Source organism: Aplidium turbinatum, chromosome 3 (assembly GCF_918807975.1).
Source record: "Aplidium turbinatum chromosome 3, kaAplTurb1.1, whole genome shotgun sequence".
Classification (NCBI taxonomy): Eukaryota; Metazoa; Chordata; class Ascidiacea; order Aplousobranchia; family Polyclinidae; genus Aplidium; species Aplidium turbinatum.
In genome coordinates, this window is record NC_137474.1 from 27,193,130 (window position 1) to 27,324,070 (window position 130,941).

At 38.8% G+C, this 130,941-nt stretch overlaps 2 protein-coding genes across 3 annotated transcripts; both read left to right on the forward strand.

Annotated features, from left to right (window-relative positions):
* The first annotated feature begins 15,807 nt into the window (after positions 1-15,807).
* Positions 15,808-72,999, forward strand: LOC145766937 (denticleless protein homolog). 2 transcript variants are annotated; one of them, XM_082578645.1, is made up of 11 exons: positions 15,831-15,895; positions 38,572-38,666; positions 44,475-44,511; positions 47,805-48,101; positions 50,882-51,051; positions 55,035-55,158; positions 61,457-61,667; positions 63,357-63,462; positions 63,993-64,218; positions 64,868-65,038; positions 72,033-72,999. In XM_082578645.1, the coding sequence occupies exons 1-11, from the start codon at positions 15,847-15,849 to the stop codon at positions 72,302-72,304; spliced, it is 1,758 nt and encodes a 585-aa protein (XP_082434771.1). In that variant the 5' UTR covers positions 15,831-15,846; the 3' UTR covers positions 72,305-72,999. The 2 variants fall into 2 exon arrangements, with proteins under 2 accessions (XP_082434772.1, XP_082434771.1); XM_082578646.1 differs by lacking the exons at positions 38,572-38,666; positions 44,475-44,511 and having other exon boundaries at positions 15,808-15,895.
* A 36,563-nt stretch (positions 73,000-109,562) lies between these two features.
* Positions 109,563-128,838, forward strand: LOC145766387 (poly(A)-specific ribonuclease PARN-like). Its single transcript, XM_082578088.1, has 10 exons — positions 109,563-109,780; positions 122,605-122,710; positions 122,968-123,143; positions 124,209-124,395; positions 124,676-124,867; positions 125,045-125,234; positions 125,587-125,737; positions 125,821-125,930; positions 126,284-126,490; positions 126,937-128,838. Exons 1-10 carry the CDS (start codon positions 109,582-109,584, stop codon positions 127,423-127,425), a joined length of 2,007 nt encoding a protein of 668 aa, XP_082434214.1. The 5' UTR covers positions 109,563-109,581; the 3' UTR covers positions 127,426-128,838.
* Positions 128,839-130,941: the final 2,103 nt, after the last annotated feature.

Below are 130,941 nucleotides of genomic sequence, written 5' to 3' on the forward strand. Positions count from 1 at the left end.
AATTATCCATCCTGCCTGATAAGCGCTGCAATGAACATGTAGAGTCAGGGCATCAAGTGTAGGTGGAAGGTCCCTTAATTCAATCGATGATGATGAGACGAACAGCTCATACCGAAGTCGATTCAAGTTGGCCTCTTTTTTGCATATGCAAATGAAACAAAATCAGCAATATCTGACATGCTCTCAGTCAGACATGCTTCTGATGGTAGCCAGCTGAACCTTTTGAAAACTCTTGTGAGTTGTTCCACTTTAGGATATTGCTTTAGCAGTGGCCGAGTGGTTAGCGCGTTGGGCTCGCAGTCGAGAGCCTGCATGTTCGACTCCAGCCACCCGCACTTGCTGTTGTTTCTCTGGGCAAGAAACTTTACGATAATTGCCTCTACCCAGTGATCGATTTCGAGTAATGGGTAGTACCAAATTTAAGTCATAAGTAGAGTAGACAACCGGAAACAGACATTGCCGTCGGCTGCAGCGTGGGTCAGGTGTACGTCGGAAGGCGTACACCGATGCATAGCGCTCAAGTCCGCTTTCTCGCAATGCAGGATAAAGATATAACAAACAAACAAACATATGGAACCAGCTGCGTTTAGAAATTTTGTAAAAGGAGCTTGTTGCATCTCCTCCAGCAATGCATGAAAAAACAATATACCTAAACAGACAGCCTCTCCTAAATGATTGTACGCAGCATTGATGGAGATGGTCTGCCTGTGTTTTCCGAAGCCAAAGTCCACAGTTATTTGGGTGTTGGCATTCCAATCAATAAACTGCTTCATGAAAGCAAGGAGGATGATAATTACTTCTGTATCCACAGTCCGTACACATAGTGTTGACAAACCACTTCGCAACATATCCTTAATGTGGCAAACAATCATGTTATCAGCCTCTTCTAAGGCAAGGTGATCACCATAGCTTGTATCATAATTACCAATAGCCTATTGGCCCAAACACTACTACCGCTAGTGATGCAAAAGTCTTTTTGCCATGACTAATGATGCTCTTTGCTGATGTCAGCAATAAGTTGGTTCAATCTCGTTTTGTTTGCCGAGTTTGTAAGATATGAACCAGAAAAGTTTGGCGGTAGGAGATCCTTTTTTTTCAAACTTACGTTCTGAGTTAGTGTCCGACCCTTGTTGTTAACTTGTAATGCTCTTTATGCTTAAGGCGTGGTAGGCCTATTCATCTACAACCAAGTCAATTCTGTGCTGCTTTTCTCCCATGTTGGCTGTCTCATTTAAGACCATTAATGTAAATTCCTCAAATGTAGAATTTTTTTCCACGGTAGCAGCTTTGGCTCGAATGATGACAGAAAGATCAACCACAAGCCCATCTGCCTTTTCTGGATAAGTGACTGACTTGCTTGTCAAGCAATCAATGATCCTTGATTTTGGGTTGTGATAAGTTATAGTAAGCCATCTTTGGGTGCCAGGCACTCTGGTAACCCTAAAAATACAGACATTAAAAATTGTGCGCATATTACGAAATACTTTCAACTAATTTTCTGGCTAACAATAAAACAAAACTACAGAAAAAGTATAGCCTACATAAAAAATATAAAAGGCCTTCTTTCAAACCTGTAAATTCGAAGCAAAAAACATCCATTGCAAGTTCTTTCCTGTTCCAACAGGCATCACAAAGCTTGTTCATCATTGCAGGGTTAAACATTATTTTGGGTCATTCTATTTGAATTTTCCCAACAGTGCTTGGCAACTTCAAAGCGTTCTTTCTGATTGGTGTTTTTATAACATCATGTCGCTTTAACAAAACGGGTCTTCTTGAAGTTGCTGTACTGTGCCTTTCCCAAGTCAAAGATTTTCTTACAATCAACAGTAACCTCTACTGAAAAAATGGCCGACAAGTTCAGCTTTGTAAACTGTTGTTGACTGCTGAATGGGTTAATGTAGAGCTTTTTGTATATCTTCTTACAGTCCTGCACAAACTGCTCGATAAATGCCGCTGAACATTCTTTGTGTTGCTTGATCATAATATTATTCTTACCATCGACTTTCTCCAGGTAGTGAAGCATCTATGGAAGAGATATCTCGATCTTGCGTAGAAAGTCTAGAATAGATCTTCCTTGTTTACCAGATTGATATATCCTTCTTGGGATGCTTTTACTTGTTTGTTGTTTTGCTCGTGGCGCTGGTCAAACGCTACTTTGGAGAATTGCTGTCCCACAGAATTTACAACAACGTGACCAGCAATAAAGTGTTCAAACAAATGGAATGTGTAACACTTCGATTTATTTTAAGTCTTGTATGAAGACTGACGACCACCTAGCATAATTGATGTGATCCAGTGCAAAAAAATGGAGGTATTAATTCTTCGATTGTGCCTATGAAAAGTGGAAGGTTAGCCTCTCGCAAGGATCTCACGTAGGCTACAGTAGAACTGTTTTTCTGATTTGTAGAATGTTGAACCAATACTTGAACATTGTACTTTCATTACTTTTAGACAACCAATCTTCGAATGATTGTTGTCCGTCTTCGTGTTCTGATAGTTCATAAGCATCCTTTGAAAGTTATTTCAAGCATACTGGCTGTCATTTGCAAAGCGTATCTTGCTTTTTTAATGTGGTTCACATCACATACGGCATTAGCCAATCCGACAGTATGTAGCCTAAAGCAGTCGAGTTGATAATCGTATCAAGACCAGTGCCTTTCAGCAGCTGTCCAACACAGAGTAGAGCAGTATGTTCAATATGCATTATGCAATCCACCTAGGACACAAAAGTAATCGTCTTGGTTTGGACATAACCACTGCATCTGTTTCTTCATTGTGTACAGCGGTTGATCTGAACAGTGAACAACCAACAGCGACCTGGCCTGGATTCAGATATGCTGTATAATCTTTGGCAATGCTCATAATGTGCAGTTGCAAATCCCAGCTATGACTCACATGGTCGATTATTGGAAGAATGCTATTGATTGTTGTGATGTTTGCAGTTTGATCTCTTGCTTTAGTTGTATGGTATGCAACCCATGAAGGAGGAGTACCGGTACTGCAATCTTCTTTTTCCCTTTGCATTGCAGTAATTGCTGACAGCATCCTTCACCTTCAGCAGTCATCTTCTTCACTGTTTTGTTGTTGGAGTACCAGTTGAATGTTCTCTTTAAATGATTCTTTAAAGTCATGCATAGTGTATTGGGGGCGTTGTGCATGTTTAGGCAGATTTGCAAGTGATACATTGAGGAATGTATCAAGCGAACCTGTGTTATTTGACTTCAGTTGGTGTACCTCGTCTGTGGCCATGTCTACATACTTTCTTCTGACCCGCTGTTCACCTTGTTCATTAGCTATGCAATTGAAACTGCATGATTGAAACGGATGTTCCATGCAAGTGATGAGTTGCAGCAGAACTTGAGCTGTTTTGGTCGATGTTGTCATCAACTACCACAGTAAATAGGCTACACCATGTCGTAGGGCAGTTGGCAATACTCTTCCACCTGATCTGTAGTAAAGGTCTTTTACTGTAACTGAGAGTTCTTCAATGAAGCGAAGAGTGCTATAGTAAGATAAGGTTATCCCATGATGGAACAAGGCTTTGCATCAAGTTTTTAGACCTAATAATACAGTACAGCTTGATCGTAAGGTAGCAGTTGATCAAACCAGCCTTGTCCTTTGTGCGTCCACGAGAGAGCTGTGACTGAGTTGCAGGGGTGCGACAGGGACGAGTGAAAGTTTTGGTGTTCTTTACAATCAACCCACAAATAACTTGATAAGGCAAACAAATTTTGTCATATTCTGGCTGCTTCTGACAAATTAGTGTAATCAGGATGGTGAAATGATTGAAATGGTGAAACAACGTTCACAACTGTGGTATAATTACACTTGAAGCAAGTCAGAACCACAAACGTGATAGCTTGTTTATTCTAACACTAATCAGTTTTCATAGCCAATTGGATAGTTTTAACACTGCCTGGTTTGTACCAATATTAGATCATATTATAGGAGACAAACAAAAGATGTAGGCTACCGTACCATAACTCAGAAAAAAACATAACTCAGAAAAAAACAAAAACGGTCATTTTATCCATGCGGTTTCAGTATTTTGGACAACTGTTGTCCATTATCTGGTTCAATGATTGTTTTGGGTTAAAATTGATGCTTCCATACGGTTTTTCAGGCCAAATTACCCCCAAACAAGTACTCATATGCCATTTAAAAAAAAAACAAAAAAACAATTTTTATACATGCGCTCTAGCCATCACTACCCCCCAAACGGGAGCGGCATTTTGAGGACCTTCCACCCCCGAAATTTTCGTGCTCCAGACAGATTGAATCTGATGTGTCTAAGGAGCTTGAAATGCATAGGCTATGAAAAATGTCTACCCAAATTTGCACAAAGCAGCCCTAAAACGTGCATAACTGACCAGACTCACCCCCAGGAAATGCAAAGTTGTTAAAGAGTCCTTAAAGATTAGGCTACTATGCTAAATGGATATAGCCTAACGATTTTCTGATAAAATCTCCGGTTTGAAACAAGTGAAGTCGTTCCCGTTAAATGATATTGAGTTAGAAGATTTTGAGGATCTGAAGAGAGGCATCGAAAGAGCTTCACTGCGTTCCACAGATGAGGATCTACCGTTCGTTGTGGAATGCGATGTGTCAGAGGTCGCAGTCACAGCAACTTTAAATCAGGCCGGGCGACCTGTAGCGTTTATGTCTAGTTCAGGGGTGGGGAACCTTTTTAGTATTGCGGGCCACATAAAATGAGAAATAACACAGGCCCCCACTAAAAATTTCTAAATTTTGTCCAATCTTTCTGGAACATTCTGCCTTCATCACCAATTTTTCTTTTCTTTCCAGAAGCCATTATATACAACGTAAAATTTTGCTAATTTAAGAAGTAGGCTACTCTGCAAAACACTTTTCACGAATGACATAACTGACCGAGACCGATTGACAATAACTGGTCACATTGTGACGTACACATTGTTGTTACAAATGGCCTTTTATGATGGATTAACTAGTTATAGAAGGCCATTCGCAATATACCGAGAATGCAAAGCCTACTCTTTTTTGAGCTGTTGTTTCAATATATTTTAGGTAAAGAAATTTTGAAGCGGGCCAAATGGAACAGTCACGCGCGCTGTTACCGTCAATCGTTTCCCAAATCAAACGTCACATAATTAAAACCGTTAAGGTCTAAAGTTACTTAACCTGGCGTCTTACGTCATGGAATTTTGCTAAAAAATGAGCAGAGATTGCACAATCTTTTGTAACACCTGTAAAACATTGGCATTGCACAATCCTTTTCAACACCTGTGGGAATTGCTTCACAATGCTTATCACTGTTACGTCACAGAAGCTGGTTACGTGCATTTGAAATATCGCAATCAATTCTCTCATTTTAGAATTGTCTTTAGGAAGGTTGGTCGAATATTAAAACAGTTTTGCTTGTTTTAATATTCGACCAACCTTTCTAACGACAATTACCAACTAGACGAAATTTCCGTCTTTTATTCTAGTAATCTGTATTGTGGTGACAAGTTTTAGTGCGTACGTGTTGCTCCTCCTTTTCGACAGCCTGTGGCTATTTTTTCTTGAAATACAATTCGTGAAAAGACGTTTTCAGAAGAGCATTTTTTCGGTGTTATCGCATACAGACGAAAAGATTCGGGAATTTTATGTTAGCCTACAACTTTCCCACGAAGACACTATGGTTTTCCGCTGCGACCACGGGCTGCATTCAGCCCGCGGGCCACAGGTTCCCCACCCCTGGTCTAGATCATCCCAAGGAGGTGAACTACATTATCCGGCTTTGAAGGAGGACTATGTTCATTCCGACAACGCCAAGTGTTTTACACCTGGGAGCGTCAAGGATTATCTGTTGAAGCGGGGATTTGCTTCTAGCAAATCATCGCCGTATCACCCGACCGGAAATTCACAAGTCGAACTCTACATTATTCATAATATGATAATTCTATTCTCAGTTATGTGCTTTATTTTCATTAACTCTTTGTGTTTTTAGATGCTTCACTTCTAAGTTAATTAAAGCTTTCAATAAAGTAAAGTTTCATCACAAGCATCACTCAATTTTCGGTCACGAACAAACAATTTTCAAGATTTGTATAGACACTTGCCATGAAGATCGGCCATGGTGCGTTATCAAGAGAGCTAATAGTCGTGAAGGGAACACATCTTGATGCGTTTAGCTCATAGCAAAGAAGAGCAAGTACCCCACAAAGACATCCTACCACCAATTTTAAGCGCAACGCACCAGGCCTTGCACGACTCACAAAATAGTTACAACTTGACGACACGAAACAATGACAAAAAGAAATAAAACAAACAAGCAAAAACAACATCATCATTCATCATCCCCATATTGCGAAAATCCAATTAGGCCTATAGGCCTACCCAGGGAAGTTATGTCTTGGTTTGGTTTTGAATCTTTATTCTCGGACTAGCAAAGCCTTGATAGATTATTCCTGGTAGTTTCGCATACTTGTAGAGGCTTTTGAGGCAAGGCCGGTTACCGAGATTGACAGAGTGAAGTTTCCGATTGTTGAAGTGTTGTTGCCGGGGAATTATTCCACCCATTAGGTGTCGCTGAATGGAGAGCAGTCCTTAGAATGCGTTGCTCAAGTGCACACCCCGAGAGTTGAACCCAGGGGCTCTATCCACTTTTAGAATTCGGGGGAGGGGGGTGATTTTTTGTTTTTTTCTCGACCTTTGCTATGTTGATGTGTATTGTTTTTGATATGATGGTCAGAAATAAAAACAACTGAGGTGAACTAAGTGTGGGCTAAAATCGTCACAGTCATTCCAACAACAACTTTCAACTCGTTTTAGTAATTCCAACCACTCCAATGAGTGGGGAGGTGATCACCCCCCTCACCTCCCACCCTCAGATAGAGCCCATGGTTGAACCAACGCTGCTTGAGCTTCTTCGTCCACGAAGTGACGCGCTAACCAACTGAGCTATTAGAAAGCCAGTAGGAGTAGGCTATTTACAATTTACTATTTTGCGAATAAACCACACACATTGGCCTATCATTGCAGGGCAATGAAATATCAGTATGTTTGGTGTATAGGTTCATAGGCATGTGAAAGGTTCATAGGCTATTCTTCACAATGGTAAAAAGAAAGTGATATGCATTTGAGTCTAACATAGGCTACTAAAACTAGTAAAAACGCAATCACAACATTTTTATGGAGTCTATTGAAGTTGTGAAAGGGGTGTTGAAAATGAACAACAATGAATTGAACATGAACAAACATGCAACAGCAAAAAAGCATTGAAAGCGAGAAGAAAGTAGGTCTAGTTAGAAAATTGTTTTTCTTGCTCTATAACCGTAATCATTTATTTATTTCAGGATAATTTTAGTGATGTACGCGCATACAAAAATATTGACGCCGTCAGCGTAAACGCAAACGTTTGAAAAAACATACGTCGTATGCGTCAACGTAACTTGTAAAAAAAAGTTGGCGGCGTCAGCGCATACACTAGCGTAAACTCATTTTGTTTGCTAGGTGCCAAACATTCACACGGTATAAACCACTCGAAACAAACAAGTTTTATTTTGAATTTCCACGAAAAAACACAAGCATCTGAAAGTGTTCATCTGACATTTTGTTGCGTTTTGGTTTCAATATGTCTTTGCCCATTGAAAACATTCTTTCAACTTATTCAAAATTTGGAAAGTTTGATAAAAAAAAAAGGCAAACAACAACTAAGGCATTAAAAAGTATGCGTTGACGCTATGCGCTAAAAAATCGCGAAAACTTTACGGCGTAGCCTCAAGCGACAACTATCCAAAAAAATGTGGCCGCAAGCGTTAGCGCAAACAAAAAGTCTACGCCGCAAGTCTACGGCGTAGAACTTGCGGCGTATACGTACATCTCTGGATAATTTTAACTTAGGCCTATAATCGGATGACCATTGGAAACGTATGAATATCATCACGTGCCGTCTCCGATCTGAAGATTGGCTGTCATTTCTTTCCACGTGTCACGTTCTTCCGCTGCTCTTTTTGCTTCTTTGATGCTGGACAAGTCAGCCCACTGTTTTACATCTTCTCTCCAAGTTCGTCTCATTTTATATGAATATTCTCCTTAAAAATGTTGTGATTACGTTTTTACTAACTTTAGTATGATAAACTCAAATACACATTATTTTTTTACCATTGGAAAAAGTATTTTAAAACCTTTTATATGACACTTTACACGAAACACTCCAGATATAGCCTTTTTTTTATAACCGGTCAAAATTGCGTCATGAATGAGTGATTACAGGAACGTAGACTTAGAAATTTCGTTTTCCTAATTGCCACGCAGGGCTCCCGAGAGAAATCAGGACTGGTCGGGAAACAATACGTAAAATGAGCCCCAGAAATTTTTTTTCAGCAAAAATAAAAGCAACGAATTTGTATCATGCGTTGAATCAAATGCTGTAAGCTGAACTTGGTCTACGTTCCTCAGTGTGAAATTGAATTCCTTTTAACTTTAGATTTTAACAACATATCAATATGAAAAAAAATTCTTTCAATATGAAAATCGACAAAAATCACGAGACTACACAAGCAGCAAAATTGCTGAAGTTGTTCACTATTTTGTCTAGAAAAGATTGTAGAGTCGTATGGTTGGCACATCTCACAGGCTCCCAGCTAGAAATTTCACGTGTATTACACGTAGATTCTACGTACCTTGGGTCGTGTATTATACGTTAATTTTCACGTATAATACACGCATATGTGTAGACACTATTTCACGTGCATTACACGTATATTTGGTGGTGGATTTTACGTGTTTTACGCCCGCATTACACCTAATTTCCTCGTATCTGACAACACTAATACACGTGTTTTCCACGTATATTTGGTGGTGGATTTTACGTGTTGTACACCCGCATTACACCTAATTTCCTCGTATCTGACACGTAGATTCTACGTACCTTGGGTCGTGTATTATACGTTAATTTTCACGTATAGCCTAATACACGCATATGTGTAGACACTATTTCACGTGCATTACACGTATATTTGGTGGTGGATTTTACGTGTTTTACGCCCGCATTACACCTAATTTCCTCGTATCTGACAACACTAATACACGTGTTTTCCACGTATATTTGGTGGTGGATTTTACGTGTTGTACACCCGCATTACACCTAATTTCCTCGTATCTGACACGTAGATTCTATGTACCTTGGGTCGTGTATTATACGTTAATTTTCACGTATAATACACGCATATGTGTCGACACTATTTCACGTGTATTACACGTATATCTGGTGGTGGATTTTACGTGTTTTTACACCCACATTCTACCTAATTTCCGCGTACCGTATCTGAAATCAACAATTTAACACATTTGTATTTATTTAACACATTTGTATAACACATATTGTTATAAGAGGCTACTGTCCAATTGTGACCCTTCTAGCACTCATTCGGAGAGTTAACGCTTGTTTTGAACTTTATTTGGAATTAGAGAAGAAAAAGAGCAATAGCAGTGGTGGGAATCGAACCCGCGTCAATGAAAGCCAACCAGCTGACAAAACCCTTAAACCAACCAGCTGACAAAAAATCCATCACTTAATTTGCTTTCTATCATCTTCTTTTCGCCATTTTTACGTCACTTAAACCGGAGCTTATGATTGGTTGGCGGTTTTATTCTAGTCATTTTTAGTGGCAGAATTTCGACTTGTTAAAGTGGCTACGGTACCAAACCTTAGTAAGTAATTGTTTAATATCAGTAAGCGAGACCACTTAAATTTACACTAAGAACTATCGTTAAAAGATCACATTAATTTGCGACTAAAAAATGTCATGAAGTTTCCTTTTTACATAACGTAATAAAAACGTGTAAAGACACCTACAAAAACACATAATCTAACTTATATCCTAAAAAATGCGGAGGAGCGTGATTGACACCAATCCACTTGAGTGGAGAATTCTTTCTGTTTATACCGTCCTTGGGAGGTAGTTTTACCTAACACAGATTAAAAATTGCCCAAATGAACGAAAGAACTTCAACACGTTTAATATACGTGGAAAACACGTGTTACTTTTCAACAGATGGAAACGTGCAATACACGTGGAAACAACATATAATCAAAATACAAAAAATTCCGGTAAAACATCCTTCTGCTCGGGTAAACATTTTTTCTCTTTTGTATGCCCTCTTCTGGGTGTGATTTTACCTAATATACCTTAAAAATTAGTCAAATAATCATAGGATTTTGAACACGTGTAATATACGTGGAAAACACGTGTTATTTTTGCAAGAGTAATATTCAAAAAATAATCCCTGATAAAACTTCTAGAATCATATTTACACACTAGTCATACTAAATGATAGCTAAAATATGTCTCTAAAAAAATGTTTTTTAAACAAGTGAGTTTGTGTTGGTGTACACAAACTCCTTAATAACACCTGAATTCTACCTAAGATACCATACTACCTAAAATCAACCAAAAATCAACGTGTAATATACGTAGCTTTCTAGCTGGGCTACGCCTACACGGTGCCTTTGGCACATTCAACCAGTCTTTAAAAATGTCGTCACATATAGGCTACTGTCATATATCAACATCTACACATAGCCTACTGCGCCATATCCGACACTGGGTGACTGGGCAATCCTTGACCAGGTGATCGACGTCCTGAATGATGGATTCGCAGTGTGGGCATGCATGACTGCTGAAAGTACCTGCCTATGTAGTGTTTGGGCAATGCGAGCTTGTTTGCTGATGATTCTGTTATCCACTTTTGTCTGTTTGTTGAGTGGAATCTTGGAAGAGCCTTGTTGGGTTGGTCATGACGTCGTCTCCTCTTCTTGACAAGTCTGCGTACCAGCAGCGGCGTAGCAGCCAGCACTTGGCGGTTCTGGCTCTGCGCAAGGAGCGGAAGGCTGCAAGGGGGCGGCAAAATGAGGCTGCACAAAGCACACAGCACGAAAAATGAAGTAATGCAAAGATAAATAAAAAGTAAGAAAATGATTTACAAAGAGACAGCTAGCACACCTTAAACAATTTAAGGATAGAACAACAGCTACTGTAAAAAGCTCGAGTTGCTGCTACATCACGCAAATGTTGGATAGCTGTAGCCTGTAGCCAACTCCGTCTGTTGTTCAATAATCAATTCTTAGTAACATTTATTAAGTCATAAACCTGTTGTTATAATCACGATTCATTTTCTCTATCTCAGCATTTTCTCTATCTCATCAGATATTATCGCTGATTTTGCTTCGGCGAAAGCTCGAAAAGTTCAATTTTGAGGCGGCTATTGATCTTTTATTTGCCTAATAGCCTACATTTGTTGTCCATTTTTTGTCTTTTATTTTTGGCCTCAACGCTGAGACAATGAGGCTTCTTTCTCAAGCAATATAGAACTTCTGAGACGCGGCACATTATTTGTAATTATTTTTATTGAAAAGATTGTTTGAATATGAAACTATTTCAAAATTTGCTGCAGTCTACTTAGGGCAGCATTTTCAAGGAAAGCCAGGGGCGGCAGTATATTGTAGCGATCCATTATTTCATCATATAAGTTTTCCTGCCTTTTACTAAAGTTTCTGTAATTTTCCATGCAACTGCTCCCAAAGAAAATAGAAAAAAGGGCGGACACAATAAAATGGTTTGTTCGTCCTTTGACGAGAGCTCTATCAAATCGGACTAGCTCACATCAAACCAGCTCAGTTAGACCAGTTCAGCTCTCAGAAAAACATTAAATTGATTGTTTAATTAAAATGTAATAACTCGTGATAATGTTTCACTATCCTGTAATTTCATTATTCTGGGGGAGACTCAGGTAAGTAGGCCCAACAGGCAAGTTGGCCCACTCTAAATATTTTTTTAACTACAATAGTTATTGTTACGTATCGTACGCATACTGAGAAAGTGCTGTTGAAACTACCTTATCACCAGGTTGGGAGGCTCTAGCAAGCAGTATAAACATGTGAGCACGATATTTGTATGAAAAATTAAGATTTTTAAAAATTTTGGATTTTAGAATTTTTTAGATGTCGAGTGAGTTTTTTCTTACTATGTAAGAAAGGTTATTATATAGTGAGTGCAGCTCTAGAGTGGGTATTAAGGCTCATATTGACGGTGAAACCGTTGTTAGAAGCTCAATAGTTTGACATAACTTTTAATTTTTACAATATGGTTGCCATGCAGGGAAGTTGGCCCATTTCGTGGGTGGGTACGTTGGCCACCATGGCCAACTTGCCTTTATGAGGTATTATATAGAATGATAATAATTGACTAATTAATACGATGACTTATTTTTGCAAGATTGAAGTAGCCTATCATCAAGTATCCAAAGTAAGTAAATCGCGGTTTTACATCGGCTTTAAACGATCAATAGCAATAATACACTTCCTAACATCGTTTTTATGCCACGAATTGCGACAACTTATTGCTAACCCATATGGTAATAATACAATAATGGTAAGTAATCAAAAAACACAATCGCGGAAATGTGTATCAACCACTTCTCAAGCGATAGTCTAAAACGTACCTCGTTTCGGAGATACATTAAAAAATGTTCCGATATTGGTACCCATGCAAAAATGGGGTTTGTAGCCTATTGCAAACAAGGTCCTACCTATCAGTATCGTTAAGGTGACCAGATCGTTAGGAATAAAGGCATGCCGTTCCAACTACATGATGTTTGATACAACCTTTGTTATTTTCGAAAGCTTATTTGGTGTAGGCTACTCATGTAAAAAAAGTTTAATAAGGTAAAATACAGCTTTATAGCCTAATAGTAGATTATATTATAAACGATACATGAATGCATACCATGTATGTATGCCTCTATAAAACCAAGGAATAATTAGAAAGAAAATAAAATTGGAGAGAAAGATAACTTTTCCACTGTTTAATATACCGTAGAAGGCGTAGATGGACATGTTGCCCACGTGGCCAACTTACCTTCCATGGTGGGCCAAATTACCCGCACAGGAAGGCAAGATGGTCCATTTTATTTTTTTCGGAAAACTTGAAAAATTATATACCTAAGAATGTTTGTTTGATGCAAGAATATGTCCACTTCTAGAGTGATAAATTCTCTACTCTTCAATAGCATTTGCTTTAACATATGTTTTGTTATTAGCTCACAAATTCAATTTTTCATTTTGCTGGGCCAACTTACCCGAGTCTCCCCCTACTGTTTAAATTCAAATTGTGTTATAGACCTACAACATTATATGAACACCTTCTGATAACTTAAAATTATAATTCGAATAACAATAATTGTGTGGAAATTATTTCATGGAGTCAGATAGCCAAACTAGATAAATTAGATAGATAGAAATGTCATCAGGCAGTCAGACAGCCTTCATCTTAATTCAACTTATAAACAAACCATTCTTATACGTTAAATATAACCTAAATAAAATATTACCACAATATGCTCTTACGCCACTGCGTACCAGTAGGCAGTAGCCTATTTGTTCCAATCATGATGTGAATCGAACTTATTGTAGCTGGTAATTTTAGTAAGTTATAGCCCAAGTGGAGAAAAAATTATAAGCACACAATTCTGGCAATGAAAATAGCTCAACAAAGCATTCAATCCATTCCGGACCTTTTGCAATGCAAAGTTGCGTGTCACTGAGTCAAGTAATAAAGATTTTGCAACATCTGATTTAATGCACATCATGCATAGGCCTACGCTGTTCAATCGGTTTTGAGCGTGGTGAATCGAAAACAATTCTTTACAAATTTCTGCGCCGTAAAACTAGGTTTTCAATCTTTATCCTTGGACTGATAAAGCCTTGAATAGGATATTTCTTGTAGTTTCAAAACACTCAGAAATGTACGTATACGCCGTAAATTCTACGCCGTAGACTTTTTGTTTACACTACCGGCCACATTTTTTTGGATAGTTTGCGCTTGAGGCTACGCCGTAAAGTTGTCGCGGTTTATTAGCGCATAGCGTCAACGCATACTTTTTATTGTCTTTTTTTCGCTACAACACGCCAATACCTTCCAGCGCTGCAGTTGAAAGAATGTTTTCAATGGGCAAAGACATATTGAAACCAAAACGCAGCAACATGTCAGATGAACACTTTCAGATGCTTGTGTTTCTTCGTGGAAATTCAAAATAAAATTTGTTTGTTTCGAGTGGTTTATACCGTGTGAATGTTTGGCACCTAGCAAACAAAATGAGTTTACGCTAGTGTATGCGCTGACGCCGCCAACTTTTTTTTACAAGTTACATTGACGCATACGGCGTATGGTTTTTTGAACGTTTGCGTTTACGCTGACGGCGTCAATATTTTTTATATTTGAATTAGGTCCCCCCTAAGTGGAAAAAATGTGATTTTGTGTTTATTTTTTTCCTTTTGGCCTTTAAAGTTTCTGCAAAATGCTGTGCAGTAGCCTACTGGACTGATGCTACTGTAGACGTAGAGATGGTTTTTCGCGCCGTAGGCTTGAAAAAATTTTTTGCACGGGGGCTCCCCGATCTAAAAGTGCCCCGGGCCCCCCATTAGCTAAATCCGGCCCTGGTTTAAGGGCGCACTCAGAGTCGGACTAGCGCCGCTTGATCTTGAAGCTTCTTCGTTCACGAAGTCACACGTGCTAACCAACTGAGCTATCGGAGCGGACATTAGCCTATCCATTGAAATCTAGCTATCCATTAAACAGTTCTTTATCACTGTATGAATAGGTTAGTCGAGTGAATATTGTTTGGAACTGTAATCAACAAAATGCAGGGAAGCATAGATTTGAAACTGTTCAAGTAGGCTGCTTGGATGAGAAAACTTTCTTAAGAATTTCCTATCTGGCAGGGTACAATTGAAAATGACACAAGCTCAGCCGAGAGTCGATCATTCAATTACTGCAAAAATCATACAGTAGGCTATGACGTCTGGACAATACTATGAACTCCAAACAGATTTACGCAATACGCATTGATATCCATAAGCAGACAATAGGCAAAAAGGGTTTACTTCCCTTAAATTGAATCTTGCTTGAACAGTTTTAATCTTTCCAGACGGGTTGGATCAAAATGGCTGGCCAGCGCAGTTTTTGAAGTCAAGGTTCAGTTGGTCAAGCAAAAATAGTGGGCTACGCGCTTAGCCAAACGCAGCGGCAGCAGCACCAGTTTTCAAGTTTAAATAATAGAAACCCTTTGATGGTGCAGAAAGCAGTAGGCTTTACAGCATCAAACTTTACGTCATGAAGCAGTTTAACATCGCCTACCTTAAAACGAGAATGATTTGTTCTTGATGAGAAACATTTGAAGTAGCATCTACCATGATCGAAAAATGCTTGGAACTGCCTATTTCATTCAAAAATTTGTTTATTTTTTAAGTTGGTAGCTTACACTATTGTTTTAGTGGCAAAAATGGACCCCCATCAACCGTGAAAAAAACGAAAAACTACTCGTTTTTCCTTTACAATATTATGCTAGGGGGGAAATTTGCCCGACTTTCCCCCCTCTGGGAGACCCTGACACCGGCACTGGTTTAGGTATCCCTGACGATGACCTAACCTAGCCTAGACGACCTAGCATGATGATGACCTAGCCTAGACGATTTCACAAAGAATGACCCCAATATAGTGATCACAACTACACAAGACGTAAAGAAGGTTACGCTTGATCGGCTCGCGCGAAATCCCAGCTGACTGATTGGCGCGATAAATCAATTCATCAAAAATCGCTGGCTGACGTTTTCCCTTCTTTCACTGCTAGTTCCTTTGTCCTAAATTAGGATTAGGACTCCTACTCCAGTTTCAGTCTACTGGGCCTAGGCTATTGTACGTTAGTTTACAGCCCATTATAACTTACGGTGGTGAGATATTATTATTTCCATACTTAATAAGCTTCAACTCATAATAATTCTGTTTTTTCTTGCTGCAGTGGTTTGTATTTGATACGTCAATCATGAAAGTGTTTCATCGACAAATTCACGGAAACTTTGGAACAAGGAATGGTGAGTTAGTGATATTTTCAATTGTAGTCTATCCTACTTTGAATTATGATTGCTGTTTCACAATTTTATGACCTCTAATAAGTACGGTATATGCTGCAAAAAGTTTCAGCAGTTTGTAGGTATGGAATAGCTGTACGGTATCGTATGTATTGTATAGTGCTAGGCTATAGATAGAATGTAGGTAAATGTCTCTTCAAAAATTCAATCTGGTAAATACACCCATAAAATCTTCCCTTGGAAAAAACACTCTGCTGATTATTCCCAGAAAAAATCACTCTAGTATAGTCAGTGAGTCAATTTGCAACCATTTTTTTCAAGGGCCTTTGAAAATCATATTTGTTATTGCTATTAGTGCTCTTTTTATTATTAGAAAGATATTTGTATACCATACTCTTAAGTGTGTAATAACTGGGTAATATTGCTGGGATGCAACCTAATTCATACCATGAACAATTCGTACCGTCAGTTCGTACCTTGAAAAGATCGAGAGAAAAAAAAAGCTGAAGTCGCTGATTGGAGTTTCAGCAAGCAAACAAAAACTCTTAGGATCATTACCGGAAATATTAAAATGTTTGTGGAAATTCCGATCAACCCTAACCCTTTTAAAATGTTTGCGGAAACTGCGAGTGCGATCAGCGACTTTGGCAAACTCTTAGAATCATTACCGGAAATTTAAAAATGTTTGCGGAAACTGCAGAAAAACGGAAACTGCGATCAGCAACTTCGGCTTTGTTATATTTTTTCTCTCAATCTTTTCAGTTTGTTTGTTTGCGGAAACTCCGATCAGAACCTAACCTTATCTAACCCTAACCCTTTTAAAATGTTTGCGGAAACTGCGATCAGCGACTTTGGCAAACTCTTAGGATCAATACCGGAAATTTTAAAATGTTTGCGGAAACTGCAGAAAAACGGAAACTCCGTTTCAATTTGTTTGCGGAAACTGCGATCAGCGACTTCGGCTTTGTGCTATTTTTTCTCTCGATCTTTTCAGGGGGGGAATTTTAAAATGTTTGCGGAAACTGCAATCAGCGACTTCGGCTTTTTTAATTTTTTCTCTCGATCTTTTCAAGGTACGAACTGATGGTACAAATTGTTCATGGTTTGAGTTAGGTTGCACCCATATTGCTGTGTTTATTAAAATTACAATAGCACATTTTGGGATTGCTGTTTCCATATTTTAATGCGTCGCAACACCACTGTCATTCTGACAATAATTCTGCATAATCCGCCTGATAAAACAATCTGTTAAAAATGCGTGGTAACCAGTGACGTTCGGTGGCTTAAACCGTTGGGAAAGCAACTTGGAAATATTCTGCAGCAAGGTAGTATGGCACGAAAAGCGTAACCGTCAGGCGAAGCCCAAAAGCGTGTTACTTTCAGCGGGGGATCTGGGGGTCCTCCCCCAGAAATTTTTGAAAAACACTTCCAATATGGTGTGCTCTGAGAGCATTTCCAAAACAAATCAAAAATAAAAATCTGTCAAATTGTGCTTCGCCTATGTCATGATTAGAGATGTAAAAAAACGTTTTTTTTTTGTTTTAAAAAAAAAACAAGCTCGTTTTTTTTGTTTTTTATCGTTTTTTTTGTTTTTTATTCGTTTTTTTTTTACTTATTTTGACATTAAATGTCTCAATATGCAGCAATTAGGGTAAACTCATTGCAATAGCGTCTCTTTCAACAAAGAAACAGTCTCATAACTTGTATAACTTACTTTAAATCAGACTATATGTCTGGTATAGGCCTATTTTTTCATTGCAATTTTGTAGGTCCCAAGTCTCAACACACAAGCCATAAAGATTTCTCACTGTCTCAAATAGTAGTAACAGTGTCCTATGGTTGGCACATCTCATGTATTGTCTGTAATTTGGTCGAGCCAGTTGTTAAATGCAGTACCACACTCGTTAACAGTTTTGAAGCCACCTGGGATTTTGGTTAATGGGCATGTTAGGACCAGGTGGTCAGTGACAGTGTCCTGTTATTCTACTTAACACAAGCACTTTTGACCAGCACTCCACACCTTTTCCAGTACAACGTCAAGAGGTTGTTCCAGTTGATGTGCATTTGGTGCAAACTTGATGAAAATCACACAAGCGGTTCTCGAGTTATAAGTGAAATAACCTTAGCCACTAGGTGGCTTCATGGATAAGGAGCAATAGAAAAATGGCAATATCTCAAGAACCGCTCAACATATTTGGATAATTTTTAGCTCTACCCCATGTTTTCTGGGTGGGCTATCTGTTTATGAACATTAAAACAAGTTTTGGCGACTACTTTTTCAGATAAAAAGAAATTAACCTTTTGTCGTTACGCACCAATAAAACCATGATGCGTAACTTAAAAAAATTTTTTTTTTAATCGGGTAGAGGAAAGATTGATGAAAAGTTTGGCAAAAGCAGTGCAGTGCTAAAGCCCCAACTTTTAGCCCAAATTACATTTAAATGTAGTGAAAGATGGAAACATTTTGATGTTTTTTATTTTCCCTGAAGAGGTTCAATACTCCTTTGTGATGTCATAGTCATGTTTGTTTTTCCATAATCACACCATTGTGCTGTCATAGACATTTTTAAAAGAAGTATGGTTGCACTTATCCATCCAAATTGAACTACTGTAGTTTTCAGGACTTTGAGACTTTAGAACTTTTCTGTTTTGCCAAACTTTTCATCAATCTTTCCTCTACCCAATAATAAAAAAAAAATTAAAGTTACGTATCATGGTTTTATTGGTGCGTAACGACAAGAGGTCAATTCTTACTCCTTTTTACTCCAGTGTAGTTTCCAAATAAACTAAGTTTTCATCTTTGATGTTTGTTTTGTATCTTTATCCTGCATTGCGGTAGCCTAATATGGGTAAAACTTTATTCTTGTCAGGAAAAGTATTATGAAGCATTTATTCACTATGTGAACACTGAGCAGTGTTGAAAAACTCCACTTTAAAGGGAAATTTTCTTCATTCTTGGTTGGTAGTTACTAGCAATAATTAACATTGGTGGTGGGCATTTGAAACGAACATTAACCTAAACCTTTTTTGACAAATGCACTTACTTTTGATAGCTAAAAATATCAGTGATAAGATCTCTTGCATTATGATCAAACACAAATGATCTGCAAGAAGCATCAATGACAAAGTGTCTAAGACCTTACATCACACGAAAAGAATACTTCTGTTTCAACATTTATAAAGCATATTCATCGTTGTTAAGCTATCAGTTTAAAAACATGTTTAAACAAGCTATTGGCAATAGCTTGCATTAGTGAATTACCACAAACAAGGTAATGTGTGTTCTGAATACTGTCATCTTGTTTTTGCCAAAATTCCGTCAACCCATTGCAGGCCTCGAAATTCCGGCGGTCATGGCGGATATGACCTCCGGAATGACCTCGAATGTCTGCCGAAGCCGACTCATTGGTCGGTCATAAATGACCGCCGCAAAGTTCTTGACAAAAATAGAGCTAATGCAGCAAAAATATATTTTAAATTTGAATTGTTACAATTGTTTGTTTAACGCGAACAAATACGGAGCTGAAACAATTAATAGTACAGGCAATTGCTTTAAAGATCACATTAGAGTGGCGTGGTTAACGAGCTGATGGCAAAAGTAGCCATTTTTACATCATTTCAACGCCTTGCAATGTTGCCTTGAAATAAAGTTGTCTGAACTTTTCGGCAGGATATGTATTCTAATTTTGACAATGAGGATTATTACGTTACATTGATCGTTTGTTAAAAAGAAACGTCACAGAGAAGCAAGTCTCAGCTGGGTTCCGCACGTGCTCAGGCAAATGTGGCGACCTTATTCACGCTGATACTGATAGAAATAGAATTTCTGCACAGAAGGGAGGGTGTTAGACTAACACTATTGTGTTAATTAGTTAACACTAACACTATTGAGGGCCATCCCTGTTGAGGGCTAACACTATTGAGTCACTAATGCGCATTTGTCTGGACGGTCCTGAGCTGGAGATTTACAACCCCGCGCCGGCAGTAATCGCTTGGCACAACGATTCTATAACGCAAAAACCACGGAATAAGTGATCGTAGTTGCTTTTGTAATGAGGAAATTTGGATTGTTGTTTTCAATTGTGTTTACTGCGTCATTACACGACTGTCATTAACGCACTGCTTTATTTGCAAGCAATCTGCCCCAGTATACTTCAGGGTCGGTTAATTAAGCCATCAACTATTGCAGAGTTATTCTGTTGTAGAAAATCTTCTACAAACACGACTACACAATACTGTAGTGTAATTTTGTGCAAAATCTACGTATGCAAAAAAATGTCCGGCTGAGATATTAAATGTCCGCTGAAAGGGCCAGTCCGGTAGGACATGCTTGACCGCCGGAAAAAAGTACAAATTTCGAGGCCTGCCATTGAGTGTGTACAAGAATAACCAGTAGGCCTACCGGTATACTAACATCGTAGGCTACCTTCCATAAAGGGCACTTCCATAAAAGGAAAAAGAAATTAACTCATCTACATTATGTCATGTATCAAATTGCATTAATTCAATGTTTGTCAGGTCTACTGCCACAAACATGCCTGAGAATGAAAAAGAAAGTGAAACAACGTAGGCTAAGGGCTATGCAAAAAACATATGCTGCTGCCAAGCACACACACTTAGGTTAGGTATTTCAGCACACCAATAAACCAATTTTACTAGTTTAATGTTTTTCAAGAGCACTATAATGAAACTAAGCTGCAAATTGTAAAAAATTTGCAACTTTTCCAAAAAAATATGAAAAAAAACCAAAAACACTTGTTTTTTTTGGCCCAATTTTTTTTTGAAAAGAATCACGTTTTTTTTTTAAAAAAAAACGGTTCGTTTTTTTGCATTTACAACTCTAGTCGTGATCATACGTCCATTTAATATTTAGAAGTCATAAACAATCTTAATTTTAACGTTGCAAGACCAAAATCCAGTGTTAGACATGGAATAATAGTTGTCTAAATATTTGATTCGTCATGAATGTTCATTCTCAGATATTCAGTTAGGCCTACACTACAAAAACTAACACTTAGGCCTAAACAATTTGTACAAAAAGCTGGATAAGTTTGCCTCCTGCGTATAGAAGCTTAACGAACAACGTTCATTGGCGAAGAAATGTTATATCAACGCTGTAAAAAGGGCAAAGGCATGACTAATTGACTATGAAAGCTACTAGGCTGAAGTACATGGCGAGGAGACATCAAAAAACAGAAACAATCTTTTCGGCATTATGATGATGTGATGTGTACCGTGATGAGAGACCATTCTGACGAGTTAGTCTAGCGAATGTACGCATTGACGTCACTGGGAAAGCAAGTCTCACCTGGTCTCACCATAACACATCTGATTGGCTAAGCAGCTGGTGACGTTTTGCAAAACGAGTGAGGATTGGATAAAACAAAGGCGTTTTTTGACATTTTTGAACCTTGGGAAAGCAACTTTGATAGTTGCTTCCCTGGGGGTCTGCTACTATTCGGCTAGTCCGATTGGGCTGATCCGATTCGGCTAGTCCGATTCGGCTATTACCCTTTTCGGCTACAGCCCGATTCGGCTAGTCCGATTCGGCTATTACCCTTTTCGGCTACAGCCCGATTCGGCTAGTCCGATTTGGCTGATCCGATTGAAATCATCGAAGCTTCAGATGAGTGGGGTTTAGACCTAACCATTGAGATCTTAAAACTAAAAAGCGAATTAAATTTATTTTTGAACTATCAATGTTTGCTCAGATAAAATTGACATGTATCCTGCGTCGCCTTCTGCATGCAAACTTAGAATATATTAGAATCCTCAACTATTACAAAATTCTAAATCCAACGACGCCTTCTGTTTATTTGCAGTAGAGAATTTTGTATTTTATTCCACAATAGTTGATCTCAAAGCTTTGGGTGAGTGGAGTTTAGACCTAACCACTGAGATCATAAATCATATTTATGACACCGGTTACATCCCTAGTGATATGGTACGTTCCATATTCATAACTTTACCAAAGAAAACCGAAGCAACAGAATGCTCACTCCACAGAACAATTAGCCTTGTGAATAACGTAACAAACAGCTTACTCCGAATCATGTTGATGAGATTGAGACCAAAACTACAATCGGAAATTTCAACAGCACAGTTTTTATTTGTTCCAGACAAAGGGACCACAAAAGGAATTTTTACATTAAAAATGATAACAGAAAATGTATGTCCGGTTCTTCTGTTTATTTAGAGAATTTTGTATTTTAATTCGACAATATGGTATCTTTTGCATTCTTGCATTTTATCCAGTGTTTACCTTTGAGTGCCTTCCCAGACGGCAAAATCCGTCATTTTTACATTCATTCAACGTCTGCAGACGTTGAATCAATGTAAAAATGACGAGTTTTGATGTCTGGGTTCGTTCAAAATATGTGTTTTACATGAAAACAACAGTTTTCATGATTACCAATAGAAGTTAATGAGATAAAGTCTCAGCGAAAACGTGTCAACGAAAAAAAGACAGTTGCCAAATAGCGTTTGCCATAAAAGATAAAGTTAAAACCTAAGTGGCAGTTTAGAGTAAACCTGGGTTTCGGCGTTACATGACCTGAAATGCCTTTGGTTAGTTCCTTCGTTAGACTCTCAGTTGATGTTACTTGATCATGGCAGAGGAATCGATTAGTAGGCAGCGCAAAGGTGAGGTTTTTCTACATGATGGCTACATGTTTCAACTAGCTCAATATAGTCCAGACGGGCTTAAGAAATACTGGTGTTGTTCCCGACGTGATGAGAAATGCAAGGCTCGCATCCACACTTGTGGCAACAAATCAGGTAATAATGTGTGTTATGATGACTATATTTTGATCATTTGAGAAAATGTGCCAAGAAATGTCAAGTACTTAAATTGTAATAATCGCAACCATTGTTCACCTGCATTGACGTTGGACCTGGGAATGCACCACGGACTGGCCTACCCTAATAATTACAACTGCTTTGATAGTGACTTTGTGCTATTACTTATTACTAGGGCCATTTTTTTTACCTAAAAAATTGAAAAATATGACTTTATTTTTTGAAATATATGATAACATATGACTTTGTTTTAAAGCATCGAATTTATGCTAATCTCTAATTAATAACTCGGATGTAAGTTTTTACATGTATTTTGAACAATAACACACTCGAACAACTAACAAAACACTTCTATTTTGCTTGAAAATCACTACAAAAATTCAAATGTCTAATGCATCCACTGGCGCCGACTTACGGGGTTACGGGGTGGCCAGCCACGCCACCCCATAGGGGCCCATAACCTCTATGGCATGATGGCAGCCACCCCGTTTAGGTTACATTACTTACTGCAAATAAATGTAATTTGAACGGACGTTTAAATCTTTTTTTGATCATTGGTTTTCGCTTCAAGTCAAGTAAAGCAAGAGGTGAACCAATACAGTATTGCGAAGAAAATGATTGTTTTTGTCACAAGCATGATACTCGCGTAACATCAAGCAAGCTACGTGAAGACTACGCAACACGTGGCTACGATTTTTTCCTTATTGTTGTTGCAATCGTTTTATTTGTTACTTTTCATAAGCTATTGTTACATTTGTTAGGTTTACAATAGGATTTATTAATCAATAAAATACGATCTTTCCATTGCCTCTCCCAAAAATCTTTTTTTTAAAATTTTAAACTGCTCAATATCGCTATAAATTATGACAGCTATAAAATACTCGGAAATAAAATTATCTCGATGATTGATAGCTCCACCCCCTAAATGAATATCTATTTTCAAATTTAAAAAATGCAATTTTGGAATGGTTAGTAAAAATCAAACAAAAACATGCAGTTTGAAAGTTTATAGGTTGCCATATTGTGCTATCTGCCACCCCGTGCAAAAATAAAAGTCGGTGCCTATGTGTAGGCCTACCTACTAAACCAGCTACTTAATAGTAAGAGTCAAAGCTCTGTACTCGAAAAGTACCCTTGACTCTTGAGGTCTCAGCACTGGTTGACTTAGTCGCCGTTAATAAGCTGAACTATCGTAAGTCCAAATTTTTCAAAATTGCGTTTTTGATTGATTTGATATCTTTATAAACTACAGTTTATTTTGTTAAAGCATCGTAAGTCCATCTGCTTTAGTTTTGATGATACAGAACGATGAACTATCGTAAATTGAAGTTACGATAGTTTTGCAAAAAAATAAAATAATAAAATGGGACTTACGATACTCTGCTCTGAAAGTAATTTTACACGTTTCACGTTAACACTCCCTTTTCTTTTAGTTAATTTTTCTTTCAATCGTTTTTTGTATGTTGATATTTAAGGCTTACTTATATTTCTTTCTATTTCGCATCACAATTTTGCTGTTTTATTGTAACTATATTTCGACAATTTTTCATTGTTAAATTATCGTATGTCCATACTCATTTTTCTAACGTTCAATTTTGCAAAAAAGAATTATCTTTTTTTTCAACAACAAAGCTCCATGAAAAACAATGTATAGTTTTCATGTTTTTCCGTTAGAGAACTTTTAGAAAGATTAAACAATGTACAGCAAACACAGCGTGAACTTTAAAATTCAATTTTCTCAAAACTGCATTTTGGAGTTAGGACGGTTCAGCTTATTAGCGACGTAGTGGCCTACTGCGAGTGTTTATAATGTTCAGAGACTGGATTGTGTGTTGCAAAATAATGTGTCAAGATGATGTCACAATGCAAATTAACATCAAACAGCAAGCGCTAATACTAGGCTACAGTTACAGAAGGTAATAAAAATGTTGCTTCCAATGCTTCGTGAGACTCAGTGTGAGAACTCTCATTGTCTCCCTTATAGACAAATTATATATCAAATTTCAATGTCTACAGCAGCTGTTTGAACTGCATTTACAAAGTTACTCCGGCTCAATCTTTGTATTTTAAAGTAAAAATGAAGTCATATTTTATGATCTAAAACAGAAAATTATAACTTTTTATGACTTTATAACTTCTTAAATAGACACCGTAGAAACGTCGTTGTTTCACTGTTATCGGTTTGACAACTTTCTGCATTACCAAAAAAATATAACTTTAATGACTTTTACTGGCCCTACTTATTTCACAGGTAGTGAACACTGGTAAGAATCAGCATCGATCAAGCTCAAACTTTCAGGAATGTCGTTTTATGATTATTCGCAAGAAAGAAAGTTTGTAGCAATGAAATCGGAGAAAAAGTTCGTTTCGACCCACCCTACTTGTTATGTACTGTATTGATTGTATTGACTTGTTAAACTAGGGATTGGAATTTTGTAATACTGTAGTTGAGGATTCGAATATATTCTCAGTTTGCATACAGACGGTGGCGCAGGATACATGTCAAGTTTATGTGAGCAACATTTTAATTTAATAGTCCAAAAATAAATTCAATTCGCTTTTTATGTTTCGCTAAATTTCAATTCAATTTATTTTTCTTTGTCGGAATGCAAAAGAAACGATTGATGATGATTATGTGTCTCATCTGATACAGACGTTGGCGATCATGGTCTTCCAAACTTCTCTGTCATTTGCCATTCGTATAAAATCCTTCGTTTTGACTGTTGTGTTTGTGGCCCATTGATTCAATCTGTTTAAATAAGTTAATCTTTGACGACCACTGCTTCTTTTTCCCATCCCAAATTTTTCCAAATCTCCATGTCTGTGAATATGACCTACAAATTGCATCTGGCGCCTTCTAACTGTTCTTATTATCATATCGTTACTTATTGTCCAGCATTCACATCCGTAGGTTAGAATTAATTCTACATATGCTTTCAAAAGTTTAATTTTGGTCTTTGTTGTCATGTTGCGATTCCTGAAGACTGTGCTCATTTTACTGAAAGTATCCTTTGCCATAGGCGCCGACTTTTATTTTTGCACGGGGTGGCGGTAGCACAATATGGCAACCTAAAAACTATCAAACTGCATGTTTTTGTTTGATTTTTACTAAGCGTGTTTCGTAGATGCAATTGTCTTTTCACACCTGATTTGTAGCTCGACAATTTACAAAGCAACTTTAAAACAAAGCACAGGAGGTATGTCGTGAATTTTATTGTTACGTTGCTGGTCTGACACTTAACATTTGGCAAAAGTATTTTTGCGAACAGCAGCTCTGTCAATCCAACTGCTAATCAACTGGTCAAGTTGTAACCGTGAAGCTTCAGCTTGATAAACATTTAAAATTAGGACGTGGTTCAATCGCTGTTGCGTCATGGTAGATCGCAAGTAGGTTTTTATGTGCCTGAGTGCACTAAATGATCACTCCGTCTCGCAGGTGGTGGAAGGCAACGATAAGTATATTTTCACAACGCAGACCACGTTTGGAAGCATTAATGAAATTGTTTCATTGCTTGCAAATAGATCAAGCAGTTGCGACATAGTTGAAACAAAAATCTGTTTGCTGTTGAAAACTTTCCAGCTGTTGCAATTCCAGACGCAGAAGCGTTGGGTTTATGTCTTCTTTATTTTCTATGATGTAATAAGCAACTCCTATGTCAGACCAATAAATTCTCGCCTCAGACTTTTACAGGACGACTTTTCGTAATTTTTTCTATGATGTAACCAGGGCTGCGATTTTTTCTTTCTTGTCGAACGACCAAAAATTCTGCGTTTGTTTGTCGAATAGTGGTATGACGTCACAAGAGTTAGATTATAAGCGTTCGATTATAAGCGATCGCCCAGTACGTTCATCGCATCGATCAGCGATTTTGTAATGGCGAGATGGTTTGCCTTTGAAGCGAATGCTTGATTCGTAGTCGCCGTTTGCTTAACGCCAGCCATTTTTTTATGATTTAAATTTTTCTGTGTTAAAAACTCTTAGGGAAGAATGGATATACAGCACTGCAAGTTACAGAAATCAGCCGAAGATGTTAGATGTATTTACCGTAGTTCGTCTCGTAACTCGTTGGAGAGCGTTCCAGCTTCAGACCTAGATCTATCGATTGTTGGTGGTACTTCAACATGAGATTGAGAGGTCGTTGCAACTTCCTGATCGCTTCCCGATGAGCTTGAACATCTAGTGAAGACGTGCTATCGCCAGGGCCTGACCTTATATTTGCAGATGGAAGCTCACCGACCGAACTTGAACTGCTTGTTGGTTGTGCTTGGGCAAACTCAGAAACGTTATCACTGTCTCGTCGAGAAGCATGCTTTTGCTTACCACTATTAAATTAAACATGTTCAAAATTGAGAATGCTTTGCGACGTTAGGCTACTAAACGCTATTAGCCGGAAGTTTACCTGAATGATAAGTTCCAAAGTGACATGGCAATGCTTCTCTCGATAGCTCCTTCGAACAGATCCCGCACTTCACTCGCTGTTTGCTGAACCTTAACCGCTTCTCGGTAAGACCGACCGAAGCTTTTGCCATCCGTGTTGTCGGAGGATTCTATCGTTTTTTAGTCATTACCGGATACTGACTAACTGAAGATTATCCTATCTGTAGTTGGTCAAAGCTATGCTTACAACTTGCCTATTACCTTGCCTTGTCCAATAAATGTCCACTCCCAGTGACTACCTCTACCTACTATTCTTCTAAAAGCGAACTCTTATATATAGCGACCTTTCTTATCTCTGTTTCTGATTCTGAACATCTGGTCGGAAACTAGGCTATTTTCTTGATATAAAAAACTTGCGTAATAAGTAGGCTTTATTGCGTTCTTTTATTATGTGCTTCTGCGATTATTTTCTCGTGTATCAATCACCTGCTTTAAGTTATATAACGGCAAGGAAATCTTAAATTTGTTTTCGTCATCATGCACTGGCTACATAAATCCATCATTGTTAAATCTTTCAAAGGATGGCATCTCGCCTGGTGCGAGACAAATTTCCTGCAAATGTCCAGACTTCCCAGCCAGCAAACTTGTTGATACATGTCATGCATTGTGATTCAACATCTGCAGACGTTGAATCAATGTAAAAACGACAGGTTTTGCTAGCTGGGTTGTGTGCTTTTGTGAATGTGCAACATCGCCCATTACGTAATCACAGAAACTCTTTTAGTGGAAGGAAGTCGACTTCCAGCCGTGTTTATCTGTCTACTATTTTTTATTCACATTGCAAAACATTTCAGCAATCTTGGAACAACAAATGCATAAGTCAGACATAAATACACACTTGCAAACACGTTGACAACTAAAAGTAGCCTACTTCGGTTATTTTATCTATAAAAGAAACCCGTTGTGTCGAATAGCACGAAACGTGTGTGGCGAAATGTTTGATGGCAGGCGTTAGAACTTCGATCAAAGCATTTTCCCGCAGTGTTCAAAATGTTCTGGAAGAGAACTCCTTTCCATAAAAATAGCGGCTTTTTTATTTGTATTTCTGAACATCTGGTCGGAAACTAGGCTGTTTTCTACATGTGAAAAACTTTCATAGCAAGTATCCAACAGTCATTTTACCAGAGCAATATTGTTAATTGGCTCAAACGCGAAATACGAACTGGCATAAACGTAGCCTAGGTTATTTCATCTATAAAAGAAACCCGTTGTGTCGAATAGCACGAAGCGTGTGTTGCGAAATGTTGGAACTTCGATCAAAGCATTCTCCCGCAGTGTTCAAAATGGCGGCGCTGACGCCTTGGGAGTTTCGCGTGTGAAGCGTCGCTTTTAGACCTTGCTTTGAAGTAGGCTACCTGGCGCAAGAAAGTTTACGTAAGTCAGCACTTTTATAATTGCATCACGTGATGCCCCCCCCCCCCCCCCGATTGTTCCTCGACCTGACGATGTTTAGTCCTCTCTCAGTTTTTTTTTTATTTTTATTTTCCTTTTTTTTTTTGTTTTTTTTCCATAAGGTACGGCGTTTGTCGAATAGTGATGGCGCGTGTCGAGTGACCTCGTCACCGAAAACGGCAAAAATCGCAGCCCTGGATGTAACAAGCAACTCCTACAGTATGTCAGACCAATAAATTCCCGCCTCACAGTTTGTCATGCATTGACACGCAATATTATTGCATGAAGTAGATAACAAAGTAGAAATTAAAGCATGAAGTAGATGACAGTACACTCCAATTGAAATCGGAAAATAATTCAAAATGCAAAATCTTGAGTAATTGAAAAAGGTTGCTTTCATTATTGGGAATTGGCAGGGGGTGTAGCTTTCCTCGAATATAATCATATAAACGTGTAAATTTGCAGAACGTTAAAACTGCTACTTTACTAAGTGCACTATTTAAATAAAACTCAAAAAGTTTCGAAAATTGCATTTTTTTAATGAAATTTTAAAATAGATATTCATTTAGGGAGTGGAGCTATCAATCATCCAGATAAGTTTATTTCCAAGTATTTTATAGCTGTCATGATTTATAGCGATATTATGAGCAGTTTAAAAATTTTCAAAAAAGATTTTTGAGGGAGGCAATGGAAAGATCGTATTTTATTGATTAATAAATCCCATTGTAAACCTAACGTAACAATTACTTATGACAAGTAACAAATAAAACGATCGCAACAACAACAAGGAAAAAACTTGTAGCCACGTGTTGTGTAATCTTCACGTAGCTTGCTTGATGTTTCGCTAGTATCATGCTTGTGACAAAACAATCATTTTCTTTGCAATACTGTATTGGTTCACCTCTTGCTTCACGTTGACTTGAAGCGAAAACCAATGATCAAAAAAAGATTTAAACTTCCGTTCAAATCACATTTATTTGCAGTAAGTAATGTAACTTAAACAGGGTGGCTGCCACCCCGCCATAGCGGTTACGGGGTGGCGTGGCCACCCCGTAAGTCGGCGCCAGTGTCCTTTGCTATAGCGATTCTCTTTTTAATTTTAGTGTCACTTTGCCATTGCAAGTTATAGTGTACCCAAGATATTTCAATTTATCAACTTGTTTCACACCATTGAGTGCAACACACTATTGAGTGTATGGTTGCAATTTGGATAAGTTTTCTTTTTTGATACGGTCATACATTCTGTTTTTAAATTTAACTCTAAACCCATTGGTGTACTGTTATTGACAGCACAATTTATTAAGTCCTGTAGATCGTTTGCAGATTCTGCTATCAGGACTGTATCATCATTCATCAGCGTATCTCAAGCTTGTTACATTTTGTACCCCAATCTTAACTCCATTCATATGTTCGATGTCTCTCAAAATCATCTCACTGTAAGCGTTGATAAGATCTGGAGATCGGACACATGTCTCTGTTATCATTTTTAATGTAAAAATTCCTTTTGTGGTCCCTTTGTCTGGAACAAATAAAAACTGTGCTGTTGAAATTTCCGATTGTAGTTTCCCAATCTCATCATCATGATTATTTTGGAGTAAGCTGTTTGTTACGTAATCCACAAGGCTAATTGTTCTGTGGAGTGAGCATTCTGTTGCTCCGATTTTGTTTGGTAAAGCTATGAATATGGAACGTACCATATCACTAGGGATGTAACCGGTGTCATAAATATGATTTATGATCTCAGTGGTTAGGTCTAAACCCCACTCATCTAAAGCTTCGAGATCAAAATACAAAATTCAGAATTTTGTAATAGTTGAGGATTCTAATGTATTCTAAGTTTGCATGCAGACGGCGACACATGATACATGTCAATTTCATCTGAGCAAACAGTAATAGTTCAAAAATAAATTTAATTCGCTTTTTAGTTTTAAGATCTCAATGGTTAGGTCAAAACCCCACTCATCTAAAGCATCGATAATTTCAACTATAAAAGAAATTTAATAATTCAATCATTTTTCGCTAAATTTGTCGGAATGCAAAAGAAACGATGTTGGATTACCGAAGGATTATCGTTGGATTTTCAAAAAATTGCCGAATAGGGAACTAACCGCTAAAGACTGTAGCCCAATAGAGAACTAGCCAAATCGGATCAGCCAAATCGGACTAGCCGAATCGGGCTGTAGCCGAAAAGGGTAATAGCCGAATCGGACTAGCCGAATCGGATCAGCCCAATCGGACTAGCCGAAACGGGCCATTTCGTTCCATGGAGCCTCAGTGGTTGTTTCTGACAGGAGCGTTTGCGTTAATTGGCATTTATAGGCAAAACATGCGGTTTGGTGAGGACTTAGAAACGAGTAATTCTAGTCACAAATACAGTAATTTTCAAGTTAAAATAGACGTGATAAAAATAATAAGAAGTTAAACCTAGAATTCAGTCATTATATTTTGCATAGTTTTCGCTCAGGTAAGCACTGCTTTCTTTGCTTTCCCTCACCGATCGTCACTGGTGGTAACTAATGAGTAATGTGATGACAGCAACAAAATGTGGACCCTGATAGAAACACTTCTCATTGCCATATTTATTTTAATACCACTTCTTTCGTGTTGTCGCTATATCGTAAAGTGGGGTGAGATTGTCCTTAGGGGTAAGCTTGGTCCAGTTTTTTAAAACGTAAATAACTTAAAGGTTAATGAAGATTTCCAGAAAGCCCTTGAATTTGCGATACTTGGCAGCAAAAAGTACCAAGGCCAAACCGGACGTCACCGTACCAACTTATTACAGCTGCTGAGATCTGACATCAGAAAAGCTGGCCTGGGGTCCCTGCTCAGCAAATCACATCTCCATTAGGGTGTACCAAAAAAAATAAAGTTCTTTGGATTTTTTAGCCTATTTGCTAAAACTTGCATTTGGGGTCATAATCAACTTTACAACAAAAAATTTTCAATTTCAAAGACGTCTTACGCCGGTATTCTGCGTTTCTGTGACAACGCGCCCAAAAATTCATATTTTGCTCATATATTCAGATCCGTAAGTGCTAGAGACTTCATTCTTGATGCTATAGATGCAGAATGCCCACTTTCCTATCACCATTCAATACATTTATATAGCCTAAAGTCTTTACTTTTTGAGTTTTTTGCTAAAAACTGATTTTTGCCCTGTTGTCATAGGAATTTATCCAAAAATAATCTTAAAAAACATGAAATTCAACAAAAAATTCATGCTAAATGTGCATATTTATACTGGTACACCAGTATTAGGGTGGCTCTTAAAATTGAGTTTTTGAATTTTGCTTGGGACACCCTTTCAAGTGGTGAGGTTGTCAGAAAAAATAACTCTTGCAAATTTTTTTTAAATTTGAAGTTGATTTAGAGGTGGCCCTCCCCCCCTAAAGTTCTGTGCCCTCCCTCAAAATACCAAATCTGCATATCTCGAAAACCACTTCAGCTAGAGATACAGTTTTTGTGTTAAAAGATGCAGAAAACATGGTTTTCTATCTGCTTTCTGAACATTGAATGCATCTACCTTGAGTAGAAAAGCAGTTATTTAGAAAAAACGCATTTGACCAAATCTTGATTTTACAACCTTTTTTGTGACCACGAAACCGTCTACAAAATTTCGTTTTTTTGTCTTAATTTTTGCACCTTAGAGGGAACACTGGTAACGATATTCATTTCAAAATGTAATTCTGGTCAGTACTGGAAGAAGCGATATTATCGACAATATTTTACATATTGCCTTGCGTATCGTGACAGGATGTCTGCGACCTACACCATCGGACAATTTCCCTGTCCTTGCAGGCAACCAACCAACTGAGTTTCGTCGCGAAGAAGCCATCCTGTCTCTTTCTCGCCGCACTACGAACCCCAACCACTTGCTCCACTCAAGTCTCTATGAGTCTATGAGCGAGCAATCGAGCATCCTCGGCAACTGAAATCGAGACAACCATTTGTATGTGACGCACAACTCCTGATGAAAACCGCTGAAGACCAATCCATCAGCGCGACTACCTGGGAGGACAACAAATGGAGCTCAGAGTGGAAGAAGAACTCCTCAAGACTCTAAAGTTGTATCTCCGACACCAGCCCCCATCCAACCGGAATGCATAATTTGCCAAGGAAGGCCTGGGTGCGGCTCAACCGCCTGCGTACTGGGCTAGCCTACAGGAGTCAGACTATTCCGCTCCAACATGCACAAATGGGGGATGGCTCCATCCGCAATCTGTGAGTGTGGCAAAGAGGAACAAACCACAGACCACACCATCTGTAACTGCGCCAAATGGGGTGCGTGGTCTGCTTGAACTGGATGACGAATCAATGGATAAATGGACGAATCAAAGGATTGCTGCTCGACACTTGCTCAAGCATCTAAACCGCATCGCCACTGCCCAAGAGTGGTAAAAGACAGAGCCCTTGACCCCTGGAGTAACAAAGAAGGTTTAAACGAAGAAGAATCGACAATATTGTTCTTGTTGGAATTTGGTAACAGTTTCCTGTGTTCAGTAACAACTTGCAAAAGAAACTGAAGTTGTGGCTCATCTTCAGTTAAGATTTTGTTAAAATCCTGGATTAGACTTAGAGCAACTCCTCTCTCTGCTCTGTCATTCACTACTGAAAGTCCCTTCGCCATGTGTAAAGCTTGAATAAATGCACCATCTTCAGTCCAATGAGCAAGATCCTTTGAAAGTATAATTATTGCTTCATCTTCACCCAACAGCTGAAGAAGCCATTTTGAATTAGAGGTGTAATACTGTTCTAGACCCTTATTGCTAAGAAACGCATCTACTTTGATGCTTGGTCTCCTTGGTGGACGTTCTCCTGTTTCATCTAACATGGTTGCCACCATTAGCTTTTTACTTTCCACAGACAATCAAGAGTCAAACAAGGCTAGTCCAACCATTTCTTCGGACAGATACCATGAATGCAAATCAAGCTTTTTGCATAAATCGCCTTCGCCATCCAACAAGTGCGATGCATAGCACCTGAAGCTGGAAAGCGGATTCCACGCTCAGGAGTTTCTCCAAGGAATATGATAAAAAACGGTTATTTTAGCTATGCATGAATGCATAAAAGTTAAAGAATACTTATTTCGTTTATTGCTTTACCAGTTTTACAGGTTAGTTTATGAACTTTGTTAATTGAATAGGTTGGGCCACAATACTTGTTTAGCACTGTTTTGTGCTAGAATACCGAAAACAGGTTTTTTCTAAATAACTGCTTTTCTACTCAAGATAGACGCAATCACTGTTCAGAAAGCAGATAGGAAATCATGCTTTCTGCATCTTTTGACACAAAAACCGTATCTCTAGCTCAAGCAGTTTTTGAGATATGCAGGTTTTGTATTTTGGAGGAGGGCGCAAAACTTTAGGGGGGGAGGGCCACCTCTAAATCAATTTGAAATTCAAAAATTTTTTACAGGTGTTATTTTTTCTTACAACCTCACCTTTTAAAAGGGTGTCCCACACAAAATTCAATTTTTTTTCATTTTTTGCCAAATAAGAGCCACCCTAACCAGTATGTATGATAGTTTAAATCCAGCTGCTTTGCTAACTGCTTTTCATTTGTTTTTGAGACAATAATGCAATTTGAGGGGTATAATTAGCACAGTACAAACCGGCATAAGCCAGTTATATTATAAAGCAAGAAATACAAACTGTTAAACAAGAATGTTTGTCTTGTTGCAGACAAATATCAAATTAGCCATAGCTAGGCCATTTACACAACTTGTGTTTTCAATAGGTTCAGACTTAAACAATAAAGAACCAGAAAATTGTACATGTACATATAATTAGAACCGAAATGGGTAGTCAAATTAAGAGAAACAGTGAAAAACTCTCAAAAATGCTCAACATTTGCGATACAATCTACTGTACAATGGGATGGATGGCCAACTTTTGCATCCTAGACAGCACACTCAAACAAAAACGCAACACATGTTGTTTTGCAATGCCTCATTGAAGATGAAGAGATCCTCTTGTCTCTAAGTGATGTTAAAAATAGTGACTCTGAATGTACTGCGACAATTCAACAATTACAAAAATATTGTGTTGATATATCCCAAATTGTTGGTTTAGTGTTTGATACCACTTCTGTGAACACTGGTTGTAACAAAGGTATTGTGGTTCGTCTTGAAGAATATTTTAGACGAAACCTCCTTCTATTTGCTTGCCGGCACCACATCATTGAGTTAGCATGTGGTGCTGCATGCAAAACTGTTTATGGACTGGAGAGACATCCTCTTCAGAAGACAGCACATTTAATGCTTTGAAGGAACTCTGGTCATCACTGAACCTTAATTATTACGATATTTGAGACAACAGTGCTTGGCCACGATGGACTAAGACCAGATGTGCTGACTGCTGATGTTTTGTTACCTGGCTCTAAGGATTCAAACAAATTCCGTAAGGATTATAGAGAACTTCTTGTGCTTTCTGTTGTGTTTCTCGGAGGAGCATTACCAAAAAAGGAGAACTTTGCATTTAAAGCTCCAGGAGTCCAGGTGCCACCAGTTATGCTGGGTCTGCTACTATTCGGTGAGTCCGATTCGGTGAGTTCCTAACCTCTAACCCAAACCCTAAAACGGCAATGATAATTAGGCTACGGTACCCAATAATTAAAAAAAAAAATTGAAAAAATCCCCCGTTAAGGGATCAGACTCGCCGAATCGGACTCACCGAATCGAACTCACCAAAACGGGCCATTCCGAGTTATGCTAGATGGATGGCAAAGCTTCTCTACACTTTTAAAATTGCTTTATTTCGATCGCAGTTGAAAGCAAAAAGTGTTTTCAATGAAGAAGTCCTGAATAAGGTGTATTCTTTGGCAACTTTTCTTTCTCTATATAATGTAAAAAGCTGGTTAGAGTGCACTATTGCATGCGATGTCACACTGAATGACTTACTGCTGTACAAGCAGCTGAGTAAAGATTAGTGAAGAATGGTGCATCTCATCTCCCTGCCCAATTGAGTCACATTGCTGAGGAAAACTTGAAGAAGCTAGACTGCCATCTCTGGTATCTAACTGAACGCTTGGTGGTGATGAGCTTGTTTGGCGAAAAAGTAACTACAACGGAAAACTCTACTTTGAGTAAATCCTTTTAAAATGCAAAAAAAACAACAACAACCACACGTCAGCATAAACCAGATAACTGAACAGCAAATGCCCAAAAACATCAGCAAGGACACGCAGCTGCGAGATTTATTTGGCTCAGAATCATGGATTCTTCTGGACACAATCAGAATAGACTCTTCTCAGCCATCCAAGGAAATGGGCAGAAGACAGCAATTTCTTGAAAGATGAAGAAATGGTTCACAATATTTGTGTTGTTAATGATTCATGTGAAAGAGCATTAGGTTTGTTGACAAAATTCCACAGCAACCTCATCACCACATCAAGCAAGAGAAACAGTTTTTATACCAAATAGTCCGACAGTTTTCGAAAGAACAAGCTATTACAGCAACATCATCCGAAAAATTCACCAAACGCAATATGATCAAATACTTTGCTTAGCTTCTAACACAAAGAGCCTTTTGAAGACTGTTATAATGCTATATAGTAGTCTTATAGACTGTGTTATTCAGATTGGACTCCAGTGTTAAGTTGTAGATTATTCTGCATTGTTGCTGTTACTTTTAACTATTTTTTAGACAAGTTAATTGCTTCCAGTTTTCTTTTCAAAACATTTTAGTTGGGATGTAAGAAAAACTAATGTCTCATATGGTATTATCCTATACCATACATTGAATAGTCCATTATTTTGTGTACAGTATTGTGATGTTCTGCCACAAGCTTGAACTGCTAGCATGTAACTAGCTTACTGCAACATATCAGTGCTTAAACAACATAATTATACATCACATGCTAGAGTAATGAGTATGAAATAATGTAGTTTGGTATATGCGACATTGATTCGTAAATGTAATTGTAATGGTATCACTTACTCAGTAAATAACTGATTGGGTGATGTATGTTCATTGGCCAATTCTTTTCTTTGATTTATAATAATCACTGCCTGTCAGCTGTATACCAGAAACAGGTGTAAAATTACATATCAGCGTAAATATTCATATTTCCATGAATTTTTTGTTGAATTTCATGTTTTTTAAGATTTTTTATGGATAAATCCCTATTACAACAGGGCAAAAATGAGTTTTTAGCAAAAATCTCAAAAAGTGAAGACTTTAGGCTATATAAATGTATTGAATGGTGATAGGAAAGTGGGCATTCTGCATCCATAGCACCAAGAATGAAGTCTCTAGCACTTACGGATCTGAATATGACCAAAATATGAATTTTTGGCCTCGTTGTCACGGAAACGCAGAATACTGGCGTCAGACATCTTTGAAATTGAAAAATTTTTGTTGTAAAGTTAATTGTGACCCTAAATGCAAGTTTTAGCAAATAGGCTAAAAAATCCAAAGAACTTTATTTTTTTTTGTACACCCTACGGTGATCTCCATTGATTGCAAAACATCGCAAAGAACAAAACAGAATGGAGATCCTATCAACCTTGTTGAAAGACTGATCGAAGCCAGCGGCTGTCAAACGATTTGGCTACACTGGCGTCGGAGACAGTTACAGTAATAATGAAGATTTCTAATTAGGCAGTGGCTATTTGACCGGCTCCGGTCTCTTAATCTCAAACACTATTTGACCGGTCATGACGTATTCTTTTTTCTTTTTCTCTTTCAAAGCAAAAGATGAGAGGAGAACAAAAAAGGGCCTATATAAGTTCTAAATTCGACAATTTTATTCAACTGAGTCCATGGGGCATGCGATCTTTCCCGGGCTGGTGTTCGCGAGTGAATGAGTTCGATACTACTCCACAGCGCTTTTTTTTTTTAAACTAAATTTTGATCCAAAGTGAACTCAATCGTTAGGCTGCTGCATTTTTGTGGTCAATTTTTAATTCGAGTAGCTTTTTTATGTCTTTTCAAATATAAGTAATAAAGTTAGATTATTTTTAATTTTCTGGAATTTGAGAATTTCTCTGGGTAATTTTCAGTTCGTCATAAGAGGGTGTGACCATGTTTGCCGAATAACGCATTTCATTTTTGCTCTCAACAAGGGTGTCCGACAAATTGTTCGTAAGCAATTGTTCGTAAGCAATTGTTCGTAAAACAATTGTTTGTAAAATTAATTCTTCGTAAAACAATTCTTCCTAAAGCATTTTTTCGTGCATGCAGTTAAAATTTGATGTAGGCTATACGAAGAAATGCTTTACGAAGAATTGTTTTACGGATTTCATTTTACGAAAACCAGCTTACGAACAATTGTTTTACGAACGGTTGCTTACGAACAATTTGCCTATAACCCTCAACAAGTTAATTTGGTGGCTGTAAAAAGTTACAATACTTCTTTAAAAAAATGGTTTAAAGGACATTTTTAATTTTGGCCAAAAAAATGTAGCTAAATGACATTCTTCACACCTGAAATTGATGAGACATGTGAAGGAAACCAAGAGTGCTCAACTGCTTATTCTGACCAAAAAATTCACTTTTAGAGGCATTGCAATTTTTTTTACAACAGTGCAAAGGTCAAAACTGACCCAATCTCACCCCGTTTCACGGTACAATGCATCACGACACCCATCCGTTAGCCACTGCTTGGTGTCATTGTAAATGGAGACTAGACCTTTTATACCATGAGGTAGTTTGTACAGCGGACAATCTTTTATTATGTGGGTTGTCGTCTGCATTTCACCAAACTCACGTCTCACAGATGTATAAAATATTTATACCGCTTGAAAGTCAGGATGCCATTTTTTATTTTGTTTTTATGAAAACAAAATGTTTCTAAAAACAAAATTTCAAAACCAAAAGACAAGTCGCATAGTTGGTATAATACTTACACATATGACAAGATATAACTTACACAAGTTGTCATAATATTATTGATAAATAAACTGTAATTTTTTTTCTGTCAAATTATTTTCAATTGCATTATATTTGTGAAGTGAACATGTACGTTGATGGTCACAAATTAGCACATGGACCATAATTATCCCCTGAAAGAAATCCTTTTCAAGCTAATCTTTTATAATTGGTCAATTCAGATGCCTTGTTGTTCAAATCATCAATCAAAAATCGTTTGGTTCAAAATTTTTGCTGTCGAAAGGAAGAAAAACTGTACTTTTTGGATAGTCTTGGTGTGAGTACTTGATTGCAAGGATACCTTTATTTTATGTTAAATAATTAGAAAGACAATTTTTCTGCATATACCTGGTGTACAACTAGGGATGGGCATTTTCGAATAGTTGTGGATTCGAATCTATTCTAGATTAGTTATTTCGATGTCAGAATGTAAAGTCCAATTCGGCATAATTTCACCAAAGAATATAATATATAAATCATAAATCAAAGCCAAATCAAGTCAAGGTTTAGTTTAGGGCACAAATGATGCCCATTAATGTGAAATAATTGCTGTGTTGTGTTTATATCTTTCCAAATCTTTTTCTGTTAAACTTTGTGTCAATAGTGGTTAGCTATGCAGTGGCAACAAATAATGTTTAGACCCACACAATAGTAACTGTTCCATTGTTCCAATACTCCAGTGATGAACAATGTGACATCCACTAACAATATTTTATTTTGCTCTCATTGATACAATATAGTGATTCAAAGGAAGTGAAACCAACCAACAGACAACGGTTTTCATATTAATTTACTGTCTGCAAATATTGAAGTAAAGTAAAAAGGTGGGTTTTGCTATCTGGAGTGTCACACACAAGAAAAATGCAGATTAACTTTGGTGTTGCAGTGTTAGTGAACCAAATGATTATTGCACCAATGACTGTCCCAGTCATGTGGACCAGACAGATCCAATGCTATATGTTACATCACGCTAATTGTTAACTTGTTAACGCTAATTGTTAAGAAACTAAATTAACAGTAGCCCTTTATGTTATTTAGCGAAAAGTGAATCTTGGCTAATGTTTCTCCCAAGAGTTCTGATTCAACGTTTTTAGAACCCAATGTAGTTTTCATCTGAAGCCTATTTAAGCCCAATATTGCTAAATAAAACTTTGTACCGTCCTTGCAAAGTTTAACAGTTTAGCATTATAAATTTTCTTAATGTTGCCTTACGTTTGTATATCCATTAGCGTCTTGGAAATACAAAAGCCAAGCACCGAAATTGTCAATTTCACATGACATTTCTTTGTGGAGACCGCAAATGTCATGCATAGGCAATAAGCATTCAAAAGTAAATTTCATTTCCCTGTTTACATTTCGCTTAGCTTTTTAAATCTAATTGGAGAAGCACCGCAAACACACACAGTAGGGCGTGAGTTCAGTAGGGACTATGTGGATTGTTTAAAGGTGTTTGGTGAAATCTCCAGCTATATGGGGGACTACTAATCAACAATTTTTAAAACTCGCTAAAACCGGAAAAAATGCACCCTGGAAAACTGACTCCGGTTCATGTACTTTCTGAGTATCCAGAAAAAAATCAGTGAGTTAGAAAGATTTGTAATATGGCAGAGAGTCCCATGTTAAAATTTGATGAGCTTACTCCAACTTCAACTAAAAATATTATGGGTGGCCAAAGTAAGGACCTCAACTTCAGACGAAATACCCTAACTTTAGCCGCCACTTAATCCATATTCGTATGGTTCAGTGATGGTATACCAAGGTTTTATTTATACTTTCTTGACATTTCAGATACCTATATTACCTGCAAGTACCATAACTAAAATGTCTAATAAAAGAAAATATGCAGCATTTGATGATGGGTCTCAAGCGAATGTGCCATACCATACAATGATAGGGTCCCAGTGTTTGAAATTAAATCTGAAATGCTGTCGATGTGGTGATTAGGTCTTCCCATTTATTGATTTTAAGTACATACACGAACTGTTGACTAATTTTCTGTCTGTTGTTCATTGGTTTTCAGTACATTTACAAACTGATTCATTTTCTGTGTTGCTGCTGTAAACTTTAAATAAAAAAAAAATTTTACCCCCCCCTCCCTCACGCCCCCCTTAATTATATGCAAAACACAGCTAAAGTGTCAGTAGAAATCATGTTTCATGTTTTTTAAAACTTTCCTGATGGCTAAAGTTAAAGATAGCAGTCATAAATGACTAATGAAAGCAGTTTAATTTATGCGGCTAAAGTTAGGATTTCATTCCTAACTTTAGCCACACAAGGCTTTTTAAAAAAAAAGGCACCTGGAAAACTGTAATCAGTCTTAAAATACCACGATTGTGAAGAATAAACCAGTCTCATGTTTTTAGCATAGAATTTTTGTTTATGCAAGGACTATTGTTGAAATAATTGATAAAGCAGTAAAAAAAATGGCTAAAGTTAGGGCGTTTTACGGTACTTTTTAATTTAAATTGAAAAAATGCTTGGTTTTTTTGCAATACTGGCGTGGTCAAGCAGCTATATGATCGGCTTGGTCGCAAAGTTTCGGTCTTTTCTAGCTGACGTCAATTTCTTCGGCGAATATCTCCGTGTGATGAAGCCTATCTGCCAGGCTTTAGACATTCTCCAGGGCGAGTCCAAGGCATATTACGGAGTCTTGCTTCCAACCATCACAATTTGCGGGAAGAAGTTGACCGAGATCAGTGATCTTGTGACATGTGAGGAGTTAAAAGTGAAAGTCCTTGAAGGGGTGAAGAAACGATTCAACAAGTGCTTCAACAACATGAAATGCGTTGTGGCATCATGTCTTCATCCCTCCTTCAAGACGTCGTAGCTACAATTTCTGCACTACGTTGCCACAAATGATGCTGACGCACTGCGAGAAAAAGTCAAGACAGATGTAATTCGACTGTTGCGGGAGACATCAAGCCAGGTTGATACCGAAAAGAGTGACACCAACACCAGTCATGACTCCGAGGATGTATTTTTTGGAGTGTTTGCGCCATCCCGTGAAACGTCTGTGCAGAAGGAAGCAACAATTGTGGACGCCTTTTTTTCGGACAAGAGCAAGTCCTTGAGCTTTTCGAATACCGAGTTAAAACATCTGTTCATTAAATACAACACCCCCATTCCTTCCAGTGCTGCGGTGGAGAGACTTTTCTCTGTTGGAAAAGATGTGCTTAAAGGGCGGGGAAACCCAAATTCACTTTTTGCGAGTTTTTTGTTTCAGCGTGATGTCATTGTGTACAACATGCGTTTTAGCAAAAAAAAAAATCTAAATTTTGTTTCCCCCGTCTCGCTAAGGCTGCTTTTGTTTGATACCCGTTTGCGAGGTCTCGCGCGCATCAAGCTGTGATTCTGTTCGCTGTGACGTCACAAGGTACATATAGTTGTGGCCAAAACTTTAAGACCAGACTTGATTTATGACGATTTTTGCATTACTTCAAAATACTGCATCATATATTGTTTCAGTTGCATCATCTTTATGCATCATCTTATATCTGATGTAGTATTTTGAAGTAATGCAAAAATCGTCATAAATCAAGTCTGGTCTTAAACTTTTGGCCACAACTATATGTACCTTGTGACGTCACAGCGAACAGAATCACAGCTTGATGCGCAACGAGACCTCGCAAACGGGTATCAAACAAAAGCGGCCCTAGCGAGACGAGGGCAACAAAATTTGGATTTTTTTATTGCTAAAACGCATGTTGTACACAATGACATCACGCTGAAACAAAAAACTCGCAAAAGTTAATTTGGGTTTCCCCGCCCTTTAAGCCAAAGTGGGCAAGACTGAGTGATTCTCATTCAGTGTTGTACGTTGACGACGTCAACTTTTTGTTGACGCTGAGGCTAGCGCCGTCAGTTCATTTTTTAGTTGACGGAAGATATAGCGCCGTCAACTATTTTGCCGATTTTAAGCGTCAAGCGCTATGCGTCATTTTTTGTTTTCATGGAAAATCTCGCTTCACAATGAGAGTTTCACAATGTATTCTGGCCAGTGCGACTCATCCGAATTACCCGCTTTCGCGTTGGTTAGAATGGCTACCTGGAATACAAGCGGAAAAAGTTCGCCAAATGGTGATCACTCATATCGTGAGCTGTATCGAGAACGAGGGATCAGAGAGAGAAAGCGAAAAATTAATGAATGCCATCGCGGAGGTTAAAGATACTTTATTTCAAGAGCTTTATGCCCCTGAAAAGAGCGATGTTGGTGCAGTGGATCTCGTTAAAAGATTTATATATTATGCTAAGCCATCACAGCACGCTTGAAACAGTGATCCCTTTCCGAGCAAACGTTTTCAAGACTTGTTTTTGAAATACAACACACCGATACCATTCAGCGCTGCTGTGGAATGCATGTTTTCACTTGGAAAGGACATTATGCGTCCCAAACGCAGCAGATTGTCAGACAAAGGTTTTGAAATGCTTGTGTTTCTATAAGGAAATTGCTGAATTTACGTTGCTGCTGATGATACACGCTTTCGCCCCCATGGCCAAAAAAATAGTTAAGCGCCTATGAGCTTCAACATTAAGTTTCGCTGAGAAACGTTGTCGTGTTTTATCTGAGAAAACTTTCTTCAACGTTCATCAGTGAAACTCAACCTTGCAACACCCGAATTGTCTATATATTTTTTCGGACATTTTGACCAAATTGTCTATATTTTTTTCGGACATTTTGCTAAAAAATCGGTCAATGACCGATAAATGACCGAAAAAAAAACCCAGATGACGATCGACGCTAAAACTGGTGTGTCCGCCGTGAAACTTAATTTGTCCGTCGAGATAGCTGCTCAGACCGGACACGTTTGTCCGCCGTCAACAAAAACGAAGTTCGAGGCCTGTGTTTGGGATTAGAATTGAATCAAATCCACTATTCTAAATTGCTCATTTCTATGTACACGTACAACTTAGTTGATCAGATTGCATTAGATGTTTCAAGAAGCTCGAAATTTCTTAATAATTAAACTGCTGCTTCATATCTTTCTAAGTTTACTTCAGTCTCATATCTAACTGCAAGTCATGACTTTAACCATATAAGCAAATTGTAAGTTTGAAATGTAATTGGTAAATATTTATTCATGTATACATAACTTATAAATAAATGTGGGGTTCATTTTAATTTTTGCTACAACAATCCATGTGGCTAGCCCAAGAAGCTGTTATTCTTGTACGCTGCTAATTTCATAGTTTGTTAATCAATATTTGTATTACGTAACCTACCTTATTTTTGTGAGATATCTTTCCATAGTTGGAAACTACTTGCAGTTTGTTAAAATTGATTTCTGAAACGATTCAATAGCCTTTCCTGTTGGAAGTATCAGCTGGTTCATGAAATGTTATGAAGCTCGGTACTCAAACATCATTGTAAATTACCTTGTGTGACAAAAATTATGACCTTGATTAATATTATATATATTGTTAGTTTTGAATCATTTCAACTGAATTATGGCCCTGTGTACAACTGTACACAATACTTTAGAGATTGACGTCATTGTGATGTCACTGATGATAGGCTGATCATAGAATTGCTGATGGTAAGGGGATGCATAATCGATTAATCGCTGAATAGACTTGAAAGAATGTGTTTGTAATAACAAAATAAGTTTGATGACAAGTTTTGTGACAAAAAGGCAGTTACCATCAAAGCATTGTATTTGGAGCCCCATAGCTTTGCATTTTCAAAAGGAGCTGGAGCTGTATGTAAAATTCAGGTAGAGCTGGAGCCAATTGTTCGACCGACAGCTCCAGCTCTAATTCATTTTATGAGATGCTATTACTATTAACTGATTTCACATTTAACAGAAACACATCACAAAATTGATAATAATTCTTGGCTAGTATTTTTAGTTGTTGTACGTCTGCTATTTCATGACTTTAAATTTGTGGTGATTACTGATCGAGGTGGACTATTAAAGAAGTATATTATTTGAGAAAATACGGTGCTACAGCAGTGGTATGAAAGAGTTCCGGAGCTATATTCTGACAGAAGAGAGCTCCTGAGCTGGAGCATTTTTATTTTTATGCTGGCTCCAAAGCCCTGGTTTTAGCATGGCATATTACTATTGGTATGTTTGATTTCCTTCAGGTTGACATTCCACCATACGTTTGCCAGTTTTGTACAGGTATGTAACGAAATGCACCAAAGTTATTAACATTGCCTTATTGGTATCGTCTGGGTTTTTTTTTTTTCGCTGAGACTTTTCGGTCATTTGTCCGAAATAACCTGAAAACATTCGGTCATTTTTGGTCATATATATAGTCAATTGACTAAAACAATGAAAACTATTAATACTACAAAAAGTGCTCAATGCTAAGCAAAAAAGCAAAGCAGAGCGAATTAAATCAATAGTAATAACTATATGCAGGCCTCGAAACTACTTTTTCTTTCCGGCGGCCAAACGTGTCCGACTGAAGCAAGCTATTCGGCGGCCAATCAAAAGCACATGGCGGCCATCGGAACTTCGACACGCATCAACATACAGTCTTCAAAATTAACACATTTTTACTTTGGCAGAAACGTTGCCTAGGCCAAACGACAAAAATTGAAATTGCCTCGGCAATTGCTGTGAACGTTTGTTACGAGATAATTGTACCAAAACGAGAAGCGAAAAATATACTAGAGTAGTCTATCATGACCGCACTGTTTGATTTGTTGTGATGTAATAATACCAAAAGTAGCGATAAAGCGAGCAACAAGATACGCACGTCGCACGCTGTTACAGTAATTCATGTTAAATAACTCACGGGGAAAAAGTAAGTTAATTTTGGGTTGATTTCAACGTTCGAGTCAGCACAAATCGATTTAATTTTCCGGCGGGTTATATTGCGTAACAACAATGCCCAATAAGAAATTTACATTTGTTTTACATTAATTCGACATCTAGCGACGTTGAATTATCATAAAATAGCGTTAATTGTTCAACCAGGTACCGGTAACAAATTAATAGCTCCCTGCGAGAAGATTGCCTCGATTTACGTATACAGTACTATACACTAACATAATTTCGGCCCAATTACGATACTGCAAACAAAACAAAGTCTGTAATTTTTCTCGGAACTTCATGACGGAAAAATGCGGCCGACGGAAGGGCGAGACCCGGCGGACAAACTGTCGGTTTTTGTACATTATGATGGCCGCCTTCATTTTCGAGGCCTGATATTTGATTTAGTCAATTGACTATATATTTTTTTCGGACATTTTGACTGAATTGACTATATTTTTTTCGGACATTTCGCTAAAAAATCGGTCAATGACCGATAAATGACCGAAAAAAAAAACCCAGGGTACCGTACATACTCTCATTTTAATTACCATATCATGAACAGATAATGACCTACAACTGATGCATATTTCCAATGTTTGAACAGCAGACGATAGTTATTTCTACACATTACTTTATTTTCACATTCATAAGCTAAAAATGCACATTTTATTTTGAATGTAGGACTTTTTGTAAGGTCTATTGTGCTTATGAAGTGACCATAAAGGTACACAACTTAATGTTGCAGTCCAAATAACGCAAACAAGAATGACCCAATCATTTGGCTTAGCCGCAAGACCTGAATGCGCAATACATGAATGACGTGAGACTTGGTTATTTCTAGGCCAACCATTCTGGACATACGACAAAACTAGTTCTAAGACCGGATCGTGAAGCGTTTTTGTTTTAAGCTCGAAGTTCAGGGCAAACCGTCCATAGTTTCTTTTATAGAATGCGAAACCTCTGCATTCCCTCACTTCGAGTTAGCCAAACTTTTCTGTTTGCTAAGATGTCTCTGCAGACGTGACCAACTGACCATTGAGATTTAAAGCAACAAGTGAATTAGTGGCACCTTCATTTATATTTTGTTAAATGCAAAAAACAATTTATATCAGAGCTTACAAAACTGGGGGTTGCGACCCCCCAAGGGGTTGCATAATGAACTTCAGGGGTTGCAGAGAGTATACCAATTTGCACAAGGTACTGCACAAGAATTTAAAAAAGTCGGACTGAAGGAGGAAGATGCAAGGGACAGGGTGAAATGGAGAAAAGGGATTAAAACAATTGCTGCGCGGAAACAATCGGCCACCCCCACTAGTGGGGAACAAACCGACGATGGATTATGATGATGATGACTGCATATTAACACTTCTGTTTGAGATGCTGTGACAATTATTAACTTTATTAGTCGCGCACAATTATTTAACTTTTATGAGTCGCGCACTCAATAGGCTGCCTGTATTTTTGAAAATTTGTGAGCTGAAATGGAATCGGAGTTAAAAACTTTTTTACTGCATCGTGAAGTGAGGTGGCTTTCAAAAGTCAAAGCTTTAAAATGGCTAGCCAATTAACGTTGATTTTTCCAACAGAATAAAATTCAGTCTTGGTCCACCATCTAGCATTTGAAATTATGTCAAATGTCACTTTTGCTTGAAAAACTAAACGAATTTAATTTGTCCATCCTAGGAGAAAAAACATTAATATTTTGCATTGAAGTCTAAAATTGATACGTTCATCAAAAAATTGAACATCTGAAAACCAAAATGATATATGTGAAATGTTCTCACTTCGCCTAAGGTACGTCTTGAGACCAGCTTTAACTAACATTGGGCCATGGGTGGACTTGCTTTGTAGCAGAAGGCAGTCACACACACACATTGATAAATGTGTTTGCTTTTTTGTTTTGTTTCCAGTAGGCTACCCATACTGTTGTGAGGGTCAGAAATAAATAAAAACAAACTGAACTGAGTGCCGGTAATTTGTTATGGGTTTTCGTTTGATCTAAGCTTTTCAATAAATATCACATGGATATTTCGCACTGTTCATCATTTTAATCGTAAGGGGTCGCAAAAAATTTTTGGAGATTGAAAGGGGTCGCGAGCAAAAAAGTTTGGGAAGCTCTGATTTCTATGATTCTGTTTGTGTAAAAAATGAACATTGAAATTGCTGCCGTGATAAATGAAAGTACTACGGTACCGTATTAAAAAAATTAGTAACAAATAACCAAGTATTGCGTTATTCGTGTCTTGTGGCCTCTGGATCATGTCATTAATGCTCACATCATTCGAACTACAGAATAAAGTTGTGTATCCAGTGACCATCATGATTTGTCATTGTATACTCAAAGACACATAGTTTTAAGTAGAACATTTAGTGCTGTCACTGAAACCACAAGGTGGCATTATGTTTTCATACGTATATGTTAGTTTGACCAATCTAGACCACTCCAATGATCATACGCACTGTAAATGATATTGTATACTTGTTTAGTGTTCACCCAGGAAACATGTTAACACCATATGAAAAGTGCCTTTTAAAAACAGTGATGTTTGTCTTTGTTGGTGTATACATCACCCTACAAGGCCTACATCGGTGATAGAAGTGATTGCAATAATGCTGAAGTAGATTGAATGAGCCCATTCGTAACTGTGCAGCATCTGGATGGAAGGACATGTGCTTGGTGGCAGACGAGGATGGATACATCTCAATCATCGACACAAGTTGTCAAGGAAGAATATGTGAGAGTGCAATAAGCGTAAAACAAAAGTGGCAGTGCCATAAAAATGCAATTTTTGATGTCGCTTGGGTACCCAGAGGCACAATATTTGCCACCGCATCAGGAGACACATCTGCGGTTTTGTGGGATGCTGTTTCACCGAGGAAGCAGTTAAACGTGTTTCGAGGACACAGCTGCAGTCTCAAGTCTATTTGCATTTCAAAACACAATCCAAGTAAGTTCCCGTTCAGATTTGCCACCATATCTCTGGTATTGCACAGAGTGGCCCAGCAAAGTGTGGACTAAATTTCATATTAAATTTAAACACATTTCACGACTACTAAATTGTATTTATTACAGATTTATAGTATAATCATTAGGGTGATTCATAAATTGAATTTTTTTTTAATTCAATGGGGCACCCTCTTGTATCGTGTCAATACCTGAAAAAATAATCCTGTTAAATTTTTAGAGCAATCGAAAGCATTTTTAAGGTTGCTACCGACTTTGAAAGCTGCACATAATACACAAATGGGTCATTCCATATCAACTCAACATCAACGGGGTGTGCAAGCTCGACCGTCTTAGATTTTCTTGAAATTCACACTAAAGTTTCATATTGATGTATAATGAACAAAAAAAAAATTTTCAGCTCATCATCTCAAGACGTTTAGAAATTACAGCCCTTCATAGTCACCAAGGTCCCTCAAAATGGGTTCGCATGTACATTTTCCTCCATGTTTGGGTCTTCATAACTTTTAATCTAAAGCATTTACAAAGCTGAAATTTGGTATTCTGAGTAAGAAGCAGTCCTAGTTTTCATATCTACCACCAAAATTGCTAATTTTAAATTAGTTTTAGATATAGAACCTTTCAAAAATTGAAATTTTTTGCATTTGAAAAAAATTTATCAATTTTTGATGTCCGCTATCTCCCAAACCAATAGTCACAAAACTCCATTTCGCGTATCATTAATCTATACTAGTTGGTAATTAACCCCCATGAGACTGACACTAAACAAATGTGAAATTATTGAAGTTTGGAGGGTATAAAGATGGTTCGGGAGATAGCGGACATCAAAAATTGATAAAAAAATTTCAAATGTAAAAAATTTCAATTTTTGAAAAGTTCTGTATCTAAAACTAATTTGAAATTAGCAATTTTGGTGGTAGATATGAAAACTAGGGCTGCTTCTTAATCAGAATACCAAATTTCAGCTTTGTAAATGCTTTAGATTAAAAGTTATGAAGACCCAAACATGGAGGAAAATGTACATGCGAACCCATTTTGAGGGACCTTGGTGACTTTGAAGGGCTTTAAGGTCTAAACGTCTTGAGATAATGAGCTGAAATTTTTTTTTTTGTTCATTATACACCAATATGAAACTTTACTGTGAATTTCAAGAAAATCTAAGACGGTCGAGCTTGCACACCCCGTTGACGTTGAGTTGATATGGAATGACCCATTTGTGTATTATATGCAGCTTTCAAAGTCGGTAGCAACCTTAAAAATGCTTTCGATTGCTCTAAAAATTTGACAGGATTATTTTTTCAGGTATTGACACGATACAAGAGGGTGCCCCATTGAATTAAAAAAATTTTCAATTTATGAATCACCCTAATAATCATCCTAGATTACTAATATATATCTTATGTATGATTTGGAAAATTAAAGTTACACCCATGGTGAAGATCTTAAGAAGATTTAAATGAAATCATAAAAACGCACTCTCATAAGGGGCTATCACCTGCTAAGTTTTGAAAGGGATTCTGCGTTGTTCTGGTGTATACAAGGCAGTAAAAAGATTCAGAGAGACTAGTAGCTGCTTACCAAAGGTCAGAAGCTCCCCAGAGAGGTCCGTAAGAACCAAAATTGCAATGGAATCCGGGAATGAACACCAGAAAACTTGCTGAAGAGGCACATTTTAACTGTTTAACTATCCAGAGGATGTTGACTGTTGGTAAGGGATCTTAAGGTCAAGCCCTGCAAAATTATCAAACAGCAACTTCTTTCTGATGCCACAAAGAAGAAGAGGTTTAAAAGATCGAAGATTCTTTTGAATAATCTTCTTGATGGCACGCAGCCACAAGTTCCCTGGATTGAGAACAAATTATTCACCGTTCAAGCTATACAAAACAAACCGGCTAGGTTTCGTCCACACTCCACAGGTCTCAGAACCCTTTTGATTTTCATTGAGCCTGGTGTCAAAGTCAATCAACATGTTTATCTGAAAGTGTTAAAGGATGAAGTTGTTCCTTGGGTGAGGTAAGTCACTGGAAATGAATGAATTGCACTTTAACAGGATGAAGCAACCTATCCCACAGCCAGATTGGTCCAGGATTGGTGCAAAGACAATTTCATGTAGTTTTGGCCCAAAGAACTATGGCCTTCATCTTCTCTTGATTTAAATCCAATGGACTTTGCCTTTGGGATATGGTTTATCTGGGAGCAGAAGTCCTGTGCTGTATCCCACTCTAGTGTTGAGGTTCTGGAGCAAAAACTCACTAAATCTTGGGCAGAAATTGCCGTTACAACTGGGCATGCCACATGTGCCCTGATCAGGTGATCCCTCGTTTTTGCCAGGTAATCAAGAAGAAAGGTGGATATGTTGAATAATTCTTGGATGTTATTAAAAACAATAAGTCATTTCTTTTTTATTTGATATATGAGTTGTTTTTATTGGCCTTCATATAACTGAAAAAACCTAATTTTTATTTAGCTATGCTTCGCTGGGCCACCCTGTCTAATAGATTTAGCAGAATGACTTGTAGATCAGCACAACATTTTTATGTGAGTTGTTGTATCTGTTTCGTAGGGTTTTTAACTCTTGAAAATAGGGGACAAATATTATGTCAGATTCAAAAGTTAGCTACTGATTCTGCTCATAGTGCTCAACCGAGATTCCTAGGAAAAAGATATATTGCAATGCACTTGGCTTGATTAAAACAAATGATTAAAACTCTTGCCAAAGCCATTGTTAGAAGCACCATTTCCTCATTTTGTCGAACCTTTTAGATCTGATTGCCACCGGATCGCGGGATGGGAATGCAATAATCTGGGACAGCCGATGTCCTGGTCAAGTGGCCACTCGCATACAGGACGCCCATGCCATCCACGGTGTGTTGACCCCTCAACGGAAGAGATGTCGGAAGATTGTTGCCAATTCCAGCAATCAACTTTTAAATGTAAGTGTTTAGCATTTTTATTGTTTTACTGCTTTTACAGCTCACTGTTTTAAACTACTCAGTAGGCTACTCACAAGTACTGCACAAAATACTTCTAATTTCTCATTAAGCTACTGCAATACACAAAATACTGTTTTCAGTTTCTTCAAGTAGGCCTATTGAGAAGAACATTTTGAGTAGTTGCTGTTTTAATGAAGAATAATTTTGACTTAAAAATCACATTAGGTATGGATATTAGTAGTCCAGTTGTAATCCGGTGATGTCCACAATACCGGGAGTGGTCAGATTCACACCCAAGTGCCACAATCGCCTTCACACCCTGCCTCCACATCGATCTGTCTAAGTGTCTAACGTGCCCCCTCTTGTCCAGCCCACCTTGCTGCTTTCCTCCTCAACTTGCCTTTTCAACGTTTTCTTGGGTCTTGTTTTCTACGACCCTCCACTTGCAACTCCAGCGCTCTTCTCAAAACATCATCTCCATCCCTTCTCAAAACATGCCCATACCACCTCACTCCATTCGCTTTCGCCAACTTGTCAACTTTCTCATTCAACCCAAGCAAGTTCTTCGGCGGTATTCCTTTTGTCCATCAGCTTCTCACCGGGAGCACAACTTTTAGTTGCAGAGCACTGTAGCGCTCGGTCATTTAGGTTGCTATTCCTAGTAAAGTCTGCAGATTATATCAGCTTGGCAGGTAGGGCAATGCTTTTCACACAAAACGCTATATTGAACAGAAAAATATATGATTTTGTTAATGTATTGTGCATTTATTTGTTGTTAGTCATGGCTTCAGTGAGTGAAGCTGCTTTATCCGGCAATGCTTTTCACACAAAATGTTATATTGAACAGAAAAATTTATCATAATGGCTTCCGTGAGTGAAGCTGATAAACCAGCAATGCTTTTCACACAAAATATTATATATATTGAACAGAAAAATACGTCATAGCTTCAGTGGGTGAAGCTGCTAAAACCGGCAATGCTTTTCACACAAAATGTTACATTGAACAGAAAAATATACTGTTGTTTTAATGCACTTGTTCGGCATGACTATGCAAGTACAGCAAAGAACCCACTTAGCAAGCTCTTTTGTTTGAAAAGGTACATGAGGTGTAAGGATGAAGATTTTTATTAAACAATTAATAAATACGGAAAATGTGCAACTAAACACGTCACATAATAAAATAACCTACCTAAAAAATACAATGAACATACAAAAGGTAATTTGAAAAGTTAAGGTCTCATGTGGAAGTTGTGGCTTACTCCTGGAAGAAACTCCCACATTGTTTGACTGGAGCCGCCACTTCTCCCGATAAAGCGATTTACCAAAGTTAACAGCCTTTCGTCTGCATCTCTGTACTTCCTGCACTTTGTTGGCGGTGCATATCCAGCAATCATTTGCTCGTACTCCAGATTGTGAGATTTTTGCACCTTGTTTTGTGTGGTTATTATTTGACTTAACTAAAAGTGAACTCAGTCATGTTTGGAAACTTAAATAACTTAAAAGCTTTTGCCGACGCAAACCTGGACGAACAACAAATAAATGTCGAACATGAGTATAAAAAAAACAATATATATATTTTTCTGTTCAATATAGCATTTTGTGTGAAAAGCATTGCTGGTTTAAGCAGCTTCACTCACGTAAGCCATGACATATTTTTCTGTTCAATATGACATTTTGTGTGAAAAGCATTGTCCGATAAAGCAGCTTCACTCACTGAAGCCATGACTAACAACAAATAAATGTACTCGCATTAACAAAACAACATATTTTTCTGTTCAATATAACATTTTGTATGAAAAGCATTGTCCTACCTGCCAAACTGATATAATCTGCAGACTTTACTAGGAATAGCAACTAAATGACCAAGCGCCACAGTGTGCACGCCTATTTGACCAGCGCCTAACTGTCTGCACCTAAAAGACGAGGACCCCTTCGTACCACACATTACTCTCTCAGTTCTTCTTAAAATCGCCAATTCGTTTTCCCGTAAGCACCATGTCTCACTTCCGTACAGCATTGCAGATCTCACACAACTAGTATAAATTCTTCCTCTCATTTTCAACAGAAATCTTCTAGCATATAACAACTCTCGACACTCTCTGAATTTCACCTTCAAATTCTTCCACGATCTTTCTCACTGAAACCAAGTTTTCCATCCCTTCCTTTAATACATCGTCCACCATCCATGTGTTTCCCATCCTGCTTCAGAGCTTTCATAAACTTATATACTTCGTTGGGACTGCTTTTTAACTTGGTCAATGCCTGCTAAGCTTCTTCATAACTTTTGCAACTATTCTCTTTTGCCCGATTTTTCAATTCCTTGTCCTTGAGCTTAGTTTCTTCTGATCTATTTCTGCACCAATCCTTGTATGCTACTTTTTTCTCCCCGATTACTTCCCTCACCTCTTCATTCCACCACCACGTATCTCCTCAATCTATCCTGCCTTTTTTTTCCCACAAACTTCACCACAAGCTTGCAGAACTCCATTCTTGAAGGATGCCCATAGATCAGTCACATCTTTGTGAAGAAAACGTTCAAATACAGTTTCTTTTTAAACCTTTCTCTTGTGTCAGCATCTTCTAACTTCCAAATTTTTCTTTTGATCACCCTTTTTTATTTACAGTTTTCTTCAGACCTTTCTTGTCCAAGTCGATACTCACCAATCAATGCTGAAGGTCGCATGGTATCGCTTTCACATCTTTGATCGGTTTTCTGTTTTTCCTGCATACTGACCCAATTTCAGTTTCATTTCCACCTGCACTGAAAGTTATTTTTCTTCCTTCCTCTTTGTTAAACCAGGTATTTGCAACACACACACACAACACACAGTTCCTTTTCGTCACAAAACTCAAGTAGTCGCCTTCAATCGCATTCCTTTCTCCTATGCCCAATTGCCCAACCCTCCATGGACTCCTTCAAACCCATCAATTTGTTTGCCAACGTGCCCATTAAAGTCCCCAAGACCCAATACGATTTCCTGATCACTTCTTGTGTTCCATTCATGGGCTATTTCGTCATAAAATCTTTCTTTTTCCGCATCGTATCTTCCACTTTGTGGTGAATAAGCACAGATTACTCTTATCACTACGTGCTGGGCCACCATCACTATCGTCATTATTCTGTCACTCTGTCTACGAACCCCAACAATATTTTCACATAGCTCTTCTTTCACCAAAATCCCAACTCCTCCGATCCCAATATCATTGCCCGACCACCACAGCTTGTATCTTCTTCCTTTGACACCCAAAATCCTGGCTCCTTTGTTCCTCCATCGGATGTCCTGTAAGCAGCAAACATCTACCTTCCTCATTCTCAGCTCTTCACTCACCTGGTACCTCTACAACGCAAGCTTCGTACATTTAAACTTCCCAGTCGTACCCCTGAATTTTTAACAGCAATGTCAGACAAGACAACCCGGAGATTCTTCGCACCCCCTGCCTATTTAAGGGCTGCTGGGACTGGGGGCCATTCCTTTTTAACACTTATTAGGATTTTTAGTGCATGTTTTTCTACAGGGAGCATACCCTTTCTTACCCCCAACCTCCATTTAAAGATCAGAGTGGTCTTGATGACCGGATGCCTCTGCACGAAAACTCACGAGTTTGGCCAACCCGGGTTTGACTTAAGTTATCCTTCTTGAAAGATGTTGCCATTCTAGCCGTTGTAGCATGTGGATTGTAGGTATCATCCGCCTATGCCGCCAACCTGCCTGGCACAGGCATCATGTCAAAACTGAGATCCAGAACTACCAGCGGGACGTGTTTCGGTGCCAACGGACCCAGACCTGGGGTAAAGTGCTACTTCTCCTCCTGACATCGAGGATGCATACCCAGGACAATGCTATACGTTCAATCGTTCATATATTTGTGATCCAAAAAAAATAGTCCTCTGCAAACGTTAGGCTATATGTGCGTGTTTGTGCATAAATAAATTTTGTATTTTTTATGCAACCGCTTTTAAGCCAAAATAAGCTTTTTTCCAGGACTCCAGACAAACAGTGACATCCGTCATCTTCCAAGATGAGCAAATTCTGATCACATCCGGGGCTATGGATGGAAGGATCAAATTGTGGGACCTCAGAAAAACTCACCACGTTCGACCTCATTGTGAGTTACATTTTTCGTGAAAACAAGCTTTACTGCTTTGAATCCATTGCGGTTCATTCCACATTTTTTTCTCATGATTGAAAGTTGATAGTTTGGTCTATCATTTCGTCTTCTTCGTTGCAGCTTGGGTTTCGCTGTTTTTATATTTTCTTTAGTCACATTGAATACATCCGAATATTATAACAATAGTAATATATTTAATTCTAAGTGTACTGTTGGTCACAGCGGTAAACCATAATCTCTTCGTGGGAAAATTGTAACATAAGATTCCCAAATCCGTTCGTCTGCATGTAATGACCGAAAAATAAACACTCTTTCGAAACGTCTTTTCAAAAGTGTATTCCTGTAAAATTAGCCCGCGGCTATCGAAAATGAGACGCAACACCGTACGCCTCTAAAACTGTCACTACAGAACAGATTACTTGGATAAAAGACGGAAAATTTGTCCAGCTAGCAAGCACCAAGCAAACAGTTAAACTTGCGAATGACTTCCAACAAACAATTTTACGAATGACCAGAATAATTTGCGATATCTCAAATGCACGTAGACAGTAACTGTGACGCAATAATGAAAGACATTATGAAGTGTTTCAAACAGGTGTTCAAGCGGCTAATGCAATATTTCATCAGGTCTTACGACCGATGGTGCAATATTTGGACATTTTCTAGCAATTTCCATGACGTAAGATGCCAGCTAGGTTAAGTAGACCATAACGGTTTTATATGACGTTTGATTTGGTGAATAATTGTCGGGAACATAGCGGCCCCTAGTTATGACAGTCTGACATGGCATAACTAAAAAAGAATTGACGACAATTGTGAGCCAATGAATAAAAACACACGATACACAAATTGTTTGAATCACTCACGTTTAAGTTAATACGTAAATACAAAGGGCATGCAAAGAATGAACAACAATACGGAATAATACACGACGATACATGAAATTGGTACCATAGGTACATGCTAAAATGACGCTATATACAATGGTTGCGATAATAACCGACTGTTCTTGGGCTCAGACAAGGGTCAGCCACCGCAGACAAAACCAGGCTCAAACCCTAACACTTAGGTGTTCTTTACGGGGGCGAGGCACGAAATATCCCTCAACACGTAGTCTACTTTCACTTTCCCCGTAGCCTACTCTCATCATAGTTGCAGACGGCAACTTTAGCTCTACGAACCACAGGCTTCCCTTTCCTAATTTGTGGGACCACCTCATGCACCCTTCCAAGTTGATACTTCCCACGTTTACCAATGTCTTGGAGAGAACCTACCACTACAAGTTGACCAGGCTCCAAATTCTCGGCCATTTTTAACCATTTTTTCCGGCCCTGAAGCCCTGGCAAGTAAAAATCGATCCATTTACTCCAAAACTGCTGAGAAAGTGACAAATTGAACCGATAATCCCTTCTTAGTTGGTCACGATCATGTGGTTGCTCAACAGCACAGTATGGGTCTAAGTATGGGGTCAAAAGTGAGGCAGGGGTGATGACAGTAAAATCCCTAGGGTCGTCACTCAAAGGTACCAAAGGGCGTTCGTTCACAATCCGAACGGCACTGCTGGTGTACGTAAGCAGTTCAATAAAATTAGGCTTACGAATTAAAGAGTCCAAAATGTGAAAAAAGTACTTAGTCATATCGGCCACGAAACCAAATCTACTCAGCCGAAATCTAGCCAAGAGATCTGCCAGAGTGTTTAACAAATCAGGACACGAAAACATTACATCATTAACACAAGTTCCTCGAAATTCAGACTTGCCATCGTAAACAATGCGCTTTTTTAATTGTGACGTAACAAAGTAAGGTAAATACCACTGAAATCCTTTTACATTTTCTGCTTCACCAGCACGCTCAATATAGCCAGTAGATTTAAGATCCTTCATGGTGTCAGTAAGGAAATCACAAAGTTTAGGTTGTTTTAAAGCCTTCTTCCTTAAAGCAGCAGCTCTATCTGACGCCAACACAAAATTGTTAGGTAAATCAATATCTTCCTTCAACGGTACAGGTATCTCAAATCGACCATCTTTCAACTCAATATTCGGTTCAACAAGTTCTCTAGCCAAGTTATCATTGCGAGACAATTCACAGGTTTCATTTTGCAACGTCAAATCCTGAATGACTTTATTCAGGTCTGCTATTTCCATATCACGAGACTCAATTTTACGCTGAAAGCCAGAGATGACATCCGACTATGAAGACGTCTGCACTCTGCACACATTTGCAACACTTTCATCTAAGGGTGACTTACCACCACAAGCCAACCAACCGAGTGGAGTGAGCAAAGCATGCGGTTCACTACGATTTTCACCAACACGCTCCTCTTTAGCACACATCAAATAAGCGTTGTCGTTTCCAATCAGTATTATACATCTACAGTACTACAATCATTCAAATGAAACATATTCACGTCATGAAAATGACGGAAACTACTTAAATCCTGCTTATGTGGTAAAGTTTTAACATCGTCAGCCCAAGCTGGGTTAACCACCGAAGTTATATCACAAAACAGTTCATTCGTCTCTAACGACTGAATGTTGAGTTTAACAAGGTTAGCACAAGTAGGTTTCTGACCAGCCAGAGTGTCCATCTTAAACGATGCTTTATCATACGGTTTAACGCCAAGTTCGCACACCAAATCACTCGAAACAAACGTCAACTGCGAACCAGGATCATGCTGACAATACACCAACTTCGATTTGCCAGTTATTGGATTCAAAACACGAGCAGCAGTAATGCGGTTAAAGGCTGCTTTAACATTTCCAATCTTAACATTACGCACAGGAACTCTGGCACCAACATCATCTTTACCGACCGAATCCAGAGAATCACGTGACGTCACATAAAAATCATGCAGAAGAAAATAGTGTTTCCTATCGTTGTTAGGGCCACACTTACGACAGTTGTTTGCATGAACGCAATCCCTAACCATATGCTGGCGCAAACAATTCAAGCATTTGCCAGCTTTCACAATGACATCTCTCCGACCTTTAGGTGTCAAGCGCAAAAATTCTTTACAATTAGACAAAAAATGATATTCAACTTGACCACGTGACGAACAATAAAAACATGCCGGTATGTCACTATGTCTGGCCACACCACCGCGCGGTGCGCCAACAGCGAACTCCCTGAAATCACATTAGGCCTATGATGGGGTTTTACCGACGTCTGCCTAACCGGACAAGAAGGCAATTTTCCTTTGCCAAACTTTTTAAAATGCTGCGACTCACCAGAATCGCCCATTAGCATAATGCTAAAATCAGTCGACTTGCGCGTTTCCTCCCGTACTACAAAATCAAACAAACTCTGAAAAGTAGGCTCATCAGTACCGCCATACTGATCACCTAAAAAGTCAAGATAACGCTGCTTAGCGTCAAACGGGAGTCGCTTAGCCAAATCCAAAACAAAACGTCCTTCCAATTTGCCACGCTGACCATAAGCTTGCGCGTAAAGCAGACACTGCGACAATTCATCTTTAAACTCTTTCAGATCACTGGAAGAGGTCGAAGTCAATTTGCTACCATAGCGATACTTTCTAATTTCCGGTTCGGCGAAAAGACCTCCACGAACCCCAAAACGCTGAGACAAGCGAGCTAACGACATTTCTATCCTGTCTTCCTCTGACAAGCCAGGAGCGTCGGAAACCAAATTAGCAATCGTTTGCGCAGCTGTTCTAACACAAGCTGCTTGTAACAAAGTCAAACGAGTTCCCTTAAAGGGCGAAGCTGCCATTAAGGCCGTAACACGATTTTTAAAGAAGATAAATGGCATATTATTACCATCGTAACCAATCAAGGCCGCCTTATCGAAAAACGTCCTACTATTTTGGTATTCAAAAAAGCAATCCTGTTGTTGAAAACTCGATTTAGCGGGAGAAGACAAGCTATATTCCTTAAGAGGCTGAGGGGGCTCAGTCACGTGCACAGCACGATCAAGATCCTCACAAACGTTAAAATCAGTAGACGCGACACGCTTTTCACAACCACCCAAATTACGTGTAGCTGGGCGATTAAAACCTAGCGGCGCAGAAAACTGTGAAGAGGGCAAAGCATTACGCTAATGGCGGCCCCGTGACCTGTACGCTCTGGGGGAGGAGTTCTGTTGTAATTCGCAGGCCTTGGCTCTACAGCCTTCGAAAGACCCTTAGCCGCGGCCCCGAGACCTCCTGAAACAGCTGGAAACCGTGTGGATTGGACTGGACCACTTACGGATTGAACAGGTGTCTGGAAAAGGTTATCTAAATTTAACCGAGATTGATGTTCACTTCTGGAATGCCTAGAAGATCCCTTCTTAGAGCTACGCCGGGAGCCCAACTCTGAACGATATTCAGCTAAAACTACGTCTTTACGTTGTTCAGCCCTCAACTGAGCGTCTTTGAGTGCGAACTCAGCAGCTCTCGCGGCGGCCTCAGCAGCTCTCGCTTCGGCCTCAACTCTTATGGCCTCAGCTCTCGCGATGGCCTCAGCAGCTCTTGCTTCGGCCTCAGCTTGGATCTGGAGCTCCTCTCTTCTGAGCTGTAGGTTAATTTGTGCAACCATTCGTGATGAGCTCTCAGACATCCTAGTGCTTACATTTGAAGCGCTATCCTCAGGATGTATGTCAGCGTCCAACATATCTGAGAACTCTCTTACTTTTTCTTCGAAGTTATTTTTTAACGAGTTAAATTCGGGATCTACCCTATCACGAAGTTCTGCCAAGATTGCAGAGTTAAAAATTTTAGTCAAAAGAGAATGGAAATGCCGTAATTCCTCTTCTAAAGTAGAGAACTTAGATCTAAAATTTAACAGTTCCTGCTTATCACTCAAAGAACCTAGGGCTACAGAAAGTTCCCCAATTTGAGTCAAAATATCCCGTCTAAGATGCCGGGCCTCTCGAACTGACTTAGCCTCATCGTTACTGGGTCCTTCCCCAGAATGGCCTGCCCGACCGCAAAGAACACCATCAGGCTTAAACTCAGTCGAGTCTACGGCGGTCGAGTCCCTGTCGCCCCCGAGTGTAGACATATTAAATGTTGGGGCTAAATTTAACAATTAAAAAATTAAGTTACACAAACACACAAAATTATTACAGTAGTTATAAAAAACTTAACTGCAAAGACCGTAAAAAATACAAAAAAGAATTTAAATGCACAATACCGTAGCTGTACGAGTATATGAAGTCCAAAAGTCCACAAAACTTGCTTGGATTCGTTCACTTGAATCTTCAAGCACAGATGGATTGTCTTCAATCTTCTTTCTTGCCAATGAATGTCAAAGTTGTTTTCCTTCAGAACCAACAAAGAAACGCCTTTAATTTTTAGCTTGAAGTTCTTCAGTACCAACTGAGAAGAAATGTCTTTAATTTTCTTTTGCTTTTGTAGCCTACCAACCAACAACTTCGTTTTTATTATTCTTTGTGCTTCTAAGTTCCAACTGACAACAGCGTCTTTATTTTTTCTGCTTCTAAGTGCTTCTTGGCCTACCAACTAACAAGCCACGTCTTTTATTTTTTTATGTGCTTCAAGTGCTTCTTAGCCTACCAGCTAACAAGCCACGTCTTTTATTTTTTATGGTCACAGCGGTAAACCATAATCTCTTCGTGGGAAAATTGTAACATAAGATTCCCAAATCCGTTCGTCTGCATGTAATGACCGAAAAATAAACACTCTTTCGAAACGTCTTTTCAAAAGTGTATTCCTGTAAAATTAGCCCGCGGCTATCGAAAATGAGACGCAACACCGTACGCCTCTAAAACTGTCACTACAGAACAGATTACTTGGATAAAAGACGGAAAATTTGTCCAGCTAGCAAGCACCAAGCAAACAGTTAAACTTGCGACTGACTTCCAACAAACAATTTTACGAATGACCAGAATAATTTGCGATATCTCAAATGCACGTAGACAGTAACTGTGACGCAATAATGAAAGACATTATGAAGTCATTCAAACAGGTGTTCAAGCGGCTAATGCAATATTTCATCAGGTCTTACGACCGATGGTGCAATATTTGGACATTTTCTAGCAATTTCCATGACGTAAGATGCCAGCTAGGTTAAGTAGACCATAACGGTTTTATATGACGTTTGATTTGGTGAATAATTGTCGGGAACAACTGTATCTGCCATTCCTTTAATTGTTGAAGCACCTTGAGCAGAAATTCAAATTCATATGGTTTGTTTTTGTTATACTGTACAAACGAAGGACACAGTAAACGTTAATGTTCTTCAATCAATGCATTGAGTACGTCATGTTCTGTATTGGCCACACTATCGGTATCCGATATGCTTGAATGTTTACTTCAAGTGTTTTGCTTGTGTAGGCTGGTCTGCAGGAAAGTCCCCAAGACCCCCACTCTCCACCCCCAAGGAAAGTATTGAGTACCCAGGGACCAGCAGTCGGAGGAGAGGCTATTCCTCTCTAGCCCTCGATTCCACCCATACCCGACTATTCGCTTCCAGTACCGACAGCACGATTTACGAATACAACTTGTCAAATCTTGTCTCTTCCAATACAAGAACACCAACACGCAGGTACACCAGGGTGTCCCATTTTGGAAAAGAAAAAGATTTTGTTTTGAACGTTTAGCAAAAGCTAATCTTGAATCAATTTTGATTTTGCCACATTATGCGTCGCTCAGTGATTGCCAAATACAGTATGGTCGTAAATCAGATTAGTCGGTTAAAGCCTATTTTTTAGACGGGAATGAACAAAAGGCCATTTTTTTGTAAATAACTCGTTTTCTGTTGCAGTTAGCGCTTAACAATGTACTGAAAGCAGATAGGAAACAGACCCTTCTGGTTATTTTGGTACAAGTTTCAGCTCTCTATCTTTTACCAATCTCGAGATGCCGTCAAAATTGCATAAATCCGCTTGGTAGCACTTCAAATGACGTCATAATGAAAAAATAACTTCATTTTTTAATTTAGCTTTAAATATCCCTTCAGAATAATATGACTCAAGCTTATTTTTCCTGAAAAGTCGTGAAAAATGAGACACCCTAAGGTACACGCTACTCACTTAATGAGTTTTGTTGTTGTGTGACGCTGTTATCCGTTACTAAAATGTTTCATTTACTCTTACTTCTGACAGAGGATAGTTTGCATCATTTCATACGTGAATTTCTGAAACACAAAATTTGTAACCACTTGTTGAAAGTACTATGCGTCATACAATAGTGTTGCCGGTTGTTCCTTCAGCCGAAGTTTTGTTATAAACTAGCTGCGTAGACCAAAACTTTCTTGTTACAACTGCAGTAGCAGAAAATATTCACGACGTTAATTAAAAACGACTTCTCATGGTACTTAGTTGCCAAAATTGCTTACCTACTACTGTAGTTTTTAGTCTTACTAAAACATTATTTTCTGAGTTCCTACTACAGGCGGTAATTAGGATAAATTCCATGAGCTTTTGCAAAGCTTTTTCAGACGAGCGTTGATCTACTTGTGAGCGAGTTATGACTAACACTTGAGTGAAACTTTACTCTGGCCATTGTGATACTCGACTAGTCTATTACCAGCAGATTAGCAGATAATTTGGTGTCCTGTTCTTTTAAAATGTCTAATTTCGTACTGTAAACCTTGCTTCAAATTAGTGTGGACTCCATTAAAATTTCCTAAAATCGAGGTTATGCTTGACGTACAATTAATGTCGCCAACACAGGACGACGCCAATTTATCAACATAGGTTGGTTTTATGACAGTGATGGCAGTGGCAGTGATAACGGGCTGATGTGTTTTCACTGGATCTATGGTGGGGTTGTCTCTTAAACATGTTAACTCCCAGTAAGATCCCAATTGCAGCAACGACACCGCCAACCAATCAGAAGCTAAGCTGTTCGTGACGTCATCAAAGTTGCGTTTCCAGGAAGAACAAAAAAGTGTAAATATTAAGTCAACGTTTAGCCGTCGCAGTAGTAGTCGATGGCGTGGATTCAATTTTTATCGCTGCAATTACTCTTTTTTCTTCTGAAACTGCCAAACAAAGTTCAAAGCAAACACCAACTCTCTGGCTGAGTGCTAGAAGGGTTACAATTAGTCGGTAGCCACATGTTCTGATTGGTTGGAGGTGTCGTTGCTGCAATTGGGATCTCAGTGGGAATTAACATGTTTAAGTGGCTACCCTTTGGTTGAATCGCTGACTATGTTGCCAGAATTGTGCTTAGTATATCTAATTCCAACCTGTGGCGTCTCTGCACTGTTGACCATACACTGACCCTGCAGGTACACAGGCCACTTTGCTTCGTCCTTCTATGTACGCATCACTCTCAGCCCCGATGACATGTTTCTGCTGAGCGGAAGCACTGACGATAGCGCCTACATGTGGAATGTAAGTAGCCGACGACTTTCCGCTTGTGGTTGTCTCATATGACGTTGTGGATGGAACTTTCCAACGTGAATCGACACTCTCGCTATGATCAATGGTTACTTTTATAAAAGATGGAAGTTACTTGACGATTGAATTGAATGTGCCTAAGCTGGCGTTAAAAAATGATTAATCGAAATGTATATTTTTAGTATTGCTAAATGCTTTTTTGTATTTTCAGCACAAGTACTAAAAATTTATGTAATTATTTGTATCGTAACAACAGCACAAAAGTAACTCAAAATATACAGAAAATAACAGACCGGTCTCCAGTTAAACTTACGGCTGCACGTTGACATGGCTTGTATACAAATGTTGCCGTACCCGCAGCCCATCCACATTCATCGATCCCTTCATGTGTCATCCCTGCATAGATCTTTCTCCCTGTTGCACATGAAAACACAAACAGATATGATAATCTTAAGTAGGAGCTATATGTAACTGTATCGTTGCTATTTTATATCACATTTATAACCCACATTATCTGACTTCAGACCACTACCTCTGGTGACGAAATATATCCGCTATGCTCATTGGTCAGCGGCGGTATGGAGCAAGTGTCGTCAGTGGCCTGGTGCCCCAATGATTGGTCAAGAATTGTTACGTGTTCTGACGACTGCGCTGTTCGCCTGTGGAGGATTCCTTCATCATCATGCTCTGATGACTCTCAAATGGAAGGCCACTGCGTCAGCCACGTGGTGGAACACTCTGCTTCTTGCGGTGGGTGTGGACTAGCTAGACTAGTGATTTTCAACCGGTGTTCCGCAAGAATTTTTTTTAATCTGACTAGTGACTAGTTTCATGGAACACCGGTCGAAAATCACAGTTGCCTTGTCTTTCTACAATTCCTCCCCGAATATAAACTTTGTGCTCATCCAAATAGGCCCACATACTGAGAAAAACTGAAAGAAATTGTTGTCGTGTTGTTGATTTTATTGCATCATTATAAAATTTTGTTTGGTATTCCGCAAGATTTGTTTATTTCCTAAAGTGTTTCTTGGCTCGAAAAAGGTGGAAAAGCACTGGACTAGACGACCATCAGGTGACCGTTCAGGCGTTCATTAGCTCACAAACATTTAAGTATTTGAAATCGGTAGCTTACTCGGTCTACAAATGCTGTATGCTGTGCAAACTCAGCTTGCAAAAGTTACCATTGTGGGCTGGCACCCCACAGAAGAAGTCCAATGCCCACTGCCTATCTAAATACTAAAAAGGAAAACCGCTCACATAACGTTTCAAACATGAAAAAGTCTTCAATCGTTAGCAACATCATCTTTACCAAAAATTTCGTTTTTTTGGTGCTTATTGAAATTTACAACTTTTTGTGCTTTTTATCGTGGTAAATAATAATGAGCTGTTGCATTGACAGGTTCAAGAGAAGAAGTTGACTCCCCGCATCCCCAAATTAATCCAAGTGGAGTCAATAGCTTCAACATCGAGGGCAAGTCTCCCTTATCTGCAATAAGCCCCAATCTTACTGGAAGTTCAGGCCAAAAGTCTCAGTCGTCGCTCAAGAAGTGGTTCTTGGGCCAGCATAGCGGTATGGTGTTGTCCGACTCTAGCATTGATTTTGTCTCAGGGCAGGCCTCGAAATTTGTACCTTTTTCCGGCGGTCAAGCATGTCCTACCCAGGGGTGCATTCCTAAAATTTTTTTTGGGGGGGCTCTATCACTTAGCTGTGTTGTTATAGGCAAAATCACACTACAGTATTGTGTAGTCGTGTTTGTAGAAGAAGATTTTCTACAACAGAATGACTCTGCAATGGTTGATGGCTTAATTAACCGACCCTGAAGTATACTGGAGCAGATTGCTTGCAAATAATTCAGTGCGTTAATGGCAGTCGTGTAATGACGCAATAAACACAATTGAAAACAACAATCCAAATTTCCTTATTACAAAAGCAACTACGATCACTTATTCCGTTGTTTTCGCGTTATAGAATCAGACACATGTGTCTAACACCCTCCCTTTTGTACAGAAATTCTATTTCTATCAGTATCAGCGTGAATAAGGTCGCCACATTCGCCTAAGCACATGCGGAACCCAGCTGAGACTTGCTTAGTCTGTGACGTTTCTTTTTAACAAACGATCAATGTAACGCAATAATCCTCATTGTTAAAATTAGAATACATATCCTGCCGAAAAGTTCAGACAACTTTATTTCAAGGCAACATTACAAGGCGTTGAAATGATGTAAAAATGGCTACTTTTGCCATCAGCTCGTTAACCACGCCACTCTAATGTGATCTTTAAAGCAATTGCCTGTACTATCATTGTTTCAGCTCCGTATTTGTTCGCGTTAAACAGACAATTGTAACAATTCAAATTTAAAATATATTTTTGCTGCATTAGCTTTATTTTTGTCAAGAATTTTGCAGCGGTCATTTATGACCAGAGATGTAAAAAAACGGTTTTTTTTGTTTTTAAAAAAAAACGAGCTCGTTGTTTTTGTTTTTATCGTTTTTTTTGTTTTTTATTCGTTTTTTTTTGTTTTTTTACCTATTTTGACATTAAATGTCACAATATGCAGCAATTAGGGTAAACTCATTGCAATAGCGTCTCTTTTAACAAAGAAACAGTCTCATAACTCGTATAACTTATTTCAAATCAGACTATATGTCTGGTATAGGCCTATTTTTTCATTGCAATTTTGTAGATCCCAAGTCTCAACACACGAGCCATAAAGATTTTTTATTGTCTCAAATAGTAGTAACAGTGTTCTATGGTTGGCACATCTCAATCAAGCATTGTCTTTAATTTGGTCAAGCCAGTTGTTAAATGCAGTAGCCTACCACACTCGTGTACAGTTTGGAAGCCACCTGGGATTTTGGTTAATGGGCATGTTAGGACCAGGTGGTCAGTGTCCTGTTTCTCTACTTAACAAAGGCACTTTTGACCAGCACACCACACCTTTTCCAGTACAACGTCAAGAGGTTGTTCCAGTTGATGTGCATTTGGTGCAAACTTGATGAAAATCACACAAGCGGTTCTCGAGTTATAAGTGAAATAACCTTAGCCACTAGGTGGCTTCATAGATAAGGAGCAACAGAAAAATGGCAATATCTCAAGAACCGCTCAACATGTTTAGATAATTTTTAGCTTTACATCATGTTTTCTGGGGTGGGCTATCTGTTTACGAACATTAAAACAAGTTTTGGCTACTGCTTTTTCAGATAAAAATAAATTAACCTCTTGTCTTTACGCACCAATAAAACCATGATGCGTAACTTTAAAAAAACATTTTTTTAATCGGGTAGAGGAAAGATTGATGAAAAGTTTGGCAAAAGCAGTGCAGTGCTAAAGCCCCAACTTTTAGCCCAAATCACATTTAAATGTAGTGAAAGATGGAAACATTTTGATGTTTTTTATTTTCCCTGAAGAGGTTCAATACTCCTTTGTGATGTCATAGTCATTTTTGTTTTCCCTTAATCACACCATTGTGCTGTCATAGACATTTTTAAAAGAAGTATGGTTGCACTTAATCCATCCAATTTGAACTAGTTTGCAGGACTTTGAGACTTTAGCACTTTTCTGTTTTTGCCAAACTTTTCATCAATCTTTCCTCTACCCAATAAAAAAAAAAAAAAAAATTAAAGTTACGCATCATAGTTTTATTGGTACATAACGACAAGAGATCAATTCTCACTCCTTTTTACTCCAGTGTAGTTCCCAAATAAAATAAGTTTTCATCTTTGATGTTTGTTTTGTATCTTTATCCTGCATTGCGGTAGCCTAATATGGGTAAAACTTTATTCTTGTCAGGAAAAGTATTATGAAGCATTTATTCACTAGCCTATGTGAACACTGAGCAGTGCTGAAAAACTCCACTTTAAAGGGAAAATTTCTTCATTCAGGATTGGTAGTTACTGCCAATAGTCAACATGGGTGGTGGACATTTGAAAGGAACATTAACCTAAACCCTTTCTGACAAATGCACTTACTTTTGACAGTTAAAAATATCAGTGATAAGATCTCTTGCATTATGTCACAAATGATCTGCAAGAAGCATCAATGACAAAGTGTCTAAGACCTTATACAACACACGAAATGAATACTTCTGTTTCAACATTTATAAAGCATACACATCGTTGTTAAGCTATCAGTTAAAAAGCATGTTTAATCAAGCTATTGGCAATAGCTTGCATTAGTAAATTACCACAAACAAGGTAATGTGTAGGGCAACCAAAAGTCAATAAAGTCAAAATTTTTCTGCCTTGTTCAAAGTTTATAAAACGTCCACAAACTAAATTTCAGGCTGACACGAAGAGAGGTTTCAAAGTTATTAAGTAAAAAAAAAGTCAAAATTCATGGTTAGGTCAAAATTTTCTTTTAACGTAGTTTTTCTTCTCTCTATTGAGATACTGATTTTTTGTTGCAATTTCTGTTGCTATTCTGACGTAATAATCGATTTGATGCAATTTCTGAGGTAATAATCTTGTTTCGCCCACTACTGACGATTGAATATTAGCCAGCTACCCTGCTGTTGATGAGTTGGTTGCCAGGGTTAAAGCAGTGACCATTTATAACAGGTCAAGAAGAGCTAGTTTAACTTCCATTGGCCAACCTCCACACTCCACAGCCAAATGTAACTAGATGGGCTTTTGGTTGAAAGCTGCTTTCTATTATTCAAAAAGTCTACCAAAAGTAAAAAATATCGTGGAAGGCTTCCATGATGGTGGATTGGTGGTGTCTTGCTGCGGCGTGCTCAAGATGCTGTAAAAGCTCCTAATTTAGCTACTCACCTTGTAGAAATAGAGGAGCAGTATAGTGCACTGTTTGATATAATTCAGAAGATGGAAAACAGCCGTTACACCATTCAAGAAGCTTACCAGAGAATGAGGTCTCTTAAATTTGGTGTTGATGGCTGCCAAATTGGAAAATATATTCAAGCAAGAATCTTAAGGAATGGCATCAAGTGCATTGTGAAAATGGGACGAGATGATATTTCACCACATTTTTATAGCCGGCTGAGGAACTCCCAAGCAACTTTTGTATCAGTAGAGAGAAGCTTCCCTATTTTAGGAAAAATTTTGGCGAGAGACAGAAACTTCAAAGGCGATAATGTGAAACATTACTTGATGTTGAAGTATAATAGTGCAGAACCCCCTCAGTAATTTCGGGATATTTAGACACTCCATATTTATATTTTGCAGTTTTTTGAGTGACTTTCATTACCTGTTCGTTAGCTGTGGTGTCGTTGAGTCTTCCACATTTTTCTCATACTTCAATAGAAAAGAAGCTATCCTTACCTAACGGTTTGATTTCTAAATTTCACGTTTGAGTTGCAAACGAAGAAAGTTGTTGGTCAAAATTAGGTCAAAATTTGTAAATTATAAAGTCAAAATTTCAAGTTTTTAGGTCAAAAAATTGGTTGCCCTAGTAATGTGTGTTCTGAATACTGCCATCTTGTTTTTGCCAAAATTTCGTCAACCCATTGAGTGTGTACAAGAATAACCAGTAGCCTACCAGCATACTAACATCGTAGGCCAACTTCCATAAAAGGAAAAAGAAATTAACTCATCTACGTTATGTCATGTATCAAATTGCATTAATTCAATGTTTGTCAAGTCTACTGCCACAAACATGCCTGAGAATGAAGAAGAAAGCGAAACAACATAGGACTATGCAAAAAACATAATATGCTGCTGCCAAGCACAAACACTTAGGAATTCCAGCACACCAATAAAACCATTTTTACTAGTTTAATGTTTTTCAAGAGCGGTATAATGAAACTAAGCTGCAAATTGTAAAAAATTTGCAACTTTTCCAGAAAAATATGAAAAAAAAACAAATAAACGCTTGTTTTTTTGGCCCAAGTTTTTTTTGAAAAAAAAACACGTTTTTTTAAAAAAAAAACGGTTCGTTTTTTTTTTGCATTTACATCTCTATTTATGACCGACCAATGAGTCGGCTTCGGCAGACATTCGAGGTCATTCCAGAGGTGTCATGACCGCCGGATATTTCGAGGCCTGTCTCAGGGTATCTTCGTTTCGCTTACACACTATTTCAACTTTCCACAATTCTCGAAAACAAACAATGCAAATATTCGAATGCCTTCCTGGTCACAACATTTCTAAAAATAACATCTGATTTGATCCAAAAATAAAAACAGATGTCAAACCCACAACAATGCTCGATACAAACGACTCGGTTACAAAACAAATCTATGTAAAATGTTCATCCACTCCCACCACTTTAATCATCTTTACCTAGATATAGGTTTATTATTGGTCATGATTTGGCCGAGTCGTGATTCATTTTAATGAAGTTATAGGCCTTCTTGGGATGATCCTTTCGATTCACAGAATATCGTTAAATTGGTACTTTATTGATGTAATTTCTTGGTTGTGTCTTGTGTAGAGATGTAAATACAAAAAAAAAACGAACCGTTTTTTTTTTTAAAAAAACGTGTTTTTTTTCATGTTTTTCTGGAAAAGTTGCTAATTTTTTACAATTTGCAGCTTAGTTTCATTATAGTGCTCTTGAAAAACATTTAACTAGTAAAAATGGTTTTATGGTTGTGCTGAAATTCCTAGGTGTTTGTGTTTGGCAGCAGCATATGTTTCTTTTTGCATAGTCCTACGTTGTTTCGCTTTCTTCTTCATTCTCAGGCATGTTTGTGGCAGTAGACTTGACAAACATTGAATTAATGCAATTTGATACATGACATAATGTAGATGAGTTAATTTCTTTTTCCTTTTATGGAAGTTAGCCTACGATGTTAGTATAGTGGTAGGCTACTGGTTATTCTTGTACACACTCAATAGGTTGACGAAATTTTGGCAAAAACAAGATGGCAGTATTCAGAACACACATTATCTTGTTTGTGGTAATTTACTAATGCAAGCTATTGCCAATAGCTTGTTTAAACATGTTTTTTAACTGATAGCTTAACAACGATGATTGTATAATATGCTTTATAAATGTTGAAACAAAAGTATTCTTTTCGTGTGTTGTAAATTGTAAGGTCTTAGACACTTTGTCATTGATGCTTCTTGCAGATCATTTGTGACATAATGCAAGAGATCTTATCACTGATATTTTTAACTGTCAAAAGTAAGTGCATTTGTCAGAAAGGTTTAGGTTAATGTTCCTTTCAAATGCCCACCACCCACGTTGACTATTGCTAGTAACTACCAACCCTGAATGAAGAAATTTTCCCTTTAAAGTGGAATTTTTCAGCACTGCTCAGTGTCCACATAGTGAATATGCTTTATAATAATGCTTTATAATGCTTAATATGCTTTGTATAAATGCTTTATAATACTTTTTCTAACAAGTATAAAGTTTTACAAATATTCCCGCAATGCAGGATAAAAATACAAAACAAACATCAAAGATGAAAACTTATTTTATCTGGGAACTAGGCCAACTACTTTTTGAGATAAGAAATTGACCTCTTGTCGTTACGCACCATTGTTTCCATCTTTCACTGCATTTAAATGTGATTTGGGCTAAAAAGTTGAGACTTTAGCACTAGACTGCTTTTGCCAAACTTTTCATCAATCTTTCCTCTACCCAATTAAAAAAAAAAAAAATTTTAAGTTACGCATCATAGTTTTATTATTTAATTAAAAATCAATCAATCAATTAAATGGCTGCTCGACACCTGCCCAACATCTAGACCGCGTCGCCGCCACTGCCTAAGGGTGGTAAAAGGCAGAGCCCCTCGACCCTTGAAGTGGCGAAGAAGGTTCAAATGAAGAAGAAAAGAAGATGGTTTTATCTGTGCGTAAGGACAAGAGGTTAATTTCTTTTTATCTCAAAAAGTAGTAGCCAAAACTTGTTTTAATGTTCATAAACAGATAGCCCACCCAGAAAACATGGGGGTAGAGCTAAAAATTATCCAAATATGTTGAGCGGTTCTTGAGATATTGCCGTTTTTCTATTGCTCCTTATCTATGAAGCCACCTAGTGGCTAAGGTTATTTCACTTATAACTCGAGAACCGCTTGTGTGATTTTCATCAAGTTTGCACCAAATGCACATCAACTGGAACAACCTCTTGACGTTATACTGGAAAAGGTGTGGAGTGCTGGTCAAAAGTGCCTTTGTGAAGCAGAGAAGCAGGGCACTGGCCACCTGCTCCTAACATGCCCATTAACCAAAATCCCAGGTGGCTTCGAAACTGTACACGAGTGTGGTAGGCTACTGCATTTAACAACTGGCTGGACCAAATTACAGACAATACTTGAGATGTGCCAATCCTAGGACACTGTTACTACTATTTGAGATGATGAGAAATCTTTATGGCTCGTGTGTTTGAGACTTGAGATCTACAAAATTGCAATGAAACAATATACCAGACATATAGTCTGATTTGAAATAAGTTATACAAGTTATGAGACTGTTGGTTTGTTAAAAGAGACGCTATTGCAATGAGTTTACCCTAATTGCTGCATATTGTGACATTTAATAACAAAATAGGTAAAAAAAAAAAAAAAAACGATAAAAAACAAAAAAAAAACGTTTTTTTACATCTCTAGTCTTGTGTATTGCGTCTGTGTAGCCTAATCGCATTTTCTTGTCTTTTAGATTCATCGAAATGCCGTGCCGCTAAACGCTTGCAGTTGGGGAACAACCCTCCCACTGAAAAGGAGAATACTTTGAATACCCCACTTCCCTCCCACGCTGCTATGCAATGCATGACAAATAAACCCGAAAGCAGAAGTGTGCTCCCTGGAACCTCCTCCCCCAAGCAGAAGTCCTCCCCGGCGAAAGTTGAATTTAAATCTCGGAAACCTTCTCTCTGCAAGAATAAGCGTCATGTGACAATGGAAGATTACTTCTGTTTCTACCGGACATGACGAGTGGGTGCTGTTGCATTGTGGGTTGTTTTTATTCGAAGGTGATGCCCCATCAGATGACTGCTTGTTTTCAAGCAGCGGTAAGCATGAGGAATGGACGTTTTAGAAACAGCAAATAGACATTCCAAGCACGGAATTAGCAACTATGATCGGTTCCCAGGGGCGTCGGAACGATTTTTAACTGGGAGGGGGGGCACGGTACAAAAATAGGGCTACAATTACAATCAACACTTGCCAGTGCAACAAGGGTGATTTTAAACACGAGCTGAATATTACTGTACAATGAACACTTGCAACAAGGGCGATTCAAACTTTACAGTGCTACACATAAAAAAATAGTGACAAGTTTCCAAAACTTTTTACTTTGAAAGTTTAAATAAATTATGACGTCACAAAATAAAAATTTAGCAAAGTGAAAAGTTCAGGAAACCAGGAAATCCGCAGAAGTAAGTTACTGTTCCAATCAATGAACCAACAAACGATATCAAACATTTCAGAACATAAACAATAAGTTAGTCCTTCCGACCTCGAATACCTTTAGAACATTCTCGGCGATTCGCAATGACAATTTACAGTTTAATGCAATGGCTGCGCTTGGCAAATATATCAATGACTGCATCATACTCGAGTACAATATCCTTGTTTAAATACATCTGAGCTAGACCATCTAAACGTGGCTCGGTCATGGGCGTGAGGTAGGCTTATAACTTTTCAGGTACTTTAGTGAACTGAAACATCGCTCATTGGAGGCAGTTGTAACTGGAAGCGTAGCAAAGATTCGAAGTAATTTATGGATAATCGGATAAGTGCTGAGTTGACTAATAAAACTTTTCTGTTTTTAGTGAACCACCCAGCAAACTGTCCACTTAAAGCGGTTGACTGTCTTATCTTATCATTAGTCTCGTCCTGTTGCTCAACACAACAAACAGTGTACTAGCCTCATAAGGCTGGTACACTGTTCGTTGTGTTGAGCAACAGGACGAGACTAAAGTGCTGAGTTGTTCAGCCGCTTGACACGCATCCACAAGAGTCGCAGGTCGTTTATCCACAGAAACTGCAAGCCAATTCGCTCTCCATCTTCGCAATTCAATAGTAGCTGCAACGCAATTGCTTGCTTCAACATCCAGCATTTTATGGAAGAAGTCGAAAATCTCGATCGGGCAGTCCTCATTTTCATTAATCAATGAAGGCAGAAATGTGCTGACTTTAAAAGCTAGCGAGCAGTGCTTATTGAATCTCTCGTGAATTTGTGCCATGCAATTGTCAAGAAAAGGAAGAAAAACTGTTTACATTGCAAAAAGTATACCTCCGCCCCCGCGCTAGGATGAATCATCCAAGCAATTATTGCGCTGCAACTTTTTTTTTTTAATTTGTATTTTTTTACCTGATCATTAAGGGGAAGTCATCGCCCCTTATCCTCCCCCTTAAATACGCTACTGCAGTACTTCTTACGTTTTGATTGCTTGCTTGTGAACATGCCAAAAAGAAATTGTTTTCAAAAGGTCCATATTTTTGGATTTGGGAACCCCCCTTGAAAATGTCTGGCTACGAGCCTGGGCTAGGTCAAGCCTTAACTTTTTTCAACAAGGAATGGTTAGCCTTAACGAAATTGTTAAATTATTTGAAAGAAATATGACTAAAACGGTAGGCTGCACATTACCGTTAAGATGCTGAAAACGGCGTGAACTAAAAAGCTGTTCCTTTCCTTGCAAAGCTGTAGGCCTATCCATGCCACGATTTCTTTTGCTGTAGGCAGTGATGTATGCGCATACAAAAAATATTGACGCCGTTAGCGTAAACGCAAACGTTCGAAAAACCATACGCTGTATGCGTCAACGTAACTTGTAAAAAAAGTTGGCGGCGTCAGCGCATACACTAGCGTAAACTCATTTTGTTTGCTAGGTGCCAAACATTCACACGGTATAAACCACTCGAAACAAACAAGTTTTGTTTTGAATTTCCACGAAGAAACACAAGCATCTGAAAGTGTTCATCTGACATTTTGCTGTGTTTTGGTTCCAATATGTCTTTGCCCATTGAAAACATTCTTTCAACTGCAGCGCTGGAAGGTATTGGCGTGTTGTAGCGAAAAAAAGACAATAAAAAGTATGCGTTGACGCTATGCGCTCAAAAACCGCGAAAACTTTACGGCGTAGCCTCAAGCGACAACTATCCAAAAAAATGTGGCCGTAAGCGTAAACAAAAAGTCTACGGCGTAGAATTTACGGCGTATACGTACATCTCTGCTTTTTGCTGACTCTTAAAATATAAAATCATTTGTTGTCTTATAAGGAAACACTAGAAATGAGAAAAAATAAGTTAAACGTTCAGTCAATCTGTTTTTTTTTGGTAATTTTTGCTGCGTAGCCCTGTACTGTAATGATTTAAAAACATGTAAAAGATTCTTCAAGCGTAAAATTCTACTTGCTGGCGAAACGTGTCTTCTTTTTAGGCAATGAAAATATGGTAGGCCTGCTATTGCATTTTCCTTGCATGAGGTTTCATTCACTCAAAAACACTGCTGGAAAAACTATAATTTTTAGCAAAACTGGAGATTAGATTAGAACTTAGAAGTAAACAAGTTTTTACCAGATTAGATTATGATTACTAATTTACTATTTTTTTGTTTTGACTTACATTTACTCTACTTGTTTGTTAATATATTATGGCGCTGTTGAAACAAAATAACTTGACTACTAACATTTTGCTTTAATTCATCTAGTTGTCCAAGTCTGGCACCGACTTGTTGATTACACACAGCACACAACAGACCAACAACGCAAATAGACACAAAATCATGTGAATGCAACGTAAAAGCTATCATCATCGTCAAAGATGTTGCTTTCCTCCTCGTCTTGTCCCGTTTCATCTTCATTGTACGAGTATTCCTCTTCTTCGGTACCAACATCGACGTTTTGCAGAAGTGAAAAAAAGTCTTCATTCTTAAGTTTTTCGTCTAGTCTCTGGAGTAGCCTATGTCGTTCATACTAATTATGATTAGCCTACTTAGATACGAAAAAGATGTAAAACTATCTTTGTATTTCAAGCATACTTACTAAAGTATTACATTCAACACCATGACTCCAGATATTGCTGATAACTGCAGAATTCTCTTTTCATCTATGGTTGTACGATCAATTCCAAACCGAGCAGCACACAGTGAAGAGGTCAGCAAAAAGCTTTACTGGAATTTGGACAGATCGAGCAAACTCTTATGCGCTCAATTAAGTCATGTGGATGATTGACGGAAGGAAAAGTATGACAGAAAGTGTTTGACATCTTTGGGTTTTTAGTGTGAGTCACTCGGCAAGTATTTATGAAGCAATGACGCAACTAAGCAAGGCTCAGTTTCTATGAAGCAACCAGCATGAAGAGTTGGGTGCTTCAAGAAAAAAGAGGGATTACGAAGATTTCTGGCCTGGTTAACAACGAAACACCCATTCTTGGTACCAGATGTAAACCTATCTTCTCTTTCAAATGGTCTAGTGCAGGGGTGGGGAACCTGCGGCCCGCGTAACTGTTCTATGTGGCCCGCATCAAAATTTCGTAAAAAAATTTTTTTTTTCTTTTGCAAAAGTGAAATCATTTGAAGTTAAATTACCTGTGGAAAGTACAACTTGAAAACAGTAACACCGCACATTTTCCTACCTTGCAAAAGCTTTCTACAACAGCCAAATATAGGCTACCCATTGCCTATGTATGTGTCAATCTTATGGAGACATTTAATGCAAGATTTTTGGACATAAAGAGTAAAGAAATGGAGTTAGATATTTTTGCCTCTCCTTTCAATGTGGTTGCAACTGATGTTCCTATAGTAACTTCCAACATGAAATAGTAGAGCTCACAGAGTGAGGGTAGCCTACGTTGAAAGCGATGTACCAAAACATTCCACTGCTCAACTTTTATCAACGCTACATAAATGCTGATGATTTTCCAGTCATGCGGAAACATGCTTTGAAATATGTGTCTCTGTTTGGAAGCACCTACCGTTGCGAGCAGTTTTTTTCCAAATTGAATCTAACAAAAAGTCGGCTTCGCTCCAGACTGACTGATAAAAACGTGGAGATGTAGTTAAGAGTTGCAACATCTTCCGTGTCAGCAGACATCACACAGACATGACACGACTCACCAAAAATAAAAACTTTCAGCCATCCCACTAGCTGTGAAAGTGAAATAAATCATTGTCTACTTCGCTGCATTTTTTATCTGTAAATAAAATTTCGAAATTTTAGTGGCCCGCCTGTGTTATTTCTCATTTTATGTGGCCCGCAATACTAAAAAGGTTCCCCACCCCTGGTCTAGTGTCCATCGATGGAAAAGATGACGTCAATTGTGAACAAGCGGAGCAAATTGGTCAAAATATCCAGAAAGTTTTAGATGGGGTAGCAATTACTAACGCATCAATCAAACGCAAAGATTGATCAAGCCATTAGAATCCTTAATGGAAGTAAACAAAACAAAAAGTGGTGCAAGTGGTATTGGTCCGAAAGTCATGTTCAATAGGATGATTGCTGCTGCTGCAAGAGAGGAAAGCCTTGAGCAATTTTTCGAACTCGAGTAGACTTCAGAGCCAATGTCGATGTTCAAGGAAGGCATGATGAGAAAGCCTGACAAACCCTCCCTTCGAAAAGTTCTGCCTGGTTCTTCGTCGCATGCCTTGGAGGAAATCAACAAGCAAGTGACTTCTATTATCTACGGTGGTGCATTACTACATAAAGTTCGCTGGAAAAAAGGAATGAAGTTTTCGGAAGTTTGAAATTCGTATGTGAAATATATCCAAAACCATTATACCCATGCTGTTGTTGTGTTTGATGGCTATGATGACGAAAGTACTAAAAGTTACGAGCACTTGCGCCGAAATTCCGTTCCACAGAGCACATTTCTGAAAATAGATTCGAGCAATTCACTTCCTTTTGCTCAAGATAGCTACCTCATCTGCATCAAAAACAAGGCTGAATTCATCAAGTCTGTTTCTACCCTGCTGAGACAATCCGAAGTTGAAGTTCACAACTGCTCTGATGATGCTGACAGTTCCATTGTAGCGAAATCCCTTGATTATGCTTCTCTTCGAAAAGGTCCAGTAAATGTCATTGCTGATGATACTGATGTAGTTATTATGTTACTGCATCATTGGAAGACTGGCACTCATGATGTTATCCCTTTGCATGCCATATGCATGTATTTGCCATGTCTAAAAGTAAACAAAGATATATATTACATAGGCTACAGGATATCTAGAATTGGACAATATCTTAAAAGTGTAAACGTTATTATATAATCCCTACGTAAAATACGTACCTGAGTGTAGTAAGCGTTGAATCTTCATTGTTACCATACCAGATCTTGAATGCAGCTATAGATGCTTCTCTGACCTTATTTTGGGAACTCCAGACATCGCTGATAATTACAGAATTCTCTTTCAGCGTTTCTGATTTTCGCAAACTCGTAACCAAACTTCCTTTCCCTTTTCCAAATATCGATGATGTTGTGTCGCATCCTGACCATGCATGGAGAAAAAGAAGATCTTCTTTGATATCTTTAATACTTGGGTTGGCTTCTTTGATGCTCCAGGCTTTGTTGAAGCGCTCCTGGACGAAGTAAATAATTGCACAGGAAAAGCTAACACCAAGCCAAAGAGCAGCCTACTTCCATGGGCTACGTCTTTACTTGGTGAAGAATTTAAATTCAATGTTTGTGAATGGGGATGGAGAAACAATAGCAACAACGAACTTGTCCCAATAATGACGGATATATGCATAGCCTATAGCACCAGAAGCATTGACCAAAGTAATTAGATGTAGATGTAAGAAATCAAGGAAAAATCCATGTGGAACGAAAACTTGCACCTGTCGTTACTATGGAATGGCATGTGTTTCTTCGTGTGGTGAATGTCATGGTGTTGCATGTGATAGTATAGTAAGTATGCTTGAAATACAAAGATAGTTTCACATCTTTTTCGTATCAAAGTAATGATTAGTATGAACGACATACTCCAGAGACTAGACGAAAAACTTAAGAATGAAGACTTTTTTTCACTTCTGCAAAACGTCGATGTTGGTACTCAAGAAGAGGAATGCTCGTACAATGAAGATGAAACGGGACAAGACGAGGAGGAAAGCAACATCTTTGACGTTTTTGATGATGATGATGATAGCTTCAATTTATGTTTCGCTTACTTTGTTTAATTCTTGTTAAAGAATATAGAAGAATAAGTCCAACAGTGACGAATAATTTCAAATTTGCCTGAACTTCATAGATTTATCCTTTTGCTTAATCGGTAATAACTATTTTTCTGTACATTTTTAGGGTTCTGGTTAATAGAAAAAGTTGTTCCTCTTGAAAAAAGCTAAAAAATGATGTAGGCCTATAATATGTTCTATTTTGAAAAACTTGAAATTTTCATATGTTGGACTCAAAAGGGATTGTGACGTCATTTGGAAAAAGGGCCCAAAAAGTGGTTTCCCATCATCCGATTGATGGAGATTTTTTTCTGAGCCATTTGCATAATATAGAGAAGGTCTAAACAACGTATCAGCTTGATAAAAAATTTTTCCCACAAACACCACTTTTTAAGCTCCCACGACTGCACTAGTATCCTCAAGGAAAGCATTGCTTCCTCTGTCAAAATTGAAAAATACAAAGATATTATTTTTCAGTGAAACGATTTCGTACTTTCTTTACCTGAATACGAATTAGAACAGTTTCTAACTCGTGTCCCGTATGATTTCAACTAGGTTTTAATTTTAAAAAAATTGAAAGCTTACGGAACCAGAGATTCGTATCGCATCCCTTGCTCTCGTTTTTGCTATAGGCTACGAAGAAACAGGTGAGAAACAAAGGAAAGAAGAAGCGCAAAGTTTACGCAATTTACATTTCTTTTAACTAATCTGTGGAAACAATTTCAGAATCGCTTACTCTTGGGTGTATGTGTAGCTGATTTTTGATGTTGTCAGTGTTTGCCCGTTTGTGTGTAAGAGGCTAAGAGCTACCTTTAATAATAAGTTAATAGCTGTTTATCTGTCAATAAATTTCATACAAATATTACCCTAAAAGTCATACAAATATCAACCCATCAGGGTACACCACTGGTTTCTATGTTCCCAAGGAGCGGCTGGTCGACTCTGACGATCGGGCGCAGCAGAGGTCTCGTGCAGCGGACATCTTGCCAGCAAGAAGGCTATTTCTGCACGACAAAAATTATACGGTTAGGACTAGTGAGGGCGATGATAAACCCAATTAAGCACAGTTATAGTAAAAGTTGCAAAGACAGTCTATCGCCTAAAATTATGAAAGCACTGTGAGCCATGGTAGACCAGTTGTTTATGCATCAAGCTGGGTTAAAGCCCATGTGTGGGCCAGGATGGACACAGGCTCAAACGGTGAAGCGCATCAAATGCTGAATCGGACGCTGTGATAGGCCTACTTGAGGGATCCTCGGACTGGGGAAGCTTCTTGCGGAGCTTAATCCTGGCATTTTCGCATACTTGTAGAGGCTATGAATCACTATGACACAGCCTGGTCACCGAGATTGACAGAGTGAAGTTTCCGATTGTTGAAGTCTTGTTGCGGAGAGCCTGCGGCGCACCCAGCATGGGGCTAAGGGGGCTCAAGCCCCCCCAAACACGCCACCAAAAACGAAGTTTTTGTATGTTCCCCATCTATACCTTTTTCTTACAGGTTAGATATGAATAAGACACAACATGGCTGAGCATTATAACAATATATTTTACATATTTACAAGTAGTTTTAACAGTTCACGTTTTCGGCTTAACTGAAGCCCTCATCAGGAATCTGACAATATTTATAAAAATGCAATAAATTTCAATTTCTTGAAGGTAGGCTAAAATTACATTAGGAAAAGGAAACTACATAAATAACTGCAAAAAAATTTGCACCACAGGGAACGTGATACATCCAGAGGTGGGCAGTAGCGCGCTACTTTTGTAGCGGCGCTACTAGCGGCGCTACTTTTTTGGTAAAAGTAGCGGTAGCGGCGCTACTTTTTAGCTGGAGTAGCGGCTGCAGTAGCGGCGCTATTTTTTTTCCAACGTAGCGGTAGCGGGAGAGGCGCTACTTTTTTTCAGTCGCACTCCCACTACCCGCTACTTTTTAATTTAAATTGAAAAAAATTCTTGTTTTTTTTGCAATACTGGCGTGGTCAAACAGCTATATAATCGGCTTGGTTGCAAAGTTTCGGTCTTTTCTAGCTGACGTCAACTTCTTCGGCGAATATCTCCGTGTGATGAAGCCTATCTGCCAGGCTTTAGACATTCTTCAGGGCAAGTCCAAGGCACATTACGGAGTCTTGCTTCCAACCATCACAATTTGCGAGAAGAAGTTGACCGAGAGCAGTGATCTTGTGACCTGTGAGGAGTTGAAAGTGAAAATCCTTGAAGGCGCGAAGAAACGATTCAACAAATGCTTCAACAACATGAAATGCGTTATGGCATCATGTCTTCATCCCTCCTTCAAGACGTCGTGGCTACAATTTCTGCACTACGTTTCCACGGATGATGCTGACGCACTGCGAGAAAAAGTCAAGACAGATGTAATTCGACTGTTGCGGGAGACATCAAGCCAGGTTGATACCGAGAAGAGTGACACCAACATCAGTCATGACCCCGAGGATGTATTTTTTGGAGTGTTTGCGCCATCCCGTGAAACGTCGGTGCACAAGGAAGCAGCAATTGTGGACGCCTTTTTTCGGACAAGAGCAAGTCCTTGAGCTTTTCAAATACCGAGTTAAAACATATCTGTTCAATACAACACCCCCATTCCTTCCAGTGCTGCGGTGGAAAGACTTTTCTCTGTTGGAAAAGATGTGCTTAAGCGAAAGCGGGCAGGACTTAGTGACTCTCATTTTGAAATGCTTGTGTTTTTGAAAGATGCGTAACAATAAATTTCCCTTAGAATGCGTTTTCTATAACGACGTTAAAATGACAGCGTAAACGAATGATAACATTCGTTTTCAAGGTCATTTTTGCGTTACTAGGGACTTGAGTGTTTCCTAGTGTCATTTTAGACAAAAGTAGCGGAAGAAGTAGCGGTAGCGCGCGCTACTTTGGCCCGAGTAGCGGTAGCGGGTAGCGCGCTACTTTTGTAAATTGGTAGCGGGTATCGGTAGCGCGCGCTACTTTGGCCTAAGTAGCGGTAGCGGGTAGCGCGCTACTTTAAAAGTAGCGGGTGCCCACCTCTGGATACATCAAGTTAATGTTGAGGAGAATGGGCGCTCCTCCAGCAAATAATTGTTTGTTTAAATTTAGGTTGTAGCGTTTGATTAACAGTGCTTCCTGAATTTTGGTTTCAAATTGGGATTTGCCTTTGCGTAAAATTTTAAATGAGTCATCAGAGAATTTTCGATCAGAGCAAAAAGAATAGGCCTACTCCATGATATGGTCTTTGATGGGACTTTTCTTTAACTCTCTAAAGTTCAGATGCTCTCGTGGTCTAATTAGGGATATTGGACTTTTGTGAAACGACGAATAAAACAGCCAGTGCAAAACAAACATTTTCTCGTGTAGTAACACCGCATTGTGCAATTCATTGTAGGCAACATGGTTAGCCCTTCAGTTGGACGGACGAATTTTGAGTTTCGCATCCCGTTAGTGTCTAGGTATCCCTGGGTCTAATGTCTGTTGGACATACCGATGTAGCTACCGTACGGCAATGCCGAATCACAGGGACATGTAAAACTGTATACGACATTTGAGCAGAGAGACAAAGGCGTCTGGGACTTGTTGTCTGTTGAAAATACGAACTACTTTGAATGTTTTGCAAGTCCAGGAAAGTAAGTAAGGAAAAACGTCCACATCAAATGTCTACTGTTTACAAAAATAGTGTTTTGTTTCAAAATGTTTTCGTGCTGGGGAACGTTCAAATATTACGTAACACCTTCGAGGGGGAGGGGAGGTTTATGCAAAGCGTTACGTTAGCGTCACATCGGGGGGGAGGGGGTTCAAGCAAAACGTTACGTAACGCTTTCGAGTACGGAATGGTAGTTTTTTGTGCTGAATTTGTAGTGAAAAAGCGTTACATGGGGGAGGGGGGGATTGAAAAAAGCGTTACGTTGGCGTTACATGGGGGAGGGGGGGGGGGTCAAAAGTTCGGAAAAAAAGCGTTACGTAATATTTGAACGTTCCCCTAGTTGATGTTTTCGCACTTATTTGTGTTGGAAAACAGAAAGCTAATTCTATTTTGTAATAGGCTACATGACGAAAAAGTCGAGATCTATACAAGATTGCTAGAGTGGACGTAAGGACGAGGATGCTGATGGTGCTAGTAGCATAGGGTTCATTAGGCCGACTTTTAATCTGATTGAGACAACGAATCCTAATGTATCGTCTACCGGTGGGTTGTGGGCCGTGAGTGCATTTAAATATTAACCAAAGGGATGGGCGTTGGCCTATTGTCACTATCACTATTGTCACAAATCACTGCCGACATTTCTAAATTAGCCCCCCCCTAATTTTTTTTCTGGGTGCGCTACTGCGGAGAGCAGTCCTTAAATGTGCGTTGCTCAAGTGCACACCCCGAGAGTTGAACCGCTGGATCTTGAAGCTTCTTCGTTCCGGAAGTCACGCGCTAACCAACTGAGCTATCGGGGCTGACTATTATCAAACGCTGTTTGACAACTTTTTTTCTCGCTAAGACTTTATTTAATTAACCTCTGTCAGGGGCGTGGACAGGGGGGTCTAGGTGGTACTTTTGGACCCGGGCCCGGAATATTTAAGGGACCCGGATTTTAAAAATTCCCTGCAACTTCAAACATTATCAAGATCTTAATATAATCAGATCTAAAGGAATTGCCATCAGAGGTTAAAACAGCCATTTCAGCCGTCAGATGGTAAAGTACCGGACCTCCTTCTGGGTAGTCTACCAGGCCCACTTCAGCTTTCTGATGGTAAAATAGCCACTTCAGCCACCAAACAGTAAAATAAGAATTTATAGTATAGTATAATGATTTCCCTAACCACGAATATTACCCGAAACACAAATTTCAATATATACAGGCTAATATTTGTTCAAACTCAAAAACTGAAATGGCACAGGTAAGAAGATTGCTATCTCTAATTCTGCACTAAAAATTAGACCAGAACCGCTTTTCAGATTGCAGCCAGTGTTGTACGTTGACGTAGTCAATTTGACGGCGTCATTTGACGGCGTCAACTTTTTGTTGACGCTGAGGCTAGCGCCGTCAGTTTATTTTTTATTTGACGGAAGTGATAGCGCCGTCAATTATTTTGCCGATTTTAAGCGTCAAGCGCTATGCGTCATTTTTTGTTTTCATGGAAAATCTCGTTCCACAATAAGAGTTTCACAATGTATTCTGGCCAGCGCGACTCATCCGATTTACCCGATTTCGCGTTGGTTGGAATAGCTACCTGGAATACAAGCGGAAGAAGTTCGCCAAATGGTGATCACTCATATCGTGATCAGTATCGAGAACGAGGGATCAGAGAGAGAAAGCGAAAAATCAATGAATGCCATCGCGGAGGTTGAAGATACTTTATTTCAAGAGCTCTATGCCCTTGAAAAGAGCGATGTTGGCAGTGTTGGGCGCGATAAGGCACCTGCAGCTAATAAGGCGCGCTAATTTTCAAACCTCAATATTTTTCTAAATACTGCATAATTTTGAACGAAACTTGGAATGAGGATACTTTGGGTCTATCTAAACAACATATCTATGAAACAAGTTTCTAAGTAAAAGGGGTTGTAAAATATTAAAAAAATAAAAAAAATCTCAAGCGGGCCTTATTAGATGCACGTGTTGTGAACAAGGCCCGGTTTGAATTAGCACCAAAAGTGATGGAAAAGGTGTATTTTTACTATAACCACACCACAAAACAAATTCTAATCGACAACACAGGCACATAACTAATAATTAAATACACAGAGACAACTATTCCCTCCCCCGCCCCATGCTCCATTTTTTAAAAGGCGACATGGTGTTTTTAGATATGGTAGGGATGATAAAGTATTTTGATTCTGAAATTATGATATTTCCATTGCAATAACAAATTGGATTAATGGTGTAACAAGAATTGTTTAGGTCACTCAAGTCTTTAACCCCCACTTTCTTAACCAGGGGTGCACAATAGGGTGGAGTGAAAAAAACTTTTTATAAAATTTTTATTAGCTTGGGGTTGGAAAACTTGCCAATTACTACTAAAACTAGTTGAGCAAAATTAGAATGTAATCTGACAAGAGCTTGATCTGCCACCAGCCACTTGAAAATTTACCATTGGACCATTCGGTGTGAATTCACACAGTCAAGAAATTCAACCTCTTTAATTTTTCTTAAATTTTACACACCTTTTCATTATCTTATATGATGAACACCTGAAAAATTTGAGTGAAATTTATTGAGAAACACGAGAGTTATAAAGCATTTAGTTTGGGGGGGTCTGCCGAGGGGGCAGAATTTTTTTTATTTTTTGGCCTTGTTTGAGGTCCTATTACTGCTTAAGTAAATTAGGTAAGAACCTAATTTTTTTACAGGTGATAGTACTGCTGACAAGTATTGAAAACACAACACCGTTCACATTGTCACTCTAAAAGGTCAGACGTCAAAGACATCCAAATGTGGCCCTTTCCAGCTCTCGGCTGAAATTTTCTAAAATGTTAAAACCATGCCAAGACCCTATTTTTGATTAGTTTTGGCTGACATTTAGTAGAAATGTTGTTTACAGGATTCTCTATGAACTGAGAAAATTTCAGTACAAAATATTAAAGGGGTTGGGAGGTATTTAATGTGAAACATTGGTCAAAATTACAAAAAGCAAAAAAGAGGTTTTTTTAATATCCCGATTACCCATGACCCCAGTAAAAATTTACTCTGAAGTTTCATAGAGAATCTTGTAAACAACATTTCTACTAAATTTCAGCCAAAACCAATCAAAAATAGGGTCTTAGCAAGGTTTTGAAATTTTGGAAAATTTTAACCGAGAGCTGGAAACGGCCACATTTGGATGTCTATGACCTTTGACCTTTTAAAGTGGGAATGAGAACGGTGTTGTTTTTTCAATATTTGGCAGAATTATTATCACCTGTAAAAAAATTAGGTTCTTGCCTAATTTACTTAAGCAGTAATAGGACCTCAAACATGGCCAAAAATAAAAAAATTGTGCCCCCTCGGCAGACCCCCCAAACTAAATGCTTTATAACTCTCGTGTTTCTCAATAAATTTCACTCAAATTTTGCAGGTGTTCATCATATAAGATAGTGAAAAGGTGTGTAAAATTTAAGAAAAATTAAAGAGGTTGAATTTCTTGACTGTGTGAATTGACACGGAATGGCCCAATAGTAAATTTTCAAGTGGCTGGTGGCAGATCAAACTCTCGTCAGATTACATTTTAATTTTGCACAATTAGTTTTAGTAGTAATTTGCAAGTTTTCCAACCCCGAGCTAATAAAAATTTTATAAAAAGTTTTTTTCACTCCACCCTAGTGCACAACGTTACCCCAGGGGCCCATGGGCCTCATTACCAAAATTAGCCTAGTCTGATCATCATTATCAGTCTTGCTTTAATTAGAAAAAAAGTTTAAATTTATTGGTTTTACTGCATCAGCATACACATATCTTTCACATAAAATGCAAAAAACGGAAGTCAAAGCGGTTTGTTAACTGCAGAGCAGTCTAAAATATGTGAAAATTAATAAAACCACTCATTTTCAGTCCCCCCAAACTTCAACTTTCCGTAACTCAAAAAGTTCACAACTTTAGGCTGTGAAACCATAGATATCTTAAATATAGATATGCAACTCAACAATCGTGGAATTATCGTCACGCTCGACTGACTTTATGGACACAATCAACAATCAAGGTTGCCAGCTTGGCTAGCGTATCTATGGTAGGCTATTATTGTACGGTTTGGGCTTGGCGAGTGGTGGTTTTTGAGCTCCTTTGGAATATTTTGTTTGGCGTATATTTCAAGTTTTCACAGAATAGCCTACTATGAAAAATCAAGACAATAATCTTTCTTCACGTAGGTTATGCAACTTCTGTTTCATGATCGTTGGAACTTTCATTTAAGCTTATTTCCAGTGACTCATTAAAGCTTGTTGTAGGCAGTTTACAAAGCTGAGATAGAGGGGCGCCGGAACAATTTTAGGATGAGATATAGCGATAATGCTGGGCAACTCATTCGTTTTCCCGCTATTAGCCATGAAAGTCGAAATATGAGACAGATGAATAATTGCAATAGCTTGAACAAGAAACGAAAGGTAAATTTCACATTCATAGCATCACAATCTGCTGCAAAGTATAAAATGTGTCCACGCCTCCACGGGATAATTTGTGTGGGCCTACTGTAGCTATAGGCCCTATAATTTAGCTATTTGCAGTAGCTTACATGACCTTAAAAGGGCACCATTGCCCTCCATCCAGAGAAAATTTGAGGGCAGGGGGCATCCTCTCCCCTGCTGAGACAGCTTCATTAGCATCACGGATCCAACCGCCAAACCAAGACAATTTTAATGTTTGGTACACACCATAACTAGGCTACCAAATGCTGTAGCACAGCTTTCGGTAGCCAGCAGTAACTTTCATTTTGGTAACACTCAGTAGATTAATTGAATAAAACTTCAGCTTGTCCTGGAACTACAGCTCCAAAAAAGGTCTTTACTTACTTATCAATGGTTGACAGCCTTGTTGTTAGGCATTGTCGGAAATTTTCAAGCATTTTCAGGGGTTGTCAGGCATTGTAGCCTAGAGTAGCTACTTTCAGGCATTGTCTAGGATTTCCAGGCATTGTCGATCATTATCAGTGGTTGACGGGGTTGTTAGGCATTGTAGAACATTTTCAGGCATTGCCAAACATTTTCAAGGGTTGTCGAGCATTTTCAGGGGTTGTCAGGCATTGTAGAGTAGCTACTTTCAGGCATTGTTGGGAATTTCCAAGCATTGTCTAGGATTTCCAGGCATTATCGATCAATATCAGTGGTTGACAGGTTTGGTAGTCATTATGGAACATTTTCAGGCAATGTCGAACATTTTCAGGGATTGTCGAACATTTTCAGGGGTTGTCGAGCATTTTCAGGGGTTGTCAGGCATTGTCGGTAATTTCAAGGCATTGTCTAGGATTTCCAGGCATTGTCAATGCTAGACAACCCCTGAAAATGTTCGACAATGCCTGACAAACCCGTCAACCACTAATAATGATCAACAATGCCTGGAAATCCTAGACAATGCCTGGAAATTCCCAACAATGCCTGAAAGTAGCTACTCTACAATGCCTGACAACCCCTGAAAATGCTCAACAATCCCTGAAAATGCTCGACAATGCCTAAAAATGTTCCATAATGACTACCAAACCTGTCAAACACTGATATTGATCGACAATGCCTGGAAATCTTAGACAATGCTTGCAAATTCCCAACAAATGTCTGAAAGTAGCTACTCTACAATGCCTGACAACCCCTGAAAATGCTCGACAATCCCTGAAAATGTTCCATAATGACTACCAAACTTGTCAAACACTGATATTGATCGACAATGCCTGGAAATCTTAGACAATGCCTGGAAATTCCCAACAAATGTCTGAAAGTAGCTACTCTACAATGCCTGACAACCCCTGAAAATGCTCGACAATCCCTGAAAATGTTCGACAATTCCTGAAAATGTTCCATAATGACTACCAAACCTGTCAAACACTGATATTGATCGACAATGCTTGGAAGTCCTAGACAATGCCTGGAAATTCCCAACAATGCCTGAAAGTAGCTACTCTACAATGCCTGACAACCCCTGAAAATGCTCGAAAACCCCTGAATATGTTCGATAATGCCTGAAAATGATCGACAATGCCTCACAAGCCTGTAAACCACTGATAATGATCGACAATGCCTGGAAATCCTACACAATGCCTAGAAATTCCCAACAATGCCTGAAAGTAGTTAGCCTACTCTACAATACCTGAAACCCCTGAAAATATTCGACAACCCCTGAAAATGCTCCACAACCCCCCAAAAAGCCGACAATGCCCGACAATGCCTGACAATGCCCGACAATGCCTGACAATGGGTATTTAGAGGTACCCTCTGTGACTGTGATTTGTTTTCAATCGCCAGAATCTCCATAAAGCAGTCCATGCGGAACGAGAATGTGACGTCATCACAAGCAATCCATACGTCAACTTGAAAACGAAGAAAGTTTTATTTAAACAAAAACCAAAAAAATATATTAAAAATAAAGTTGTTTTGCTGTGCCAAGTTTGAAGTCAATGCATACAGCCATAGCTACGCTGTTAGCCTTCAAACATTGTTACGCACCACTGAGTTGCATATCTATATATAAGATATCTATGGTGAAACTTTACCAGTTAGTCTCAATTCACCATAGCAGCAATCAGAGCTTCCAATTTTGTTTAAAAGATTTGTAACAACGGAGATCCAGGAGGTGGGCCTTATTACTGGCCGGGCCTTATTAGCTGCATATGCCTTAACTCATTTTTCAGTTAAGCGATAACGATAAACGAAAAATGCCTAAAGCGATAACGATAAACGATAAATCAAAAAAAAGTTAAGCGATAACGATAAACGATCAATTATCGCCGATAATGTCCGATAACGATAATTTTTTTTTTGATTAGCGCTGCCCCATCCCATGCAGCACGAACTGTTTTCATCAACATGACGAAAAATCGAACATGATATACGTACTGTAAAGTGTAAAGGGACAAAACTTTTTGTAAGTTATGTATGAATAGAATCGCAACAGCGGCAGTGGGTATCGAACCTTCAACCTCTTGATCCAGAATCAAACCACTGAGGTAACCGCCGTGCTTATAATTATACCTTGAGATACCAGTTGGATGCTTTTATCAATTGAGTTACACTGCCGCTTACGTGCAGTAAGCAAAATAATTAAATCAAATAAAAATACCATAAAAAATTCCAAACTTTGTATTTGCTTTCTGCTTAAAGGGCTGTTTACAGCAAAGTCAGCAATAATTGAAAAAATTCCAAAAAACGCAAAATCAAACGAAATTTATATCGAAACAACAATATCGGATTTTTCAATATTAAAATTAGCCATTTAATGCCATAAACTCTCTGAGCTTACGATCCTCGGCTTCCACTGAGTGAGTTTGCAGCGCTTCCCCAGTTCTCTGGCTGAATTTTAAATGATTTTTCATTCAAATTCACAAGGCTATTGTTTGTTACGTTTTTGTCTCTGTTGTGGCCTCTCCTTGTAAACCGATTTCTTATTATGTTGAATATAGTTATTTGTTAACTCCGATTTGCAAAATTACCTTTCAGCATTCATAATATTGTTGCCCAACTGGCTTTTTTATGACTTGTTCATTCGGTTAACATTTTGGTACTCTCTCACTTTCAGTATGGCTTACTCTGTTGGGTTTTTGTGTAGTTATTGAGTTGTTGTGTAGCTGAATTTTTGGTGTTCTCTAATTTTAGCCGCAGTTTTGCCCGTTCGTGTATAAGAGCTACCTTTAATAACTTAGGTTAATAGCTGTGTTCCCGACAATGGTTTACCAAATCAAACGTCATATAAAACCGTTCAGGTCTACTGAGTCTTAGCGTATTACGTCATGGAATTTTTCCTAAAAAATGAGCCAAGATTGCACCATCGTTCGTAAGACTTGTATCACACCTGTTGAGAATTACTTCACAATGCATATGGATTATTACGTCACAGTAACTGCGTACGTGAGTTTGAGATATCGCAATGTATTGTCATTCGTAAAATGGTTGCTTGAAAGTTTGTCGCATATTTAACTGTTTGCTTAGTGCTTTCCAGCTGGACGAAAATTCCGTCTTTATCTAAGTAGTTTGTATCGTAGTGACAAGTTTTTAGTGGTGTACGGTGTTGCATTCCAATTTCGACAGCCAGGTGGCTAATTTTACAGAAATACAATTTTGAATAGACGTTTCAAAGGAGTGTTTCTTTCGGTCATTACATACAGACGAACGGATCCGGGAATCTTATGTTACAATTTTTCCCACGCAGAGATTATGGTTTACCGCTGTGACCAAGCTGTTTATCTGCTAATGAATTTCATACAAATATTACCCTAAAAGTGTTTCCAGAAAGCGCTAATCTATTATTTGAGTGTAATTTTACAAAAATTTTCCGGGGGGGCCATGCTCCCGGACCCCCTAGAATACCCGTGCCTTAGGCACGCTCTAGCCCCCCACCAGTTTCATTGCTTGCCTTGCTCAACCCACCAGGATACGCCACTGCACATCAAGTGGCGATGGCTTAAATCAAACACTTTGTTGTTCTCTTCAATTCATCAAAGGTTTGGCACCCCCCCAATTTTTTTTCTGGCTACGCGACTGCTCGTATTGCGACACTTTCACAAACCACTTGCCAATTTCTTTCGCTTCGCTTCAAAGGAAGCTATGCACCTGTGCGCTTACATTTTAATTGTAAAATTCACTCGCGATTGCCGATTGCAGCAAAACAACAAGAGAATTGTTGCATGCATTTCATTGCAATTTGCAACTCTAAAAATTGTTGTGTTGTTAGGGCCGTCGTTTCAGGGGGGGGGAGTGCCCCCTCCCCTGATAACTACCTGTGCACACACACTTCAGGCAATGAAGAAGAACTGGTTTCAATTTTAGTTTCATTAACTAGGTGGTTAGTAAAAATATTACTTTTCATGGTCCTTCCACTTGTGTGTTGATCCGAAATAAAACTTATCGGCGATTATCGGCGATAATCAAAAACTGCTTTTGGCGATAACGATAAACGATAACTGAAAAAACAATTGAGCGATAACGATAAGCGATAAAAATTTATCGCCGATAATTATCGCCGGTAAATTATCGCCGATAATGCCAATCACTGGATGTTGGTGCAGTGGACCTCGTTAAAAGATTTATATATGCTAAACCATCACAGCACGCTTGGAACAGTGATACCTTTCCGAGTAAACGTTTTCAAGACTTGTTTTTGAAATACAACACACCAATACCATTCAGCGCTGCTGTGGAACGCATCTTTTCATTTGTAAAGGACATTATGCGTCCCAAACGCAGCAGATTGTCAGACAAGCGTTTTGAAATGCTTGTGTTTCTACAAGGAAATCATAAATAAGCTAAAGCAGCTAGTTACAATACAGTCTCAAAACATAAAACATGCTCTTTATTTAAGGCAAACCGGGGCTTGTTGTCACAAGGAGCGTGTTGTCACAGCAATTTTTTTTGTACTTGCACTGACTGCTTCGAGTGTATATTTGTAGCACGTGCTTCGTTAAGAGTCATCTTCATTTTGATGTTAGCAAAGTTAAGAAAAAACTGCAGGTTTAGCTTAAATTAAATTATTATCAAAAATTTGGTCATCGATGTAAATTTCACTAACTTTTCAAAATTGTGTGACGCTTTCATAAGAGCAGTCTGACCGCAAGTATGAAATCAGTTTTATAGTTTATTATGTTAGGAGTATAGCTGACACTTTAGAAGTTAATAGCGTGCCTTTTCTAGTCGCCATTAAAACTTTTGTCCGACTGCATACGTCGGGGCGAGTTGTCACAGCTGTGATGATGGTCACAGCTTACGAGAAGCAGAAGCAAAATTTGGCATAAACTACCGAACCCTTGGTTGATATGTGAAGGCAAGGAAACAAGACCCAAAGCAGTTGTTGAATTAATTTCAACTTGTTTATAAGTGTAAATTCCACGTAATAAAATTTGATTTTGTAAGGCAAACCGGGGCGTGTTGTCACAGGTTTGGGGTTTTTCGATTTGTGCTTTTGCTATATACAATGCAAGTGATTTGGTTATATCATTCGTACGCTGTCCACTTACACTTCCTTTTGACACTAGTTAAACTTTTTAATCGCAAAAGAATTTCAAGAAAATCAAATTTTTGTAAAAAAAAACATTGTGACAACACGCCCCATGCTTTGTGACAACACGCCCCGTGCTGGAGCGTGTTGTCACAATTTTTTTTTTTTACAAAATTTTGATTTTCTTGAAACCCTTTTGCGATTAAAAAGTTTAACTAGTGACAAAAGGAAGTGTAAGTGGACAGCGTACGAATGATATAACCAAATCACTTGCATTGTATATAGCAAAAGCACAAACCGAAAAACCCGAAACCTGTGACAACACGCCCCGGTTTGCCTTATAGCTTTTGTTAGCCTAAACTTCCAACCAATCAGGACATGTTATAAGAGGCTACCGTCCAATTGTGACCCTTCTAGCACTCATCCAGAGAGTTAATGCTTGTTTTGAACTTTATTCGGTAATTACAAAAGAAAAAGAGCAATAGCAGTAGTGGGAATCGAACCTGCGTCAATGAAATGACTACTTTCTAGCCCTAACCCTAACCCCTAAGCCAACCAGCTGACAAAAAATCCATCACTTAATTTGCTTTCTATCATCTTCTTTTCGCCATTTTTTACGTCACTTAAACCGTAGCTTGTGATTGGTTGGCGGTTGCATTCTAATCAATTTCAGTGGCAGAATTTCGACTTGTTAAAGTGGCTACCGGAATAGCGCTAGAAACTAGCGCTGACGCTGACGCCATCAATTTCTTTACGAGCTTACGCAGTACTTTACGCAGTAAAGGTTTTAGGCAATTCGCGCTGACGCCGTCAATTTATTTCATTGACGCGTACAACACTGATTGCAGCAATCAGCAAATGTTTGACCTACACCCAAACACCTTTCCCAAATCAAATTAAAAACTTTCTAACTGTCTGCACTCTGCAGTGCTGTCAATTATCTTCTGGTAAGCCTGGTTCGACTCTCTGGTTGTGCGCTTGAACAACGCATTTCAGGACTGCTATTCAGCAGCACCTAGTGAAAGGAATAATTCCCCGGCAACAACACTTCAACAACCGGAAAGCTTCACTCTGCCAATCTCGGTAACCGGCCCTGCGTCAAGACCCTCTACAATTTACATCTACAAGTATGCAAAACTACCAGGAATAACCAATCAAGGCTTTGTCAGTCCGAGGATAAAGATTCAAAACAAACCAACCATCATACGCTAATTCCTTTGAATAAACATTAGCAGATGCCACTGGAAAGGTTTCCAGATGGCCTTTTTTGGGCCAAATTCCAGAAAACTGGCCTTTTTAAATTCCAGTTGGTCTAAAAAAAATGATGTAAATAAGGCCAGAAAATCTGGCCTTATTTGGCCCTTTATAAGGCTATAAATTTTGACTGGTTAAGAAAGTATTATTTTGAGTAAATGGCAAATAAAAGTATCACTTATCATCATTAAAGACCAGAGCCTGACCTATATCCGTTTTCAGTGGCGGCTGGTGCTGTTTGTGAGCAGTGAGGCTGCAAACGATTTCGCGGGTGGGTCTCCCACCCAAAAACTTTGAAAAATCGCATTAAATTTGGTGCGTTCTGAGCATATTTTTACCCCAAATTTTGAAAAAATGCATTCAAACTTTGTTGAAAAGTTGATGTATTCCTAAGCTGTATTTAAAAAAATACTAATAGTTGTTCCAGACGGTTGTTCGCCTGGTCAAACGTCATGTAGAAACCGTTCGGGTCTACTGAATATTACGTCATGGAAATTCCTAAAACATGAGCCAAAATTGCACCATCGTCCGTAAGACCTGTGTCAAACCTGTTGAAACCGGTTTAAACCTGTTTCAGTTTGAAACCTGTTTGGACATGAAATATTGCGTCACACGAACTGCTCTCGTGCCTTTGAGTTATCACAAATTTTTCTGATTCATTCTCGAAGTTGTTTGTTGGAAGTCGGTCGCACATTTAACTGGTTTATTTGGTGCTTGCTAACTGGACAAATTCTCCGTCTTTTATCCAAGTAATCTGTATCGTAGTGACAGTTTCAGAGGTGTATCACGTTGCACCCCATTTCGATAGCCGCGGGCTAATTTTACAGAAATACACTGTTTGAAAAGAAGTTCAAGTGTGTGTTTCTTCGGTCATTATATACAGACGAACGGATTCGGGAACTTTATGTTAAAATTTTCCCACGAAGAGATTGGTTTACCGCTGTGACCATAAAAAATAAAAGACGAGTTCTTGTCAGTTGGTAGGTCAAGAAGAAATTAAAGCAAAAAATAAAAATAAAAGACGAGTTCTTGTTAGCTGGTAGGCCAAGAAGCACTTGAAGGCATAAAAATAAACGACGTGTTTGTTGTCAGCTAGTGCAGAAGAACTAATTAGAAGTACAAGAAATAATAAAAGAAGATTTGTTGGTTGGTAGTCTACACTCTTACAGAAGCAAAGAAAAGTAAAGACATTTCTTCTCAGTTTGGTACTGAAGAAAAATAACTTTGACAGGGGCGCCGGAAGCGGGGGGGCAGGGGGGGCGGCCGCCCCCCCTGCCCTCAATTTTTCTGCAGATGGAGGAGCAGGGGGGGCAATGGTGCCCTTTCAAATTCATGTAAGCTACTGCACATTTTGCAATATAACAATTTCTGCTATTCGCTTTTAGCCTAATTATAATCTTTCATTTTTGCCTCAAAATAATATATAAGCGGCTAGGCCTACGGCACAAATTTTTGCAACACAGTACAGGCCTTAAAACTCGTTTTTTTTTTTCGCAACCATTGTGGTCTATCGGGAGCTCCTTCTCGGCGGCCAAATCTGCGTGCTTGGAGGCCAAAATACAAAATAAAAATAACGATAGCACAAGTAAATAGAATTAAACTTGAAACAATGCAAAAATGATCACTTAGCGTTGTTGAAGTCTGGGCCTGGGCGACGTCCTACAATAGAATCGTTGCACCACGCAATAACTGCTTTATCGGGATTGTAATCCAGTGCTGCCGGACCATCTAACGACACTCGCACGAGTGTCTCCAATGTGGCTGATTTCAAAGAAGTACGCCAATCCCCTAGAATTCTGTTGAGCAACGAAAAATAACGTTCGACATGTGTTGACGATGATGGCAAGGTAATAAAATAAGTATTTCAATGATGTGAAGGACATTACTAAAAGAAGCATAATTTTTGCAAAATATGATCAAAAAATGTTTTCCCCTCCGATGTCAACTAACCTAGTTCTCCTTTTTAATGTCCGACAACATCGAATCGACATAAAAACGACAATATTGCCAGCTGATGTAATTAGCAGTTCGGATTAAGACTTTGTTAAAATAAACGTCGGAAATTACACACAAGACTTACAGCGCTGGTGATCGCAGATGGATATATTCCATCTAGGGATCTAATTCCATCAATAACAAATATTCCCGCACAATGCAACAGTGGCGATTATGACGCGCTGACCTAATTTTGAGTCACTCTTTGATACTACATATTTTCGACATTCCACGATCATTCTATTGCGAAATTAAATAATTGGCTAGAAGAGACCGGCGGCCAAACTTGGCCGATTGAGGAGGTAGCACCGGCGGTCATTCAAGCACTACTTAGCAGCCATGGCCGCAGGCTGCTGGCTTGACAGTAGGTTACATCATTACAACATAGCATGATGCCCTTCTTTGTATACCGGACACTTCTAGGCTATCATTACTCAATACATAGTGAGCTGATAGATTAGGATTGTCGCTATATCTTATCTTAAAACTTGAAAAAAAATTGGCCTTTTAGTAAACAAAAGTGCCCTTTTTTCGTAATCTTGCCTCCCCAGTCAAAAATCGTTCCGGCGCCCCTGAACTTTGACAATCATTGGCAAGAAAGAAGATTAAAAGACAATCCATCTGTGCTTGTAGATTCAAGTGGAAGAATCCAAGCAAGTTTTGTGGACTTTAGGACTTCATACTCGTACAGCTACGGTATCGTGCATTTAAATTCTTTTTTGTATTTTTACTGTCTTTGCAGTTAAGTTTTTTATAACTACTGTAGCCTAATAATTTTGTGTGTTTGTGTAACTTAATTTTTTTAATTGTTAAATTTAGCCCCAACATTTAATATGTCTACACTCGGTGGCGACAAGGACTCGACCGCCGTAGACTCGACTGAGTTTAAGCCTGATGATGTTCTTTGCGGTCGGGCAGGCCATTCTGGGGAGGGACCCAGTAACGATGAGGCTAAGTCAGTTCGAGAGGCCCGGCATCTTAGACGGGATATTTTGACTCAAATTGGGAAACTTTCTGTAGCCCTAGGTTCTTTGAGTGATAAGCAGGAACTGTTAATTTTTAGATCTAAGTTATCTACTTTAGAAGAGGAATTACGGCATTTCCATGCTCTTTTGACTAAAATCTTTAACTCTGCGATCTTGGCAGAACTTCGTGATAGGGTAGACCCCGAATTTAACTCGTTAAAAAATAACTTTGAACAAAAAGAAAGTGAGTTCTCAGATATGTTGGATGCTGACATACATCCTGAGGATAGCGCCTCAAATGTAAGCACTAGGATGTCTATGACTTCGTCTCGGATAGTGGCACAAATTAACCTGCAGCTAAAACGAGAGGAGCTCCAGATACAAGCTGAGGCCGAAGCGAGAGCTGCTGAGGCTGCCGCGAGAGCTGAGGCCATTCGAGCTGAGGCTGCCGCGAGAGCTGCTGAGGCCATTCGAGCTGAGGCTGCCGCGAGAGCTGAGGCCGAAGCGAGAGCTGCTGAGGCCATTCGAGCTGAGGCTGCCGCGAGAGCTGAGGCCGAAGCGAGAGCAGCTGAGGCCGCCGCGAGAGCCGAAACGAGAGCTGCTGAGTTCGCACTCAAAGACGCTCAGTTGAGGGCTGAACAACGTAAAGAGGTAGTTTTAGCTGAATATCGATCAGAGGTGGGCTCTCGGCGTAGCTCTAAGAAGGGCTCTTCTAGGCATTCCAAAAATGAACATCAATTGCAGTTTAATTTACATAACCTTTTCCAAACGCCCGTTCAACCTGTGAGTGGACCAGGGCAATCCACACGTTTTCCAGCTGTTTCAGGAGGTCTCGGGGCCGCGGCTAAGGGTCTTCCGAATGCTGTAGAGCCAAGGTCTGCGAATTACAACCGAACTCCTCCCCCAGAGCGTACAGGTCACGGGGCCGCCATTAGTAGTAATGCTTTGCCCCCTTCACAGTTTTCTGCGCCGCTAGGTTTTGATCGCCCAGCTACACGTAATTTGGGTGGTTGTGAGAGGCGTATTGCGTCTTCTGATTTTAACGTGTGTGAGGATCGTGGTAGGGCTGTGCATGTGACTGAGCCCACTCAGCCCCTTAAGGGATATAGCTTGTCTTCTCCCGCTAAATCGAGTTCTCAACAGCAGGATTGCTTTTTTGAATACCAAAATAGTAGGACGTTTTTCGATAAGGCGGCCTTGATTGGTTACGATGGTAATAATATGCCATTTATCTTCTTTAAAAATCGTGTTACGGCCTTAATGGCAGCTTCGCCCTTTAAGGGGACTTGTTTGACTTTGTTACAAGCAGCTTGTGTTAGAACAGCTGCGCAAACGATTGCTAATTTGGTTTCTGACACCCCTGGCTTGTCAGAGGAAGACAGGATAGAAATGTCGTTAGCTCGCTTGTCCCAGCGTTTTGGGGTTCGTGGAGGTCTTTTTGCAGAACCGGAAATTAGAAAGTATCGCTATGGTAGCAAATTGACTTCGACCTCTTCCAGTGATCTGAAAGAGTTTAAAGATGAATTATCGCAGTGTTTGCTTTACGCGCAAGCTGATGGTCAGCGTGACAAATTGGAAGGACGTTTTGTTTTGGATTTGGCTAAGCGACTCCCGTTTGACGCTAAGCAGCGTTATCTTGACTTTTTAGGTGATCAGTATGGTGGCACTAATGAGCCTACTTTTCAGAGTTTGTTCGATTTTGTTGTACGAGAGGAAACGCGTAAGTCGACTGATTTTAGCATTATGCTAATGGGCGATTCTGGTGAGTCGCAGCATTTTAAAAAGTTTGGCAAAGGAAAATTGCCTTCATGTCCGGTTAGGCAGACGTCCGTAAAACCCCACGATGATGTGATGTCAGGGAGTTCGCAGTACTCGACTGTTGTTGGCGCACCGCGCGGTGGTGAAGCCAGACGTAAAAACCTACCGGCATGCATTTGTTGTTCGTCACGTGGTCAAGTTGAATATCATTTTTTGTTTAATTGTAAAGAATTTTTGCGCTTGACACCTAAAGATCGGAGAGATGTCATTGTGAAAGCTGGCAAATGCTTGAATTGTTTGCGCCAGCATATGGTTAGAGATTGCGTTCATGCAAATAACTGTCGTAAGTGTGGGCCTAACAACGATAGGAAACACTATTTTCTTCTGCATGATTTTTATGTGACGTCACGTGATTCTCTGGATTCGGTTGGGAAAGATGATGCTCGTGCCAGAGTTCCTGTGCGTAATGTTAAGATTGGAAATGTTAAAGCAGCCTTTAACCGCGTTACTGCTGCTCGTGTTTTGAATCCAATGACTGGCAAATCGAAGTTGGTGTATTGTCAGCATGATCCTGGTTCGCAGTTGACGTTTGTTTCGAGTGACTTGGTGTGTGAACTTGATCTTAAACCGTACGATAAAGCGTCGTTTAAAATGGATACCCTGGCTGGTCAGAAAGCTACTTGTGCTGACCTTGTCAAACTCAACATCCAGTCGTTAGAGACAGATGAACTGTTTTGTGATATAACTTCGGTGGTTAACCCAGCTTGGGCTGATGATGTTAAAACTTTACCGCATAAACAAGATTTAAATGGTTTCCGTCATTTTCATGACGTGAATATGTTTCATTTGAATGATTGTAGTACTGTAGATGTACTGATTGGCAACGACAACGCTTATTTGATGTGGGCAAAAGAAGAACGTGTTGGTGAAAATCGTAGTGAACCGCATGCTTTACTCACTCCTCTCGGTTGGTTGGCTTGTGGTGGTAAGTCACCCTTAGAGGAAAGCGTTGCTAAAGTGTGCAGAGTGCAGACGTCTTCAGAGTCGGATGTCATCTCTGGCTTTCAGCGTAAAATTGAGTCTCGTGATATGGAAATAGCAGACCTGAATAAAGTCATTCAGGATTTGACGTTGCAAAATGAAACCTGTGAATTGTCTCGCAATGATAAGTTGGCTAGAGAACTTGTTGAACCGAATATTGAGTTGAAAGATGGTCGATTTGAGATACCTGTTCCGTTGAAGGAAGATATTGATCTACCTAACAATTTTGTGTTGGCGTCAGATAGAGTTGCTGCTTTAAGGAAGAAAGCTTTAAAACAACCTGAACTTTGTGATTTCCTTACTGACACCATGAAAGATCTTAAATCAAATGGCTATATTGAGCGTACTGGTGAAGCAGGAAATGTCAAGGGATTTGAATGGTATTTACCGTACTTTGTTACGTCACAATTAAAAAAGCGCATTGTTTACGATGGCAAGTCTGAATTCCGAGGAACTTGTGTTAATGATGTAATGTTTTCGGGTCCTGACTTGTTAAACCCTCTGGTAGATGTATTGGCTAGATTTCGGCTTGGTAGATTTGGTCTCATGGCTGATGTGACTAAATGCTTCTTTCAAATAAAGTTACCTGAGTCGCAAAGGGATTTGTTTCGTATATTGTGGTTTGAAGATGATGACCTTGAAAATGGTAGGATGGTACCATTTCGTTTTTGTGTACACCCTTGGGGAATAAAGAGTAGCCCGTATATCGCTTGCTTGGCTATAAAGAAAATGATCGAGCAGAATCCCAGCAGTGCTGGTGAATTGACTCTCTGCAATATTGCAAATAATATGTACATGGATGATTTTATATTTTCGGCTGATAGCTTAGAGGAAGCTCAGCAAATCACTCATGAATCAATTGCTTTGTTTGATAGCCGTGGGTTTAAACTTGGTAAGTGGAGTGCTAACAAGGAGGCTATGATTGTCTTGTCAAATTTGGATAATGAGATGCTTTCACCTTTGATTCGTGACATTGACTTTCAGACTGAAAATATGACTTTGCCATCAGCGAAGACATTGGGTTGTGTGTGGCAAACCGAGTCTGACGAGATGCGTATCGCATGTTCCTTAAAGCCCTTAGCTAAACACACGCGCCGAAGTATGCTCAGTCAGCTTGGACAAAATTTTGATCCGCTAGGCTTTGGAGCGCCATTTTTTCTAAAAGCACGCCTTATACTTCAGCAATTGGCGATAGACAAGTTAGATTGGGACACCGAGGTCCCTGATAGCTTTGTTAAAGAGTGGGAGTCGTGGCTTCGCTCTTTGGACCTGCTCAAGGATTTTTCGTTACCGATATGGTATTTTGCAAACTTTGGTGTGTGCAGTCCGGATGATATTGTTTCATATCAATTGCATGGGTTTAGTGATGCTTCGAATCAAGCTTTCTCTTCTGTTGTTTACTTACGTAGACTGGTTAACGGAGTTCCGAGTGTGTCTTTCGTTCTGGGTAAATCTACCATTGTTGTAAAAAATCAGTTTTCTTGACCGATAGCTAGGAAAGAGCTTGTTGCCGCTTTGAATACAGCAAGACTCGTGAAGCAGGCCTACGAGGCATTGAAGATGCCCGACTGCCTTAAGTATTTTTGGTGTGATTCTCGTACTGTGTTGCAGTGGGTTAAAAACCCTGATTTACGTTTGAATAAGTTTATTACGCGTCGAGTTGAGCATATTTTATTGTTGTCTGGAGCCCAGGATTGGCGTTTTTGCCCTACCGATATGAACCCAGCTGATGTTGGCACACGGCCAAATCTTATTACAAAGAAAGAATTTCGAGAGTTGTGGTTGAATGGTTCTAGTCTTCTCTATCAGTGTGAAGAAATTCCATCTGTAGAAAACGCCACTCCAGTACCTGTCCATAGCCTATACCTTCGTGACGAAGAGGGGTCGCTTGACGTTGGACAGGGTGGTCTTCACAGATTGATCGAGGCCGCACCTTCTTTGTATGTTATGAAAAAGAGAATCGCTTATTTGGTTGCTTTTGTTGAATTTTTGTGCTGTAAAACGAGAAAGCGTAGCTTTGTGAAGCCAAAACTGGATGCATCTTATCTTAACAGTGCTTCAGAGTTGGCTGTGAAGTTTGTTCAGAAGAGCGTGTATGGCGATGTGGTACATTTAATGACCAAACGATCGCCGGATGCCCTTGAGGAAGTGATAAAGCGAGGTAGTGTTGGCGCTTCGCAACGTGAGAAGGAACGCTTGAAAGAATTACGTTCACTTAAAAAGTACAGACCTTGTGTAGATGACGCTGGTGTAATCCGCATTGAAGGGCGCTTAAGTAATTCTCCCGAGATCTCTCTTGAAGCAAAGCATCCGATTGTTTTGCCTTCGAAGCACCCCTTCACAAGGCTTGTTGTACTGTCGCATCATAATGGAAATGCGCACTGTGGAGTACAGCACACTTTGTTGTCTACGCGACAGAAGTTTTGGATCGCTAATGGTAATGCCTCCGTGAAGAGGTATCTTAATGACTGTGGTGTATGTGCGATTGAGAAAGCACGGCCTATAAGGCAGCTCATGTCTGATTTAGCCTACCTTTGTCTCGCACAACTGCGCATAGGAAACCCTTTTTTGATTGCGGCTTAGACTATCTTGGACCTTTAACCTTTGTTGAAGGTAGAAGTCACAAAAAAGCTTGGGGACTCTTGTTCACATGTATGGCATCTCGCGCTATTCATGTTGAGCTGGTTACGTCATTGTCGCTGAGTGATTTTTTACTTGCCTTTACAAGGTTTAGGCTACAGATTTACGTGGGCAGGTTAATGCTATCTATTCCGACAATGGAAGTACCTTTCAGGCAGCATCTAAGAAGTTACCCGAGTTGATAGAATCAGCTGAATTTCACAACGCCCTGAGACAGAGAGAGATAAACTGGGAATTTATACCTCCGTATGCTCCGGCGCAAGGTGGCGCCTGGGAGGCAATGGTTAAACAATTTAAAATTGCATTTTTTCACATTTTGGACTCTTCAAGTCGTAAGTCCAATTTTATTGAACTGCTTACGTACACAGGCAGTGCCGTTCGGATCGTGAACGAACGCCCTTTGGTACCTTTGAGTGACGACCCTAGGGATTTTACTGTCATCACCCCTGCCTCACTTTTGACTCCATACTTAGACCCATACTGTGCTGTTGGGCAACCACATGATCGTGACCAATTAAGAAGGGATTATCGGTTCAATTTGTCACTTTCTCATCAGTTTTGGAGTAAATGGATCGATTTTTACTTGCCAGGTCTTCAGGGCCGGAAAAAATGGCTAAAAATGGCCGAGAATTTGGAGCCTGGTCAACTTGTAGTGGTAGGTTCTCTCCAGGACATTGGTAAACGTGGGAAGTATCAACTTGGGAGGGTGCATGAGGTAGTTCCACAAATTAGGAAAGGGAAGCCTGTGGTTCGTAGAGCTAAAGTTGCCGTCTGCAACTATGATGAGAGTACGGGGAAAGTGAAAGTAGACTATGTGTTGAGGGATATTTCGTGCCTCGCCCCCGTAAAGAACACCTAAGTGTTAGGGTTTGAGCCTGGTTTTGTCTGCGGTGGCCGACACTTGTCTGAGCCCAGAACAGTCGGTTATTATCGCAACCATTGTATATAGCGTCATTTTTTGCGTGTACCTAATACCTATGGTACCAATTTCATGTATCGTCGTGTTTATTCTTATTGCTGTTCATTCTTTGCATGCCCTTTGTATTTGCGTATTAACTTAAACGTGAGTGATTCAAACAATTTGTGTATCAAGTGTTTTTATTCATTGGCTCACAATTGTCGTCAATTCTTTTTTTAGTTATGCCATGTCAGACTGTCATAACTAGGGGCCGCTATGTTCCAGACGGTTGTTCGCCTGGTCAAACGTCATGTAGAAACCGTTCGGGTCTACTGAATATTACGTCATGGAAATTCCTAAAACATGAGCCAAAATTGCACCATCGTCCGTAAGACCTGTGTCAAACCTGTTGAAACCGGTTTAAACCTGTTTCAGTTTGAAACCTGTTTGGACATGAAATATTGCGTCACACGAACTGCTCTCGTGCCTTTGAGTTATCACAAATTTTTCTGATTCATTCTCGAAGTTGTTTGTTGGAAGTCGGTCGCACATTTAACTGGTTTATTTGGTGCTTGCTAACTGGACAAATTCTCCGTCTTTTATCCAAGTAATCTGTATCGTAGTGACAGTTTCAGAGGTGTATCGCGTTGCACCCCATTTCGATAGCCGCGGGCTAATTTTACAGAAATACACTGTTTGAAAAGAAGTTCAAGTGTGTGTTTCTTCGGTCATTATATACAGACGAACGGATTCGGGAACTTTATGTTAAAATTTTCCCACGAAGAGATTATGGTTTACCGCTGTGACCAATAGTATTGCTTTGAAGACAAACTTCACTAGTATTGAGCTTAGTATTGACTAGCCTAGCTGTTGCATACAAGGTTCAAGTGATTTTGAGATGCCTTAGCACTTCCTATAACCTATTGAATACCCTAACTTTACAGCTAACACTTCTACATTCATGGCTCATCGCTACTCTGCGAAATAAACACAAAGTTTAAAAAGTTTGTAAAGTTATTCGGTTAGGTGGCGCTGTTTTCCATGCAGCCCCAATAGATTCAAAAATTTATGTAAAATACCAAAAGAAGTGGAGCTTCAAGGATAATTTTTAGCCACTCAGAGCGCTTGAAATCCAGAATCTCGGGCTGCAAAGAAGTTTGCCCGAAATTGGTGTTGCCAAACGAAACTTTTAATATTTTAATTTTCGATTCGCAATTCTGAAGTGAAAAAAGTAACCGGGTTGGACAAACACAGAGGAAAACATATTTTTCCTCTTCTCTTTCTTTCAGGTGGCGCTGCAGCCCTTCAATCAGTTTGCAGCCCTGCAGCCCCATGGCATGAGCCGCCACTGTCCGTTTTAATTACTGAGTAGAGACATAGAGAGTAGATAATTATTGTTTATTTGCAATCAGACTCAAAGTCTATAGAATTCAAATTTTTAACAGTTATCACACAAAATATCAGACTAACACAAGTCACAACTACATCAGACAACGTACAAATACTGTTGTAGTGAATATAAAATGTAGAATTAAAATAGTAATCAGTAGGGCAACCAATTTTTTGACCTAAAAACTTGAAATTTTGACTTTATAATTTACAAATTTTGACCTAATTTTGACCAACAACTTTCTTCGTTTGCAACTCAAACGTGAAATTTAGAAATCAAACCGTTAGGTAAGGATAGCTTCTTTTCTATTGAAGTATGAGAAAAATGTGGAAGACTCAACGACACCACAGCTAACGAACAGGTAATGAAAGTCACTCAAAAAACTGCAAAATATAAATATGGAGTGTCTAAATATCCCGAAATTACTGAGGGGGTTCTGCACTATTATACTTCAACATCAAGTAATGTTTCACATTATCGCCTTTGAAGTTTCTGTCTCTCGCCAAAATTTTTCCTAAAATAGGGAAGCTTCTCTCTACTGATACAAAAGTTGCTTGGGAGTTCCTCAGCCGGCTATAAAAATGTGGTGAAATATCATCTCGTCCCATTTTCACAATGCACTTGATGCCATTCCTTAAGATTCTTGCTTGAATATATTTTCCAATTTGGCAGCCATCAACACCAAATTTAAGAGACCTCATTCTCTGGTAAGCTTCTTGAATGGTGTAACGGCTGTTTTCCATCTTCTGAATTATATCAAACAGTGCACTATACTGCTCCTCTATTTCTACAAGGTGAGTAGCTAAATTAGGAGCTTTTACAGCATCTTGAGCACGCCGCAGCAAGACACCACCAATCCACCATCATGGAAGCCTTCCACGATATTTTTTACTTTTGGTAGACTTTTTGAATAATAGAAAGCAGCTTTCAACCAAAAGCCCATCTAGTTACATTTGGCTGTGGAGTGTGGAGGTTGGCCAATGGAAGTTAAACTAGCTCTTCTTGACCTGTTATAAATGGTCACTGCTTTAACCCTGGCAACCAACTCATCAACAGCAGGGTAGCTGGCTAATATTCAATCGTCAGTAGTGGGCGAAACAAGATTATTACCTCAGAAATTGCATCAAATCGATTATTACGTCAGAATAGCAACAGAAATTGCAACAAAAAATCAGTATCTCAATAGAGAGAAGAAAAACTACGTTAAAAGAAAATTTTGACCTAACCATGAATTTTGACTTTTTTTTTACTTAATAACTTTGAAACCTCTCTTCGTGTCAGCCTGAAATTTAGTTTGTGGACGTTTTATAAACTTTGAACAAGGCAGAAAAATTTTGACTTTATTGACTTTTGGTTGCCCTAGTAATCAGAAGACATAACATTGCGCAAAAGTGGATTAATTGATCTTTTGCAACGCTCTACAAATGCATAGCATTTTTTTCTTAATAGAGCATCAAATGTTAACACGTCATTCTGTACCTGATACACTCTAGCACTATCGTATCTCGACAAATTGTGAATAATTCTGTACGAGTCGTTGTAAGCAACTCGTATGCGATTTAAAGTAGAAGTTTTATAGTTACCACCATAGCTGAGAACCATACATTGGCACAATATGATTGGTATATTACATTTTTAACTTCGGTAGAGCAATTTCCAAACTTGGACCTAAGTTGATTGGCAGCGACATAAAGAGATCGCACTTGCGTTTTAATATCCGCGTCATCACTGATGGCATCATCAATCAGTATACTTAAATATTTCACTTGGCTAACAAATTTAATTGGTGTATTGTACAGCCGCATGCATGGAGAAGTCAAAACTTTAAATTTGCGACATTGATGGACCAATTCAACAGTTTTCTTACAGTTGAAAATAATGTCATGTCTAGAAGCAAAGGATTCACAGACATCAATGGGTTTTTGGGTACCTTTAGCACAGGGGTTCTTAACCTTTTTTGTCTCTTTTACCCCTTGCCGAATGAAAAAAGTAAAATTTACCCCCACCGTTTTGGTAGCCCCTTGTGATGTCATCGTGTGCAGTCAACCAAACATCCGTTTCGTCTGGATTTACCTTGGTATCAAAAACAAGCTGTTTATTCGCCGAAGACACGATTGTTTCTGACGGGGTCCTGTGAAAAATAATGTCTTGGAACAGTCGTTGAAAGAGCTACTCGCATGTCGTCTTTTGGGAACTAAGCGAGATCGATGTTTTGTTTTAATAGTCAACAATGAAGAGGACCCTGCTTCACACAGATAAGTAGTTGGAAAAGGTATAATAACTTCAAATGCACGCTTATTCAGCGTAGGAAACTCTTCCACTAATCCACACCAAAACTTGGAAAAGTCACCATTGCACGATAAGAATTAGGAAAAAAGCGTTGTTAAACATTGAAGATCAATCAATTCATCTTTGCAAAGATCATCGTCAGCAATACTTTCTAACTTGGCTTCGAAGGGATGAGTTATCCAAAGAGCAGTAGCCTACTGTTAAAACTTTCACCTTCGAAGCATGTTCGAAGTAACCGTCAAAATTTTTTGTTAAGGCTGCAAGGTGCTGGCATATTTCGACTTCGAGGTCAGAAATCTCGTTGCGACTTCTACTGACTTTCCAATTATCAAATGTTGGAAAATTTGCGTAAATTCCTTTTTGAACTCTTCTACTTCACAGATCTAATTTTGTCTGAAAGCCTTAATTTATGATTCAGTAAATTTACCCCCTTGGTAGGTGAAATTTACCTCCAGGGGGTAAATTTACCCCCGGTTAAGAACCCCTGCTTAGCACTTGGGCTAAACTGTGGATTGGGTGGTTTTATTAAGTTGAACCTGCCATCGGGACGATTCGTCTAACAGGAAACCTTTTCAAGAACTGGGAAACTATGCACTGGCTTGCCTAACAACACCAACCAGTAACAACAACACCATAGGGTAATGCTGTTGTAGAGAGAGTATTTTCTACAATGTCTGATGTGAAAAGCAAGTCAAGAAATCGCCTTGGTGCAAATATGCTGGATGCAATAATGAGAATCAGATCTAATCTTCAATTGCAAGGATAGTGTTGTAAAGACTTTAAAGTGACAAAACGAATGCTCTCTAAATTTAGCTCTGCTAATATGTATAATATAATAAAGACAATGATGACATAACCATGATGATGTTATAAATCTTAATATAAACATGAAACACACTGTGATGTGTGTTATGTTATGTGTATTACAGTGATTGATACACTGATACGTGTGTAAATATAACTTATTAAAAAAATTAGAAGCCAAATTAATGCTTATGTAGATGTTTCGAATAGCACTGTTCATCATCACTAGCAGTGGCGGCTCGTGCCATGGGGCTACAGGGCTGCAGCACCACCTGAAAGAAAGAGAAACTGATGATGAATTGAAGGAATAATAGCTTCTAGTTTTTCTGCTATGTAGCCTATAGGCCTACTACAGTAATTTTTCATCAATCAGATTATGCAAACGATTCAGTCAGTTTCAGTTTGCTTTTATTTCTGACCATCACAACGAAAAAACAATAGGCTATATGACAAACATAGCAGAAGTCTAGAAAAAGGTAGAAGCGACAAAACGCGGACGTTATAAGTAACGTTCATGATACTGTTACGAACAATCGCGCCCCAAATCAAACGTCACATAAAACCGTTAAAGTCTACTCAACCTGGAATCTTATACGTCATGGAATATTGCTAAAAAATGAGCAGAGATTACATCATTCTTTTGTAACACCCAGGCCCGGATTTGGGGGGCAGAGGGGGCCGGTACTCCGGGCCCCCCGACTTTTGAAGGGCCCCCTATGTGGAAAAAGTGTGATTTTGTGTTATTTTTTCTTCCTTTCAGCCTTTGAAGTTTCTGCAAAATGCTGTGCAGTGCTGGATTGATGCTACTGTAGAGGTGGTTTTTCTCGCCGTAGGCGCAAAATTTTTTTTTGCAGGGGGCTCCCGATCTAAAAGTGCCCCGGACCCCCCATCAGCTAAATCCGGCCCATGGTAACACCTGTAAACTATTGCATCATCTTGAATTATAAACTATTGCATCATCTTGAATGATAAAGTATTGCATCATTCCTTTTTAACACCTGTGGAACTGCTTAACAATAAATATGAACTGTTACGTCATAGAGGCGGGTTACGTGCATTTGAAATATCGCAATCAATTCTCTCATTTTGTAGACTGTCGCTGTGAAAGTTGGTCAGATATTAAACAGTTCTGCTTTGGGTAATAACTAGACGAAATTTCCGTTATTTATCTGGAAATCTGTTTGTGGTGACAATTTTTCGTTGGTGCGTAGGCTACCGTGTTGCGCTCTCTTTTTAACAGCCCGTGTTGCTGTGTTTTTCTTGAAGTACGTACAATTCGTGAAAGACTTTTTCAGAAGAGTGTTTCTCTTCGGTCATCGCATACAGACGAAGGATTTAGGAATTTTATCCTACAGCTTTCCCACGGAGATATAATTATGTGGTTTACCGCTATGACCAGATACCAAAGCAGGACAATCAGTTTAAAATATGGCACGGTAAGCAACACCTCAGTAATTTTTTTTATACAATCAATCTTCAATCAATGTAAATTTAGAAAAAATGAGAAAAAAAAATAGGCTAGTGAATTTTTTTTTAACAATTATGACTATAAAAATAAACAAACAAAAAAAACAAGACAAAAAGACAGTTGCTATGTTGATCGACCTTGGTGGTTTATCAAAAGCGTTGATGGTCTTGAGGGGAACACTCTTGATGCGTTAGCTTATCACGTAAAGCAAGGTAGGCAAAGAAAACCCCTGAAAGAAATCCTACCAAACGAACCGATCATTATGCTCTGAAAGTGTTAAATTATTATCTGTTATGTTTGATCGTAAAATGGTATTTTCAAAAAAATATTTTAATTAAGTTGTTAGTGTCAGAGGTGGGCAAAAAGTAGCGCCTCTCCCGCTACCGCTACTTTATAAAAAAAGTAGCGCCGCTACTGCAGACGTTACTCCAACTAAAAAGTAGCGTCGCTACCGCTACTTTTACCAAAAAAGTAGCGGCGCTACAAAAGGCTATTGCCCACCTCTGGTTAGTGATTATTTAGCCTTAGAAGTAGCCTAAATAAAAAAATGGCTTTTTTTGGCCTTATTTCATAATGAATTTGGCCATACTATAGCTTGAGTTTCTGGCAACCCTGGCCACTGCCACTGTGGGATCAATGGTGGGATTTTACAAATCTCAGAAAAAGTCTGTTTCCAAACTGGGAATTGGGATTTCTACGAATAGTAGCAGAAGCAAATCGTGAATCGACTGAGATTCTATTAGTTATCATATCTAATTATCTATATGATACAAAGGTTACATTTATTTAGTTCCATTAAGTTTACGTAGTAGAGCGAAATGCATGGTATGCCATAAATAAGGCTCTGCTGATTCTCCATGCATTTTTAATAATAAAAAAGATACTAAAGTTATATATAGGTGATAGTTAGGTTTATGTTACAGTGACAAGTCATTATCATAAGAAACTTTAAGACATCACATCAATCTTAATATTAGTAGGCTACATCCATACCTTTGCAGGTTGTGCTGTTAGATTTTATTGAAATGGATATCACTAGAGATAATTTCAGAGACACTTTGCCCTTGATTACTGAAGTAATAAATAATGCCAACTTTATCAGCATCGATGGAGAATTTACTGGACTAACAAATGGAAGTTATAATCTGACTGTGTATGATTCTCCTGATGAAAGATACCAAAAGCTTCATAGCAACACAGACAACTTCTTACTTCTACAATTTGGTATTGTATAGGCCTATTGTGACTTAAATTAAGTTCAGTAATAACTTTAGCTAGCCTATGCCATACAGTGTATCAAATATAGAAGTTTCAGTGCAAGTATAGAATCCGCCACCCTGGTCAACATGACGTCACAAAACGGACGCAACTATTATTGGGAGGGTGAAAAAAGGAAGGTAAAAAGCGGCGGAATGGAGGTGATAAGGCGGAATGGATATGTTTTTTTTTGACAATTTTACTGTGTTTTTACAATAAAAACATTAAACTAACGTCGAGTGTTGAATATAACTACCTAAAATGACATAAAATTTACCAAATTGCATCAATTCAACTAAAAATTCACCCAATTAAACTTTAAAAATAAAAATACGAAACGTTTGCAACTAAATGCGTTGTAGCTATCTAATTTCTGCTCGCATTTTAATTTTTACAATAAAAGTACCAATCTAACGCAACTGCAAAAAGTATGTCTTGCTTTATGCACATGAAAAGTTTCAGGTTTATATCTTATCTACAAAACGGGCAATTGTCGTTCAAACGTAGCCGCTGGGCGACACTTTTATCCAATGCGTTGTAAAGGCGAATCGATCCTTATTCAGTATACGCCACTATTTACCGATCACCCCTGTTTGCTGTGATCGGTAAATAGTGCTTCCACTAAACTTGCTGTAGTTTTCTCGTTTCTGCTCGGATTTTAACAATTTTGCCATCGTTGGAAAGCACGATCATACATCTACACGAATCAATTAAACAGTATCACAAAATAAGTACTAGATTTATCTTGTGATAACTTAAACTTCACCAACTTGTAACGATTCTCAGCAATTTAATTTTTGAAATAAAATCATTAAATTTTTGCAAACTAAAAGAGTATGTCTTGCTTTATGCACATGAAAAGTTTCAGATTTATATCTCATCTACCAAACGAGCAATCGTTGTTCAAACGTAACCGCCCAGCGAACCTTTTTTCCAATGCATTGTAAAGGCGAAACGATCCTTATTCAGTATACGCCACCCCCTGTTTGCTGTGATCGGTAAATAGTCCTTCCACTGAAAGTGCTGTAGCTTTCTCATTTCTGCTCGGATTTTACAATTTTGCCATCGTTGGAAAGCACGATCATACATCTACACGAATCAATTAAACAGTATCACAAAATAAGTACTAGATTTATCTTGTGATAATTTAAACTTCACCAACTTGTACCGATTCTCAGCAATTTACTTAATGCAATAAAATTATTAAACATTTGCTAATTGAAAGAGTATGTCTTGCTTTATGCACATGAAAAGTTTCAGATTTATATCTCATCTACCAAACGAGCAATCGTTGTTCAAACTAAACCGCCCAGCGAAGCTTTTTTCCAATGCATTGTAAAGGCGAATCGATCCTTATTCAGTATACGCCACCCCCTGTTGCTGTGATCGGTAAATAGTGCTTCAACTAAACTTGCTGTAGTTTTCTTGTTTCTGCTCGGATTTTAACAATTTTGCCATCGTTGGAAAGCACGATCATACATCTACACGAATCAATTAAACAGTATCACAAAATAAGTACTAGATTTATCTTGTGATAACTTAAACTTCACCAACTTGTACCGATTCTCAGCAATTTACTTAATGCAATAAAATTATTAAACATTTGCTAATTGAAAGAGTATGTCTTGCTTTATGCACATGAAAAGTTTCAGATTTATATCTCATCTACCAAACGAGCAATCGTTGTTCAAACTAAACCGCCCAGCGAAGCTTTTTTCCAATGCATTGTAAAGGCGAATCGATCCTTATTCAGTATACGCCACCCCCTGTTGCTGTGATCGGTAAATAGTGCTTCAACTAAACTTGCTGTAGTTTTCTTGTTTCTGCTCGGATTTTAACAATTTTGCCATCGTTGGAAAGCACGATCATACATCTACACGAATCAATTAAACAGTAGCACAAAATAAGTAGCCTACTAGTTTTATTTTGTGATAGCTTAAACTTCACCACCTTGTAACAATTTTCAGCAATTAACTTTATACAATAAAATTATTAAATTTTTGCAAATTGAAAGAGTATGTCTTGCTTTAAGCACATGAAAAGTTTCAAGTTTATATCTTATCTACAAAACTGGCAATCGTTGTTCAAACGTAGCCGCTCAGAGACACTTTTTTCCAATGCATTGTAAAGGCGAATCGATCCTTATTTAGTATACGCCACCCCCTGTTTGCTGTGATCGGTAAATAGTGCTTCAACTAAACTTGCTGTAGTTTACTTGTTTCTGCTCGGATTTTAACAATTTTGCCATCGTTGGAAAGCACGATCATACATCTACACGAATCAATTAGCTACAAATCCAAAACAAGTATATACTATCTTTATCTTGTAATAACTTAAACTTCACTAATTTATACCGATTCTCAGCAATTTATGTTTTTACAATAAAATCATTAATCTTCTGCAAATGGAAAGAGTATGTCTTGCTTTATGCACATGAAAAGTTTCAGATTTATATCTCATCTACCAAACGAGCAATCGTTGTTCAAACTAAACCGCCCAGCGAAGCTTTTTTCCAATGCATTGTAAAGGCGAAACGATCCTTATTCAGTATATGCCACCCCCTGTTTGCAGTGATCGGTAAATTGTCCTTCCACTGAAAGTGCTGTAGCTTTCTCATTTCTGCTCGGATTTAACAATTTTGCCGTCGTTGGAAAGCAAGATCATACATCTACACGAATCAATTGGCTACAAATCCAAAACAAGTACCATCTTTTTCTTGTAATAACTTAAACTTCACCAACTTGTAGGGGAGACCGGGGTATTACGAACCACGGGTATTATGAACCAGGCCATTTTCTGGAAAACTGTTGGAAATCCTAAGATCTCATTTGCATATTTTAGTAACAGGATCACCATGCTTTTTTTGGTACCATCATTTTTGGTCAGCACTTCTTTGTTCTCAGTAGAACTGGAAAAATGTAGTTTTAGAGGTCAAAAGTAAATTCAGTTTTCCATTTTGGTAGGCCTGGCATGGTTAGTACAGGGACTCTAGAAATCTAGATTTTTATTCAGGGATAGGTTATATGTATGAAATACTGATGCAAACTGATTTTAAGCTTTATGTTGATTTCGTTTTGTTAGGCAATAGCTTGAATAAGAACACTCTAGCTGGGATATTATGAACCAGATGGTTTCTACCACAAAAGTGAAAATTCACTTTCAAAAAGCCCCCATCTGGTGATGTGAAATATGTAGAAACTAGCCCAATTAAGCAGGTTCTCCCTTATCCCACCTACACAGAGCAGACAACCAGAACATTTGGCTCAATCCGATTTGAATGCCACTTCAACACTGAACATGAAGTTAACTGATTAAGTAAACCGAACATTAACCTATGTGACTAAGTGAACTGTTGTGATTTCATAATCTGCATGTCTTTAAAAAATGTAAAATTAATTTTGTGTGCTAGCTTTCTTTACCAGTGGTTGGTCATGAGTTTTTTGTCTGAATCCATTGCTAAGTTTTTGCATGCAACCACACAACCATTGTTGTTAGGAGACCAGTTGTGTAGATTACTATGCAAGTGAAGACTTGCTGACTGCATTGGAACCTCATAACTTCAGCTTTTCCTATTCAAATAATGCAAAGTCAGACCTGAAAGGCAAAAACTTCCTAAAAATCTTCTTAACCCCACTCTACTAATTTCCGGGTTGACAATCACTGCTTTGAAGCATTTTATGGAAAGTTGTTTATATTGGTGCATAATGCCCTGGCAAGGTTCATAATACCCCAGGCCATTTTTTCATGAAAAACTGTAATAATTCAAATTTTGGAGAAGTTAGTGAATTGTGCTTGTGATATGTTATAGATAATGTTAAAGACTATGCAACCTGAAAATTTCATAATTCTACATCAATTAGGGGGCGAATGAGAGCATCCCGAATTTTTGTGGTTCATATTGCCCCGGTCTCCCCTACCGATTCTCAGCAATTTACTTTATGCAATAAAATTATTAAACTTTTGCTAATTGAAAGAGTATGTCTTGCTTTATGCACATGAAAAGTTTCAGATTTATATCTCATCTATCAAACGAGCAATCGTTGTTCAAACTAAACCGCCCAGCGAAGCTTTTTTCCAATGCATTGTAAAGGCGAATCGATCCTTATTCAGTATAGGCCACCCCCTGTTTGCTGTGATCGGTAAATAGTGCTTCAACTAAACTTGCTGTAGTTTTCTCGTTTCTGCTCGGATTTTAACAATTTTGCCATCGTTGGAAAGCACGATCATACATCTACACGAATCATTTAAACAGTAGCACAAAATAAGTACTAGCTTTATCTTGTAATAACTTAAACTTTACCAACTTAGAACGATTCTCAGCAACTTAATTTTTGCAACAAAATCATTAAGTCTTTGCAAACTAAAAGAATATGTCTTGCTTTTCGCACCTGGAAAGTTTCAAGTTTATATCTCATGTATAAAACGGGAAATCGTAGTTCAAACGTAGCCGCTGGGCAACACTTTTTTCCAATGCATTGTAAAGGCGAATCGATTCGCCTTTACAATGCATTGAAAAAAAGCATCGCTGGGCGGTTAAGTTTGAACGACGATTGCTCGTTTTGTAGATAAGATATAAACCTGAAACTTTTCAGGTGAATAAAGCAAGACATACTCTTTCAATTTGTAACATATTAATGGTTTTTTTGTAAAAATTAAATTGCTGAGAATTGGTGCAAATTGGTAAAGTTTAAGTTATTACAAGATAAATATAGTACTTATTTTGTGCTTGCATTTAATTGATTCGTGTAGATATATAATCGTGCTTTCCAACGATGACAAAATTGTTAAAATCCGAGCAGAAACGAGAAAACTACAGCAAGTTTAGTAGAAGCACTATTTACCGATCACTGCAAACAGGGGTGGCGTATACTGCATAAGGATCGATTCGCCTTTACAATGCATTGGAAAAAAGCTTCGCCCAGCGACTACGTTTGAACGACGATTGCCCGTTTTATACATAAGATATAAACTTGAAACTTTTCAGGTGCATAAAGCAAGACATATTCTTTTAGAATATGTCTTGAACTAAATATTCTCAAACTAAATATTCTTTTAGTTTGCAAAGATTTAATGATTTTGTTGCAAAAAGTAAGTTGCTGAGAATTGTTAAAAGTTGGTGAAGTTTAAGTTATCACAAGATAAAGCTAGTACTTATTTTATGCTACTGTTTAAATGATTCGTGTAGATGTATGATCGTGCTTTCCAACGATGGCAAAATTGTTAAAATCCGAGCAGAAATGAGAAAGCTACAGTACTTTCAGTGGAAGCACTATTTACCGATCACAGCAAACAGGGGGTGGCGTATACTGAATAAGGATCGATTCGCCTTTACAATGCATTGGAAAAAAGCTTTGCTGGGCGGTTAAGTTTGAACAACGATTGCTCGTTTGGTAGATAAGATATAAATCTGAAACTTTTCAGGTGCATAAAGCAAGACATACTCTTTTAATTTGCAAAAAATTAATGATTTCATTGTAAAAATTAAATTGCTGAGAATCGGTATAAATTGGTGAAGTTTAAGTTATTACAAGATAAAGATAGTACTTGTTCTGAATTTAGAGCCAATTGATTCGTGTAGATGTATAATCGTGCTTTGCAACGATGGCAAAATTGTTAAAATCCGAGCAGAAACAAGAAAACTACAGCAAGTTTAGTGGAAGCACTATTTACCGATCACTGTAAACAGGGGTGGCGTATACTAAATAAGGATCGATTCGCCTTTACAATGCATTGGAAAAAAGTGTCACTGAGCGACTACGTTTGAACGTCGATTGCCAGTTTTGTAGATAAGATATAAACTTGAAACTTTTCATGTGCATGAAGCAAGACATACTCTTTCAATTTGTAAAAGTTTAATAATTTTATTGTATAAAGTAAATTGTTGAAAATTGTTATAAATTGGTGAAGTTTAAGTTATCACAAGATAAAGCTAATAATTATTTTGTGCTACTGTTTAATTGATTTGTGTAGATGTATGATCGTGCTTTCCAACGATGGCAAAATTGTTAAAATCCGAGCAGAAACAAGAAAACTACAGCAAGTTTAGTTGAAGCACTATTTACAGATCACAGCAAACAGGTGTGGCTTATACTGAATAAGGATCGATTCGCCTTTACAATGCATTGGAAAAAAGCTTCGCTGGGCGGTTAAGTTTGAACAACGATTGCTTGTTTGGTAGATGAGATATAAACCTGAAACTTTTCAAGTGAATAAAGCAAGACATACTCTTTCAATTTGTAACATATTAATGAATTTTTTGTAAAAATTAAATTGCTGAGAATCGTTAAAAGTTGGTGAAGTTTAAGTTATCACAAGATAAAGCTAGTATTTATTTTGTGCTACTGTTTAATTGATTCGGGTAGATATATAATCGTACTTTCCAACGATGGCAAAATTGTTAAAATCCGAGCAGAAACGAGAAAACTACAGCAAGTTTAGTAGAAGCACTATATACCGATCACAGCAAACAGGGGGTGGTGTGTACCATTGCTTATACTGAATAAGGATCGATTCGCCTTTACAATGCATTGGAAAAAAGCTTCGCTGAGCGGCTACGTTTGAATGACAATTGCCCGTTTTATAGATAAGATATAAACCTGAAACTTTTCAGGTGCATAAAGCAAGACATATTCTTTTAGTTTTCAAAGATTTAACAATTTTATTGCAAAAATTAAGTTGCTGAGAATCGTTACAAGTTGGTGAAGTTTAAGTTATCACAAAATAAAGCTAGTATTTATTTCGTGCTACTGTTTAATTGATTCGTGTAGATGTATGATCGTGCTTTCCAACGATGGCAAAATTGTTAAAATCCGAGCAGAAACGAGAAAACTACAGCAAGTTTAGTGGAAGCACTATTTACCGATCACAGCAAACTGGGGTGGCTTATACTGAATAAGGATCGATCCGCCTTTACAACGCATTGGATAAAAGTGTCGCCCAGCGGCTACGTTTGAACGACGATTGCCCGTTTTGTAGATAAGATATAAACCTGAAACTTTTCACGTGCATAAAGCAAGACATATAATACTCTTTGCAGTTGCCTTAGATTGGTACTTTTTTTGTAAAAATTAAAATGCGAGCAGAAATTAGATAGCTACAACACATTTAGTTGCAAACGTTTCGTATTTTTATTTTTAAAGTTTAATTGGGTAAATTTTTAGTTGAATTGATGCAATTTGGTAAATTTTATGTCATTCTAGGTAGTTATATTCAACACTCGACGTTGGTTTAATGTTTTTATTGTAAAAACACAGTACAATTGTCAAAAAAACCATATCCATTCCGCCTTATCACCTCCATTCCGCCACTTTTTACCTTCCTTTTTTTCACCCTCCCAATAATAGTTGCGTCTGTTTTGTGACGTCATGTTGACCAAGGTGGCGGATTCTATACTTGCACCGAAGTTTCTTTATATTCATGAAATCTGTGTTTTTTGTGTTTTTTTGTTTTTTTATTTATTTGTGCCCATTGCGATAACATACAGTACACTGCGATTACAGATGCGATACAACAGACGACAGGAAGCAGCGAAGTGACATATAGTCTTTGAGCCAGCTGCTCCCCTTATTTTGGCTTGCCATTAAGTATCTTTGCCGAAACACAGCCGTGTGCTGTGGAGTGGTGTCGAAATCATGTCCTTTCGAACGTTGCGCAGATGTTCTCACCACTCGGTTACGCAGCCAACATTACACTGTTACAACACTCAATGCCTCATAACGGAGTCAGTACGGTAATTCATAACAGACAAGCAAACTAAGACTTTGCAACAGCAAGGCAATACAAACACACTAGCTCCTTTTTTCTATATATATAAAAGCATTGACTGTGCCTTTCCTCTAATTGACTATGCTGATCAGATCAAACCCCAATCATTTGAAACAGGCTGTATGTCATTTAAATTTGTTCGCAAGTAAGTAATTAGTGAGTCAATAAGTTTTAGGCAGTGGCTATTTGACCGGCTCCGGTCTGTGAATCTGAAACACTATTTGACCGGTCATGACGCCACTATATAGGCACTTTTTTCGGGCAACACTAATATGCGGAAGCGCGGAAATAAGCTGGGCGTGAAATGGCGTATTGTCCGCAGAAGTAGCGATTTAATGCCGATGTAGAAAACGCGGAAATACGATTTTGGCGTCTATTGTTTAACATAGCGATAACTTCATCATGAAAGAATGAAATGTTGCAACATGGAAAAAGGCGGAAATGCGATTTTTAACCACAATTCACCACCGAACCTACTTTTATGTTGAAATATCATTGAAAGATATTGTTTAAAAGCAATTGTGAGGTCATTAAATACTTTGACTGTTTTAATTCCACAGTTATTGGAGTAAATTTCGAAATTTAATGGAATTTATTAAAATAGGAAAAAGGCGGAAATGCGATTTTTAGCCACAACTCAATACCGAACATTTTTTTATGTTGAAATATCATTGAAAGATATTATTTAGAAGCAATTGTGAGATCACTAAATACTATGACTGTTTTAATTCTAAAGTTATTTCGGCTTATTTCCGCGCTTCCGCATTTCCGCCTTTTAGTGTTGCCCACTTTTTTCTTTTTCTCTTTCAAAGCAAAAGACGAGAAGAGAAGAAAAAAGTCCCTAACTAAGTTCTAAATTCGACAATTATGTTCAACCGATTCGGTGGCGCGTAGGATACGTCTCGGGCTGGTGTTCCAGAGGGAATGAGTTCGAAGCTACGCGGAAGCGTTCTTTTTTTTTAATTTTTAACTAAATTTTGACCCGAATTGACTCAATCATTAGGCTGCTGCATTTTTGTGGTCAATTTTAAATTTGAGTAACCTACAGTCTACAGCCCAATTTTTTATGTCTTTTCAGCTATGAGTAATAAAATTTAGAGTTTTTTAATTTTCTTGAATTTGAGAATTTCTCTGGGTAATTTTCCGTTCGTCATAAGAGGATATGACCGTGTTTGCCGAACGACGCATTACATTTTTGCGACTTTGGCACGCATTACATTTTTGCGTCGTTTGGCAAACACGGTTTTTTAATTTAGTTCGGGTCAAAATTCAGTTAAAAATTTAAAAAAAAATGCTTCCACGTAGTATCGAACTCATTCCCTCTGGAACACCAGCTCGAGACGCATCCTACGCGCCACCGAATCAGTTGAACATAATTGTCGAATTTAGAACTTATATATATATATATATAGGGACTTTTTTCTTCTCTTCTCGTCTTTTGCTTTGAAAGCAAAAAAGAAAAAAGTTCCTATATAGTGACGTCATGACCGGTCAAATTGTGTTTCAGATTCAAAGACCGGAGCCGGTCAAATAGCCACTGCCTAAGTTTTATCTGAGGCCTGGATTTTGCCATGGTATATTGTGTGAAACCAAGCAAAGAAATGCAGAAGTGTCTGAACGCCACTGAAATGTGGTTTATTTGAAATATGCAACAAATATCATACCTCAACCAAAAAACAACTGAAGACGTACCGTACTAACTCAAACGAATCAAACCAGAACCAGGGTTTGACCTTAACTTTTTTTCGCACTGCTTAACCGGGCCAGTGACTCACCATTTGCACTGGTCCGCACGAGATCGCACTGGTCCGTCCCGTTTACTGATAAAAACAAGATTGTCGTGGGAAGCACGAGGCCAACCCAGGGAAAACCACCTTAAAACGACAATAATGATGGTGGCAATAACGGGTGCAACCTAGTTCGTACCCTGAACAGTTCGTACCATCAGTTCGTACCCTGAAAAGATTGAGAGAAAAAATTTAAAAAAGCCGAAGTCGCTGATCGCAGTTTAATAGCACAAAGCCGAACTCGCTGATCGGAGTTTCCGCAAACAAACTCGAGGGTTAGGGTTAGCGGAAACTGCGAAAAAATATTTGCGGAAACTGCGATCAGCGAGGGATAAGGTTAGAGCGTAGATTACTCTATGGTTACCGGAAACTGCAAAAAAATGTTTGCGGAAGCTGCGAGGGTTAGGGTTAGAGCATAGATTACTCTATGGTTAGGGTAAAGGTTAGCAGAAACTGCGGAAAAATGTTTGCGGGAACTGCGATCAGCGAGGGTTAGGGTTAGAGAGCATAGATTACTCGATTGTTAGAGTTAGGGGAAGCGGAAACTGCGGAAAAATGTTTGCGGAAACTGCGATCAGCGAGGGTTAGGGTTAGAGCATAGATTACTCTATGGTTAGAGTTAGGGTAAAGGTTAGCAGAAACTGCGGAAAAATATTTGCGGAAACTGCGGTCAGCGAGGGTTAGGGTTAGAGTTACAGTAGATCATAGATTACTCTATGGCAGTGGTTCTTAACCTTTACCTTAACCTTAACCAAGTGGTTCTTAACCTAGTGGTTCTTAACCTTTGCTAGTCTGCAAGCTTTCGTTGAACCCCCAATTTTTGCTAAGTCACAAAAACAAAAATCTACCACATTTAATAGTACTAGCCTACATTACTGAATCAATGAGACTTCTGTTGTCATTTTTCTGAGACCAATAGTGAGATTCGAGGCTTTGTCTCAGAAACCACAATTTTTATGTCGTTTTCGCATGCAAGCCGGTATCGCTTTTTTTGCTTTAACATTTCCAGAATAGAAAACGCATGCTCGGATAAATGAGTGGTTACTGGTTACGAATGGCATGAGATCTTCAAGGGCAACTTTTGTAATGAGAGGATAACTTTTCATTTGTTGGCACCAAAACGATTGAAGATTTGTTGTGTTAAGTTTCTTTTTTGCATCTCGCTTTGTTGAAGCTCGATAATGTCATCTAAGTATGGACTGTTTATATCTGCTGTTGTAGTATCATAAGCAAATGGTTGACGTATCCAAACCATGCTAGATATTGCATTTGTTCAGGAAGTTCGTTTTGAAAGGAATTTTGCACTTTCTGCAAATGCTCAGTAAATACTGGCTTGAAGCTTCACGCGGCGCTGGTTCGACTCTCGGGGTGTGTGCTTGAGCAACGCAATTCAGGACTGCTCTCCATTCAGCGGCACCTAGTGAATACAATAACTCCCCGGCAACAACACTATTAGTAATAGTAACAATCAGATAACTTCACTCTGCCAATCTCGGTAACCGGCCCTGCGTCAAGAGCCTCTACAAGTAGCCTATGCAAAACTACCAGGAATAACCTATCAAGGCTTTGTCAGTCCGAGGATAAAGATTCAAACCAAAACCAAACCAATTTCCTCTGAAAAGAACTCATTTACTGTTCAGCTTCTATTACATCTTTACTACCTCCTTCCATTTGGCAATTCAGCTGATTGAGAGCACCAAAGATGTCAGCCAAATAAGCCAAAGTAAGGATAAAACTTGTCCTCAAAGTTTTTTTAATGCCGATAGTTGTGACTTTTCAAAAACTCCAATAATTCTATATGCAAAGCAAAAATGCGATTCATCACTTTCCCCTTCGATAGCCATCGTACTTCAGTGTGGTACAAAAAATATTTCCAAAAATATTCGCTGATATACCATTCAATAGGCCGTGTATTAATGTTTCAGAGGACGTTCGCGCCAAACCCCTGAAGCAGCTTTGTCGAACCCTGGTTAAGAACCACTGCTCTATGGTTAGGGTTAGCGGAAACTACGGAAAAATGTTTGCGGAAACTGCGATGAGCGAGGATTAGGGTTAGCGGAAACTGCGATCAGCGACTTCGGCTTTGTGCTATCTTTCTCTCGATCTTTTCAGGAGGAAAATTTTAAAATGTTTGCGGAAACTGCGATCAGCGACTTCCGCTTTTTTTAATTTTTTCTCTCGATCTTTTCAGGGTACGAACTGAGGGTACGAACTAGGTTGCATCCGGCAATAACATGGAAATATACAATGGCAATAACAATAACAACAGTTTATCTAGGCAAGACATTCAATCTACGTTGGTAGTTGAGTCTTCAATCTACTTGGGGCTCTTCTTCAATTTCTGAATCCGATGATGGGTCATAATCGGAATCTGATGGCGGGACGATCACGGGGTCATAATCGGAATCCGATGCGTGTTTGTCTGGCCTTGTAAACACATAGCCAGTGTGGGGCCTTCTTGACCTCACAGATGAATCGATTACCCTTTTTCTTACGATTTAACACCGTAACGTGATGTTGTGATTGCTTTTTCGTACGATTTAACACGTTAATGTTGCGATTGCCTTTTTCTTACGGTTTAATACGCACGGATCACGTGTTTTGTTGTTTCAAGAGAAGCACAAACGAGAACCACACACTCTAAACGATCAAACGACATACTACGATGATATTTTTGCACTGGACAGTCGGACCAGTGCGAAACGATTCGTACTGGTCCGCGGGGAACTCGCACTAGACATTGGCCAGAGGACCAATGCTAAGATCGAACCCTGAGAACTCTCTTGAAGAACATCACCAAGTGACAAATAAGCTTTTTGGGCCATATCATGATGAAGGAAAGATAAAACACAATTGCTCTTTGTAAAATACTGTCAAACACCGGGATAAATGAAAAGAACTATGCATGAACGCCTAATCCTGGAAACAGGCATGGTACACAAAAAAGAAGAATATTGTGTGGTAGACCATTACGCCATTGACCTGGTGTGTTTATTTTCGCTGCTTTTAAATGGCGATAATGCTAATGTGTGTTTCATAATAGCATGGTTGAAGCAAGCTAAATTTCAGTTTATAGTTGAACTTCAACCTTAGAAACAACTGCTGCTATTTAAGAACCTTGTTTGTTGTTTGCAAAGGAAAATTTTATGTGTTAGTAGCACTATGATAACACTAACAGTTTAGCTAAATATATAACAAAGTACATATGACAAACTAACCAATACGTTATGTAATTTGTAGGAATGTCTGCATTTTGTTGGGATGATGCTACTCAAAAATATAATGTGAAATCGTTCAACTTTTATATTTTTCCCTTTCGGTCTTTTTTCTCTGGTTGTCCTGACAGGTATGATGGAGTGTCTCAACTAAAATGGAGTATGTAGAATTATGACTCTTCAGTCTTCATAGACTAGAATTTTTTGTAAATTACCATATTTTAAATTTATTTCCATAAATATATATTGTATGAATTTGCTTTATATGCCACAGAAAATTGAACCACTTTGCATGCACTGTACACCCGATTGCTATGCTTCAAATTCATGTTAATAGTCCAGTGACCTGTGAAAATTGTTTTTACCTACACACCTGTCTATGCTGCAGGATATTTTCTTGTCAAAGTTCAAGTGTGGATTTTTTGATTCAACAAGGTTTTGACTTTAACTTGGCATTTCGAAAAGGAATTTCTTACCTTCGACAAAACGAAGAAGCCAATATCCGAACTACCATTGATGAGAAACAGGCTTTTCGTGATGCAGAATTTAAATCTTCCCCTAGAGGTAAGATTCAGAACCGTAGTACACACCATGAAGCTTGTAAATTAACCTACAGTCTGGTCATGCTTTTAGTTCCCACGCAGTGGTGTACATAGAAAATTTTTGTTTGGGAATTAAAAACAAACTTTGTACTGTAGTAGGAACTGAACAAACCTACCTTTACTTTACTGCAGGAACGAAACTGGTTCATTGTGCTATTGATCAGGATTGCTGAGTAAGCTTCACTAAAATTACGTTTTTTTGCTTAAACAATTCACTGTCCATAAAATATCGCACGTGATGTTTAGTCGAATTTTTCTGTAGAGTACGTCTTTCATTGGAGTTATGTAGTTGCTCTACTGAATCACAAAAATTAGTATAGTTAGTTCATGTATCTTGACTATAACTATTCACTTTGTGAGCAAGCCTGCGCATTTTTTCTTTTTACAGAAAATTTAAAAATCAATTAAGAAGAAAGAAAAAGATAAAACAGATATGAACAATGATACTACGACATATACGATATGCTATAAAATAGACATTAAAACAACCATCTTCATCAATTGTGAATGTTTAAAAAATTAATTTTGGTTGAATAATAATTGCTAGGCATGCAAAGTAAACTTGAAATCTGATTTAAAACCCTGTATGCAGTGTCCATGACCAATTGGATATTTGTACGTTTGCAGGCTTATACGGTAATTGATTGAAAATATAATGAAGACTGAAAACTATAAAACAACCATTCAAGGTTTCAGATTGTTTCAACTGACGTCATTTGGTTCAACGTTGGTATCAGCTGAGTCAGCTCCAACAAATGTTGCTATTAAAATGTATTTGAAGTTGTATGAAAGAAAATAACGGCGTCTGATCGATGGATAATTTCAACCATAATAATAACAAAAAATTATTCCCCCCCGGGATAAGTTAAGTCCGTCGTGGGACTAATATCAGCTGGTTAGAAGCATATCAAACTATTTGATGCGGAAACATACTATTTCAACAATTCCTCACAAAATTTCGGAGGGCGGGGCGCCCCCCTCCCCCCCATAAATTCGCGCCTGGAGCTTGATGATGTTTCTTGTCCAGGAAGTCATCAAAGCCATAGGAAGAGATCCTTTCCCAGCCCGGCTACCGATGGGGGCTCCAAGCAAACACCAATAATTGACCAGAAAACAAAGGATTTCTTGGAAAGCATTGTTAAAATTGTGGAAAAGTTTTTGAAAGACGATGACGATGCAGAAATAATCTTGGACCCTTGTAATAGCTACTGGAGGTGAGCGACATCAAAGCAATGAAGTACTGGCGCTGTACCAATGCACGATAACTAAAACTGGTCACATTAAGTCGTGTCATAGGAAAGGTTAGAAAGGCAACTGGTCGACCTTCTCCAATACCATGGAGATTGGAGATATTCTTTTCAGCCTACTTTATGTAGTGGATGGTACCTACATTTTCTTTTTTCCAAGCTGGTTCTAGTGACGCTAACCAGTGCTAAGCTTTCACCTTAACTCAAATGTTTTCTCTAAAAAATAAGAATTCCAAAATGTTTCCAGAAAAATTTTGTACGAAACCCTCCCTTACAAGTTTCCCGGTCAAATTCTCGTCGAATCGCGACTGGATGAGCAGACCAAACAGCGCCATGTCGTGGTGGTACGAGGGGCTGATGACGAGACCAGGAAGATACGTCAGGAACGATTACGTCAGCGTGAAGAGGATGAACTGGAGAGTGCGTTGGGCTTTTCTAGGTTAGTTTGGTTTAGTTCCATATTACTTTTTAACGTCACTAAAACACAAGATTGTTCATGTGTGCTCACTGCTCACCACAATAACCCGGTAATTCCTATGGCTGTTCTGATGAGTTACGGATATGTTTGTAAGAAATTTTCTTCGCAAAAACATTTTCCCCTGCATTTTATTCACAGAGTCCTCAAAATCTTGAGCGACTCCCAGAAGTTGATTGTCGGTCACAACATGCTCCATGACATCCTGTTCACTATCCGGCAGTTTATCACCACCCTTCCCCCCACTCTCGACCAATTTAAGTCGCTGGTGCAGTGCATCTTCCCTCGCCTCGTTGATACCAAGCTCATGGCTAGCATGATGCCCTTCAAGGTGTGCGGTTGGTTTATGACACTCGTCTATACTTTGTATGTGTTGCTCACAGCAGACGTCGTCAGTCACTCTGGCGTAGTTCAATGTGTACAACTGTGCATATATTATTAATTGGCTGGGGTTTCTTGCTTTTAAAAGACCTCACGCATAACATCGACTTAGACAGTGTCCTTGATTTCATAAAGGCTGAGATCAACCTATGTCCAATTATTTACTGACAAGCTGTTATGACAACAATTCCTTCACCAATGCTACCAAAGATTATTCTAATTGAACAGCGAGGAACATGGTTCAGTTTATATCATCGATGGTTCGATGCTTGTTGTGACTCACAACTCACTTGCTTCTACAGGATGTCATCCAATCCTCATCTTTGGGAGAGATGCACGCAAGGTTGCATGAGGCTCCATTTCGCCCACCAGATGTTGATGCTCCGGGGAAGTACCAGGGTGAGAGTGACGACAACAACCTACATGAAGCCGCCTATGACGCTTACATCACAGGTGCAAGGTTGTTTCTTCGTGTTGATTGGCTGGCCAATGACAATCCATGATGCTATGGGGTGACTTGTTTGATTATTTTTCAGGGAAGTCATTTCTTTCGATGAGCAACTATCTCTTCTCCTTCCAGCATTCAAACTCAGACCATCCCTCTTTTGCATCCCTGTCTGACGTGATAGCTCCCTACCAGAATAAGGTTAGTACCATATTTTTTAAGCGGTCTATAAGTGTAAGCTGGATCAAATAACGCTGTAACCAGCAGTTTCCGTCAACAATATGAAAACAAACTTTAAATATTTCTTTACCTTTTACACTGAGAACTTAGAAGCTTAACCCTTTCTTAGCGATATGATTTGTTGAGTTTAATGTAATTGAACAAGAATCTATAATAGCTCCCCATTAATTGCTACGTGTAGTTGGTTCCTGCGGCGGTTTGTGGATTTTATACTCCGCTTGTGGATTTGTGATGTGTTTCCTTGTTTGGTTGCAACATCGGGTGGTCCATCCATCCTCGTCAACATCACTACTGATCCATTTTTCTGTTTCCAGTTGTTTCTCATGCGGACTCATGATCTCCCCTACCTCAACTTGGCCGGATCGGATCTGTCTCCCAACCGGGATCACGTTTTCCACGTTGAGTTTCCATCTTCCTGGAGAGCGACTGATCTCCGCCAGTTGTTCTCACCACTCGGCCAGATCAACATCGCCTGGGTCAGCGACACGAGATGTTTTGTTGGACTCTATGACAAGAGCCAGGTACTCACTGCTTGACTCGATACCTCTGAAGAGCATGTGCCTGTGGCAGGAAATTAATGATCCATTCACTCACATTTTGTAGACTGGATACTTCATGGCCGGTCCACTTAGTTATATCTTCAGGCACTCGGAATAAGCCTGAATACAATAGTTGTGCCAAGGTAACGTCCTTGTGATGACATAGTCAGTTCTGTCACTTTCCATCTGGTACTGTACTGTATTGAAATAGTGATATATGCTTGTTAAAGTAAAAATAATCTTCCTGATTTTCTGTGTCGATTTGCGAAACTTGGGCTTGGTTTGTTTATTTCAACTCATATCACATTTTCGTTAGATTTTCAATAGTCTCAGTCATTGTTACGTCACTCTCCCGATTAGAGCATACGTCTCCTCTTCCGTGTACATTAAGCCGTAGTAGTGAGCTTATCATGTTTTTCCTTAATCAGGCATCGCACGTCAAGAAGATGCTGGTGCACTCTAACGTTGCAGAACCGAGTTCCTACCAGATCTCATCCTATGAGGAATACAGATCCGGCACTCAACATCCGACAAGATCCCTTCGCTCGTGGCATCGCAACATCCCTCCTCCTGCATCCTCATCCATGTCGTTCACCAGTGGCTTGCAAGCCACTAGCATCAACCCATCCGAGGCAACATCGTCCTCCCCCGACGCTTTGCAAGCCACCAGGAAGCGCGGAACAAGTCAAAATGATGAGGAGGAAGTTACTGTCCGCAAGGATGAACCGCAAGTCAAACGTCAGAAGTCACAGGAAGATCATCCTCCTCACGACGACCTTCCATCCAACGAGGTCATCATCCAACCCGAGCATGAGAATGGTTCCGTCCAACACTCCTCCCGCGTTGCCATGGAGACAGTAAACACAAAGCCCAACACCACTGTTCCCGCTATATTTCAAGTCCCTGATGAGTGGTGACGACCCGTGCGCGAGCTGTTTGTTACCAGCCGCCAGTAACCCGCCCTTTCGTTCCTGATGCAATGATGACATGGTTGATGGCATAAATCGTGCCATAGCAAACGTCGCCACAAAAATGAGGCTTCAAGTTGCGAATAAAGTTTTTTTTCTGCCATCTGCAGACTTCATATTGTCACAGGTGATGCTTTTGACAACACTCCATCAAACCCGTGGCATTGTTACGTCATATTGAGAACTGAATACGAAACCAATGATCAGGTGAATTCAGCCGCTACCCATTGGCGTAGCCAAGGGGGGGGTTTTGGGGGTTACAACCCCCCCTTTGGCACGCGTGTGACGTCACGATATTGAGAATGATGCTTTCAGTCTAAAAAAAAATTGCCTAATTTTAAACAAAATTGCATTAAAAGAGCGAGTTTTGCCAATACCAAACATTCAAACATCTCAGCCAGGAATTAGCAACAAGAAAACATAGAGACTTAGCTTTTTTTTCCGAAAAATGCCGAAGAAAACATGATCTTATCCTTTTGCTATGCTACCGGACAGCACCATTTTACAGAAATATTTGTACCCACATTTTTGTTGAAAATGCTCTCAGAATGCACCAAATTCAAAGTAATTTTTCAAAATTTTCTGGGGGAGGCCCCCCAGACCCCCCGCCGTTGGGTGGTCAAAACCCCCCCCTTTCAAAAGTCCTGGCTACGCTACTGCGGCGCTACCATTGGTTGTGGGCTACTATGTGTTTTCCACGATGACACAGTTGTGGCAGCCTGATAACTCAGATCGTCGTTTTATCACGTTATGATTGATTGAATTTGAGAAAGCTTCTTTGAGAGCTTAATCCTGACAGTTTGTAGACTGGGCCGTTGAGAGGATAATTTGGGTCCGGTGCCAATAAGGCCAAGTAGGCCAATGAGATCTTCGGGCCCCAAATCAATACATTTAAAAAAGGGTACTGCATCTAAAGAATATGTTGTAGTTTCTTCAAGGTTTCGGGCCCCTAAAATTATCCTGGGACCAAAAGTATCCTCTGGATCCCCCTATCAACGCTACTGCTTGCAGAGGCTTTGAACCACTGATTCAGTCACCGAGTTTGACAGAGTGATGTTTGTGATTGTTGTAATAATAATAATAATGTTAGTTTTTATATAGCGCTGTATCCATCGCAGAATGCGTTGCTCCTCAGCGCTTTACAAAGCAGACAGTGTCAATGCAGCCGTATAGAGGCGCAACTGAGTACATTATTACTCGAATCCACTCCATTACTCAGTGCTAAGCAGAAATTAGATTCAGTACCATTTTTAAAAAGTCTTTGGTATGACCCGACAAGGTATCGAACCCATGCCTACGGATTCAGAGGCGGTCGCACTAACCACTAAGCCACCGAGCCGGTTGTCCGACTTATTCCATCTACTCGGTGCCACTGAATGGTGAACTGTCCTTGAAATGCGTTGTTCGAACGCACACCTCGAGAGTCGAACCAGCGCTGCTTGATCTTGCGGTTTCTTTGTAAAGTCAGACTTTGTAAACAGCTGTTTCAGTGACTCTGCAGCTGGGCCATTTGGGCGAACGCATACCACTTTTAAATTCTCTCGCCGGTTTATGTTACCCGAGATCACACACAATTGACAGGTTTGGTAGGTCATTATTTATAACGAGCCCTGACAAGATCGTACGTAAGCGGTGGCTACAACTTCGACTAGTTGATGGCTGAAACACGAATACTAGGTTTTCAATAGCCTAGTTTTGCTTCAAGCAGCCTTTCAGTCCAGGCCCTTAGGGGAATCTTTAGGCTAAATGTGTTACACGTTATATTTTTGCATTTGGTCAACCAAACTTTGATTTTAGAGGGTGTCGCAACTTTTTGGCTCACGTGATCCCCCCAAAAATCACATTTTAGCTCTTTTTACAACATTTTTGTGCAATTAGCCTACATATTTGATTTTTGCATATTTTCACTTAAAAAGCACACACAAATAAGTGAGACAAAACAAACACAAAATACTGTAGTTTGATTGACGACGTCATCAATTTCTGTTTTTGCTTTTTTAACTTATTTTGGTCGTTTGCTGTTGGTTTTAGTTTGGTTGCTTAATAGTAAAACCATTTCCGGTCTTCGAAATTAGCATATTTTTACTTCGGCAAAAACGTTGCGGAGGCCAAACGGCAAAAGTTTAAATTGCCTCGGCAATTGTTGTGAACATTTGTTACGAAAAGATTGCACCAAAACGAAAAGCAAAAAATATACTAGAGTAGTCTATCACGACCACATTGTTTGATTTGTTGTGATGTAATAATACCAAAAGTAGCGATAAAGCGAGCAACGCGATACGCACGCTGTTACGGTAATTCACGTTAAATAACTCACGGGGGGGGGGGGGGAGGGGAAAGTTAATTTTGGGTTAATTCAACGTTCGAGTCAGCACAAATCGATTTAATTTTTCCGGCTGGTCATATTGCGTAGCAACAATGCCCAATAACAAATTTATGTTTGTTTTACATTAATTCGACATCTAGCGAGGTTGAATTATCATAAAATAACGTTGATTGCTCAACCAGGTAACAAATTAATAGCTCCCTGCGAGAAGGCTGCCTCGATTGACGTAGGCCTATAAGCTAACATAATTTCGGCACAATTGGGACACTGCGAGCAACACAAAGTCTGTTTGATACAGAAGTAGTCAGAATCGGTATTATCAGATGCTGTATCAGCTGGACGAGATAACGGAAAGCGAGACGCGATAAGGAGTAGATGCTTACAATAATTTGACGTCTACTGGCGTTAAATCAATGCAAATAGGGTGATATTTCTATAAAAGATTCAATTCTCCCAGTTTTTTTTGTAATCTTGTGGCCCTTACAAGCGCTCGTGTGGCTTCGGTATTTTTATTGCCGACGCTAATGCGCCATTCGTGCATCTGCGTCGTCAAAATTTCGAAGACTGCATTTCACACTTCCCAAAAGTTGTATCGTCATGGTTGCATCTTTTATGACGTCATCATTACATTATCAAGTCTAGACAACTTGAAATTCAGGAACTAAAGGTACCGTAAGTTCATTCCGAAAAAAGCTATAAAATACTATCATAAGTTTTGCAAATGCTTAAAATTTAGCAATTGCAAGCAATAACAATAATACCAGTAGGCCTACAGTATGACACAATAACGACGTCATCAAGCGTGCAACCAGAAGAGAAGCTACCAGGGTTGAATTTCCCTTTTAGCCACGCTACTTTAAATTTAAATTAATACGTAATTATGATCTACAAATTAATACACGACATCAGGTCTGATATAAGGCGATTTGAGGAGTGTAGGCTATGCAACGGTTGCTATGCAAGAGATTGGCTGTTAACTGGTCACCAAAACAAGAGCTTTTACCAGGATTTCGTCCTGATAGTGCAGTGGCATCGATGAAATACCTTACATAATTGTAAATGCAACCCCAAACAATCTACTGCAAGTTTGAACTCATATAGCCTATTTAACTTATCTTTAACAAGTAGAAAATTGATTT

Bases quoted from the DNA above. Each gene is read 5' to 3' on its own strand.
- LOC145766937 (XM_082578645.1), top strand. From the start codon at position 15,847: ATGAAAGTGTTTCATCGACAAATTCACGGAAACTTTGGAACAAGGAAT. The intron at 38,667-44,474 runs GTGAGTACTTGA...GATTTCCTTCAG, and splicing joins ACTTTTTGGATAGTCTTGGT to GTTGACATTCCACCATACGT. The intron at 63,463-63,992 runs GTAAGTAGCCGA...ATCTGACTTCAG, and splicing joins ATAGCGCCTACATGTGGAAT to ACCACTACCTCTGGTGACGA.
- LOC145766387 (XM_082578088.1), top strand. From the start codon at position 109,582: ATGGATATCACTAGAGATAATTTCAGAGACACTTTGCCCTTGATTACT. The intron at 124,868-125,044 runs GTTAGTTTGGTT...TTTTATTCACAG, and splicing joins AGTGCGTTGGGCTTTTCTAG to AGTCCTCAAAATCTTGAGCG. The intron at 126,491-126,936 runs GTACTCACTGCT...TTCCTTAATCAG, and splicing joins GACTCTATGACAAGAGCCAG to GCATCGCACGTCAAGAAGAT.